Below are 130064 nucleotides of genomic sequence, written 5' to 3' on the forward strand. Positions count from 1 at the left end.
GATCTTTAACTAAACAAAACGTGAATTGTTCACTACTAGTCTCAGATAATTAAAAACAGAGGCCACGAAATAGAAAATATATAGATAGTTATTAGTCGTGTAAAAATAGATATATAGAAGTAATGTATATAGTTGATAGTTGTATTTATAGGTTTATACGTACCGTGAATTGTTATTTAGTGTGTAATTCGTAAACGCGAAATATGCCACAGAGATCTAAAGCAAAGAAGAGACTCTTGGCTTCGGAACCACAAACAAAGATTAACCTTAACTTTCACAGAATTGTTCTGCGCAACATGTGGTGGTTATTAATCTGAAGATCAAAAAGAACAATATGAACTGAGTTGAACTGACATGAGGACAAGGTTGTTAAGACCAAAATTATATTCATAATATTGTTGACCTCTGACTTCAGAAGAAAGGAATAAAAAATATAGAAGAAACAAAATATTAAAAATATCAAGCCTTTTTTAAGAAAGAAAGCAGAATGTAAAAAAGATTTGGATAGTGAAGCTTCAGCTGGAGAAGACTACAAATACGATTGTGGTGAATACTACCTTAAAACTAAAAAAATGGAAGATCGGACCCTTTGTATTCTCTGTCTTGAATGGATCAAATCAAAGGAAAATGAGAAAGGAAGAAGAAATAATATGTATGGGTCAAATAAGATCGCCACTTCCTTTATTCAAAAAAAAGTTATTACTAAAATGTCGATTGATGTATCGTCACCAAAGCCTGTAAAACCAAAGTTGATTAATAAAAGATAGATAATAAAGTACAGATTTTAATTTCTGCATGTTTTACTTGTATGTAGTGAATAAACTTCAGTAGTTTTGAGTCAGAATAGTACAAGGTTATTGTGAAAGAATTGGTCAATCGATTTAGCACAAACCTTTTATTTGCCTTTTGTTATCTATGGTACATAATAAATGATTCAATAATATTATTGATCATTTCATAAGATAAATTCAGAATTTTAGATTTTCTCTTTTTTTTTCAATCATATACTTGGAAATTGTGTTTGACTACAAATAAAATCTATACCCGTTTGCTTATCCCCAATTATTATTTCAACCTTCCTTAAATTCAGCCCAAACTTAAGAGACCAATCATAGTTGATGAAATATTCCTCCCTAAAGTAATTATTCGGAAACTTTAGCAATATGGGTGCGTAGGTAGAAGTGATGGAAAATCCGCGAGCAGGACTAAATATGTATGTGCGGCAAGGCATAATTAATCATAATACGGCAGTTGCTCCATGACAGCAACGTCAGCTTCGCTTACTTAAGGTTTATGTAATTTCCTTACCTACCCCGGCCCTCTACTTCCAGTGGGATGCCGCGGAAATCCACCCGATGTTTTACCCTCAACCCCACGCAGAACCGGATCAAGTATAGACACTTTACCTATGATAATAACAATGAACAATATTTTCAAATGTATTCCAATAATTTGAGGGTAATTGTTATATGCACAGCTCTACAGGTTTTCTAAGAAAAATAAAAGTTATTGATAGCTAAAAAAAACAAATATATTGTGATGTAAAATGAGGGAATATTGGTATGATTTTTGAGCATCCCACATCAATTGAATAAAATAAATGTATATGAAAGACATTAGTTTTATTTATTACCCTATTATCAAATAGAAGAATTCTGGTCATGGTATAATCACAATTAATGTTTAAGAAATTAATGTTCTATCCAAATTGAAATATCTATGCAATTGCATATAACTATAACTAACTACTAACTAATAGTTAACGCAAGACCAGCAGTCTAGACTAGTATCAACAGTGTTTTCGATGGTAAGCATACTATTTTTATTTTTTATTTTAATTATTTCATATTGTTTCATTTCAGTTTCTCCTTTCCTCGGAGAAATTCCAAGAGGTAGGTAGATGTTCAATAAGTTCGATACCCTTTTTATAATGAAAATCGTCAAGCTCCTCAAAATAACCATTAAATGCCGATGTCCCCTCTTCATTTTTGGAAAATCTTTGACCACCCAGCTATTTCTTCAAGTCTGGGAACAGAAAATAATCCGATAGGGATAAATCTCACAAATAGGGTGCATGAGGTAGCAATTCAAACTTTGATTCATTAATTTTTACCATTGCAATAACGGATGTGTGAGCTAGTGCAGTTTCTTGTAAAACACTTTCTTCTTAGCTAAATGCTGTTGTTTTGCTTGATTTCTTCGCTAAAACGTTGCATAATACTCGCTGTTAATAGTTTTTACTTTTTCAGATTGACTAGACTTTGCCTTCTTTTGACCAGGTTCTCCCTTTTCAGTCAATTGTATTGATTGTTCTTTTATTTCGGGTGTGATGTGATGGACCTACGTTGCGTCCATGGTTATGAAAGGGAGCAAAAATTCCGCTCTATTTCTGTGAAACATTGCCAAACACTCGATGGAAACATCTTCACCACGCTGTTTTTGTTCCATTGTGGGCAAAAGCTCAACCCATCTTGAGAACAGATTTCTCATGTCTAAATTTTCAGTTAGTATGCGATGTACTGCACTTTTTGAAATGTCTACTATGTCTACTAGCTCGCGCACTCTCAGTCGAAGATTATCTAGAATCGCTTTGAGGATTCCCTTCAACATTTCTGGAATCGTCACCTCATTTGGTCGACCACCGCGATGCTGGTCTTCGCAGGTCGTTTAAACTCTGCTACCTAATATTTTACTGTTGATAACGAAGGAGCAATCTCACCCAGAGTAGAATCTTGTTCAGCTTTTATATTGGTTGAGCTAATGCCTTTCAAATAAAAGTATTGTATTTCATAACGATGACCAATTTTTTCCATGTTTACAAATTCAGTGATATTTTTCAAACAAGTGCCGCTATCTCTAGGTCAGACCAAGTGCTTTTGTGACCTTCCTCGTATTTGCCAAGAAGTCAATTCGACGGTCCTTAATCGAAAGTTTAGCCACGTTATCACAATTTCGGTCCTGTTTGGTAATATCAGAATTTTCTAAACATCAGTAATTAATGTAAACTTAATTAGAAATGTATAATAACGGTATTATGATTAAAGACTCCTTTGACTATTTAGGTTTTAGATGTGAAATCAACAATAGGTCTTTGTGTAAACTTCATTGTTCCCCCAACGTCTTATTCCGGCCCTCACCCGGCGTACTTCTAGCGAGCTTTCAAAATGGCTTCCATGCAAATTACATAGAAAACTTAAGACAACGCGGATATTGAGTTAACACTACGGATAGGTCTCTTGCAAATTTAGATTTTAGGAATAGTTGATGTAAGGAATAGAATTCCGTAAATTCAGATTTTGAATATTCCTTCTCTAACGGTAATAATGTTGCAAAACTTGTTACTCATCTGGAGTTGTTCGTTAAAATTTCAGACGAACTTCTCCATTGTTTAGCAGTCGGAAATTTGAGGCTCACGTTACCGTCTAGTGAATAAGGCTTTTTTGGTAATTAGTTTAAATATACACAAACATATTTATGAATCTAGCAAATATTTTACTATTTTACTCCACATCTACAGATTATATTACAGGTTTCCAAAATGCGTTAAGTATGGAAAATTTAGATCTGGTAAATTAGGAAACGTGTCGACCAGATATCGTATAAATGAAGAAATAGGGAAATTACCACACCAAAAGTTATATCTAACTCACGTTTTGGTAACCAAATTGTCATCTTCAGATATCTAAAATGATAAATAATGTTTTTTGTAATTATGATTATAATAAATGATTACTTTTAGTATAATTTACAATTTTTCTAAGTAGTTAAATTCAATGAAATTACTTGGAAACTCATTTTTCAATAGAGAAAAACGTGTTAAAAATATAGAACATCATTTTTATCAACAACGTAAGCTAAAAACCCGTATGACTTCTTTCACCCCTTAAACGTCAACTAGTTTCGTTTCTCATGAGAACCTTATCTCCGATATTAACACTAACAACGTTGACCAGTGGTCATTCGGACCTTAAATTAACCTAAGTGTCTTGTAAAACAAGTGTATCCACCCCGAACCTTGACCATAACTTGCTCTTACCCTTTCCTCGAGGTCTTGCAGAGCCCTTTGAACGGACTAACCTGTTCCCCGCGAAACAAATTTGCTGTTAATTCTATTATCGAATTTAATACGAGGGGTGGAAAACGCGAGAATGAAGATACTAGTTCTCAATCACAAGTGGCAGTTGTGATCAGTGACTACGGACAATCAAATGTAAAGCACAGTGTCTATATAACAAAAAAAATTGATTGAAGTGAAGAGATTTTTTTTAAATGTGTTGTATCATCTTACTATGCGCGTTTCAAATGATGTAGTTAGTAATATGAATAAGAACTAAGTAAATATAATAACAAGATAGTATTGAAGAAAATGGAAATGCTATGTGTAAAGTAAGGAACTATTTTTAAAATCTTTATAAATTGGTGATTAAAACAGACAATTTCTATTGAATCTATCACTGCCATTATAATCAATTTGATCTGAACATTTGAATTTTCACGACATGGATACTGTTCCTTTGTGAACTGAGTTAAATTCATTTCAATGATACGCTGAATGCTAGCTCTGGACAAGTTGCGTTCCTATATCCACATTAAAAAATTATGATAGTTTTCAAATTTATCTAAAAAACAATTTGAAACAATTAAATCTTCTTAATGATTTTTTAAATTCAGTTGATTACTTCGCTCCTTGAAAATCTTTCAGATATTGAAATTATTTATATTCCAGAATTTTATTTGAATATGGATCAATCTAATTGACAGCTCTTTTTATACTCAAACAACATTAAACCGAAGTGTTTAGTTTTTCAATGTTTTCCAATTATTACTGTGTTTTTATAATTTTAATAACGATCCTGTTGATGAATTGTACCCAAATCCTGCTTAAAATATTTCAACTATGATACTTCTTCTATCTAAATCTCATTCTGCTTTCTTGTCTCCAATTCTTGTGATGTCAAAATACAATTTTCTGCTTTACTCCTTTTAATGGTGCTGTTTCCCATTGCCGAAGATATTTTCATCAAAATGTATGGAGATTCATGTTATAATAATTCCCAGTCTTCTGCTACTTGACATATTAGTCATTAGCTGTACATATTACCGTTTGCTTTTATACACTTTTTGATCTTTTCATTATGCTTCTAATATTTATTTCACCCTTTTCTCTTTTTCCATTCTCTTGGTATGACAACTATGTATAAATGAAACAGTTCATTCTATGTAGAATTGCAGCCGTTCAAATTTATTACAGATCTATACAATTTCGAAAATTATTTTCCATTTCTATTTTCTGTATGTTCCAACCATGAAATTCTTATTAGCTCTTCATTCTGTCATTCTTCTTAACCCCAGTTCTTTTTCTTGATTTTAATATGTCCCTATTTGATTTAATTGTGTTAATTGTTTCCTATCTGATATTTTTTTTATAGTTCAGTCAATTTTCGTGATCTTCGGTACTCATTATCCCTTACACCATAAATTTTCCTCAATTTTGATGCTTATATTTTTATTATACTCTACGTGATATTTATTCATACTAGTAAAACTCTCAGTTCATGATTTTTTTTATCCCAGCTTTGTTAACATTAATTTCAATCTTTCATTCGTAAATCAGTAGACAATCTAAGATATTTGTTACTTCGCAACACTGAAATATCTGTTTCTTCGCAATCTTCTGTTCTCTCTCTTTTTTCTGCGTCATTTTAAATATCAATAAGTTCAGTTTAAACTCCGAATTGATTATCTCCCCTTCTTCTTTCACTTTTTTCTTAACATTCTCTAATTATATCATGCTTATAGATCTTATTCAATCAAACTTCTTCACAAATTTCTTGTCTAATTAGTTCTGATTCCTGATAACAATATAATACTTTATATGTCGTAGAATTAACATCCAGCTTTGATGTGCTAGAGTTTCAATACATGTTACTCAGTTTTTCAATGTTGTTTTCCTCTGATTTCCTATTTTCTATCAAATCACAAGTTTTTTGAGTGTTTTTATCTATATTTTTATTGAGCGTTCTAAATTAATTTTAACTATAATTAATATAGTATTCAGTTGGGTTAATCGTCGAATTCCTCTCCTTTTGTTTTTGGCAGCTCGTAGGCTTCACTAAAACCGAACGATTGACTGTTGTTTTTATACAATAACGCATTGTTACAACAAAGTTTCCATTGTGAAACTATTTGGACGTACCCCAATCACCCGCAACAATTTGATATAGTTTAATTAAGGCAAAAGTTTCGCTTCTCTCCATTTTGAATAATGATGGCTTGAAAGCATATTGATTAATGGCAAATTCTTAATAAGTGTTCACCGAACTCGTGCCTCCATAACAATCAACTAACAATAATTTGATTAGTTAATTTCCGATGAATAGTTTAAATTTAAAGTCATTTGTGCTGACGTATTTTTCATATAGTTCTCATACCATATAAAATGGAGTTAGTGGACACCTCATAAACAGTTTTCAATTCAAATCTTTCATTAGCTCAATGGAAATATACATCCAGTGGCATATCTGTCCCGATAGTAGAGGTGGCTCATGTATTTTGGCGGTTACAGAATTTCCAGAAAGACAAATAATAAATCTTATTATTCGCCCGTTTCACTCGAGTCAAAGCTAAAATATGTTGTCGATGATGATTTCCAAACCTTTGTTGCTTCTCGGAATATTTGAGTGCCGATTCTCTTCATTTTGTTCCTTTATAATGTTGTTTATATACTTCTTATCGATTTTGAATCTTCTGTCCAATTTTCGTAAACTAATTCTCAGTTTTCCGTGAGGCGCTTCAACTAAACCTTCTATCTTCTTTTTTGAAATTTCTTCTGCTGGTCTGCCTGATGATCAAACATGATTAATAAAGATAAACATAAAAAATAAAGATGATTATTTTAATCTATATAAAAAACTGAAGGAATTACTGAAAATACAATAAAAAAAGATACCAATGATCACAACGAACACCGAAGGAGAGAGCCAGTTGACAGAAGATGACAAAAAACGGACTCGGGAAGGTTACATCAAACGCCTATTTGTAACAGAGCGAGATGACACGGGAGAAGAAAGCAGATATACGGAAGATTCTTGTATTCTTGAGTCCGAAGTGATTCATGCCTTAAAAATCTCGAAAACCAGTAAAACAACCGGACCTGATAACATTCCAATAGAATACTTGAAGGCTTTGGACGATAGGAACTTGACCCATCTTACAAAATTGTTCAACAAAAACTATAAAACAGGAGAAGTTACAAAAGACTGGCTTGATTCAGTATTCATTCCATTGCCTAAAAAGAAAAACCTCAAGTCCTGTGACAAATATCCAATGATCAGTTTGGTGAGCCAAACACTAAAAGTACTCCTGAAAATAATCCAGCAGAGAACATATCGAAAATGTGAAGAACAACTAGATGAAACGCAGTTTGGCTTTAGAGAAGGATTAGGAACTATAGAAGTATTAATTATTGCAGATGGGTGCAGAAATATAAGTATCTTGGTTCAGCCGTAAACGCTCAAATGGATCCAGACGAAGAAATCAAGATCAGAATTAAAATGGCTCGAAACGGCATTTGTCAAGTACTCCTCAATGTTTGCAAACAAAAACCTAAGCCTCCACGTTAAAATAGGATTCATGGAATGTTATGTGTGGTCAGTACTGCTGGAAACTTGGACCTTGAAAACTCAAATGATCAAAAAACTTGAGATGAGTTCTATAGACGCATCCTGAAGATACCCTGGACTGACAGAATCACCAAGGACGAAGTACTTAGACGCAAGAAAAACATCTTACATAGGACACATCTTACGCAACGAAAAATACCTATTACTACAGAACATAATTCAGGGCAGAGTAAAGGGAAAGAAAGGCATCAGCAGGAAGACAAAATCCTGGCTCCGTAATATAAGAGATGGAAAAATCTCAGCGTCGGAAAATTGTTTCATGTTGTCTGACTATTCCCATTCTTTGAAAGTGATTAACCGTAAACGATATCTTCAAATTAAACTTGTAACAGAGACGCGATGGTTATACTTGAGACATTTAACAACTGCTTAATTACGAAAAACAAAAAAATTATCTGTCAACGCCTACTTTACTTGCTAAGCTATCTAAATATATACGGATGTTTTGTCCCTACACCCTCACATATTCAATATTTATATCATTAATTTCGATATACAAACGGTCTTATCTTTTGAATTACCCTATATGTATTGGTAAAACTGCATATTACACGAACAAGGAATATAGGAATATAAGTCCTAATATGTGGGAATATACATGTTATCGCATTTGAAAAGCTTTGTTTTGTCACTTTGTATAAAGGGTGATTCAACTAAAATTTGCTCACACAAACTCACCCTCTAGCTCACAGAACCACATTATCGAACGTAGATATGTATCAACAAAGACATTTATACTCAGTTATCATGAAAGTAAGACCATATAAATTTATCGAACTTTTTCTTTAAATGCGTCAATCTGGTCATAGTACAAACAGAATTATTGTTCAAGGCATTAATCTAAAATAATGAAAATACATACAAATCCATTGCGCATTCTATGTAAAAGTTATCAGCCTGCTTCGTTATTGACACCTACTGTAACATCTAGCCAATGTAGTTGTTTGAAGATTGTCGACAGTAATTTTGAGAATCACATATAAAAAACTTTTTTATTTGCTATATTCATAGTTAAAAGAAAAACAATTTAAAAACCCTGAAACAAGCTGAAGCATATAGAAAACATATTATTAGTGGGTACATTCATTTCCAAAATAATTTCCACAATTGTCTGTGCAGTTTTAAGGAAATTGTGTGTTCAAATGCTCAACTATCCTTAACCAAACCATTTTACAGCAGCTTAAGCAACTTTCTAGTGACATATTTCAACAAATTACCTGAATCAGTGAACATCCTACTTGATTATCAGTTTGGACTCTGGCAAGGAACTAATTAGAATGCTGTGGTGATGTAATGCCAGTTCTATTTTTCTTTACCAAACTCTTGGCACATGACAGATTAAATTAGGAAACTTTCTAATGAAATTAATTCCGAACTTCCTCATCCTTTGCATATAACATTTCATATCCTTTAACTTATGTATATATGATGTTCTGGAATAAGTTCTAGGATCGAAACTCTGGATTCTGGAAGAATAAATCGACGTGGTATTTAGAGATGGATAAACTATACTCGTAACTGGAACTAGAATATGTTCTTGTATTCAAATTTTACCAGTTTGTTAAAACAATTTGTTTGTCTGTAAATGATTTAAAACAATTAGATATTAATACCATGATGATACTAGAATACACAATCAAATCTTGTTTCTACTCATCACGATTCCAAATTCAAAAACGCGTACACAACCATTTCAAACTCGAATTTAATACATTTATATCAAAAATATGTTAATCTGAGACTAAAAAACGCAACCAGCATCCACTTCTTCCTATCATATAGAAATGGAAAGTGTATAAAACAAGTTGTTGTTATAAACACGAAAATTTCATCGTTAATTGCGCAATATTTAAGTTCCAGAAGAATATACAGATCATAAGTTTCGACGTAGATACTTCTTCGACTAAAATAACAATAAATTGTTCTTCACGAATTTTGCAAAGAACTAATAACAATTCTATAGTCTTTTTCAAGCTAGCCTTCTATAGCTTTATTTTGTAGTAAAAAAAATAGAAAATTCACGAGTGTAACAAAAATTTAGTTGTTAGTTCTTCTGAATATCCTTTGCTACAATCAACTTCCAATTCATTTTGTGTACGTAATAAACTTCAATTTACCGAAGGAACTTAATTAAAATATCACAAATTTCTATTTCAATTTAATTTTTTTAATAGCGCTGTAGAAAAAATAATGTAAGCAACTTTTTCCAATCGTGAAAAAAGTGACACTTTATGAAGTATTCTTTGTAACTGTCTATCCAAAATCCTGGTATCTATACCTACGTTTCGACTGTTCTCTAATTGAAAGATTCCAACTTATCCAACCAACAGAAATATGAATTTCTAATGTGTTATTCTCGAATGGTATTCACAGAAATTTCAAATTTGACACGTAAAAACATGGGATTTTCAATCAATTAGTGACAGTTGACAGAACGATTTAAAATCATGTTTAGTTCAGAATCGAATCGTATACTTCTATTGAGATATCGTTTATAATTCTTTATTGTTAAGCTCGAACAATTCTCGTTTATTTATTTCTAATGTCATATTTTCGAATGACATTTAAAGAAATTTTAAATTTGACACGTAAAAAAATGAGATTTTCAAGCATACAAGTGACAGTTAACAGAACAGTTAAAAATCATGATTAGCTCAGAATCGAATCGTATACTTCTATTGTGACATCGTTTATAATTCTTTATTGTTAAACACGAACAATTTTCTTTCATTTATTTCTAATGTCATATTCTCGAATGGTATTCAAAGAAATTTTAAATTTGACACGTAAAAACATGGGATTTTCAATCAATTAGTGACAGTTGACAGAACGATTTAAAATCATGTTTAGTTCAGAATCGAATCGTATACTTCTATTGAGATATCGTTTATAATTCTTTATTGTTAAACTCGAACAATTCTCGTTTATTTATTTCTAATGTCATATTTTCGAATGACATTTAAAGAAATTTTAAATTTGACACGTAAAAAAATGGGATTTTCAAGCATACAAGTGACAGTTAACAGAACAGTTAAAAATCATGATTAGTTCAGAATCGAATCGTATACTTCTATTGTGACATCCAACAAATTATTACAAATTTCCATCCTCAATATAACTCTCTTAAGAATAGTTAGCCCACAAATCCTTTTTTAGTTTGTTTTAAGTTTAGTTTGAGGATCCTACTGTCGAAATTAGATAATTGTAGTTTTGATAGTTTCGGTGTTGCGTGTTCTTTTATATACCTATTCAAATTGAATAACCTACACTTTCTTAACGGATAAATAATCAATTTTCAATTTCCCTTTGAGTAATAAATTTTCGTTAATCTCCTGTTGGAAAACCCCAAAAGTTCGATCAACTAAAAAAAATACATTCCTAGTTCGTCCTGGTATAAACGAGGCAGAAGTAATTAATATAGAATAGCGAATAAATCGAAAATAACGATCTTAGTGTAATAATTCATAGCGACTAATTTAAAACAAACTTTCCCAATTTAAAGCTGGAGCTAAAATTCCACGCCTGCAGAAGAGAGACAGAGAAACCGAAAACTAAAACTAGCGGCATAAATTTAATCAAAAACAGAACACATATTAGAAATTCAATCTCGGAACGAAGCAACCCTAAAGGATCAGGGAACTTCCCTTAAAATATCCTATTTTCAACCACCCCATCCCATTCCGCACCTTAACCACTCCTTATCCCCTCCTTTCCCCTTTTTAAAAACTACCCCTATCTCAAGCAAATTTCAGCCTTACAGCGGGACACTCTTAAGTCATAATATAAAAGTTGGCTGTATGTAAGACGCGCAATACTTATATCTCATTGGTTAGAGGCTGTTACCTAGGTAACCGCGGATAGGCGGGCCTCGAGCTTTGCATCAATACTCTTAACTTTATCTTAGAAGCGAGCCCGGAGGAAAAAACGGGACTACGACGACTAACGTCGAACGACGGGTAAGTGGCGGAGAGAGAAACGAACAGCCCTGACGTCTTCTATCACTAAGAATGGGATGATGGATTGATCGCAAGAATGGAGTGGTGGGTACTTATAATGATGTTTGAGTTCGACAAAACCTGCGAGAAATAGGGAGGAATATTATAATACAAATCAATAAAGATAAGAAACTATAAAGGTCCTACAAGATCGTACAAGGAAATATTATTATGGGACTAATAGATTTACTTATTTTATAATATAATTTTATATTAAAATCAACTTTGAATGCTGCATGATTCAAGCGATGTTTATTTGTGTTTGCAGCATTATTTCTCATGTTTCAAGTCAGCTTCTCGTAATTATATGAACTTCCGTCAAGGATCTGTGAAGAGAAGAAAGTTATTCCAGAATACTCAATATAAAAAATTAAAAACAAACGTTTTCAGGTAGTAGGTTCTTCAATAAATTTAAAGACACATATCAAATTACTCAGCGTAGAACTTGATCACCAATAATCTCTATTAATTCATAAAATGTTGTGTTTTCTTCTCCTCGGAGTCCCAAAAGCTCTTTTACTTAAAATACGAACCCTCTATGACTTAAACGAATTGTTTTTCTTATTTTTTTAGATTAGATTTCTATTCGTGAGATGATTTAATAAACAGTGTCTTTTACTTTCTTCATTTATTTGAACACTATACAAACACTTAACTAACTTATAATAATTCACTTAACACTAACACTTAACTAACTGAAATAATTTATTTTAATTCTTCGATTACTTCTGATTTCGGTCAGTTTACTACGACTGTTTATTATAAACTAACTAAACTGCGCTACAGAAACTTCTTAGATATATCCTAACAGAATGAACTGTTAAATCTTCTGAGCTTTTTAACGCCCAATTAACGGATCAAAATCATTTGTTCAATGAGTAAACTTATGATGTTACTTGATGTATTTAGAGATGCCTCAAACTAGAGAAGTTAGAACTAGTAACACTTCATAATATTTAAGTAGTAGGCCCCAACTGCCCCGTACGATTTAACAATCGTAATATGAATTTGTCAAGATCTACAATAATTTCAAAGGTGGCTTCAAGTTAACAACAAAGAGGTGGGATATCCCTTTGGTGATGAGAGGCGTGTTAGCAAAATAATTCTAGAAAATATACACAAAACAAATAAATAAATAAACCGTCCTGGGAATTATTAAATTATTAAAAAGAAACAATGTAAATGAACCGCCTGCTATAATAGAAATATAAAAATCCGGGCAGTCCCCGCTCCCAACGATAATAAGGGCTTCGCACCTCAGTAATTCAAAGTTGTAACGACGACGACGACGTAACTTCAATCATCTTTCAATGTTCGAAGGTTCCCTATAGACCATTGTTTCGCACCAAATGGCTTCAAATGTAAACTAAAGTCCAAATACAGTAATTTATTTGTATGTATGTATCAGTAGGTTTTAGCCTTTGTTCCGGGAGCATATCTTTGCGCACTGTGAGTTTTCCGCTTAATAATTTTTTCTATTCTCTTGATCCCAAATACCTACATTCCAATTCTTCTCAAACATCTTCTGTTTGATGTACCTAGAACAGGATGTTGCTTCCATTTATCAAGGTTTGACATTTAAATAAAGATCTTCCTCTTCATTTCGACTCAAAAATTTCGGCCCTATTATTAAAAGTAATATTTTAATATAAGACCATTGAGAAAAAAGACCGCATGAGTCGCAGTCCTGCACTGCTCGGTGTTTTTCTTGGTTTTCCGTATCTAAAACTGATCTTTCTCCAAGACCAAGACAAAGAGCGCAACGTTAAGATTGCAAGCTCCATCCATCACTCGTAGCAATTGTTGATCAGACCTTGAAATCATTGAAGATCATAGGGCTCACATTATCTCTAGATAAATTCATTTGAGAATGGTCCTAGAAGTACCTGGCCTGACTTGATTGATAAGTTTGAAGATTTGTATTTGTATTTGTTTAATAATATTGAGCGTTTTCAGTGAATTTGTAAAGATGGTGGTAGAGTGGTCCTTCTAATATTGAAGTTTCCTCACTGATTTATCATCCCAAAGCCAAAACTAGGTACTGAAACTGCAATTATAAAATTTGGAGTAACCGATAAAAAAATGTTTGGTTTTTGCAAATCTAGGGTTCCTAAATTTGCGATGAAAATTTATATGTTCATTGAGCTGGAATCTGCTTAGTATGTACATTAAGGGTTAGAGATTGAAAAATATTAACTACGTGTTTTTGAAAATTCGGCCCTTAAGGTGGGGATACCAAAGGTTGTACAGAAGTTCGTCAATTTTGTAATTGAAATCTTCGAATTTTGTATTTGAGATGAAGATTTGAAAAAATGTTTTTGAATCAATCAAACTTGATAGGGGTGGATAGAGGAATGTGTAGCCTTACACCCCCGACTGAAATCTCTTTCTCAGGAAGTGGTAATTAGTGATGTTGTACCGGTTGGTACCTTGATGGCAGCTTAGCTCTAGTCTGGCAGCTGTAGAACAACGAATAGTATCACCACAAATTTACTGAATTTTATTCTAAACTTCAGTTGTAGAATGAAGATAGAGGACGTTTTAGAAACGACATGAAGGTTTTATTAAAATTTTTACATGAAATGCGAGGTCGATAACAAATTAATTACTTCCAAAACATGCACTGAGGAAAATTTAAATATTTAAAGTAAAATTTCATGTTACAATAGGTACCAGCGACTTCTTTGCAAAAAACTCATTCACCAGCAAGTTGAATAGCATATGAAGAAGACAAGGAAATTTCTTGCAGAAGAAAAGAGTTTCAACAGGCCTGTAAAATGTGTTGGAAAGTATTTCTAACAAATAATTACGAATAAAATTTATTTTATAGTTGTTAAATTGTGAGTGTAATAAATAATATGTTTAAATATATGAGTAATAAATAATTTTAAATCATATTCTTACCTTCGTTTTAAAAGTAGATAATTCATGATTGAAATTTTCTTAAAATAATGTCCCTTAACAATTTTTAGACGTGGAAATAATCAAGGATTTTATACTATACCTCAGTGTTCATATTATTAAGTTGAAATTTAATAAAAAAATGTTATCAATTTGGACAGAAATCCCTATCGAATAAACATTTGAAGTGGGATTGGATTGCAAACATCAAACCCGTTTCGAAAAAGGTAAAGACGATTTCTTCGGCCGAGAAAGTGATAGTGATTTTTTTCCGGATAGTCATGAGATTGTATTCATGGTTCACAAAATTAAAAACATAATAGAAAATTATAAAGCATTTGATGAAAAAGAAAGTGCTTTCTTATCAAGTTAACGCACCTTTTCACACCTCGGTGATCGTCATGGTTATAATTCACGAATTGCACTTCGAATTGGTTCAACACCCACCATATTCACCGGATCTGGCTCTCAGCCCCCGATTCCTAGCCTTGAAGTTTCCGTTGCAGGAAAGATTTTAATCAGACGAGGACATTATCATATATGTAAATTTCAAACAACCCTCGTAATATGTATGTTACAAAACTATATCGGCATGTTTTGTTTCCCGTATATAATAAGAAGCATCAACTTGAGAAGACATTAACTATACATTTAAGTAACGCCATTCTCTAAACATCAACAAAGATGGAAACAACTGATTTCAAAATGCCGATCAAACTGATTTGTAAGTATGCGGAGAAGTGACATTTGATTAACGTTATCTAAATTTTATTGTTGTCTACTTTTGTTTTGACTACCATGTCAATCGATACAGCTTGGAATTGAAATTTTTTGTTCACTCCGAACAGACAGTAGTTTCAGAATGATTGCTGTAAATACAGAACGCGGTAACTCGTTATTTACTTTTTATCAACATCCTAAAATAGGTCGAACTTTACTTTCAAAAATATCATATTCAATCATATGTTGCAACTTCTGACGACGTAATTGTTAATTGCATTAAATTGAAATGTGTCATTTCAATTATATTTCACTATACTGTCTTTAGTAATAGCATAGTTGGTCAATTATTATTTCTAAGGAGTGAACAAAAAATTTTACTCCATGTGCACTTTGACCCAAGTATTTAAAAATGCATTATTACAGGTACACTTTCAATTACATTTTTTTTTATTCTTCCACCGACTTCTGACCCATACTCATACCAAATCGCCTTTTCTTTATAGCCTTCCTACTTTTTTAACTGCATGCAATCAACCTAATACTTTCCATTATACCTTGTAGTACGTTTTAGATAAAACCCCTATACCTACGACCCTCTACTGTTTCATTACACTCTCTCTTCTACTTTATCACACAAACCCAAGAACGACGCTTCAAATCCGACAGTTGGCTTGATACCTAGCTCGTCATTAGCCGATCTACGCTGCTCCTAGTGGTTAGGCACGCGCGGGGAATTACTAAGTTCTACGTAGGTCATAAACAACTAATAACTCGTATTTTTGAAATTTTTTAATATTATTTTAATAAAAAAGGGCAAAGATAAAGAAATACTTAGGAGCACAACAGCAATGAATCGTCCAAAACCAACATGTTTTTAATAGATAAAAATCTATGACTGCCTAATGTCAATTAAAGTATCTGTTGACGTTTTGTGTTCATTAAATGTGTCACTTTAAATGTTAGCATAGAAATTTCAAAGTCAATAAGATGTGGGGTCTTTTGGTATTACAGTTCGTGCTACTAAATTTTGTCTTGAACATAGCGTCCCAAAAAACTGATTATTTGCCTCACACTGCAAACTGTTTTCATCATCTTTTTCATAGTCCCGATCTTGTATCTAGTGATTATTACTTTTTTTAGAAAATAAGAATTAGCTAGAAGTACACCGCTTCAACGACTTTTTTGTTGTGCTCGTATTATCACTAAAAATCCATAATGGAGTAACATTTCTCCATTTTTCTTAACCACTATCATAATTTCTTTCTCGGCTGTAGCTTTATACACGTGTATTGTATTGGTCATAAAAATGAAGAAGCGACATCTCTAGCAAAGCGTCGCAATCAACTGAAACTTTAGGTAAATTGTAAAAGTTCTTGCACAAGTATTTCCTTAACATAAGATGTTCCATGAGGAAAGTGTAGAAGACTCATCAACATGAGCGGAAAGACTGATCGAGGCGCGCACTGAGCACGAGCAAGCAGCGGTATGTGCCCTAATTCCATAGGATCGTCAGTTAACATTTCAAATGAAAAGTTGATTTTTATGGTAAAATCGTGAATGGAAGCGAACAGAGGGTATCACCAAAGGATCCAAGAAAGCTCGTATAAACAAATCGAAAGTGAAAATGATACTCGACTGCTTCGTTGAAAGCCTCTACGAGTTCCTTAAGGATCTCGTTCCAACTGGACAGACAGTACATCAAGTATTTTATAGTATACTACTGCGCGTTGAGTTTGTCGCAGTTTTTAGTTTAAAATGTGACTACAGCCATCCCTTTCGCCGGATCTATCGTCCCGTAACTTCTTTCTTCATTCCACAGTGAAGAACGTTACATTTTGAATTGATTGTTAACATCAAAACAAAGGAAATATTTTCAGAATCGGTATAACATATGGGTTGGTGTATTAGTGTGTAGAAAAGTACAATTTTACTCGCTCTTTCAGATGTAGTCAATGATTTTTTTTTAATTCTAGAACTCTCTTCATTTTTTCGAAATCTTCTTCATCTTCTTCCTGCTGTGCATAGGCATCATTGCCTGTTTTTCTTCACATCATTGCCTCCGCTCAGTCACCTGGGAGGTTGTCACTCCATCTTTTCCTAGGTCTTCCAAGGTTTCTTTGTCCTGCTGGTGATTTGTCCCTTGATATTTTCCCAATTCGTTCTTCCGTCATGCGGTCAATGTGCTCATTCCATTTTATCTTTCTATCCAGTACCCAGTCATTGATGTTATCTATGCCGCATGTTCGTCTTATGTTATCACTTCTTTATCTATCCATTATTGTTCTTCCCTCTATTCTTCGAACTATTTTCACTTCTGTAGTCTCCAATATCCGTTTCATTTTAGAGGTCTCAGGTCGGGTCTCTGTTGCATAGGATAATAAAGGTCTGATTGCGGTCTTATATATGCGGGCTTTTACTTCAGTTCGAGCCTCTTGAGGCTCTTGTAGCTTGGTTTCTTACTTCCGTCTCCACGTCCCCGTGTCCAGATATTTCGATTCCCATATATTTAAATTTCATTTCCTGGTGTATTATTTTGTTATCCACCACAAGCTTACATCTGATGGGTGTCTTGGAAGTAACCATTGATTTTGTCTTTGCCGCTGATATTATCATATTGAACTTTTTTGCTGTTTTGTTAAATTGGCCTTTGCAGATCGTCCTCGTTCTCCGCCAACAGTCCCGCATCGTCTGCATAGCACAGGATGAGACTTAGACATAGACCCACAATTTTTCGAAATCTAATGATTGTAAATAAACGAGTTGAAAATTTTTTGGTGTAATTTCCATACAGAATCACACCTAGCCCCTATTAAATGGTATATAAAAAGAAAAATTTTTTACCAAGCGACAGTAAAAAAAATTAAATTTATTCATCAAACACCTTATAAAGTTTTTGTTATATTTTTTTATCAAAAAGCATACGTATATATAAATTATAAAAACTAACCTTGTAATTCTGTTTTTTATATAAACCCTTTTTTCGTAATTTTACCTGCACGGTTTACCCCTACAAATATTACCCACCAAATTCGTCCAAGTTTTTTCATATGTATGTAGAAAACTGTTACATATTACAGTTACCTTCTATGTACAGACCTTTTGGGAAACATTTGAAGTTTAGCTATTTAACACTAGATGACGCTGACTGTGACGGAAACATCCGAATCAATAAGGTGAAAATTTACATTCTCGAATCGTTAATTTTTATCACATTTAACTTTTTTCGTTTCTTTAAAAAATTTTTAATCAATGTTTAAATTGAGAAATAATTTTCAGATGAAGCAATTAATATTTTCGAGTCAGAAATATATACTTATTGATAATTACAATTAACCTATGCCATTTGGCTATATTTCAATGGCGATATTATACAAGGCGGTCTCAAAAATTTATACATATTGCACGAAAACGTGGACTATAAATTCATTCACATATTCTGGAGAGACATCTATATTTGATCTACAAACTTATTATTGCAGATATGTTCAACTAATTTTCAAAGATTGTGAATTACTTAAGACCATACAAGAATAATTTGAGGAAAATTACAGTATGTAAAAGTAATTAAATGATTCTTTGCCTTGAAAATGATCCAATGCCACTACAAAATCTCGACCCAAACGATCTATTGTGACTCCCTTTCTTGTTGCGGTACGAGGGTACCCAGTGTTCACAGTTCAAAGTTCAGAATGTGGGATTGCTATAGCTGCCAGATATCTTCGCTCCCAAGTGTAAAACTCTGGACTTCCGTAATGTTTCACATGTGGATAGAGATTTCGTTCTCTGTGGTACTAAAATTTGCATGCAATATTAGCTGGTGTCTTCAAGTGTTTGTTGAGGCGACAGTGCACCGATAGAACTCCTGTTAGTTTTCGTAGGTTGTTCTTACTTAGGTTGATGGGCAAGTGACGACGTGCATTTAACAATGAAGAGCATGTGATAATGATACATAAAGGTGTTGCTAAAGAATAAACTAGTAATACGTGATTAAATCATATAGATCCAAAGGCTTACAAATATTATGGCATTGTAGAAAATCATCCAAAATTTTAATCTATGAATAACAGATACCGAAGATAAATTTGTTCAAACTATGAATTTTGAAAATAATCTACATTCATACATCTCAAAGTATATTTAATTATCACATTTTATCGATCGAAATAGGTTAGTTAACGATAGATGAAAATATCAAAAATTATTATAATCAGTTGGTATTAATTCCAAGTACAACTTTTTAAATCGCTTCCAAAATATCTGAGACAGACATGGAAAGAGACAATTAGACTTGATAAATGATTTTCTTGTCTTAAAGCGAACTGGTACGGAGCGGAAGGGAGAAAGAGGTGAAGGGACGTTCAGGGAAATTGAGGGAAAACGCGACAAGAAATAAAAAGGGAACGAATAATTTTTGTCTCGTTTTATCTACTTGCGCCAAGCATTTTATAAAATCGCCTCTGCTCGGCAATTAATGCTTTTCTCGATATCATTTGCACATAGGCGTAGAAATAATAAATAACAAAGAAGTATTAGAAACTTTAGAATAGATCAATTTATTCGGTTGGTACATTTTACCATATGGAGTTACTCCTATTCTTCTTCGAAATGCTCAAACAACTTAGTGATAGTATAATCCTCGACTAGAGCGAAACGAAGAGCGACCAATACAACCATACACATTTCAATAGAATACCACATGGTGGTAAGACAAGCGATATGAGAATGAATACCATTGACAACAACGAAACAATTAAACATGGTTGTATTTCTTACTATTTTATACACGCTATATAAAGTAGGGAAATATATTGTTGAGGAAATGTACGAAGATGGTCTCAGTAGTACTTGGTCTGACCAAGAGATAACAATATTTGCTTAAAAAATACTGTATTACAAACATTAGAAACAAGGCTAGAAAAATCAGAAACAGGACCAGTACTATCAGAAACAAGGTTAAAAACATCTATAACGAGACCAGAAACATTAGAAACGAGGCCAGAACCATCAGAAACAAGGTTAGAAACATCAAAAACGAGGCCAGAAACATCAGAAATAAAGCCAGAAATATCAGAAACCAGGCTAGGAAAATCAGAAACAAGACCAGAACCACCAAAAACAAAGGCCAGAAACATCAGAACTGAGGCAAGAAATATCACAATCAGGGTCAGAATCATCAGAAACGGGGCCAGAACCATCAGAAACAAGGTTAGAAACATCAAAAACGAGATCAGAACCATCAGAAACGAGGTTAGAAACATCAAAAACGAGGCCAGAAACATCAGAAATAAGGCCAGAAATAACAGAAACAAGGCTAGGAAAATCAGAAACAAGACCAGAACCATAAAAACAAAGGCCAGAAACATCAGAACTGAGGCAAGAAATATCAGAACCAGGGACAGAATGGTCAGAAATAGGTCCAGAACCATCAGAAACGAGGTTAGAAACATCAAAAACGAGGCCAGAAACATGAGAAATAAGGCCAGAAATATCTGGAACAAGGCTAGGAAAATCAGAAACAAGACCAGAACCATCAAAAACAAAGGCCAGAAACATCAGAAATAAGGCCAGAAATATCAGAAACAAGGCTTGAAAAATCAGAAACAAGACCAGAACTATCAAAAACAAAGGCCAGAAACATCAGAACTGAGGCAAGAAATATCAGAACCAGGGCTAGAATCGTCATAAACAGGTTCAGAACCATCAGAAACAAGGTTAGAAACATCAAAAACGAGGCCAGAAACATCATAAATAAGGCTAGAAAATTTCCATTGATTAATTTGTAAACGAAAAATTATCAACGATGAATATTATGCTAACTTATTGCAACGTTTGAGTAAAAAAATCAAGCAAAAATGGCCGCATTAGACTTAGAAGAAAATTTGTTTCATCAAGAAAATGCACCAGCTCACATATGCGTTATTGCAACCAAATTCATGAATTTAAGTTTGAATTGCTACCTGACGACCCTATTTGCCAGATTTAGCCTCCTCGGATTATTTTCTGGTCCCAGACTTAAAAAAATAGCTCGGCGGTCAAAGATTTTCCAACAATGAAGAGATGATGTCGTCAGTTACTAGTTGGGAAAAGTGTATGAAGCTAAAAGGAAATTACGTGGTTTTCTGTTCTCTTTCTGGGCCAGGTAAATTAATAACATCGTAAAATGAAATTTGAAGTAAGTAATTGTTGAATACTCATACTTCATATCAATATTTAATACTTAAATATCAATATTTTATATTGATTAACTGTTACTTGACCTTTTTTAACCAAATTTACAATCAAAATGATTCAATTATTTAGATTCAATAATCTTTTCCATATAGGTATATTCGTTACCAATTGTATGAAAATAAAAAACTAAACTTAATGTAGTAATGTCAACAGTCTGTTTGCGGAAAATACAACAGTTATTTATGATTGTTTCCGATAGCCAGCCAGAAAATTAAAAAGCGTTTCGGTAGAAAACTCGAGACTCGGCTTTCCTAGCGAGTCGGAAAAACGAGGGAAACTCTAAGAAGAATATTAGCGCGTTTAAGGGAATGGGAGAGAAATAACTTTTGCGCTTTGAAAGTTTTGGAGTTTCCCACATGGGAATAACAAGAACAAATAGTGGACATTTAGGTGGGACATTACAAATAATTAGATATTTATTTTATGAAATTTTTAAGATAATAAGACAATAAGAATTTGGTGTGATTTATGACAAATTACATAAATGCCGCTTCTACATATTAATTTATGAAAAGTCCTCCATAAGCAAATGCGTTTCATGTATTGCGAATTTAGAAGAGGACGGATAGGAAATCGCAGGAATTAGGCAAGTGCTGGTAGATCCTGTTGTTCTGTTACTATTAGGAACATTGGAAGAATCAGACTTTTTCTCTCATTTTTTTCTCACTAGGTTAGTCTCAATCTTCGCAAATCTGATGTCTGATCTATTAATCATCTTAGTATTAGCCCACCTCTTTCCTTCCTTCTGTAGTCCCTAGGTAATTCTTGTTCCCAACGTTAGACTTTTTGGGCTTTGACTATTTGTGTGATATTAGAATCGTAATATATTTCTCCCAATTCTACAATCCTTATTTTTCTCCACGATTCGTTGTCGATTTATTTGTTTCCCAGTATTTTTCGAAGCACATTCTTCTCCTGCACTAGATTTTCAGCATTCTTATGGGTTAGTAGTAACCAGGATTCACATCCAAACCGTGCAGTTGATCTAATCATCGATTTGTTAAAACCTTTCGCTTGCTGAATATTATCTAGGGATTTCATTATTCCAGATCCTCCATTAACAGTACTCCTAGTAATCGAAGACTCCTAGTTTTTCGCACTGAAAGATCTATTTTCTTTCTAAATCTTCATTTGCCGTTACCTTCCATAAAGTTAGTTTTTTCAACATATACCCTGAGACAGAGTCTTTCTGTATCATTTTCTAGTCGTCTGTATACTTTTTATAATTCACCAACGTTATATTGAACGAGAGTTTGCATACGTTTTTGAATTTTGGAACAATGGCATGCGTAAATCACATATCTTGGGTATGAAGAATCATAAATCTTATTTAAAGGAATTTGCTGATAACATCAGGTGAATAAACAACTTCAAACCAATGTTAGAATCTATATCGGCCTACTTTCCAGTGAAAATTACTGGCTACTTATTTTTAAATTGATTTTAAGTGTTTTGATTTAAAATCTAGTGTTTTGATTTATTAATTAATATCAACTACATATAAGTTAATTGATTGAGGCGGTGCTATTTCTTTTCTATTTCTGATAATTAGTAGTCGTTCATTAAATTTTTTAATAATTATTTTGTGAATAATAACTTTGAGCAGAACCCAGAAAGCTCATGTTAATGGTAGAACGAAGTGAATTTCCTTCAATAAATCGCTTAAAGTAATTGCTAGACGATTTTTCCGATATTTTAATTAATCCTGGAATGTTTTTTACCCATGAACTCCATTCGATAATTTCAACCCTCTTAAAGTATTTTAAATTGAGTTTCCTAATTAAAAGTTTTCAAAAGTACGGACGAAAAATAAGGTAACTGGAAGAAATTTATTTTATCGCGGTTCTCTTTTATTTTCATTCATTTATTGCGTAAAAAAAGCGTTGTTTTAAAATGGTAGATTAATAAATAAGACATTGCCATGAAATATGATTTTAATGACAAAAATTTGATAAATAGATACAAAACATATGTATAAACATAATAAGATAAATAAATATTAAAAACATAAATGAAAATTCTATAAAATAATTCGAAAAAGTTCAATAATTGTCAAACACTATTTTTTTATATCTTATATATTAAAAAAATTGATGATTTCCATTCCGAGTCCGTTCAGGCGTTCTACCCAAACGATTTGCTTAAATTTTTTTTTTCAATGAAAGGTATTGATCCATAGATCAGCCATCAACAATCGGATTTTATCTAATTTTCACTATTCTCAAGTTATACTCAAATGCGATTTCCCCTTGTACATTACTTATGGGAGTTTTTTACATACACACGTTCTATCCTCAATATCTCAGGTTCTATTCAATATAGAGACTTCGTTTTGGTTTAAGAACACTCGCTGAAACACCCTCTTTCTTTTGAGTTTTTGAACACTTAAATCGGTTGAGCTGGAGAGGAGCTAAGCGCAATCAATGTGGAGTTATGGATGTTTGTAGGTTTTTGGCAATTTTTCTACATTCAAAGATCTATATCTCAGGTTCTAATATAGCTACAGAGTTCTTCGTTCTTTTCTATTATAATGATTTTTGATACTTATTTAATAGATTCGATGCGAGCTAAGCCGCGGGTAAAAGCTAGTAACATTTTACTTCTTCTCTAATCACAGAAAAAATTTATTTGGGCATTTCATTTCTTGTTAGTTTGACCTCTTGTACACATCCTAAACATAGAAAACGCTTTTTGACAATACTCCTCTTGAGGCTGTTAAAAAAATATTGAATGCGATGGATGTCGGATGTCACAACTACTACCCACTACAACAACAGAAATAAAAGTAGGACACGATACAATTTCTATCAATTTATTTAGAGAGTGTCCACAAGAAGAAATGAGATCCCCACTTATGTGAAGTTGAGATCCAAGCAGGTTTGAAAATGCTTGGACAAACACAAGGAGCTACGCAAAAATAACTAATAGCACAAAGACTTGCTAAAGAAAGGACGAAAAAACACTTTTTGGGACCTGAAATCGATTACAGGAGAATAAAGAAAATACTAGAAAACGATGTAGATAGGAAAAAACAGTTACTAAAATAATCTAAGAGGTTTGAGACAGAACTACTCCTGGAAACCCGTAACCAAAGAAAATCCATAGAATGTATCTATAAGTGAGAAAACAAATATTAACAAGAAGGTTGTTAAGGTATTGCTGTCTAATTAGACACCTTATAAAATATAAATCGTCATCCACATATAATACAAAATAAGATACAAAGGAAATGGGTAAAAAAGTATCCAGAAAAAATAGAAATTTCATAAGCCATTACAAAAAAAAGTCATACGACTCTAAATGCTACAGTATGATCAAAAACTAATTAAACAAAACAGTTTTCTTACTATAAGCAATGAAAGACTCTAAATGAATTCATTTTGGATGGACACCAAAAGTGAAGCAGCTCAACTTCCAATGTAACTATTGATATCAAAGAAATAGTTCCATGAATGAAATTATAAAGCAATATGACTATCTGAAAGATGAACAGTAGGCTGCATTTTGGTTCCAATGCTTCTCTGAGCCCACTGGTATGATTTTTTATGATAGTACATTAAATTTACCCAAAAATACAATGTTTATATCCTCATTCGAAGCATAACGCTTTAGTGTAATGATTATGAATGTTGCCAATCGATTAAAACGTTTCTTCTTGAAAAAATTTACAAACAAGAGGTGTCGCTGTCATCTATAAAATATCAATTGTTTTCCCAATAAAACCGAATAAAACAATTTGAATTAAACCACTTTTTTACCACATGATCTTCTAGTATAGTACAAAAAAGGCTTGTAAGTTATTATGTAGGCAGTTCGATCTGTTATTATCAATTGTTAATCCTATCTCCTTTCTTGTTTTCAGATTTTCTTCATCGTCAAATTATTGGGAAAAAAACGCTACTTCACGTTTGTGAAAACATCCAACTCATTGTCATTTTACCGATTACACCCTGTTTATATTTCACGTCATTTTAGAATATGATTTCGTCGTATTCACAGCTTTAATTAAACCTAAAAAAAGCATGACTCGCGCTATGAAAATCGTATCGAAATTGTAAAGTAGGAAAATAATTTACATAAAGAAATTGTACTCACTCCAGCTGATAAAAACCTTTCCAACATTAAACTTTTACGACGCAGTGCTAAAGAAGAAGACGAAAACAAAAGAAAAGTGACACTTGGACAAAAGGTAGTTAAGGCTGTGTTTTGTTTGGGCCAAGACAAAAGACGGACGCTCCTGCAAAGAAATAAATGAATGTCGGGATAAGGAGAACATTAAAAAGATATCACAAAAACACTATTTACATTTCGCATCTCTTTTGTCTTTCAGAATACCGGCTTGGGGTGGAATATATTATTGATACTCGGAATCTGATACCGAGCTAAAAACATCGTCCGCTTTCAAAACAGGTATATTTTTATACAGACTGTCCTACAGTCGAATTCCTCGAAAACTATTCAGAACTAGAAACTGATGATCAGGAGTCATTAAAGGCAAAGCGGTGAAGTAATTGACTCAAACTAGATTTTCCAAATAATCTGTATCTATATCCAAAGAAAATATAAACAGCGTTTTCCTACTTAGGTGCCTTCATAATCCAATCAATTTTTTAGGCCCAATGAAGATTATGAAGTACTACTATCAGTGGCTGCGGCTTAACACGCTGGCTGTATTGTTTTCAGAGCGGATGAGAGCGATTTCACATCTAAATCAGTCAACGGTTGAAATTAGGAACCATTCAATTTATTTCGATGACTTCTCGTCACACTTAATTTGAGGTTTTGACTTCTATTAAGATTTTTTTATGGGAAATCGAAATCAAATCAATTATTCGTTAACAAATCATTGTTATTACTGATAGAAAGCTAATACACAACACGCTGAACATAATACAGAAACATTTTCTTCAAGTATATTTATTTGTTGAGAAAGTCTCCTGGTTCTCGTTTCTGCATGATCCCTAATAATTTACAGAATCGGTTCTTTCAATAATATATTTATACAGTCATTAAAACTGCTCACTCCAATATTTACTATCTATAATATCCATTTTTTAATTATACGTACTTCAGTCCGTGTTATATCACTGCCATTTCATGTGTTTTATGTAACTGAATTGTTCTCTCGGGGAGGTCACATAGACCTAATGAATTGTTTAAGTTGCATCTGGAATATTTGTTCAAGATGCTAAATAATCATGGAATCTTTTTTCACAAAAACCCATAACCGCCATATTTCAAAATTAAATCCTAGAAATAGAATTAGATTTCTTCTATCCAATAAAATATTCTCAGACTCCACCTTGGACGGTGAAAAGCATCAAATTCATTATTCAGCTCAGCTCATATTCACGGATTCTCTTAGCTCAATCCAAACTCTTCAAATCATTCATACTACAAATTTCTTAGCGATCAAATTTAAGCAGAAAGTTCAATTTATACATACAAGATAACAACAAAAAAATTGTTGTGTTATCCTCTCCCATACTGGAATAAAAAGGAACCAAAAAGCAGACTTGGTCGCTGGTGAAGCTGTAAATAATGATAGTGCTGAGCGCTTAAACTTTTAACTAGTTTCGATATCGAATCAACCTTCAAATATAAAGTGGCTAATGAATGGTTAACGTCCTTCGTGAAGTGGAAGACTATGGTTAGTGCGTAGTCAGTCGTAGAGATGAAGTTTGTCTCCGTATAAGATATACGCGATGCTATACCTGAACCCAACCACATAATCGTAGAGTGTCCAGCTTTTAACGCAGAAAAATCATCATCCAATCCACCTCTCGGAACAATATCTGAAATTTTTGAACGTAAATATTATACAATCAACCTCAAAAATTACAAATGTTAAACATAAGCTCAATCTAACAAATAGCTGTGAATAAAATACCAAAATTCAACTTGTACTGTCTATACCAATAACCAGTATGTGGTTGATGGTTGTAATGAAAAAAGAAAATTTTCTCTTTATGTATCTTATGTAAAAACTGGAAATCTAAATAATATGGGATTTTTTTTATTCATTGACCATCTAATAATTTCTAAAAACAATATATTTATATCACCATTATTGTTTCTAAGGTTTGAGTTAAATATCTGGAAACAAGTCTGTGTAATAATTCACCTATACAAATCTTCCTTATACAGGGTGTTTCTATATTCGACCGACAACGCTCTACCACAGAAAGATCCCACTAAATGATTCATTTTGATATAGGAATACGAACCCTTACGGGGCCTAGTTGGTATTCACAATTTTAAATCAAAATCAAAAATTTCATAAATCAAGAACGCCACCAATATGCTCCTTAATAAAGCAATATTTTGACATAAACAAACTTTGGAAAAATTTATCCAGTGGCGCGGTGATGGAGTTAATTCTAAATTGCCTGATTTTTATAGTTATGAAACTAATAATCTAATAATTATTCAATTCCTAAATTACTTCCGTGCTTGCAGACTTTTGTTTAGAGGCAAATTTCTAGAAAGAATTTGTTTCAGTGGCGTAAAAAAGTGACAACTAACCCTGACAGCGCGCCAATGGTAAAATTTTTCCAAAATTTGTTTATGTCAAAATATTACTTTATCAAGGACCATATTCGTCACAAAATTTAAAAAAAAAATTAAAGGTGTTGTTGATTCGTGTCAAATTTTTTATTTTGATTTAAAATTTTGAACACCCTATATCTCAGCAACTAGGCCCCATAAGCGTTCTCATTCCTATATCCAAATGAATCATTTTTTGGTATCTCTCTGTTGTAAAGCGTTGTCAGACAAATATAGAAACACCCTGTATAGTTAAAAATAAATTATTTCTTAAGCTTTTTTGTATAAATTTTGTTAAAAATCCTGGGGGCTTTTATTTCTAGGAAGGTTTATGATTTGACATTAACAATATTGGTTTCCTATATGAATACCAAAAAAAGTGATTATACATCATGTTATGATAAAGATCTCACGTTGTAAATAAAGAAACTATATAGAAAAACTCATGGATACCCACAAAAATATATATTTTCTTCAAATTGCGGATATTGTCTTTCAAATGGTTCTTAATTGATTATCTTTTGAAAATTGATTATAGAATTACGTGTTTTTTTACCAAAATTCTATTTTTTTGTCATATTTTCATAAAACTGATATTTAATCAAGTTCTGTTTAAAACAAAAAGTGAGCTATTTCAGGAATTTAATATCGTCTTTAAAATTACAAGAATACAAAATTGATATTTCGTTCCTTATAAAATAAGAAATGAAAAATAGCGCTTTAATTTCCTCCTCCGTATTCTTAAATATCGCTCATTTTTCACGGCCTGAAGCTGACAGTCCCTAATAATAAGAAAAACTGCCTGTGGAAGGGGGCGAGAGCGCAAGAGGAGGTGGTAAAAAATGGAGTGGACTGGTGGGGAGACTCATTAGGGGAAATGAGATTAAAAAGAAGGGTGAATAAATATTCTGTCCGTTCGATTTCTCCACTTCAACCGTCATCGCACAATTTTTAGGGTAGCAGCTATTGATTTTCATCCCTCTTACGCAATTTCTTGATGATGGACCGGAATTATTGTATACTTTCTTTTTCTTCATCGACATATTTAATCGTTTTTTCGATTGCCTGTATGAAATCTATTCAACTTGTCGTTTTAGTTTACGAAAATATCCTTTTTATAATAAGAATCAGCGAGTTCCTCAAAATAGAAATTAACTACCTTTAATTGTTGGAAAATAATTGACAATCGAGCCATTTTTTTAAGTCTGGGAACAGAAAATAATCTAAATCTGGCGAATAGGATGTATGAGGTAGCAACTCAAATCTTAATTCATTTATTATATGATGCATTGTCTTGTTAGTGAAAAGCGCCCGTCTTTGCTTGTTTTTTTCGCTCTAACTTGCCAGAAGTTTGCATAATAATCGTTGAGAGTTTTTTTAATATGTCGATGAAAAACTATCCCACGCGCATCCAAAAAAATCGACGCCATGGCCTTGCCTACAGATGGAGTCGATTCTCCCTTTTCAGTCCATTGTTTTGTGAAGTGATGAACCCACGTTATGCAATGGCACAGAAATTCCTTTTATATTGGTTGGACCCAGACCAAATAAAAGTATGGTTTTACATCAATTTAGCAAGAAAACTAAAAAGATTGTTATTAAGTCAATTAAAAAAATACCTGGAAAATCTAACACCTTTCGTATTCATATAGACTCATAAATCTTCAACCTGTTCTCTCAAAAGTCTTCAAAAATCTACTAATTAAAAAACTCCATGTAACCACAGATTATTGATCAAGTTAAAAGAGATGTTAAACAAATCAACGATGACCTTGAAAACATTAGATATAAGTTGTGGCACGAAAGCCTGCAATGCAAGGTAGTAGTTAACTCAATACCAGCAGTGATAGTGTTAGTGTCCACCGTGCTCTCGATGCTTCCATTTCTTCGATGAAATTCCTAGGATTAGACAGGTTAAAACCATGGAATAAACTAAAAACCGATTATTCGTTGCGTGGAGTAGGCAGATTGACATCGGATCACTTCTTATCAATAACTGAATAACCACACCATACCCACCCATCTCATGATAATGGCTACAAAGTGAGAGCCGAAACGTTGAGAATTTCTATAATTCCAACACGGTTTAATTCCAGATTCCACTTAGATCGATAGTTAGCAAGAAGAACCCATATTTATATGAAAAGGGAACATGGTTGAAACTAAAACATTACTTTTGATTCATCTACTAAATCTGGAAAATAAGCTGATGATTTACAAACCTATATTAAAGCCAGTAATTCAAAGTTTGAAATACCATAACGGCTCTAGAACAAGATGCTACAAATCAAAACCAATACTCCATGGTACGTTTCGATCTACTAATTGAACGAGATATTAGTGCCCCCAGTAATGTGCGCGAATTATTTAGCACAAAAAAGAGGTACGACGTTCAAATCGTTTCAAACCAAATAGGAGGTTTAACTAATTAAGGCTTGTAACTTATATCATGTATTACCACTGAACAAATTGATTATTTTTTTAATAAAATTATTATGTGATAGAAACCTACAAGTGTACAACCCTGTAATTGTCCCTGAACGGCAACGAAAGAAAGCAAAGAAAGAAAGAAAACGAGAACACCCCCTTCGTTCAATTCTCGAGGAGCGCTTTTTTCATTATTCTTTCCCGCCTCGCCATCATTGCCATCAGTCTGATAAAAACCCGCTGCTTTTCTTGAACAGATCCCTCTCCACCCTTCTCTCCTTTACCAGTCCATTTTTATCTTTTTTGTTCTCCTCCCGAACGGAGCCAATGCGCTTCAAGCCCGGAGCCAAAACTGAATTAAAATGAAAAATTAAACTGAAATAGCCGTCTTTATTGCAAGAAATTTAAAACAGAATATTTTAAATACAAATTTACATTGCTCTCCAACTTTAACAGTACGAATATTTTTATTTCGTTTTTGAAAGTTAATTTTGTTCGAATGCCTCAAGATGATATTATTTACTTCATACAAATTTATTATTTAGTCTCAATGACATACAGTTACATAAAAATTTTTATATATTAATAAGAATTCTACAAGAAAGCTACTTGCGAGTTTGGTGTCGAAATGCTTGTCTTATTATCCTTCCACAACCATGAATAAGAATGTGAGATGACAAAGACTGAGTCTGTGGGAGACCATAATCCATAAACACAAGGAATCATTCCCTTCTACCTTGTCTATTATAACCTACCTCCTAAAATGTTACATCAGCATTTTGGAACGTCCACCGTACTCGACCGACCTTACCCACTGTGACTTTTTCTACTTCTAAAGGTTAATTAGATGCAAAAAGCTTCAGTCTTACTATTTTGGATGTTAACATTTTCATACGAATAAGTTAATAATGCCAACTAAGAGATAGATTTTAACCAACACCAATACAAGATAAATATGATTAGAACTACTACGAGTACTGCACATCTATACTAAGACAGTATATTTGATTATACATCGTTAATTCTTTTTTAAAAAAATTGAAAAAAGTGTCTACTGTTTAATCAATTCGTGAAGTAAATTCTTTCTGCCTTTTTGGTCGATCTCTCGGCATACAGAATCGACTTAAAAGTACTAATCTTGATAAAAATCAAAATTATAGAGCTTAAACTATCAAATATTAAATAAATACCTAGTTTATATTTGAAAGTTATAATTAAAGAAAAATTTCAATAGAAATATTCTCTCTTATTAAAGAGATACATTCACAGGGGCAGTAAATGATTGTATAGAACTAAATTTTTTTCCATATTTAATTATCACTGTTGTTGTCGAGTTAATTTCATTAATTACCTGTGGTTAGTCACATGTAATTATTCTCAATTTCACATTTGAAATGATTAAAAAAATATCCTATAGATATCCCATAGTGCAGTGGTCATTGAATGTAATACCTACTGCAAAACACCCCACGTGCCTTTCTCTTGATTACCATTACAAAAGTTGTTGCTTTAGACTGTGCAAGGGTACGTATATATAGGGATGTTGAACATTCATAATTCTTTGACCTTTTGACCGTTAAAATCTTTAGGTCGACGCTGTAAAGGACATTCATCAACTATTATACTTTTAGTTTTTACAATTTTTATATGTTTTTCTTGAGAAATCATCTTGATTTTAAGTCCCTTCTGATTGAAAATTTTTAAAAAAAGATTCAAAACGATTTAACAGCAAAACAATTTACAATTATTAGATTTATCTACTAAATCTACTAAATTCTTCAATAGAATACTGTGAGGTATTGACGTAGATAATAAATTAATTTTATACGTAATTATTGATTGATATTTTATGGAGAAAACATAGGACACAAAATTAATTCTTTTCTTTCATTATTTGTCTTTAGAGACTGTCTTTTCCAAAAACCAACCGTCATTTGTGTTAAGAGACTGTCTGAAGTCATTATTTGTGTTTAGAGACTGTCTCTTCCAAAAACTAACTGTCATTTGTGTTAAGAAACTGTCTGAAGTCATTATTTGTCTTTAGAGACTGCCTTCTCGAAAAACCAACTGTCATTTGTGTTAAGAGACTGTATGAAGTCATTATTTGTCTTTTCCAAAAACCAACCGTCATTTGTGTTAAGAGAATGTCTGAAGTCATTATTTGTCTTTAGAGACTGTCTTTTCCAAAAACCAACTGTCATTTATGTTAAGAGACTGTCTGAAGTCATTATTTGTGTTTATAGACTGTCTCTTCCAAAAACTAACTGTCATTTGTGTTAAGAAACTGTCTGAAGTCATTATTTGTGTTTAGAGACTGTCTTTTCCAAAAACCAACTGTCATTTATGTTAAGAGACTATCTGAAGTCATTATTTGTCTTTAGAGACTGTCTTTTCCAAAAACCAACTTTCATTTGTGTTAAGAGACTGTCTGAAGACATTATTTGTGTTTAGAGACTGTCTTTTCCAAAAACCAACTGTCATTTATGTTAAGAGACTGTCTGAAGTCATTATTTGTGTTTATAGACTGTCTCTTCCAAAAACTAACTGTCATTTGTGTCAAGAAACTGTCTGAAGTCATTATTTGTCTTTAGAGACTGCCTTCTCGAAAAACCAACTGTCATTTGTGTTAAGAGACTGTCTGAAGTCATTATTTGTGTTTAGAGACTGTCTTTTCCAAAAACCAACTGTCATTTATGTTAAGAGACTATCTGAAGTCATTATTTGTCTTTAGAGACTGTCTTTTCCAAAAACCAACTTTCATTTGTGTTAAGAGACTGTCTGAAGACATTATTTGTGTTTAGAGACTGTCTTTTCCAAAAACCAACTGTCATTTATGTTAAGAGACTGTCTGAAGTCATTATTTGTGTTTATAGACTGTCTCTTCCAAAAACTAACTGTCATTTGTGTCAAGAAACTGTCTGAAGTCATTATTTGTCTTTAGAGACTGCCTTCTCGAAAAACCAACTGTCATTTGTGTTAAGAGACTGTCTGAAGTCATTATTTGTGTTTAGAGACTGTCTTTTCCAAAAACCAACTGTCATTTATGTTAAGAGACTATCTGAAGTCATTATTTGTGTTTATAGACTGTCTCTTCCAAAAACTAACTGTCATTTGTGTCAAGAAACTGTCTGAAGTCATTATTTGTGTTTAGAGACTGTCTTTTCCAAAAAACCAACTGTCATTTATGTTAAGAGACTGTCTGAAGTCATTATTTGTGTTTATAGACTGTCTCTTCCAAAAACTAACTGTCATTTGTGTCAAGAAACTGTCTGAAGTCATTATTTGTCTTTAGAGACTGCCTTCTCGAAAAACCAACTGTCATTTGTGTTAAGAGACTGTCTGAAGTCATTATTTGTGTTTAGAGACTGTCTTTTCCAAAAACCAATCGTCATTTGTCTTAAGAGACTGTCTGAAGTCATTATTTGTCTTTAGAGACTGTTTATTCCAAAAACCAACCGTCATTTTTCTTTGAAGACTATCTTTTACAAAGAAGAAATGAATCAGCAGCTTCCAGAAAAAGGTTTTCTATTCTTGACGTAGCTGTCGAACTGGAAATTAACACAGATAAGTAATTCATACTTATTAAGCTAATCCCTATTCAAAAAAACAAGAAATTCATATTTTCACACCAATTTGAATCCAAACAGCAACACTCAACAATTCAATAAGTGCAAAGAGTTGTAGAGAGAATCCAAGACTTTGGAAGTAAGAAAAGCTGCTCTACAGTATTCTCGGACATCATCCATACTTTTTATAAAGTCTGGTATAAAGACATTCTATGTAAACTATACCATGCCATACTTCCAATATACCCAAAAATTACCACGGTCACGTTCGCTGGTGACACAATAATCCTTGCATCTGACAAAACTTCCAAAATAGCTTGACTAAAATGGAACAATGGATGACAAAATGAAAATTTAAACTAAATAAGAACAAATCTCAACATAATATGACACGATATGAACTGAAGGAAACATATAGTCTTCAAAGAAAACAATTGGGTCATAAGTTGAGGAGCATATTTACAAAACCATCTTACAACCCGTCCATATACATGGACTAGAATTATAGGGAACTGCTGCAAATTCAAATATTGGAATAATTCAGATATTTCAGTCGAAATATCTGAATAGATAGTAGTGTAGAATTATTTATTCCGTTAATTACACCACATTAACATACGTAATCATCCATCAAAAATTCACAATGTTCGAATGTATAATTTAGAAGATAAACTTAAAAATATAAGTTCTCATTTCGCATTTTTGAATTCTTATAACTCAGAAACGAGGAGTCGTATAAAAAAATGTTTTCTATGTCATGGCATTATTTTCATGTCATCTACTCATTCCCAAATTTTTGTATCCCTGAATACCCTGTATATGGAGTAGTTGCTCCTGCTCTGCAGTTTCCAGATGGTACTGCTTTCCAGTTGTAAAAAACAGGATTTTTGAGCATTGGCAATTCTTTCAATAATTTCCTTTTGTGAAGTTTTCTGCTTCATTTTCTTGCAAACTTTTGCCCATATTCATCGAGAACTACTATAAGGTACCAACTATGTACGTCGCAGATAGTTTCATATATTAAGGCTGACGCCAATCTAAAAAACCTGATATATTTAGATATTTAGGAGATTTTAGAAGATAAAAATTTCATTAATCATAAATTGTTATTTTTTTATATAGAGTATCGACTACATTACCTTGGCATAGTTCTAAATGAATATCAATTTTATCGTCTTTCATTATGCTTTCCGTATTCGACAATTTTGATTTCCTTACTTGTAACTCTTCCAACATCCATTCCTAGCAATTCATTTAAATTTCAAATTTCTTAATAACCTGAATCTTCCTTCATCAAAGAAGCTTCATTTTTCCTTGGAAAATAAATAAAAAACAAGAAGGGTTGAACCCTTTTCCAATCTGTGATTTAAAGTACATAATCTAATATCTGGATATTTTCGTTTCGTAAGCTGAGCCCTCCTACAAGGCCGGACTGAATAAATTTATCACAATAATAGAAGTAAATGACTGTCTTATCACCATACTAATAAACTACGTGTTACGTTTATAAAACTCTCCTATTTGATGTTGTTTTTATGATAAGACCGATGTTTTGAGTCCACTTTATGATCTGTATTGTTTCACAATTTGAAAAGCATGGAAAATATCCAAATAACTATTTTTGGTTGACCGCAACGACAATAAATTTACATTGCAATATATCTTTAACGTCCTCAAACAGTTATTTAAAAAAAATAACTATAATGAAGAATACATAAAAATATTATAATCATAATTGCTTCGTTAGCTGCGATATCTGTCAAGAAGTACGTTGGGCAGACTAAAAGGTCTATTAATTCCGGTTTAAAGAGCACATAGCTCTCTAAATTTTTTATGGACAACTGGTTTATTCCTTGTAGCCAACACTATAGTTTATTAGTTAAGGAATGAATCAATAAAAATTTAGGGTAAATAGGTAGGAAGTTAATGGGTTTTAAAATATCGATAAACGTTCAATTCATATTAGAATTATTAATTATTTTATGCACCCAAATTTTTTTTCTATACTATATTTCCAATATTCAGAGAGAAGTTGCTGACGAAGTAATTTAGCAGCTTCTCCGTAAACATCGAGTATCTAATAACGTGAAAGAACGACGTACAAATGGATCATCCCTTGTGTTTGTTCTCTGACTAGGGTCCACTCCGATAGAACCTCTGAGATCTTGTCCAAACAGGCAACAGTTCCTTGTGGAACCTTCTGCAGGTTAAAACAGGTCGACTTCGGAGTTGAATTATAGAAGTTTACGGGCGTTCTCATGTGAATTGAAATGTTGAATGGAAACAAAGGGTATGGACAGTTTTGTTCATATACGAACTCTTCACTCCATACTCAGATATCGAAGAGAGTGTACTGCTCACAGTACAGTTGAACTTTGGGGAGGTATTTGTTCTAATAGGCGTACAGAGCCGTTCTCAATGCTTGCGACATTGAGAAGATTTTTCAGCTTTTCCCATTCCTCGAAACAATGTATGAAAAAGATCTGGATATCTATTAGTACTTGCGCTAATCGTACATAAAGAAAAAGTCGACATGTAATGGCAAGAAAAAGATTAGAAAAAAAAGGTAATTGAAGAAATCATATTTCAAGGATGGCAAGAAAGAGCCAAGGATTGGAAGAGTCAAACAAGAGTTTTGGTTGCTCCTAATGAGAAAATGAGGTTAGTTGGTAGACCTGATATTTCCTAACAAAATTGCAAACATTTGGCGCAAAGGGTACCAACCAAACGCTTACATAAAAAAGTAGACTAAGACCAACTATTTTGACCAACTATTATGTATTTAATCATCTATTGGATTATCAAAAAACTGCATACCAAGTATAATGGTTAAACCGGTCCTGCTGTTATTCTCGTGGAAATCTCAATGTCAGCGAGAGAAAAACGCGCCGGTACCGAAATCCTAAATGATTAAAAGTATAATCTACGAATACACTTTATCTTAAATTCTTATCGTTCTTTCGAATTATTGTATTCACCCCTATCGCTATAGTTGCTTAAGTCAGCGACGCCGAGGCAACAACCCCTCGGGGGAAGAAACATATGATTTTTGGGGTAGACATTTTTGAGGTTGAGGAAGTAGAAAATAATCAGCTAACGGAAACGGGAAACCGTGGAAAGTTAATAGATTTAGGGTGTGCTTATTATAATCGTATTTTATACAGAACTTCACGAAGTATAACGATCGGTTTTGATTTTTTCGCCAAACCAGATCTAATGGTTTGAAAATTCAATCTATTTCTGTTCCGTTAAAAACTTTGTTGAATATCGTTAACTATTTCCACAGTAGTCTGATGAAGGATGTTCTCCATCCATATAAAGTTTCTTTAGCAACAACATAACATAGATTTAGCTCAGGTGCTTTGAGGAAAGCGTCTAGATAAACTGCTACTCTGAAAAGATGTTTCATCCTATTTCTTATATTATTTTTTCCTGTTTGAAACCTTGTAATATAAGGTTTTGCTCTTCTCTAAATACAGAAGTTTTTTTTTATATTTATGTCCTTGTTTGCATCTATTATCCTCTACATTGTAATATTATAATTTATGTTTCTAAATCTTCTTGATTTCGGGTTTCTTCTATTTCAAAATTAGTTTTTTTAAGTAATAACATTGACACTGACAACCCGCGTACTTTTTGATAAAGACTTAAAGAGTCAAATTGTCAAATTTTGTCTATCTTTTAAAAATTATTTAAGAAAACTAATTTTTAAACAAAAGAGATCGAAAATCAAAACCATTTCGAAACATAAACATATCAATAAGTCTAAACAATAAGAAATTAAAGAAATTTCAAATATATATAGATACAACTCGATTGCTTCTGTATTCCTCATTATTTCCAGATTTCCAAGTTTTCGTTTCGATTTCCCAAATGAACTTACAGTGTATCTCTTTTTAGTCGAATTTTTCAAGGAAAAAATTAGACTATTACGGTATGCATGACTAGAAGAAAAATGGGGGGCACATCATTTTTCCCATGTTTTGAGACCTCCTGAACACGATTATGATAGTTTTTCGAATGTCTGTAGTTTATATATATATATATATATATATATATATATATATATATATATATATATATATATATATATATATATATATATATATATATATCTGTTTAAGTTACAATTCTTATTTTCGTCTCTCGAGCAATTGGGGTCCGATTTGGTTCAAAATTAGCATACATGGTATTTTGGACGGCGGATTGATGTTATTAGAGTTTGGTTGAAAACAAATGAATATTTCGAGGGGTCGCAGTGCAAAAAAAGTGGTTTTTGACCTTTGCTCACCTCTGCAAGTCAAACGAAAAGCGACTGAAAAATGAAATTTCACATGTAGGTTCAATTAGTTGCGAGATGATTTTCTGTCTAAGGTCTAAACTTTCCATTTCCACCCCTCTCCATTTTATAGTCATTTTTGTTATATTTTCTTATTTTTTGGCCAGAAAAAGTTTAACTAGAGGGTTCGAACTTCGCATGCAAGTAGAGATGATGTTGAAGAATTGTCTTTCTCAAGTTCAAAGTTTTCTTCTTCAGTTTTTGTAGCACAAAACGCCCGAAATCATTTAGATCCTTGTAATTGTTGAACTGGACCGCCTCCTATTTAATGAATCATACAAGTATGATCGTTGCTAGGGTGATTTTTTTTACTTCCCATTTTCCAAATTTCTTGTCATTATGACAATTTTTTCTTTGTTGTCAATTGGAATTGAACAAGAGGGTTAGAGACCACCGGGTCTATTGAAATTATGAATTTTCATTCGAGAGAGAGAGAGTTAACTTGTGAAATGAAAAGTTATTGAGGAATAGCAAATTTTCGACTTTCGTGATGGAGCTCTGCTGCTCACGTCTTTTTTTTAAAGAAGGTGAATGATTGGATGAAATATAGCAATAAATCATAACAAAATAGTTTTTTTGATAACTGAAAAGTAGTAGCTTCAGACACATTCATAACACTAAACATATATTCTAGATTGCTGTGAATTGAATAAATAACTTGAATGTAGAACTTAATCGTTTTTAAAATGCTTAGTTGAAGACGTTCCAACTGGTGCAAATATAGTCATAGTTGCTAATGAAATTTCAATTAAGCCCTTTTGAACTCCCTTTTCACATTTTTCCAATATATAATTATATGATATCCTTTTTTTCTCACAAAAAAATATTAAAAATAGTAATTCCTTGTTAAAATTTTCTAACCTACGGCTCAAAGCAAATTTTTAATTTCGTCCAAATACAAAACGAAGAGATCCTACAGTGAGGAAAAGGACAAGGGAATGTAAATTAGCCGTTTTCATTCATTTCGCCCTCGTTTTAACTTGAATTTTTATCTCGTTGTGTTCTTTCTATGCTTTGTAAGACAAATATTTCGCGATTCAACTGATATAATGTAAATCTAAGTTCACTTTGTTTCCTAAATAGTCTGCACTAGCTTTTAGGTACTCTTGATTGTTTACCATCAAACTGTAGAATTAATAGCAGCGGAGAAGGTTGTATTTGAATAGTAAGAAATAGAATGAATGTGTTTTGTTTTGGGGGTAAATGTGCACATTCCACTTAACAACTATTATGACTTTCACAATTTTGTGTTTTGATTCACTAAGAAAATTTCACTTTCGTGGCTTCAGTGATTCTAAAATATATACGGTTATCAAGAATAAAACAAGAAACTATATAATGGATTTATTTTTATTATTACTGTATAAATTGTGGTCACGAGTTCACTAGAACGACAGTGACTGAAGAACTGATTTCCAATGTTGATGGAAACCGCTGCCCTCTCTCATCGTCGACTTTTTTGTTTGACAAACACAAGCTAGGCTACTATAAATTTAATTCGCTCTTTAGATTGAAAATAGTAATTTTTTTTTACTTTGAAAACATTTTTTGTCTTATAAATAGCCCTCAAAGATCGGAAATATGAAAGTACATGGTCTGACCTAGAGATGACGGTAGTTGCTTGAAAATTACCACTGCATTGCAGACCAGCAGTAAGAAAATCCACTGTATGATCGTCGACTGAAAGTGCGCGAGCTAGCAGACGTAGCAGGTAGATTAAAAAGTGCGGTACATCGCATATTAACTGAAAATTTGGACATGAGAAAGCTGTGCTCAAAATGGATGCCTCGGTTGCCAACAATGGAATAAAAACAGTGTCGTGAAGATGTTTCCATCGAGTGTTTAGCAATGTTTCATAACCATGGATGAAACATGGTCCATCACATCACACCCGAAACAAAAAAATAATCAAAACAATTGATTGAAAAGAGAGAACCGATCCCAAAGGCAAAGACTGGTCCATCTGTAGGCAAGGTCATGGCGTCGGTTGATTGGGATACGCTTGGGATAATTTCCATCGACTATCTTAAAAAAGGAAAAATTATTTACGGCGAACTTATTGCAACGTTTGAGCGAAGGAATCAATCATAAACGGTCGCATTTGACTAGAAGAAAGTGATGTTTCATCATGACAATGCACCAGCTCACACATCCGTTATAGCAAGGGCCAAAAAAGATGAATTAAAGTTTTAATTGCTACCCTATTCGCCATATTTAGCCCCCTCGGACTTGAAAAAATAGCTCAGTGCCAAAGATTCTCCAACAATGAAGAGATGATGTCTGTAGTTACTGTCTATTTTGAGGAACTTGAGGATTGAGGATATTGAATTTATTGAGCATCACTGGGAAAAGTGTATTGGGCATGAAGGGATATTACGTTGAAAAATAAATATATTTTCTTCCACAATTTTTGCATTTCCTTTGTTAGGCCAGGTACTTCTGGGACGATCCTCGTAATACATTCGGAATTGAAAGTGAAAAAAAGTGAAGCGACAAGCAATTTCAAAACATTTACGAAGAAGTTCAATTATTTCTCATAACTTTTATCGCAGAATTTGATCTGTATGTTGTTTTCGCATATTCGACATTATATATTTTTTTAATAAGTTTAAGTACTAATTTTCATTTGCTAATTTTTTCTTTAAAATAAAAAGAAGTCCAAACAAAATGCACCCTGATAATTGTGAGTCAAGTTTTCTACTGAACTTCATTTGTGACAATTTTAAACCTGGAAACGGATACAATTAAGCATAGCTTTCTGGTTATTAAAGCCTTTTATAAATTCAATTCAAATCAAAGCGGATTTCGTGCACCTCGTGAATTTTTTGGCCCGTATAATCGACGTGTCTACAACCGAAAGAATTGTATGGAAATTTTTGCAAAACGAATCTGTAGACATTGAGAAAACATTTGTACAAACTCGACCAGTGCGCTCTGCGGAAAACTTGGTTGACGATTCCGATAGTGTGGCTGAAGATCGATCAAACTCGACTAAAGTACATATTACAGACATCATTGATGCGCATTTTGATGAGGACTTGAATTCACTCACTTACAAGGTTGAATTGAAACCTACTAACAATTTTAAGCGTTGTGATCACTCCTAATTGTTGATAACAGGTTGAAGTGATGGTGATTTGGCAGAAGAAATCAATTTAAATGATGAGGCACACTTCCACCTCAATAAATGTTGTAAAATTAATGTACACATTAAGAACGACTCTCTGGTGTGACTTAAGATCTCGCAGGACCGTATTTTTTTGAAAATGAAGAATTGGGAGGCTTTTTGTTACGAGAAATTGAGAATACAGAGATAAAGAAAACAGGAAGTTTCCAATTCCCACAAATATGTTCAAAATATTAACAAATAAAATATACGAGGAACATTTGGAAAGAGAAATAGCACCAACTATACCTATTCATTTCAAAGTAAACTATTTAGGTAATTAGCATGTAAACAATTTTTTTATTATGAATGAAATAAAATGATATATTGTTTCATTAAACTTGAAAATATACCAAATTGATAAATAGATGAAAACTAAAATTATTAAACTCAATCGTCCACTTCGTGTAATTTAAGTTTTTAATGAAGAGCCCCCTCGTACATTTCTTTAGGGTGAAAATTCTCTTAAAAACTTTTAATAGAAACGGAGTTCGTTCGTTCGCTTTTTCAATGAGATGAATTTTAATTTTGTATATAATTGGAACTTGTTATTTCTTTGGAAAGACAAGGATACGATAGAAAGATTTGAGTGGGACGGAAAATCTTTAGAATCGATAGAAGGTTTTTACAATTTTCTGTTTAGCCGTTACTTTCAATAAATTGTCCTTTGAAAAACATTGTACCGATTTTGTAATGGCAAAAAGTAAATTCCATACGCGTACATTCCAATATTCACTGATGATGTTTGGTGGAATTTGTACGTTGTTTGTGTCGTATGATTGCAGATTTATTCACATATATAAAATAAAGCAAAAAGTGAATAAAATAATATAGTTAAGTAAGGAAGTTACTTCAAAGTACAAAAATCTTGGAACAATTCCCGATCAAACAGGTAGAGTTTTGTGAAAGCTCGATTCAAATTCTCTCACATTGTCCAGTAGCCTCAAAAGTCACAACAAGAGTTTGTTTGATACTGGTTTTCATTTTTAATTTCATTTTTTCCTTATTTAGCTCTTTTCTGATTCTCTATATAACACATACCAGCAATTGTTTTGATACTAATCGATTCTGATGCTGATCAAATTACATGAAATTAAGAATTCAAAGAGGGCATACCAATGATACAGTTTACTATAATTTATCGCTACGTTTCTTTAAATGTGTACTCGCAGATCAGAATTAAGCTTATTTTACCGAAAAAAAAAAAATATTAAATATTATATACTTGTTCATTTAAGCTGGAATAATTGGAATTTTGAGCTCAATACTGAAAAAGATACTGTGGGACTTCTGTATGATGAGAAAAAATCAGATGTTGTTTCATGATTTTAGAAAAATGATGCTTCAAATTTGTTATGGTTTTGTATGATTTTTTTGTACACTAATATAATTTAAATAAATGAATACACTTCATTCTAATTTAAGTAAAGTAGAGCTTGGGGGATCGAAAAGTAATAGGGAATATTAGTTTTTCAATGCTTCGTTTTGTGATATCTACCAATAATAGTACTTAATAATTTAATGTTGATCTAATGATAACAAAATTAGAACCTAAATAACTGAAATTATCTCCTCCAGCACCTTTTTCTATTTGAATTCTACATGTTTCAAATTGATCTGTAATTCATTGTGCGACACTGGAGTCTTCCTCATTCAATCATTCGACTCTTTCTTAGCTTGGAATGAGAATTAAAAGAATGAAGAAAGACTTTGGTACATTCATCAATTATAGAAAACTTTTGAAACGTTTTATAACTCGGTTCCTCTGGAATTATCGAACCTTTTACTAGAGTTTATTTTAGTATTGGAAACTCATTAAGAATTTGTTTTTATTATGAACTTGCGGAATAGAAAACTGGAGACTCCTTTATTTTGTTTCTTTTCAATTGTGTGTTTTTCTTTTGGCTTTTAACTCATGAATTATTTATATTCAGCTATATTATAAAAAAAGCGTAAATAATAAACTTCTAATTTACGAGAATTTGAGTGATATTTCGCAAAAGATGTCAAGAGGTGTGAATAATAGAAATATATTGTCTATGTTAGAGTACGAGTAACTGCAAGTGATATATTAAGGATTCCTTTGAGCTAACAAATCAACGATAATAATCGATAATTTTTTTAATTGCTCGAATGGTATTCATAACGAACGTACGTACAATTATTATAGTAAGTATTTTGTGGAACATTTTGTACCAAAACTATAGCGACATACGTTAGTCTTTTAAAAGTTGGTACTTCATAAACGTCATATGGATTTGACAATGGCAGTGCCATCTGTGTGTCAGTCACACGACTTATTGAGTGATGTATTACATATTTCGGTTAATTCTGCTTTGTCTATAGCTTTGAACCATTTTAATAGATTTTTCGAATTTTGAAATAGACCGTAGATTATGTGATAGTTATATAAAAAAGTGATTCAGGTTTATTTATAGTTAACGATTAACACCGTATAATATGATTGCGAGCCAGCGGCGGTTGGCTTGATTTAAAGTTAAAATATATTCTAAGCAAGCCGCCGCCGCCTAATGAATTTTTAAATAAAGGAAAATTGGTGGTGTCTGGTACATCCACTTAAAAATTATCCGATACGCCTTCAACACTTTGTCCGAAAACACTTCCCGTCAATATCGTGCATATCGTTATAAAGAAAATTCAATTTAGCCTAAGTTTCCAAATTAAGAACGCTATCAGTCTTGTATTTAAAAGATGTCTCCTCTTATCTTTCCCAGGAAGAAAAACAAGGATGAGTAGGTCCCCTTCACTCTCAGGACGACAGAGAGAGAACCAAAAGTTGTGCAGAGTGTATTTTTAATGAATAAGGTGTATTCAAGGAGAAACAATTTTGAAAAACGACTTTCTTTGTTTCGCCACCATTAGCGACTAATTGCTACGTTTTAAATTTTAAGGTCTGAGATAACTTTTGACAATCTTTTGAATACATATAATTTATAAGGTTTTTTTATTAGAGAATGGCTGCGTAAACAGTTTTAATGGCTTTAATGCTAGACCGCAGAAATTGGAAAATAGATAAGAAATGAAAAATTCTCACAATGTAAAGCTTTTAGTGAGGTGGCGTGAGAAATATATTTTCATTGATTGCTTATAGAAGAATAGCTAAATATTGTACAACGCTGGAAAAACGTTTTGCCTATCAAAAATACTGTTAACAAATGCTGAAGAAGACCAAGACCATATTAAGCAACATCATTCAATAAGTCGCGTGACTAACTAAGTAATACATATTTTTTGCCAAAAATCGATTTTATTCACTAATGTAATGTCTCTCAAGAGCTATACAACGATTTTCTAACTTCTCGATGCCGTCCTTCTTTATTTGAGCTGAACTCCTTACCTGCGAACATTTTTTTGAGATCAACGAATAGCCAGTAGTCACTGCAAGCCAGATCTTGACTATACGGTGGATGAGGAAGCAATTCGAAGTATAATTCATTCAATTTAACCATCGTTATCATCAACTTGTGAATTGGTGCATTGTCTTGGTGATACAGTGGTGATACAATATACCATGTGCATTCCAAAATTCTGAAGCCTTAACCTTCTCAGATGACTGTTGTGCATTTGGACGCTTCGGTCTTTGTTCACGAGCTGCAGGATGATCTTTTTGATTCTGGAGTGAGATTATGGACGCAAAAAATCTGATTTATTATGTATAAATATGGCCAAATACTGCTCTAAATCATCAACACGTTATTGTTTTTGATCGACTGTGTTCTGGATATCCTGCACCTATTGTTTTCAGCTTCTATCCGTTTGTGTAGTTTTTTTTTGCACTCTATTTATTACAACTTTTGTTGTTCTATCTTCCGAAATTATTCTTCCTAGGTATTTGAATTGTCTACATCGTTTAAACCTTTTTATTTACAGTTCCTGGTTTCCTTGTGTGTGTCCTTACGACAGTTATTCTGTTTTTCAAATTCAAACATATTCAAACTCCAGTTTTTTCTCAGCATATAATCTGCATCGTCGTCGTCGTAAGCTATAACAACTAGGTCGTATGGGAAAAATAGAGTTGTTAGGCACTTAGCCTCTATCTCATTTCAAATTCTCTTAATTTTAGTTATCCAGCTACTCGAAGATTCCTGAATGTATATTTTAAATAATGTTGGTGATAAACTGCACCCTTGTTCCAAACCTTTTTGATTTTCTGTAAATGATCTGAATAGCTGAAACATTAACTTTGGTGAGATCAGATTTCGTTAATATGTCAAACAACATTTCAAATGGTACCGTGTCGTTGGATTTTTCGAGATGCTAAATTCCTGGCGTCTTTTTAATATTTTCCGTAAAACTTATTATCAATAATTTGCTGTACAAGCTTCTCTTTACGCTAATTACACTAATGCCACGATAACTGCGACGCTTCTTTTTCTTATCTTATTTCTTGCATATTATTAATGTAATATACGCCGTGTCTTCTGGGATTGCGTTCCCATTCAAGCACTTATTGAATAGATTTGCTATAATTTCGTTTAATATTAAAAATATGCGAAAATAACAAATAAAATACTTTTATTATCTTCGTAAAAATTGTTTATTCAACACACCGTACAAAATGATATCTTTAGAATGATACTTTCTCCGCCGAATTTGAAATCATATCATTAATTATATCTTCTGCTCCAGTAAGCGACAAAGACGCTTTCTCAATGGCTGGGCGGAATGCTAAAAAAGATGAACATCAATTAGATTTCAAAACGAATAATGCCTTATTTGCAAAACAACATCATTCATGCAATAATAATTCGGTATCAAAAACTCCCTTTCTGTCGGCATCAAAGTGCATCAAATTATTATTTAAAATGCTTATCCTGTAAGAAAATTCTTCAAAAGTCGAGAGTTCCCTTTTAGTGATACCTCCTTCTCCTTCCGAACGATGTTCCCCGTTGCGTTCGAAAGTGATTGATAAAGGCGAAAAGATATATCTTGAGGGGAGCGCAGAAGAGAAAAGTCATCAAAAAACATCGGGACCGGCGACCGAGTCTTGATAATTTTGACGGGGTAATCGAAAACCAGTTTTAAGAAAAATTGGTTTTCAGGGACGTTTTTTTTTAAATTGATACATCCAAACGGCAAATTAATAAAATAAAAGCAGAAAAAACCAATAAGATATATAAATTTGTAAAAAAATAGAAATCATAACGAGATTAACAACTTCAAACATGTTAAATAAATGCGAACGGAAGCTTTTCATCGGTTACCACAAATTATCGGAAAACTTGCTTACCTTACATACTATTAGATACCTTCTCGCTGTTATAAAGCTACTAGCGTATTTAAATCTGCTATTTGGAAAACTGCTACAGAACAAAATATGTTAACTCCAATTTAGTAATCTAACGAATTGCCAAAATCAACCTGAACTAGTGCTTTAAAAATGTCGTTTGAAGGTAAACTTCGTCGAGGACGACTATCGACTATACGAATCGACGAAAATGTTGAAAATCGAGATCATTTACTTACAGAAAGATTGCGAAACAGTATTCGTTAAAAAAGAGATGATTTGTAGCAGACAGAAGACTAATTCTTCAACCAGGACAATGCACTTGCACACACAGCAATCACAGTTAAATACTTTATAGCTAAAATGGCATGCTCAACGTCTCTTACTCAACCTAGCCACGTATGACTTTTTCTTATTCACAGATGCTTACTAAAATGTGTCGAAACATTGGTGGAACAAATAAATTAGTTGTAGTGAAGAGTACTTTGAATGGTGAAATGTAATTTTCTTAAAAAAGTTGATATTAAATAGTTTTTCTTATAATTTTGGTTACTTTTCGGTCCTCTCTCATTTTTTCTCTTCAGGTCACTTCCGAGCTTTTAGCAATAATTCGATCAATGAAGCCGCGATATAAAAATATTGGCTAAGCCTCTCCTGTATCTCCGCAAGGGCAAAAAATTAATGAGATCCTTGTTTTTATTGATTTTCTGCTGCAAATCGAGACGGAATATTAAAAAGCTTTCTTATTCTCGAAAGTATTTCTCTGTATATATCCCCTTTTAAAAGTTTTTCAATATTCTTCGGAAAATTAATTCCTTTTCAGATTTTACTTCTCTAGCTCCGAATAGTTTTATTGAGGAGCTTTACTTTTTTTAATGCCCGTGATCAATTATTGAAAAATTAGTTTAGGAAACAATTCTAATTGCAAAAGTATAAACCAAAATTATTATAAGACAGTATTTCGTAATCTGGTCAACTATCTACGTCTTTAAATAAACCTAAGATACATAAAAATTTACTTAATAATTTGATTCGTCAAATTTTTAATTAAATTTTCTGAATACAATAATTCATTTTCATTATTTATATATGATTTGAACTTGAAAGATCAACAAATCTTATCAAGCATCGTATTTCCTTGCTGTTACTCCGGTCAACTTTTTGTTTTTCTTTACAAAGCTCAATTTACCAGTTCGAGGTATTTGTTTCCAGTCAGAAACCATAAAACAGGCTCTGATAAGTGCTGTAGTTGACTCATGAAAATGAAAGTAATAAATATTTTGGGAATCATTCCAGTCCTTCAAAATATTAGAGAAAATAATAAATAATTCTAACTCCAACAATGATTTTGATGTTGATTTAGGATACGACATCATAAATATTACATAGAAGTTAACATTAAGTGTTAAAAAGCTCACGAAATGTTCAAATTTATCAATAGTGATATTGAGTAACTCCGAGGAGCGATGTTAAAGTGAAACTAAGTCGGTTAAAAACGTATAAATGCGAATACCGAATGTGTTCCAAGACTTTCGTCGATGAATCAAAAAAAACGTGATTACATTTGCACAAACGCCTTTCCTGCCTGTCCTTGTGGTCTACGTGAAAATGAAAAAAAGGACTAAAAGGTTAACGCTTTAACACAATTCCTTTCATTGAGAAGACAAAGTTAAAACATATGAAAGCCATTACAAAACATGCCTTCCAGAAATGCATAAAGTAATAGCTTAGACATATTTTTTCTCTAATTTTCTCTTGGGTTAGGAACTGTAGCGGAAAGAGTATTGCGACCGGAATTTTTGAAGGCGTTTCGAAAGCGACAGGGCGACCTTTTCTGTTTAATTCATAGCCTTTGAAACCCCGGTTGTGAGCTTTTAAAGTTTGCAGCCCTCCTAATCAAGTTCTGTACACTTCCCCGTGGTAGAATCGGTACCACGCTAGAATTTATTTTGGCGTGGCTAACGTACAGAGCGCCCCAGATAGGATTCTTAGTCTTGATCCAACACGGCAATCTCTTGTCTATTCTAAGAGATTGGGATCATCCAAAGACTGCCCCACGGTCACCTATCTGGCTCCTTTATCGGACCGTGCCTACCTCCAGACTCCTGGGGTTTTAGTTTTAGGGATAGTACACCTTCCAACTTTTTATCTAAGTGGTAGACAAGTCTTTTCCTGTCTATCCAACTATCCCGTAACAACTGAATCGAACTTACGACAGACCTAGTTTCAGTCCTAGAACTATGGTCTTGTGCATATGTGGTAAAACTTTCGCCACTGATACTAGGCTTCAGACCCATTTAAGAAGGCTAAGCTGCCGGGGTTCACCCCTGGCTGACGGCAATGTTTGCTCCGTATGCAAACAAACTTATAAGTCTGGAATGCGACAACACATGCGGAGAGCACACCCCGTGGAGTACAATGAGGAGCTTGAGAACCTCTACGAAAAGCCTAATGCCCCCGTTGAATTCGAGGATGAAGACTACATAGAAATGGCCAAACACGAACTCGCCTATACTGGCCGTTTCATTAACAAACATCTCCATCCTAACCGTACAATCGACTCAATCAACTATAGACGGAAACAGGATAGATACGAGGAACTCCTCGAATTCCTCAGAAAAGAAAACAACATCAAGGCCCGCGTAGACGTTCTCGAACAACTTGAGGACGAAAACGCGCGGCCCCACGAGGAAGCAGAAGGCGAAGTAGTGGAGTTCTCTCTTCTCGAGAGTCCTAGAGATCGAGGCAGGGACTCAAGCATTAAAGATCCTCAAAGTCTTAATCCGAATGCTGAGGAGTTCGTACCCATTGCGATAAAATCTAATATTTTGTCCTTAGTAGGACCTTATCATAGATTATTTACTATAACCTAGTTTTTTCGAGTTTATCATTTAATTGCCCTTTTTGTACTAACTATAAATATTTTGTGATTAAATATTATGAGATGTTATGGCATTTATGTTTGGTTTTGAATCACAAATATTATCGCAATATATGGATTATGTTGTTAAGACCCGATAAAGATCTTGATTTAGTTTAATAGTGAATTATTGGGTTATATTCATCGCCATTGATTTAGGAAAATTGATTAGTAATCTTCTAGAATGCCCTTGGTTTAACTAATAAAAGTTTACCACATGATACTAAATAGATTTTTTGTGATAAAAGGATATGAACGTCAGCTCCTTATGTTTGAATATTATAAATGTTTATAGACTTGTGCTTTATAAACAAATTTACAATAATTTTTTGGGAAAACTTCACGCCAAAAATTTAGTTTCAGATTTCATTATATGAACCATTATAGAATTATCAAACAAATACATTCTATATATTTATGTTAATGTTTCTATTGATTATATACAAAGCGGCTGACGTAAGTTCCTCATAAAAAATTTTAATGAAGCTCTGAAAAAATCGTAAAAACTTTTTTATCGGGCAATGTTCTGGTAAAGCAATGGCCAATAATAAAGAAGTAAGATGGCCGACTCTCAGGGAAAGCAATCAACTCTTTCCGATGTAAATTCACCCCTTTTTTACTTCAATCCACCCCCAACCACCCCCGTTTATGCCCCTCTTTTATTCTTTCACCCTACTTTTACACTTCTCGAAAGGGTCGACTGTATAATAAGTAGAAAAGAAACAGACAATCGAAGAAATCAAAATGTGCGAGAGAGATAAAGGGAATTCTTAATGTCCGATTGTGAGCTGTGACGAGAAATTTCAAATTTCCTTGTATTCTCTTCACTTTTATCGATTTCTGTCCAACCGAAATTTTTAACATAACGACAACTCAACATCGATTATTGTCAACTATATACTAATGAGGCAATGAGTAATATAAATCATAAATTCAAAATTATTCTTTGGTGATTTATCGAAGTATTGTAGGTCATGAAATATTTTTTTCGTAGTCAAAAACAAATGAAGGGTCAAAGCTTGCTATCAAGCCTGAAAAATCTCAGACATTAGACAAAAGGACGCAAGCTGGAACAAAATGTTAGACACTAGATATACAAAAGCAGTAAAATAAGAACCCAAAACTTGAAGAAACACACAGAGAAGATTGGAAAAGGCTGAAGGAGGCATATGTTCAAATATGGATTGATAAGTTAGTTACAACAACGCCACAATAATTGATTGAAGAAACAGGAAAACTATAAGACTTTACAGTTTGATTATTGCTAAAAGCGGATTTTTTTTTAATTTATGATCGACTTTATAGTAACTAACTCTAAAAGTGTTTTTTAACTTATTTCTTACTTTTTAGTTGAATTTTCAAATTGCAAATAAACAAACATATGAGTGAAACTAATAAAAAGATGTAAAAAACAATGTTGCCAAGCATTATTGCATTACGGGCATGGATAAATATCGTCAAACATCATACCATGTCATGCTTTATTGATTGTTATAGTATTTTATCGTAATTTGTCGTATTTTATCTTGTTTTTCAGTTTTTTATCATGTTTTATTGTATTTTGCAGTTTTTTCTCGTATTTTTAAATAAATGTCGTCAATTATCATTTCATGTCATGCTTTATCGACTTTTATCGTCTGATAGTGTATTTTATTGTAGTTTTTCATATTTTATCGTTTTGTTTTCATATTTTATCGTTTTTTTCAGTTTTTTATCATATTTTATCGTATTTTGTAGTGTTTTCTTGCATTTTTGAATAAACGTCGTCAATTATCATACCATGTCATGCTTTATCGACTTTTATCGTCTGATAGTGTTTTTTATTGTACTTTGTCATACCGTTTTTTCTCAGTTTTTTATCATGTTTTATTGTATTTTGCAGTTTTTTCTCGTATTTTTAAATAAATGTCGTCAATCATCATGTCATATCAAGCTTTATCGACTTTTATCGTCTGATTGTGTATTTTATTGTAGTTTTTCATATTTTATCGTTTTTTTTTTATATTTTATCGTTTTTTTCAGTTTTTTATCATATTTTATCGTATTTTGTAGTATTTTCTTGTATTTTTGAATAAATGTCAATTATCATACCATGTCATGCTTTATCGAATTTTATCGTCTGATAGTGTTTTTTATTGTACTTTGTCATATCGTTTTTCTCAGTTTTTTATCATATTTTATCGTATTTTGAAGTTTTTTCTCGTATTTTTGAATAAATATCGTCAATCATCATACCACATCATGCTTTATCGATTGTTATTCTATTTTATCCCAATTTGTAGTATTTGATCATGTTTTCCAGTTTTTTATCATGTTTTATCCTATTTTACAGTTTCTTCTCGTATCTTTGAATAAATGTCGCCAGACATACTGATTTTATTGATTTTTATTTTATGTCGTAGTATGTTACTGTATTTTATCGTATTTTACTGCACTTTTTCGTTTCTTATCTTGATGTTTATTATTTTTTCCCATTGCTTTTTATCTTATTTTATTATATTTCGTCGTTTTTTTCGCATTTTATCAAATTTTATTGTAATAAATCTGTATCTGGTGGTGTTGAATTGTTTCATGTGGAAAAAGTGGTAGTAAATAACCATATATAGTTATAAATATATATTGCTGAAATTCTTGATTTTCTCTGTAATAAAATCTGAGGGATAAAGGAATTCTTGATTTTCAAAAGAACTTTTAACATAAAATGTACCGTTGCTGCAAAGAAAGCATAAATATAAATATCTCAGCATCAAAGAAAATCTTTTAAAATGCCCGGCTTTGAAACGATTCTTTATTAGGAAAATACGAGAAGTGGAAAGCTGGAAAAAGCATTCTACTCTTGATGTTAAGGTTTTATTATCTATTTACATTTTAAAATTACTGACGACGAGACGTTTCCTTTGTAAATAAGACCAACAACCAAGAAGGCGGTTGATTCGTTGTTTCTTTTTTAGAAAAAATTTAAAACGGTAAAGGTAATAAAAGAAAATAAAAAAGGTCAATCTCCAGGTGTTTTACGGATAATATTCCAAACTTAAATAGAAAATTGGAACAACTAGGAAATGAATACGTTTAACAGGAAAGGAGGTAATGTTCATAAAAATATAAATTTAAAAATAGTTTTTAAAAGTGACCCGTTAACCCTGCCGAGCACAATTTTTTTTAAGAAAAACTAGATCTTCAGGTTGTATATCGGTCTTGTCTAGGTAATTTCTCTGCTCAAAGATATATCTAGAAGGTACCAGAACAACCAGAAGAAAAGTTTGTTTCATTTTTAGGTGGAAAACATTTTCGAATTATTTTGAATTTGCTTACAATTTTTAATGAAGAACCTTTCAAACGATATATCACAAACTAAAAGGGAGTTTCGTATAGGTAAAGTTTCAGTATATCAAAATATAATTCATAGTATTGAAAATAGTTTATATTCAATGAATAAATCAATCAATCAATTAAAAATGATTAGAATTGAAAACAACTATACCCTGAAACTTTCTGTGCCAAGTTTTGCTTCTACAAAATGCTTTTCACGAAAGTTTTCAAAGTATGGAAGCTTTATTTTTTTTCCGATCTATAAAACGGGCGCGATTAGAAATACTACCATGCTTTCTGGGAAGTTAATTTATTTTCAACTTCAATCTATACGTGAAAAATTAATAAGCAAATCTTCCAGATTCCAACATTAGGACGTATGCTGTTCCTTTCACGAAACATTCGTTCCATGAATTAAATTTTACCTCTATAATTTCGACGATATAAAATCAGGGGTATCAAGTAGGATATTTGATATTTTTAACTTGATTTTATATTAGAAATAGCCTCGGAATGGCTTTGAAAATAAGCTAACCAATTGGATCTTTAATGCCTCTGAACAAACTAAAAACGTTAAAATGCGTTTGTAAGCAACATTTTGTGGATAGCACAAATATGAATTTCTTGCGGACGAACATTTTCATATATACTTTTGAACGTTGCTTTTAATATGAAGCGGCCTAACGTCACCGATTTTGAGGAGGGAATTGTGAGAACGATTTCAAATATTTCCGAAAATAGACACATTTAAAGACGTAGTTTTTGAAGATGACAGAAAAACCAGTTCAGTAGGTTAAGCTCGTTGGTTATGCTTAGTGAAATTATTCAAGAATGAAGTCGATATTTATGATAAAAGCACCCTACCACTGAATCTAATTGGTGAACATCGAACAAGAAATGTCGAAGCAAGCGGCCAATGTGTTTACTACAAAAAAGGAAGACCAAATATTAAATTTAATCGATTTTTCTCAACTCCAAACTCGAATTGGAAGAAGACGGGAATTCGGTACAAAAATTATCTAATAGATATTAAACAACTCATCAATGAACACGTCTAGGAGTGCAGAGTATTAGGATTGACATTGAGAAGAGGAAAAACCAATTTCTCCTCCGTCTGCTGTAAGCAATTTAACGAAATCTGGAGCCGACTCATCCTACAAATTAAAACTCATAATCTACAGATTCTCCCAAGCTGTATCTGAAGCAAAGCAATGAACATCGTTAAAAAAATGAAATAAAAAACACTGCCGTACATTAATACGGTCGATTCGAATGGAAAGTGTTGGTTACGTGGAATAAGATCAAAGAACTCGGTGAGATTGAGCTCCTACAACATCTAGTATTTAGTCTAGACCTCGCACCGTCAGATTACTATTGATTCAAAAGCATGGTGAAGTTCTTACGTAGGAAAAAATAGTATCCAGAAGAGGTGTTTAAAATGCATCGAAGCCTAATAAATGGTTTTACCAAGGTCTCAGAGAGTCTGCTGAATGTTGGGTTAAAACCAAAAATCGATTATTGTTTTCTAATCTATATCTAATTATGATTAAATATGGTTTCTATTCATAGTACATGCTATGGATAGAGAATCAAATTATATGATTCTATTACACACGAGTTCAAGGTCACTAGCATAATCAGCAGAGTGATGTTGCCAACTAACATGTAATACTTATTATTATATATGATAAATTATTTAAGAACGTCTATTCCAATCTATTTCAATCAACACTTCCATTTGACATATTATTTAGTTACTTAACTTTAATTGATTCTAATTACTAAATAAGTAAGACGTAAGACAGCGGATGGAATATTTTTACAAAAATTCTTTTCACAGATTAAGTTATTAACGAATTTCAAGTGTCAAATCCTTTATGAAACTATTTTTTTTTCTAAAATACATACTTTCCCATAAATCATATCCCGCCTGTTGCATTGTAAATTCGCTGAACTGAATATTTCATTCTAAACTCTTTTCACAAACTCAACTTTTCACTTTTGTAATAGCAACAATATTTGAATTTGCCCTCAAACGCAAAAATCAAAACGCAACTGAAAGACACTAAGCGATCTCTCCCTTCCTGGTCATTCATGGCTACGAATTGGGTCAACCCTTAGAACAATAGGGGTAAGTCTTTGGCTTACAAGACTGGTCAAACCAGTATGTAAATTTACCTAGAAAAGGTCACTCGGAGGGCTCATAAAAGGGTACATCTGCTCTTTTCAATTTTTTAGAAGTGCAATTTTTATGTAATTGATGTGTGTGGAAGTTATAACGGATTGTTTGGTCAGTAGGAAAAAGAGAGGGGTAGAAAGAGAGAGTAGGGCAGCTCGGTAATCAATTTTCATTTTTTTTTACTTTGAATATTTTAAATCAAGTTATTTTTCAAATTTTCTTGTGTTCTTAGATGAATAGGAATTCTAAGATGATTCGTCTTACCAATCAAGACATTTTCTATAAAAATAGAACTGGGAAAGACGTTTTATAACAAAAATTACGCTTAGATAAAAAAACTGAAATCATTGATAGGAAAGATAAAAATTTGACAAAAATTGGAACTACAATCAACGTATTCTAGTAGATTCTACATATTATATGAGCTGAAAAGTTCGTAGGAACTACTACATATAAACGGTACTACTAGTATCAGATCCATATGATTTTCACTTGTCCCTAACCTTCAAAAGATATTCTACAATTAGTTTGTGAAGCAGCTTTAGTTAGTTTGAAAAAATAGATAAAAAATTGAAGCGACGGCTTGGCTTGAAAAACACCGAGAACGATACACGTTCTAAAGAGGCTGTCATCGAAAAATGCATCAAAAAAACTCCACAAAATAATGCAGATAATCGTAAAGTTAAGCTGAGATAGCTAAGACTCTAAAGATATCAAAAGAACGTGTTGGACGTATCGTGAATGAATATTTGGGTATGCAGAAGCTCTGTTCAAAGTGGTTGCTACGCGAGCCCACGATCGACTAAAAACAACAACGAAATGATGATTCTGAGCAGTTTTTTGTGTCGATATGTTACAATGGATGAAATATATGATTTCACACCGAAGTCCAATCGACAGTCAGTTGAGTAAATGCGTAAAAAGTCGAGTACTGACAATTTTATAAATCAATGAAACCGATAGCTTCCGCATATTCTCCTGATCTGGCACCAGCGACTTTTTCTTATTCTCAGACCTCAAGAGGATGCTCCCTGGACAGGAATTTTGCGCCGATGAAAAGGTTATTGCCAAAACTGAAGCCTAATCGTTGTATCTCCCTCTAAGACAACTATATGGAATATTGAAATCAAATAAAAGATTTTTTCTATGCTAGCCTACGAAAGTTTTAGATCACCTGTTAGATTTGAAGTGACAATCTTTGAAAATTAAAATTGAAAAAAGCAGGACACGTGAATTGTACTAGATTGATGTTGATCGAATTAGATATTGTAGGCAACAACCTATTTCCCTCAAATCGGATACATAGCGAGACGAGGCGAGGAAAGGCGAGGAGATAAGAGCCCACAAACAAAATATCTAACCTATGCTGGCAAATAGGTTACTACTTATCGAAAAAAAATCTTATGATACGCTTATTTAATGTTTTATACACAGGGCTTTTGGCCTTTAAAAACCTATTTCTATTGTTCTGTACAGCTTTTGGTTAAAAAAGACCCAAAACCTTGTATTGTATTAGCTCAGATACATATATGAAATTTTAAGAAATATTTAGATTTTTCTGTAATTATATTTAAAATAACCGAATTTTGGATTGGAAATTATCACTCACTCCTACATAAAAATGGAAAAATTATAAAATTAAGTACATTAGTCTCTAAAAAGTATTTGAGTATTCAATTACCATAGTTGAGTAGATTAATCCTCTTCCAATAACATAAATCAACGAATTGGATGATCCCTAAACTCCGCTAATTAGTCTAAAAGGAAAAATACTCTATTACATACACTTTCTTGACTTTCTTTACCTTTATACTGAGTCTTGAAGACATATTAGCCCCTCAAATTCTCCTAATATGATTCCGAATGAATTTTATAACTATGTATTTAGAAATACCCAAAAATTTCTTAAATAAATTTAATAAAGATATTACAACTCGATCTATTTTCTCTCAGGGTAGATTTCGACTACAATAATTCAACGGGGTGCTAAACAAACACATATTTCCTACCTGTCCTCTATTATCCCTTGTCGGATGATCAAAAAGCGAGATGAATTCTATAGAAATTCTTCGTCGGATGACCCCTAAATATAAAAATTGTACTCTTAACCGGTTTGACCAATTCTAAAGAAGGGGTTAAAAATAAAAATATTGACCCTTGATTTGCATACTTGCCTGACCAGTATGAGAAAACGTTTTAGCACCCTTTTTGGCTTGCACATAAGGTTGATGGTCATTATTGAATAAGCTAACGGTTTTTTTGATTTTTTATTTCTAGGTCAAAAGGAAATTGCAGGCAGATGTTTTCTAATATCACATTGATTACAAGACGAGTTGAGGAAAGGGGAAATAACGCTCGGATTTCTGAGAAACTGAATATATACAGATTTTATTGCAATCACAACACAAAGGATCTATGATAAAACAAGCAGAAGATATTTTTTTGCAAAATTTTCTACATGTACAGAGCATTGAAGTGGACCGTCAATATGTAGACCAAGAAACTTGATCGAATTTGAGGATCATATTAAGAGTTTTAGAGCTGATAAAGTTTTCTCAGTGTTTAAACAAAAACCGTTCGCTTTAAACCAGGACTTGATACTAATAATATGTTAGCCTATGGTAGAATATAAATCTTGTATATCTCGACCACTCCAGATTACATTGGCGTCATCTGCGATCTTGGTGTACTTTCGCGAAGAATCCGCTGTATCCGCTGTATTAAGAGTTTTAGAGCTGGTAAAGTTTTCTCAGTGTTTAAACAAAAACTGTTCGCGTTAGACCAGGACTTGATACTAATAAGATGTTTGCCTATGGTAGAATATAAAGCTTGTATATCTCGACCACTCCAGGTTACATTGGCGTCATCTGCGATCTTGGTGTACTTTCGCGAAAAATCCGCTGTATCGAAGTCTTCATCTAGCTTGGATGGCGTGAACTTTGATATTTCCAAGTTTCCTAAGCCTCGAACACTTTCAAAACAAAAATAATAAATCACTGTTATTATATCGTTGTTTATAAAATAAAAAACTAAAATATTTTCTATGTATAGGGTGTTTTTTAAGTAAACAAAATACACGTTTTATCCAAGGATAGTAAACTGACTAAGAATTTGTCGTCAAGTTTCGAATTACAGCCCGTTGTCAAGGGCAATCGAAACCTTTTTGATAATTGTTACTTACGTTCTTCAAAATGCGTTGTTTACAATATAGGAAAAAGAAAAATTAAACTGTTTTACACGTATTTTAAAAATCGAGGATCAGTTAGTGTAATGGCAAAGATTTAAAAACTAAAACTTAAATGATAAGCTAATAATAAAATTTAAAATTAGAACATCAGATCTATAGAAATACTAGCAAACTACCTACCTGAAACCTCTGGCTAGAGCACAAATGATAAAAACTTCCTGCTTTAAAGCGAATCCTGACTAGTTTCAACAAATTATAAATCCATAAACAGAGCTAGCAAAGTTTCCCGCTACTCCATAAAAAATAGTAAGTAATTATACTGTTGGAAGTCAAATTATACTATTGTAAGAGAGAGAAATAGCATCAGTGTACCACTCCCTATCCCTCTCTTTTTGCTTCTTATTCCTTTACTATTTCCACCATTCGAAACTTGGACGTCATGGTTATCCAATCAGAATAGAGTAGAGAGTAGTTTACTGAAGTTCTCTCTTCCTCTAACACTAGTATGCACACCTCTCTCTATATATATTTAATTTTAACTCTATGACATTTCCACCTTGATCCTGTTAATATATATAATCTTAGGTAAAAAAATTTTAAATTAATCGTTATGCATTCTCAAATGGTTTTGATAAGATTTCATACAATCCTCGTATAATTATTTTTGACTCTACATTCAAGGTCGCCGTCGAGTAATCTATGAAAGTTTTTTTTAACTTAATAAATATCATTTTGTAAAGTAGACCATTACCTAAAATTAAATAAAAAAAAACTAGTATAAATAGAGACAGAAGCTAAATAAGAAAATTTACTCAAGATATTTTTGCCAAAAATGTTTGGATTTGTAGTTGTAACCAATGCATTATATTGTTTTCTGCTTGATTTTTGGTGAAGATACTACATGGGACGATTGATCAAGAGCACTTAACTTTGAATATTAAGAGCACTTTAAAATTTTCTTGACTGCACAGTACAAATCGTTGATAACATTAGAATTCTTATAATCATTATGATTATACCATATCTGTTACGATATCTGGATAAATTGACCATTATATTTATCTAAATAATTTGGATAAAATATGGCTAACTTAATGAAAACATTTTGGCGCCCTCTATTCACAACAGAAATACTATATTAAAAGCTAGTTATCGATAATACCGGTAAACTGAGTGTCACCACTTACCGGGTATATTTTAGAGAAGAAATTCTATGCAATAAAATTGGTTAAATTTGTGGGATTTGTTTTAACAATATCCAGATTAGAAGTTTTTAATTGAGAAAAGGTCATGTCATATGAATCATTTTAATACAATTAAAAAAGCTCGCTTAAAGTTCCAAAAACTATTTGATACACAAGGCAATCGTAATTTTATGTATGTTTAAGAAACGTCAATTGAATTATTATCGAAATTAATAATGCACACTGATGACGTTCATTCAGAATTATAAACAATATTTTGTTTAAAAACGTGTTTAAACTCATATCTTATTGTATATTGCCATCTATCAATCATCTGTAGAACTATGAGAGAGTCTGCTAGTTAACTAATCTTTTCGTGGGGTCGCCACTTACCGGATAGGTATTTAAAGGTTTTTTTTAACGAATAAAAAGTAAGAAACATATATTACCAAACTAAACTAGTAAATATTTCAAAAAAATATTATTAAGATCAACTTTCATATTTTGATATATACGTTCACAATAATAACAAGCAGTATCGTCACCAATGCTATAATTATTCAATTTATTAATGTACAATCCACACTTATTATCTATGAACAGGGTCGTAATTAGAATCATCGAATAAAAGTTTAATTAATAAAAAAGATGGTGCTCCTTTTTCTTTGTTTATTATTTTAGATATACAGTTTGTTAAGTAATTCGAAAATTGAAATTGATATTATGGGAGCTAAGACGCCATTTTGAATTGAAGGAAGTATTTTTTTAAATTATATAAAATATATAGAGATTTATTTTTGCAATAAATTAGAACAAAAATTACAGATGATAGTTAAAAATTCTAAATATCGAATATTTTTTTAGTTTTTGGTATGAAAACAAAGTATGTGCTTAGCAGAAAAGGCAACTGTAAGAAATATTTTATAAAAATTTCTATTTTTAGTAATAAAAAAGCTGGTGACTATGACAAGAGTTTCTCCCTGCTCTAATATATATCACAATTCTTCTTGCATTAGATGAATTGTGGCGACACCAAAGTGAACTCATTATAAACTGAGGAGGGTAGAAATAAAGAGGAGTATCTCATATCTCTTAAGTTAAAAAATTGATGTCCAGCTGTATACGATATGTAACAGTTCAAAAACCTTCGAGAATGGTACTGGAGTAGTTAGAAGGCTTAATATAAATGATTGTAAATGAATTTAAATATGCCGAGTAAAAAAATTCAAAATAATTCAATATTGAAAATTTCAACGTTGTTGTACAAAATTTCGAGAAGGTCGATTCATAAACTTGACTTTTCATTTGCCGTTGCCTTTGATATTTGATGTTATAAAATTAAAAACATTGAAATGCATGACGCCATCCCTAATTTCCGTTTCCCGATCGGTTGGTGACTTTCAACATAAATAAATTTTTTCTTCTCCTGTCGGATGTTCGTAGCAACTTTCATAGCTTTAGAAAGGAGCCAATCACATCCGTTTGCGTTTGTCACGTTATTTTTACGTATGACGCTAGAGCGTGATGTTGGGGTTACTTCTCTTTCTGTTTATTTGTTTATGGTGGTATGTTGGTTTTGCTTGTTTTCACTTCATTATTTTCCATATCGTCTGTAAATACCGGATTACAACCAAAAAAGACAATTTTATGAATCAGCTTATATTTAAAACATTTTGACTGACACTTTTTCATATTTTTTCTTCCTACCTCTACCTTTCATATAATATTACGAATATTACTTTACTGTTTGTCAAATGCTATTTAATTTTTGCAATAAAATCTTCTTATAATTATTAAGATAATTATATTATTTAAATGTATAATTCAGATATCCACATGGGTGATAAGAGTTGCAGCACAATAGGCGAACTAGTATAATGATTGCCTATATCATAGATGAACTACATCTTACACTGAGTCGGTCTTTAAATGGGGAAAAGAACACAACAAATTCAATAGGTGGCTCTGCATTTTTCTACAGTTTGTTGGGTTGCCGAATTTCTCAATAACGTTAATATGGCTTCCTTGTATTGAGGGAAAGCAATACTTTATTCGTTGTAATTTGTTATGAAATGTAAATGTATGTTAGTTATTATTCTAACCTATGCATTAGACGCATTAGTCAAACATAAACGTGAAATGAGTTATAAGTGTTGAAAATGTTCCGATTTTTAAGTGGAAGAAAACCTAGAAATGCATCATCGAAAAGTACAAATGCAAAATCGAATAAAAGTGTGATAAATAAAAATCTGTTACAATGTAGGGTTATTTTATTAGATGGTACCGATTTATCAGTGGAATTGTCGGTAAGTATCATTTATAATATTAATTAATAATATTGAAATTTAAAATCCAGATGTACATTACTTTTTGTTTGTGTGGGCGTGTTGGTATACTAGATTATATTCATCCTAACTTGTCACAAACCTTATTTTAAAAAATAGTTGCAAACCTGTGATAAGCACATTGAATTAATTCTTCTAAATATATTCTTAATATTTCCGAAGATTCACGGTTTTTTAGGTATAAATAAAATGATTGTACCTACCATCTGTAGTAACATTTAAAAAGCCTTTATTAGTATGCTCTCAATTTTCAACTTGAATCCAAAAACCTTAAATTTTTATTCATTTGGTCTTTCTTCATACATTCCAATTCTTGCATTCTATAAATTAATTTAGTATTGTTGTATTTTGATATAATCTGTTGAGGATTTTCTAAATTTTATTTAAAAATATCTATTAACAAATGTACTAAACATTGAGTGATGTGTAAATTCGAATCTCAGTTTTTTTAAACCAATTGTACTTTATATGAAAGTGTTTACTCATGTAGATAAATTTGAAAACACTTCTTATCAGTAATTTAACATTCAGTATTACAATTAAGTTTTTTTTTAAGGTTATGCTCTAAAAAACGATATCAACGTATCTGGTGATAACTTTAAAGGAAACCTTCTTTTTATTTTGCAGGGGGAGCTTGAGACAACTCAAATATTTTGATAAGAAAGTCACAATAGATAACAGAAAATTTTTACACCAACTTTACTGCTTTTTCTAGTGATATATTAGAAGCTCATTATTATTATCATTGTATAACATAAACAAGTGAATCACCTCAAAAATATATTTATCAAAACAGGTACAACATTATACAACTGTAAAAATCTAGGTCACCAATTAAATTACTTTAACAAGTGTTTTTTATAAAGTTCAAAATTATACAAATTTTATAATGGACTAATAACAGTTATTTAATGTTAAAGTGAATCTTCCAGACTTGTATTAGCCCAACACATTAAATTACAGAGTAATTTAATTCACACATTACTAATTCTAAAATTTGGCAAAAATTAAGTTGAAGTTTGATTGATATATCCCAAATATTCAACCCTTAAAGTTTTTTATCTCAGATATACTTACTCATGCTAGTTATGTTAAAACAAATTTGGCTGTTGGTCAATAAAGCAAGAACAAATGAATATTTCAATTCTTTGAAAATTCTTCCCTTCAAATATTTAAACACACACTTGACCAATTTCTAAAATCATCTGACTTTTCACAGTTGTTTTCTATTAATTATCATTAATGTTTACACCCATAGATCTTTACATTTTATCTGTATAACAAGTTTTATGGGAGCAGAGATGATCAAATATTCTCCCTTATTGAGTTTTCTGTTCATACTAAAACGTTTTTTGTTAAATATCAAACTATGACATCATCATCAGTACCATGTTGTTTAGTAGACACTATACAAGCTTTCTGTTATCTAATTTCAATATAAATGTTTTGAAAAATAATTTTTCACTAGTAATCTAAACTAATTGATGTATTTATATGATAACATGATATGCTGCAAGTATTCAAATATTTCTTTAAAATATTTAGTGACTTTCAGAAGCTCTGTCATTTAGTCAGAGTTTTGAAAATTTTAATGTAATAATAGTTGTAAAGTTAGAATTTGTATAACATAATAACTTTTTTATTTATTTCTAAATATTAATAGTAAATGAACCATAATTAATTATTATGTTTTCGTTTCAAAATAAATAACCTAATTCTCACAATTTTACACAATAAAAATATTCTAGCTTCTTCTCATGGGAAAATTGTTACCTAATATTAATTGTCCAGTATTATTACATATACCTTACTCTTTTACATATCTAATGTTGAATATAAGTTGTTATAAGTAAAATCAAGGTTTGGGTATCATATTGCAAGTACCTTAAAGGTCTATTACAAAATATTATATTCTCTTTGATCAGAAATATAATAAATTCAGTATCTCATTTAATATATTTATGAAACAGATTATTAAGTGACAATCTGCAACAAAAATACACCTCTACCAAGAAGACAAAATTAAAAATATCACTTCAAATTTTTTAACATGTTGAGCTATAAATACTTAATTATATTTGATCTTTTGATTTACAATTTTAAAGTGACATACAACATGCTCTTTGTCCCCAATAAAAATATAAAGAACCTGTCTTTCATTAACAGGCCTGTAGTACAAATTGCAAATGAATATCAATGGTTTTTCGATAGGTATAATAATTCAATGTATAAGGGAGGAGCAACATCAAAACTAACATTTTCAAACTTGAAAATGATCCAAAAAAGCCTGTTTTAAACTTTTAGAGCTATTTATACTTTATAGATTGAACAAATATCTATAAACTCAAGATTTTCAAGTTGAAAGTACTAAAAAAATTGTGAACCCTAGATTTTCTTGATTTAAGGTTCAATATAATATTCTATCAAGATTTTCTAAACGGTTTTAAGGACAAAATTATTCCCTTTTGACATGAATTACAATTTGTTTACAAAACAAGTTTTTATGAAGTGATGTGTGACAAACAATTTCTGGTAAATACTTACATGGTATATTACAGTTATCTATTGGTTCTTTTGTTTGAAAATGGAAGTGAAAATTCATTAATTAAAAACTAAGGAAGAAAACAATAATTATTGTGCTTAGTGGAACAGAACAAGCATTGTTTTGATCATTGACCTACAAGTAATAAAACAGTGTGGCCTTCAGTTAGTGGTTAAATATTCTTACATATTTGATTTAATATCTTTATGAAAGTGTTTAAATTATAATATACTCAAAGCTCTTAAAAACATCTAAGTTCTTCTATCACTAAATATATTTGATAAAATTTATTCTAATAAGAGAAATTTGAATATTTTTTGTTTAAATAATTAATTGAAAGCAGGAAGATCATTTATTAGGAATAAGAAGATATAATCGGGGGACAACTTTTTTTACCATCTACAATCTTTGAGAACACAAAATGACAAGTATTAGAATTAGTTTCAACCATAAATCTTTATTTTCAGAAAAAAGCAAAAGCACGAGATCTTTATGAACAAGTGTTCTACTCTTTGGATTTAATAGAGAAAGATTATTTTGGTTTGCAGTTTACTGATGCAAATCATGTTAAACATTGGTTGGATCCAACAAAAAGTATTAAAAAACAAATAAAAAGTGAGTACATACATCAAAATTAATATTATTGTTTCAAATTAATAAATATGTCTGAATAAAATAATTTTTTGCCAAAACTGATTCTAAAATTATTAAGTATGGAATTAGATCATATAAATTATACTGAGGGGGACTAAAAACTCCTTGATGTAACAAATCGGTTTATTGCATTCATTATATCAAAACATTTTATATCAAAATCAGTGGTTTGATAGGATTTTTATTTATTTTTTTTTCCAGTTGGTCCGCCATATACTCTAAGGCTTAAAGTGAAATTCTATTCTTCTGAACCCAATAACCTAAGAGAAGAATTGACTAGATATCAGTTTTTCTTACAACTCAAATTGGATATTCTAGAAGGAAAATTAGAATGTCCTGACAAAACTGCTGTAAAATTAGCTGCTCTTGCTTTACAGTGTAAGTTAATAATTTCAAAATATTTATAAATGTTCAAAATATAGGAATATGTAGATACCTCAATGAAACTAGTTTTACAGTTTGATAATAATAATTATGAATTTTAAAAATATTGAAATATTGAAATATTGCAATAATTTTTTTTAATTTTATACAAGGACACTATTTTATATGAAGTCTTAAATGGAGTATTGAACTTTTAATTGCAACGATAAACTCAACAAGTAATATTGTCTAATTTATTTGAAATACAGCTGAACTTGGAGATTATGATGAAACGCAGCACACTCCAGCTACGGTTTCAGAATTTCGTTTTGTTCCGAACCAAACTGAGGAAATGGAAATAGAAATTTTGGAAGAATTCAAAAAATGCAAAGGACTCTCACCAGCCAACGCAGAACAGAGTTATTTAAATGAAGTTAAATGGTTGGAGATGTATGGTGTGGATATGCATACAGTACTTGTAAGTTAAAAAGTATTCCCTGATGATAGTATACTAGTCTTAATAAGGATGGCCTCGATACTTTAATGTTTTGTTGGTTTTTATTTCAGGGAAAAGACAGTATGGAATATAAATTAGGCTTAACTCCAACAGGAATATTAGTTTTTGAAGAACCTAATCAAAAGATAGGTTTATTTTTCTGGCCTAAAATTGGAAAATTGAATTTTAAGAAAAAAAAGTTGACCTTAGTGGTAGTCGAGGACGATGATCAAGGAAGAGAACAGGAGCATACTTTCGTCTTCAGGTATGTTTGAGGAAACTTTTTTTTCTGTGTCTATAATGAGAAACTTTTAAATTAAACAGTTACGAAAAATCATCCGTCCAATGTTATTGTTTGTTCCGACCTTACAGAATATTGTTTACAGTTTTCTTTTGCTGGCAGTGTTTATATTTATTCTTTCAAACATTTTAGGTTACACAATGAAAAGGCGTGCAAACACTTATGGAAATGTGCTGTTGAGCATCACGGGTTTTTCCGTTTAAGAGCACCCGTGAAAGGACCTTCGGCTAGACAAAATTTTTTCAGGATGGGATCCAGGTTCCGTTATTCAGGAAGAACAGAATATCAGAGTACATTCCAAAACAAAGCTAGAAGAACTGTACAATTAGAAAGGAAACCAAGTCAAAGGTAATCATTGTATCCAATATATTATTAGGAGAATTGAAGGGTCGTGGGGACGAAGAAAATCGTTTTTAACACCAAAATAAATAGAGGGTGTCGTGGAGTAGTTAGTAGCTTCCATTTGCTCTAACGATAGAACGATTACAGTAATTTTGATTCTAACTGTTCAAAATTTTTATTTTTAGATATGGAAGGAGGCAGAGTCACGTATTGCGAGAGAGGGAGCGGGAAAAGGAACGAGAGCAAGTGTCTTCCACTAGCAGTGAAAAATCTGCTAGTGAACCGATTTATTGCACCGTTAAAGATGATATTACAAAGAGTTTAACTCCAACACCATCGACCCCAACTCCAACAGGTATTAATATATTTTATTATCTAATTATTTCAATATTTCTTCATCTGTAGATAAATTCTGTTCATTCTTTTCTGATTTGGTTATGTCTCTTACTATCCCCTTCCCAATAAAAATAGAAAATTATTGTGCAAATTGCGGAGAATTTTGTTGAATAATAGTATCTCTAGGAGACAAGTTGATCAAATAATAACTTCGATCGAGACAATTTAGCAGAAAAAACTTGGAATTTTAGGTCATGAATCCGTAGGTTTGGTCAGTCAAAGCAGTTCCGGTAGGGCGTCGATAGGACAGAATAGTTTTGGAAAGGCATCTATTTGTTCAGCTGGAAAAGTATCACTTGGTGGGAGTACATCACAGAGGTAAGTTTTACTGTAGAATTATATATAGGCAATAAAACTAAAACACTTTTTTTGTAGTCCTGTACCATCAGTTAATAGTAGAAACGGAACTCTTCCAAGAATTAAACCAACTACACCAACATCTCCACTACCGCCAATTAGCCCAACTCCCTCAAATAATGATAGTCAATTGGACTTCCTGTTTAAAAGTTTGGCTAAGGAATCTCTAACAGGAATGGCTCGAGACGATAAAAGAAATGAGAATACTGAAATTGAAAGTAAGATAAATGTTATAATATTGATGCTGAAAAAAAACTATTGTTCATTATTTATACACATTTAATTGCTTTACATCCTAATTATATAGAGCTTTAAACTCCTTAAAAGGAGTATTAACAGCTCTTGGAGAGTTATTCTGATCCGTTTTTCACCATCTTTTCTTTTTTACTTATTTCTGCTAGAGAATATATATTTTTTTATCTTGCTTATCATCTTTCTCCACTAGTTTCTGTCTTTCATTATTTACTTTCTAGTTCAAAGTGTTCGATATTCAGTTATTTTAGTTTAATAGCTTTACATACCAATTATAAACGGCTTTAACCTGCTTAAAAAGAAGTATTAATCTCTCTCCACCAAAGTTACCATGAAGAGATCTAATACAAGCAGTGGTAGGGCAAAAAAACAGCTCTGGCTGGTAAAGTCCCTATAGGATGTAATTTATAGTTGCTTGGTAGTTCTATTAAATCTAACCAACATATCTACACTTAAGCTCATTTAAATGGGCTCCTTCAATCTTGTTTCAAGCTATTTTTTTGACATTTTCTGTTGAATCTCTGCATTTCATACAATAGTGGTTAAAATATGAAAATTAATTTTATTTCCACATCAATGACAATGTGCTTAAATTGAATGAAAATGTATAATAGAATTGTTATTGTTACAGCAGAAAATGATGGTTCAAAATCACTTCCAAATGAGATTCCGAATAATATTACTAAAATTGTTGGTGTGGCAAAACCGTTACCACCAGGACAAATTAAATGTAACATCTTGAAGGGTTGGTAACTTTTTATCGTTGCTCATATTAATTGTGGCAAATGTTTATTTCCTTTCATTTAATCACTTATTAATGATACTTATTGACGAATCTGGTTTAAAGTTATATTATTGATCAAATTTTCTGTACAACCTTTGTATATTTAGTATAATGAACTAATTTCTATATATTTATTTGTTTTTAAATCTTTTGTAATGGATCACTTTTTTCTGGAACTTCTTGAACTATTTGACAGTTAAAACTTTCAATAAGACACCATAAATGAATAAATAAATAAATAAATAAATAAACAATCGTTTTGTATTGATACTATAAAATATGTAATGTGTGATAACCAGGCAACAACTTAACCATGAACCTCAAACAATTGTAGTTTTCGTAGAGTTTTAAGCTGTTTTATTAATTTAAAGTTCTCCTACCTTTTCAGTAGATATCAAATTCTAGTACTTTTTATTCCTGAAATTAAAACACATATACAATTTAGCATACAACATATATAATAATGAAAGTGATATCGAAATCAGTTAATATTGAACATCATTTTTCAAAAAAAAATATAATTAGATCAGTTTTTCTGTGTGGATTTGTATATTTTGTAGAATGCCTTATCTCTCAGAATATATGCTATTGAAATTTTTGCTTCTCAAGTATCTCAATATCTTTTCTCCGAATATATAAAGTAGATTTTTTTTCCAAGTTTAGAAAACTGAATGATCATTTTATTTTTTTTATAATCCCTTATAAAAACTGAACAATTGTGACAATTAAAGTCAGTAACACTATCTAATCATTATAATTTATGATTTCACGCTTTATATATAAAAGTCTATAAATAATTATATTGTTATCTTCTTTTAGCTAAAGCTGAAGAAGAATTACAAAATCAAAAATTAACCAATCAAATGTTCGTTCAAGCAAAAGAAGAGGAAACTTCTTTAAATGCGGCAACATTTATAGCTGTGGTGAGTGCTATCATATTTGAATCATGCATTTTAATATAATATTATTGTTTTTTTTAACTATCATTTTTTATTTTTATCTTAAATCAAGAATAATAAGAAATTTTTATCATAAGGATTCTTTGTGTTAAGTTAACAACGATGCCTGAATTTACTAATACTGAAATAGCTAATATGCACTTTTTGTATGAATTAGCAAATGGCAATACCATGGAGACTAGGCGTATGTATGCCCAGCATTATCCAAATAATCGTTTACCATGTTCTGATATTTCTACTAAGGTACATATTCCTTTATAAGAGACTGGAATTTTTGCTAAATTAAAGATTATTGGACTACCCAGTAATGTGAGAACCAAATTATTGAAAAACCAGATTCTTGAAATTATTTACCAACAACCAGAAACGAGTACTAGAAAAATTGCTGATAAAATAAATGTTTAGAATAATCTAAAAGATAATTTATTGTATCCATATCGCATTCAACGTGTTGCTACCTACTACTGACTATCTGTTCCATATACAATATTGCCAATGGACTTTAAATAAAATCGCAAACATTTCCCATTTTGCTACCAATATTCTGTTAAAAATCACATGCAGTTGTAGCATGTGAATAGAATAGAACTTTTCATCTTAAAATGGAGTGACAAAATACCCAATACAACATTTTAGATTACTTAGGAACTACTCTGTATATATATAGAATGTCTCGGTTTTCTCTGAAACGGTTTCATAAATTCTGATTTGTAAGAGCTGGGTAATGTGGCTACTATTATGATGGTAATTTACATTATAACAAATTTTTCATATTTCTGGAAATATAATTGAATTGTTATTGCATTTTGATTGCCAACTAACATAAATATCACCATCATGAAATAAAATTTATCAAAATTAGTTTCTGAGGTTAATTGAGACATTATATATTAAAAACTTAGTTTATATTATCTGTTGTGTTTTAAATGTTGCTGTACTATTTATTTCGCTTTATGTTCCACCAGAGTGTGTGTTTTTGCTTCTAATAACGCTTCCTCACATTTAGGGCGGGGATAAATTAACTTTATCCGTCAGTGGTCCACCGAGTTTGCCACCCATCATTACTAATTCCATTTTAAAATCGCCTAAAATAATCGAAAAGGAATCAGTAGACGAAAACAAAAATAAAAACGAAGATAAAGATCACAAGAGATGTCCCACACCTGTAACTGTAACATTCTTTGGACAGAACGACGGTAAATTGGAGATCTGTAAAGTTGAAGATGAAAAAATCAATTTGAATCCGTTCGCTGATTTCTTGAATGATAGGAATGGTAATCCTTTTAATTCTATCAGTGTCTTTCATCCTAATAATCCGTTTTGTGATTCTGAAACTGACAATAAGGATGAAGTTGTAGATAGTGATTCAAAGGAATCTGATGAGGAAGTAAGTATCGCATTGCATTTTATGTTTTCATTAATAATGAAGGTAATAAATGTTGTTTCACTCGTTTTTAAATCAATTTTGTGATATTTCCGTGCTTATGTTGTTTCATTATACATAATCAAATTTTCTAGATACTTTACAAGTCTGTTAATATCATCCAAATTATTAAAACTGTGAAAATATTGAATTTCAGAATAAAACGAGCTTGGACGACGGATCTGAATCAAAACCAACAACTCCTCTTAGTCCTACACTCAGCAAAGTTTCGCCCTGGTTGGTTTCTTCAGATGTAGTTTCATCTGCAGTTTCAAAGGTCGATACAACTGAAACGACAATTATACGAAAATCTGTGATTACAACGCAGCTATGAGAGAATACTCTATATTTTACAGTATACAATGATCTAACTTGTATACTGGAGCTTTTTAGAAACTGCAATCAAATTTTAACGTTATTAAACTTACATTTAAGATCGACTTCTTTAAATTTTTTATAAAAGTGGTATTGTTACTGTTTTTAAAGTGTACTAGTTTTGGTAAGAGGACCATGAAGTCTATTCCGTAACTTTTTTGGTTATAAATAACCAATAGTTATATTTAACGCATTGTTCGTATTCTATAATCTAAACTTTAGTCATACATGTAACCAACATCGGTTATAGAGTTGGTTATAATATTATATATATCGACAAGGTGTAACGATATAGAATAATTTAACTTCAATAACATTTTGTTTTGAGATTAAATGGCTATTTCAGGAAACTTTGTTGTAACTGTTTGACACAAAAAGAGACTACAGTAAATGACAAATTTTATAATGTATATAATCTTCAGGTTTATTTTCCACATTTAACTTTTAGCAACGAAGCACATTTAATGAACAGAAATGACTAAATAAGGATGCCGTTCATTCTCTAATAAAAAATATTTTACCATATATACATAAAGGTATAAGAATTTTCACTTCCACTTCCCCATCTGTTAGTTGTTGTATATCGAAGGTCTGTAACGTTTTATCAAATAGGTGGGTAAGATTTCCAACGGCACCAAAGAATATTAATAGAAATATTCAAATGTTTTATAATCAGTATGAATTTCCAGGAGTGATACGGTGCATTGACTACACTCATATAGCCATTATTTCACCACCTAACCTTCATCCATTACATCCCGCAGGTCAGGGGCGCAACAACCTAACTCTCAAAAGGGGTGTCCACAGAATTCTTTATAATGAATAAAAGGTTGGCTTATTATAATTGCATTGGGCTTGTTTAACGTCGCTATGAAAAGTAATTGATTGTTGTAATAAAATAATAAATATCTTTTTTCCAGATTTACAAAAAAACTGTATTCACATTTATAAATTCTTGAGCTAGTGCTACGAATTCTAAGGAATCTAATATGTATTTATAAACGTGGCAAATTACTTAATCTTTTTCGTTCATGGTACGTTTAGAGGCCCAAGCAATGCACTGAAACTGCGTTCAACTTCACAAGATGAAGCAGGACTTGTCATTAAAAGTTCAACTTCTGAAAACATATCTCTGACCATAACAAAATTTTATATTATTACAAAGTTTACTATTTTACTATTGAAAAAATAACTATACGCCGATAACATAACCAAAAAAATGTGCTCCCTGAAGTTAGTTTCTAGTACCAACATGGTTGAAATCATATAATGGCAAGGATAAGGAAATTAATCGGTCAGTTAGTTTTAAACAGCTTTTTATTTTTAACAGTAGATCAAGCAAAACAGTGCAAGCGGCCATTAATAACCCAATGGTTACAAATAACCGAAAAGTTACAGAATAGACCACTTTCACTTATATTTTAATCACCTCAATTTTTCTGTTACATTTTTGTCTTCTACAAGGGAAACTGCTTTTCTTGAAGGTAATTTTTTTTAATTCTTGATAACAAAATAAATACAATTATTTCGATTGGTTTGCAATTCATAGTTTTTAAAATATTGAACTATGCCTTAAATATTTCGATGTTAATTAGTAGTTCCAAGACTAGGGTGTAGTTGGTGAATTACTTTAGGCCATAAATATGTTGCATTGGTCTCGAATTTGTTTCCTATAAATCTTTTTAATTTAAATAAATGTTGCAGATTATGCACTATTTTTAAATTTAACACATTTTAGTATTTTTACAGTGAGATATGCTAGTTTTGATATAATAGTTTGGCTTTCATTATTATGACAGTCTAGAATTATTTATATTATATTTTAGAAAAATAATAGTACAGCTTTTGAAGGGGTAAATTGAAAACTTTATTTTATTTAACTATTTTTATTGTAGCGTTCATATTTTAGTAGTGATTATAAAATGTTAATGTAATTGATTATAACTCACCACTTCTCATGTAAATACATGGTAGTTTTTGAGTCAAAATGATAATTTATCTACAGAAATTCTGTTTCTGTCCAAAAAAGTGCTCCTGGTATATATCACTATTTTTTAAACATTTCAATTGAAACGTATTTTACTACAATTTTTACATTTTTCCATTAAATCAAGTATATAATAAAATAAATGGATGGAAAATGGTCACATCTATAGTAGAAGAGTCTTAAGGGCAACACCACTGAAGAGCCCGGTTTTTGAAGATCATTTTTGGAATATTTTTTCAAAAAAACTTTATATAATATGCAAAATCTAATTAGATGACTTTATTATACATGTTCTGAAGTAATTAGTTTGATTTTTCCAGACCGTTTAAAAACAAGCATAAGGAAGAGGAATTTTTAGCACCACTTTCGTCGTAGCTATTGATCTGAAACATGAAAATCAAGTTTTTTTTTAATTTTTGAACTAAAAGCAAGAGAATGACAACTTCACGCTCGTTTTAATGATAGTGACACTTGCTTATTTTTGAAATTTTTGGACAATCAAATGCTAATGAAGAAATATGGTCTTGTGTTTTGGTGTTTCGGAGATAAGTTTTGATGAACCTCAATCATGAAAAACTTCTCTGCATAGTCATAGTGATTGGAAACACAATATTTTGAAAGTGACAATTTCAAAATATGAAATCCGTGTCTAAGCCGTTAGGTAGTTATTTAACCTCTCAATCTACCCCTTTAAAAGAAATATATATATCATTTTTAAGAAAAGTGTACAAGAATGACCAATTTCGATAATACAATCAGCTCTAAAAACTGATATACATAATTTTAAAACGTATTGTCTTAAGAGTTATATTTTTTTAGATAAAATTAATTTATTGTACTTAGAAGGTTTATTCTTTCAATTGATTTTATTTGTAATCATTTTATATTTTATTGAAAAAATCTATTAGTGCCTTTTTACAGCAATAATTATTGATAATATGCCATGTGTACTTAAATTTCGAAACTTTTACATTAACAGGTACAAAGGTATATGTCAAATTCGTAGTAAATATATTTTTTTAAATAATTTCAGAATCTCATGTGTGAATTGTAGAGAAAAATCAGCCTGCCATTTATTTGCAAATTAAAATCTTCTGAACATTCTCGGTTGGGTAGATGCAAATATATTTTTTTTAGAAACAGAATACTTGAAGTGCCATTCCAAATCAGAAAAAGTGTCTTCTTGTTCAGTAAAATAATTATACGTAAAATGACATGAAACAAAATAAAAGATAAATTTCATTCCAAAATTTAATAATTTTTTAAAAGTACCATTTTGGCATGCATTTTTGTTTTACTGTTCATCAAGATGAAAGTATTTTAAACTATATAGTATGCTTCCATGTCATAAGACTTTCAAAACATTATAAAATTTGTATCCGTCCTTTATATTATTCCTAAATAAAGTATTTATATATGTTTTTTATTTGATTCTTTTTCTGTTATTATCTTTCCCTGTCTATCCTTTAGAAAATGTTGAGATTTATTTTATATAACACATATCAGGAAACTTGAGGTATCAGGATGTGATTATGTATTTTCTTATAAGTAGTGTTTTTTTGTTATCAATATATTATATATCTGGACTATTTGAGAATCAAAATATACTGAATTTTTCAAATATTATAAACATTTTTAATGCTTGTAAGGCATTGTCACAAAACAGTACTTTTTTTCCAAGAAAAAAAGAGACAAACTTCTTCGGTTTGACCAAAAAACAAAAATCATTATACATATTTAATCTTCTTAAGATCCTAGTTCAACTAATTACAATTTTCTTAAAAAAAACAAGCATTCTCCAAGGATATTGGTACTCACTGATTAAGCCATGTATAATCTATTGGAAATTGCTAGGAATCTGCGGGTACTTTTGTGATTTTAAGAAGTTAAGCTTTTCATAATGTCTGAGTGCATTGTACCATTTAACCTTGCAAAATATTTTTGCAATTTCAATTGTGAAAAAATCTGCACCTGGATTTTACAGTACGAGATGAATCTGGAATCTAAATGAAATAATACAAATAGTAATGTCTTTAGGAGAGCTAAGCTCACTAAATCCAAAATGGAAAAGAATGAACTATACAATTGTTATCAAAACAAACGATTTAATATTTAAAAAAATTTATTTGATGTCTTTTATTGCAACGACTTTTTTGCAAGTAACACAGCTGTCTCATACAACTGCTTATTAACCCCTCTTAATTTCATATTATCAACGATTAACTCCTTTCTATTTTGGGCATGACTCAATTTAAAATCATCCTCATCGTCTTCTAAATCTTCATCTTGCATTTTTGTCACTACAAGTTCTTTTGATGTGTCAATAGTTCTTTCTAAACTTTGAATTATTACTTCGGGTTTAATGGTTTCTGCAAAAAAGTTTTCATAACTTATAACAAATCTTGCATTAGTTATTGGACTATTGTGTTTTATTTGTTTTAAAACTTGTCTTAGTTGAACATCCCATAAATAAACAAAGCTGTCCAAGCTTCCTGAAGCTAATATAGTCTCTGAAGTATTCAATGCTAAACATACAATTCTTGAAGTGTGTCCACTCAATGTAATACTAGATTTTTCGTTTACATGATGTGTTAAACCTTTTGAAACTTCTTTTAGGGAACATTCTTTTATATTACCAGTTTCTGTACCAACATATAGCGTACCAAACCAAGAATCAAATATTACACTTGTTAAACCATCTTCAAATACTATGTTCCGCAATATTTCACCATCTAGTAAATTATAAATACGGCAAGTTTTATCTACTGATACAGTAGAAAAGCGGGATTTTGTTCCAAAAATACCTGCAAAATAAATTGACTTAATTTTTGATGATGAATTACTTGTATGGAATACTAACCTATGTGAAGGTCTTTTATGGCCATGGAATGATCCTTTTTTATGTACAAAGGCTCAACTTTCCCCATTTCACTTTGGGTTGAGAAATTACTTGAAAGTGTTACCAAATCATTCAAACAGTAGTTAATCAATAAACCATCTTGTCCACCAATGAGTAAAAAATTACCATCATTAGAAAATTTTATACAAGTGATTGGCTGAAAATGTTTCTGTTGAACCGATAATAGCTTTCCGGACGATAAATGCCAAATATAAACTTTGCAATTTATTCCTACAGCTAAATACGTATTTTCGGGACATACTGCTAAACAGTTTGCTGGTTCTGGTAGAATTAATCTAAAAAACATTTAAATTGTTTATTTAAGATGTATATACCTAAATTTAGGCCTCTTTTGATAGAAAATTAGATTCAAATACAGAAAAAACTTGATAAATAGATACTAAAATCAATTAAGGGACAAAACAGAAACAAAATATTTCTCCTTACCAAGGACTTTACCAACAACTATTGAATTATTTCAATAAATATGATATTATAAATCATGAAGAACATAATATATTATCAAAAAATTTCACTAAACTAAAATCTAAAATACCCAAAACCAAATGAAATTTTATATTGAGTAACTTGTAATGATTATGTACAGAGGACAGACATCTCAGTATTTACAGAATATATTAAACAGCCATCAATATGGTAAAAAATGGAAAAGAATTAACAAACCATATTAGAAAAACATACTTCAATTATTGAAATTCTTGAAACAGAATCAAATACAAAAACCAGAATTTTTAGAAATTGTTCACATAAATAGGAATGAGAGAACATTCAATGATAAAAAAAGATCTAAAAAAATTGACTAGAATTTATTGTTCTATTTTATAAATTTCAATGTAATTTGATTTATGGCTGCTACATATTTTTGAATTGTCACAATTAAGGAAATATTGTTTTTTTGTGGTTAAAGCAGATTTTTGTTTTTGATATTCATGTTGGCGATATATTGATTAGGATAATGATAAAAAGTGTTAAGTAATACTTTGATAAAGACCTGGTTGAAACATTGATGTTTCTCTGATTTTTTAGACAAGAGACCTGAAATTCACCCGCTTTATCAAGAAAAACAACATATAAAAAGGTGTAAGAAGTTAAAAGTTAGAAAAACATATGGTTTTTAGCGTGGTATGTGTTTATTAATAATCATAATAGCTTATATTGTCATGTAAAGTAAAATAAGCATAAAAAACAGCTTGTCCGCATGGGAATTGAGTCATAATATATTCGTAAGTACCTGAAATTTTTCACGATGTCTTGATTGTTTAACAACCATAAATGCAATAATGGTTTACCCAATTTAGAAGCTAAAAAATAGTCTCTTCCTACTAATTCAAAGCATTTTGCGGCTACAGAACCTCCATTTTTGTAATGTTTACGTACATTCAATGTATTGTAATCCCATAAGCACGCTGAGAATTGTTGATCTGATTGTGCAGTTGTAATTAACAAATCACTAATTTCCATATTTATTTAATAAGTTTTAATTTATATTAAACTTAAAGTTAAATCATTGTATTCAAAATGGGGATATTAGAATTATTTGAAATAATTTCAATTTTAGGCCCTTTTTCGGTTGACTACATGTTGGCTTATGTTATCGTTGACAATTTGACAAATGTACAAGTCTAATTTTGATATTCCATCGATTACATATTTTAAATTTTCAACTCTATAAACATGAAAAAGTATCTCATTTTATTTCAAATAAGTAATTTCATTTTCATTTTGTTGTATGACGTCATGTCTACCTAGTTTACCTAATTGAAAATATAGTTTTCTTTGGCACTCTACAGTTGTAGATACTGATTTCTTGAATGGGTTCGTTAGTTGTCAATTGCCATCTTACCATTGAAAATGTTTTGAATGTTGATTTGATTTAATTTTCTACTTTTCTCTTATGATAAGTACATGCGGTAAAATGGCTTCTGCTAAAATTATTGAGTTAGATGAGACCAATACTTGTAAAATGTGATTTATGGGTTAATTTGTATTTAAATATCCTAATATTTTTTATTTGTAGTTGCGACAATGCTTTTGCGAAGTATTCCTGCCCCAAATGTAATATACTGTATTGCTCATTAGATTGTTATCAGTCAAATTCACATTTAGAATGCAGTGAAACTTTTTACAAAGCCAATATTTTGGAAGAACTCAATTTAAACAAAAATGACTCTGAATCAAAAGAAAAGATGTTACAGATTCTGAAAAGATTTCATGAAGGAAACCAAATATTGAGCGACGGTGATGAATCCTCAACTGACTGCTCGGGTATTACATTCGAAGATATATTAAATTTAGAGTCATTTTCTCCAGATGAGCTCGACTCTGATGATAATGAAGAAGAATTGCTAGATATTGGGGAAAGATTAGCAGGAATCAATTTGGACGATGCTGAAAAAGTGTGGGAAAAACTGACAGAAACTGAGAGACAAGATTTCGTATCGTTTTTAAAGTAACTATTCGATTTTGATATTTCTGTGAAGTAGAGGAAAATGCTCTCATCAACATTTTTTATTTATATGTCCACATCATATAAGTATCCAAAAATAAAATAGAAAACAATGAATAACTGAAATACATACATTTGAATAGATTGTACAGATCCAATATTCATTTTTTAGATCTGAAGATATTGCTAATTTAATACCATCCTGGCAACCATGGTGGTTATACCATAGTAAAAAAGTAGAGGTTGTTGAAGAGAGTGAAGAATATAAAAATAACTGTCCAAAATTATGTGATATTAAAGATTTCTCGGCATTAACGGTAAATTGTGATTATTTACATTTTGTTGATCATCAATTGGTTGTTTTTAGTATCAATATTGATAAAAGATTTTATTGCTTTTCATAATATTCCATTCTATGTAGTTTTTAGAGGTTGTTGAAACCATTAGCTACACAAACAACTTTGAAAGGTGGAAATTGTTTATTCACTAAACTGTAAATTCAATTGTCTTTAGCTAATTTTGGAGAGTAATAAATTTTATGAAATTGAAAAATGATTTACCAATAGTCGATTTTCTTTTGATATTGTAGGGGAATTTTTCCCATTTTTATTACAAATGTTGTATTGATGTCACTAAAGAGACATATACTTTTATTTTTAACACCAATCAAAGATAGTTATTCCCAGTTGCATATTTATTAGTTACAAATCTGTAGTCTTTGGTCAGATTAATTGAAGCACCAAAAAAATGACAAAAATATAATTTGAGATCAAAACTAGATCTTCAAGGAGTCTATAATCTATGTAAACATAGGTTTTTAAATTCATCTTAAAACATGGCACAAAGACATGACTTGAAAAATCTGCCAATTAAGACAACTGTATTATTTAACCCTTCAGATGGAACATGATTTTTTTGCATTTTGAAGAACATGCATCTCACATATGGATATAGGAATTTAGCTTCTTTTTTGTGAAATCACTCAATATTTTAAGGCATTTATATTTCCCATCTAATTTTTTTTATTAATTAGCAAATAAGACGGTTAATAGGTAATTAATAAATCAAAACAGAAACTTATTAATAATAACATTATTTATTCTTTAAATAGAATATGAAATATAAGTGTTGCTTATCAGTCAACTAGAAGAGTTATAGTACAATAAAAAATGCCAAATATCAGAAAGAAATAATTAAACCAAATAACAATTACTAAAGGCTGAGAAACCTCGGAAACCCTATCCCTTTACTTGCTTCCTACCAGCAGGGTTATTTAAATAATACTCAGTAAACCAACACCTATAACAACTGACAGAACAGGATGTGTTCAGTCAGGATATAATTCTAATCTTGATCGCACTGGTGTGTGTAATGTGTACTGCGAATGTTAATTTGTGAGATATTTGCTCTCGACTTAACCATAAAGTAATAATTGTTTCACGACTGATTTTATCTGTAAAAGTTTCTATATTATTTTATTATTTCAGTCGAAAACTCCTGCAGTGTGTATAAAGTATAATTTGATCAACATTCTGACTGCTTATGCTTTCACAGTCAGATATTTCAATGGAGAACATTTTGATTTTCCAAAAGAATCTGTTAGTTGTATGGTGACCATTTCTTTGACGTTGAAGAGGGACCAAAAGTTTGAAGATTTTGAAACTGCTGTAAAATCCGTCGAAATGGAATGTGTCAATGTGAGAATCTCATTTATTTCAATATATCAAATACAATTTTTTTAATATTGTAAAATATGATGATTGATTTTTATATTAGTAATTGTGCTGCATCTATTCCAACTAGTCTCATGCCCTCATGTCCAGATACAATTTATAACTTAAATGTTTAAATAATAAAATAAGTCACTATATTTCTTCACAACAAACAATTTTGTTTTCATTTATTACTTGAGGTCTATAACTAATATTGAGACATCGTTATATTTTTACAGAGCGACTGGATCGTGAGTGATAGTGAAAATATTCAAACAATGAGACAGGATATCAATAATATTCTAAATGGACCTAAGAAATCAGACGCAACGTTTTATATATTGTGCGCTTTATCTGATCTGAAGAACTTACTAGTCAAATCACTTCAAACATCTGAAAATGACGAAACCACCGGTGGATTTTCCAAACAATTCACCAACGATCATTTTCCTTCAGTTAAGCTAGAAGAACCCGATAAAGTTAAACATCACGTAAAAAAAATTGACTACTTTTTATCTTATGCTAAGGATAAATTTGAAGCATAAAATGTGAGAATAATGTTTTTATTTTTGTTTGTTTATAAATTAGAGGTCAATTTAAGTTACATCATTGTAATTTATTCGTGAATAAAAATTATTTTTGATTAAACTTTGTTTATTTTCTACCAAAAAGAATAGGAAGTACAAGAGGAAAATTATTTGAACCAATTATTAAGTGAAACAAAGACTACAACCCCTTACATATAGAAAAGCCAAAACACCTTTCAGTGAGAGGTAGTATAAAACAAGAAAAAGCTTATGAAAGAGCTAAAAAATTAGAACAGGCGAAAAGGGTCCCATGGGAACTAATAAAATAAGGTTGATTGAAAAAGAAATTAAACCTCTCTTATTTGGTTCATGGTAGTTTTGATTTCTTCAATTTTTTATGTTTTTTGAGGTGCTGAATTTGAATCTGAGGTTTGCTAACGAAATTTCGTGATGGAACATTGAAGCAAATACATAAAAAGATAAAACATCTCATGTTTTGGTAGTTTTCTGCTTACAAATCGGAAACTATCAACTTTTCGTGGAAGACTTTTCTATATAAAATGAAAGTACATAAAATTCCCTACAAATTTCACTATTAAAGCTTTTTTCTCCCTCAAACCGTTTTGGCTCAAACTATAGTTGAAAGGATAAGGTAATTTAAAAAAAAGATGATGTTCCAAGTTTAATGAAGTCCCAAATTGTACAAATTTAGTTGCGAAAAGGTAGAAATTCCGACGATTTTTTCACTACACTTTTTCCATTCCCTAAACATTAGTTTATTTGCAAACGTCTGTCATTTAATGAATAATTGCTCCTTCCAATATAATCTAGACTAGTTTAAGCTATTATTCATCTCCAGTACTAAAAAACAGCATTTTCAATATCACATATCTTAATTCTCATTTTACACAAAGTTACAAAAAAGTGCTTCCATTCAATTTATGTTGTATTTCGTACACAGCGACAGAGTATAATTATAATCTTTGGCGAAAAGTTTCTGAGTGTGCACTTTTATTAAACAGTCATGTATTAGCCCGATTATTATATATTTGTTTATTAATAGTTTTGTTGAAATAATTATAGCTTTCAAATAAGAATTTAATCCTACTTTAATAACTTCTAGGGCTGTTTTTACAGTCTTTCCATTCGCTACTAACGCGCCATCTCAATTCTCCGAACTTCGAGTCCTTTGACTCGAATAAGAGAAGATTCCCTTAGAAGTAGAGGACGCTGACCTACAGGTTGCGCTGGTCGGAGAATATTAAGGGGATAGTTTGCAGTTCAATGACATTTGCTAGGGACTGTGCATAGTCACAATTATTTAGGGAGGTCTATATCCAGCAGTGGACACGATTGGCTGTTTGATGATAAAGAATAATGATAATTGTATAGAACGAACTTTAACGAAATTTTGATGATACAGCGTTTCCTTTTCCGTAACTCACATGTAGCTACAAAATGCAATTGTTAAAGTCGAATTGTATCCGGTTTTATACCAGAAATAATTTCCTAATATTCCTTTATTCCCAAGAACAAAGTGATAACTTATTATTAAATACAATAAAATAATATAGAAAACAAATAGTTCATATTTATTTATATGCACATTGAAATAGAATATCTCCCCAGCAAAAATTCAAGAGGCAAATGGCAATGTGTCAACCTGCTTGCCAATTAGTACATTATTAATTCGAAGGGTTATTTTTAAACAGTATGAAGTGATCGGGTAACATCTAATCATTCTGTCTGATCAATTTCACGTAATTATATTTTTTTCTCACGGAAAAAATAATGTCGGAAATTAAAGAATTCGAGAGTGTGGATAGCGCTTTAAGACAATTACCTAAAGAGGATTACGATAGAGTTAGAAAAATTCTTTACGGAAATGAAACACAGTAAGTTATGAAAATTCTTCATTCATATTTTCAATATTAAGTTATTTCAGTTTTTAATTTTTCATCAACAAAGCAAATCTACAATTTTAGATATTTCTATATAAAAAAAGAGTTTAACTTTCTTATAATAAATATAAATATTATTTCCGTTTCCATGATATAAAGTACACGGTGGGATCAAAAATAAGATGAATAATTTTATTAAAAAGTAGTGTCCTTGGTTATCTATACATTTATATCAATAATAAATCCATGACTGGAAGAATTATTGAAGCGTGACGTGGGTTCTTATCGTTATCCTTTTAGCATATTTTTTATTTTCATATCAAAAGTCGAATGGTGTTATATTTGGTAAGTAACGTGGATGTGAATATACAGAAAAACTTCTATCGTATTGTATTATAATAGTTTACAGTTGTTCCTCCTCGTGGAGAGAAGTCTGATCGTAATATACCTTCACAATTGAAGAAAGCAATGATCATGACCTTGATGTTGGACTTTGATTGACGGTCCTATCTAAAGTGAAGCTAATCACTGACAGAAAATTATAATCATCTGTTAAAAAGCGTTTTACAGATCGGTACAACTTCTTTTATAATATCTCAGCCGTTGAGTTTGATATCGTATCATTGGAAACCGAAGAAATACTAAAAGTCACATAGGATCATGACTGGTATGGAAGTAAATTGTTGAGAAAATTTCCAATGTGAAATTTTTTTACTCCACTCAAACTATCCAATGCAAAGCTTGTTAATACTAGCTGTGGTTTATCTAGCTCTTGACAGAAATGTCGTGTTTTGAAGTACACTATCTTCTATGTTATTGATTCGTTTTTTGAAGTATTGGCAGGATTTATTTCCTCCTTTCTTGTTAATTAACGCTCTTTCTATATTAAGCGTATAGTCGTAATGCCATTCTTTTAATCGTTTATTACGTAGAAAGAAGTTTCACAAGTGCTGTGGAGTGATTTTGATTTATTTTTCAAAACTTCTGATATAATCCATTAAAAAAATTGATGTCGATCATATTTGATCATAGCCAAATAAAAAAAGGATAATAAAAAACGTTTCATTAACACCAGTATCCACGATTTTTATTGAAATACGGTTCTCTATGAATAAAATCTATTTCAAATATATTCAATAAAGTACTTCAACTGTACTTTGACTGCCCCATTAAACTTTCAATCTTGTTGTACTTGTAAGTGTATATAATATATATATATATATATATCTAATCTATATATATATATATATATATATATATATATATATATATATATATATATATATATATATATAGATTAAATATGGGGTCAATATTGTTTTAGTGATATTGAGGTTTCGGAAGAATCCAAAGAATTAGCTTCCAAATACAATATTGAGTTAGTAACATGCGGTTTCAACTGTAGAGATGAGCAGTTACGGAGTCCTAAAGTTGTTAGAGTTGGACTCTTTCAGCATAAATTAGTACCGTTTCCTACTTCTACTCCTATTCAGGAGATGAAATACGCCCTCTTCAAGTTTGCTAATAAAGCAATAAGAATAGCAGCTAGAGGAGGAGTGAATATTTTCTGTTTTCCGGAAACTTGGAGTAAGTAGATATAGACTACAAATATATTACGTGTTATTTTGTATTTCAATTATACACAAATGGAACTGACACATTAATTTATGATAATTTGGATAATAGTCATGATAATATAAAATGCTACAGCATTTTTAAAATTACTTAACTTGGATATTTATTCGGAACATTCAAAGATGGTCCCAGACGTACTTGGCATTCCTTCGAGATGGCGGTAGTTGCTTTGAAAAATAACACTATTAGAATTTATACAAACTGTATAGTTTGAAGTTTGAAGACACCAAGTTGTTTAGTATTTGTTTGGCAGTCATCAATAGTGGACGTTCTCAGGGAATTTGTGAACATGGAAAAAATTGATCATCGTTATGTGACTTATTGAACATCGCTGGAAAAAGTGTATGACGCTAATAGGAGATTACGATGAAAAATAAAATTTTTGTGTTTTCTTTGTTGGGTCAGGTACTTCTGGGAACATCCTGGTATATGAAGTCGAATATTCACCCTTAAACGTAATTCTGAAGTTACTAGGTTTAAAAACCATGCTTTTACCTTGACTGTTTTGGTTTTGCTGAATGTATGCATTTCATTTTTGAAGAACTGGACGATTATGATGAAGGTATTATCAACATTATCGATTAATTAAAAACTAATGTTGTATTACCTAGAATGTTCCATAGTTTTGGTTAGCTCAAGCTCGTTTGTAGCATCCTCTGTTGTAAAATTGTGCTTAAAACCACGCTATTCGTTTTGAAACTCAGTTTATTGGCCCATAAAGAATAATATGGAAGATGTTTAAAAAATTGATGACAAGCTTTGATAGTATCTAACATATTTTTACATTGTCTTGACGATACTTTCAGATTTGTGGTACTTTTGATATTTTGTATTGCCCAGAGTGCCCTGTATCAGAAAAGATGTGAGTTTTCTTTAATTTTTAGATATGCCATACGCATTTTGTACTAGAGAAAAAACTCCATGGTGTGAATATGCAGAAAGTGCTCAATATGGCCCAACGACTAAGATGCTGCAAGAGGTAATTGTACTATCGAAAAAACTCTATAATCTATATATAAAATGCTTTGTTAGTACGTGAAGACACGGTTTTCTCTATCACCAACGACCTCAGACAACTTCCCGTTAGGGTGGAAAATACCCCTTGGTTTCCAGGTTAAAGTAAGGGAGTAAGAGTAAGCACAGTGGGTGCTTGTGAGTGACGAAAATGTGAAAACATATATTTTTGACCTTTTCTAATGTATGAGTACTTATAAAAAGATCTCAAAATTTCTGAAATGGTCTAGAAAGTTGTCAACTATTATAATCGATTTAGAATATTGTGGAAAGTTCTAAAAATATCTGGAAAGCTCTAAAATTGCCTAGAATACTCTAGAAAGCTGTAGAAATTTCCCGATTGATCCGGAAAGTTCGAAAATGAGTGCAATTTATTATGATCTATTTAGAATGCCCGAGAAAGTTCTAGAAATTTCTAGAATGATCTAGAAAGTTTCAAAATGAGTGCAATATATTATGACGATTTAAAATGTTCTAGAAATCTGTAGAAATTTTTTGATTGATCTGGAAAGTTCCAAAATGTGTTATTATTGATCAAAAAGAACTAGGTCAAAGTTATGTACGTCTAAATGTTCTAGAGTGTTCTGGTACTAGAAATTTCGGGGTCTGATACTGTATATTTATTTCATATCTATCATTTTTGGATAAATTTCACTTTTGATGAATTTTAGTTGGCTCAAATCCACAACATGGTTATAATTTCACCAATTTTGGAACGTGATGATATTCACAATGATTCTATTTGGAACACGGCAGTTGTAATCGACAATCATGGAGATTATTTGGGAAAACAAAGGAAGAATCATATTCCTAGGGCTGGTGATATAAATGAGGCTATTTATTGCAGTGAAGGCAATTCGGGACATCCCGTCTTTGAAGTAAGGTTATAGCAATTGTTGAAAATTAATTTTTTTCTTTATAATTTGTTGGATAAAGCAAACAGAATATTTTTTTGTTAACAATTATGTTGATCGATTACAATACAATCGATCTAATACAAAAAATACTTAAATTCTTTCCATTAGTTTCCATTAATAAAAATAATTAAACTGAGAGTTTCTATCTTAAGCTGCATACTAATTAGAATAGAATAGGGAATGTCATATGCTCAATTAGCAAGACATTAGAGAGGGAACCGAATCTGCGCAATTTTTAATGATAATTTTGGTTAGGTTTGTTCCCTAATATTGTTGAGAATTCTATTGAATCTCAACGGCTTCCGCTTTCTAAAGCGACGCGATTGGTTTGAATACAATGCTCAATCTTCGAAACAAAAAACGCGAGTAAAGCTCGTGGACCAAATAAAACAGTCCACTCCGATGTTTGACAGTATTTTTTAGATACTGAGGAAATGTTGGAACACACCGATGACACACGTCAGTTACCAAAAATCGATGTGATACTGCATTTCCTTGAACTTTAATAAATACTGTTAAATATCGCAATGACCTAGTTTCTGTGGCTCACTCTGTATATATAAGAAAAATCAAATATTCGATAAAGTAGACGATGATTTTACATATTTTTTTAATAGACTGAATTTGGAAAGATTGGCGTATGCTTCAGTCGTCACCATCCAATCAACTCATTAATATTTGGAGTCAATGGGGCAGAAATAGTTTTTAATCCAGCTGCAGCTGTAAGTATTAGATTACCATACATTTACTCATAGTATTTTGTATTGAAATTTCACTAAAGCTCCGCGAACTTAGCACCTCATGTGCGGAATTTCGATTGACCAATTATACCATTCAGAAATTGGTCATAAAATGTCAATTGGTTTTATTCATTGGTCAGCGTTAGGAAATTTTTTATTATGGGTTGAAGCTTTACAAGGTCATTGAAAATTTTTAGCAGCTCATTCATGAAAAAAATAAAAAATTTCACTTTTGCTGCGTTGGAGAAGCATTCGCTGATAATTGGTCAGCTTATATAATTATTTGGTCAGTTGTCATTGTCGTAACGCGCATGATTTGTGCCGGTACATTACCATGAAAATCAATTATAAAATACCTTTAACACGTGGCATCCCCGTTAAGAACAGAACATTGGCTTGATAGACCAATTAAATACTTCGACGTTAACATGAACCGGAAGTTGTGATCTAAATCATATTCGTCGGTAACAATAAAAACTATAATTCAAGCTCTCTCAAGCTTATTACTGCAGGACTGTACTTTGTTTAACTGTAACTCAGTCGGCTGAACTAATCCATGAATTTTACTCAAGTTCTTTCTAATAGGTTTAGGTTTCAGTCAAATAGTTTTTCTATTTCCTTTTTCGTTGCCTCATTTATTCCTCTAGTTGATTGACAGTCACAATTTTAATCATCCTGACATTTTCATTACGGAATAATAATATATCATCACATGAGACGTCAAATAAAAAATAAATCGTCACAGAATAATGGGTTTCAGCCCAAATATTCACTTTGTTACAACCATAGTAACGTTTTATTCTTTCTTCAGTCATATGAACTTTTTGTATCGAACAGGTCTTTTCATTTTTTAAAAAATTCCTCTGCGCTCCGCACAGTCGTCAATTTTTTTTCGAAAACCCGAGCTTTGTCTTGCCTTTGACATTTTTTTTCGTATGTTTCGTGATTTTTTCAACGTCTTCATCTGATTTCCTTGAAGAGCACAATAGGGGGAGCCAAGAACTCGGCCCGCTAATTTTTTTTTCGTTATTACAGAGAGAAAGCAAAACTTTTTATGACCAATTTCTCACTTTTCAGATGGTTTAATTGGTCCATCGAAATTTTATACAAGGGGTGCTAACATCGCTGATCTTTTAAAAGTCACAGTTATTTAATAGGAGATGATGAAGTTAAGTGAGTCGATAATCAACAAAAAATTCTTCATTGCTGGTATCTACGCGCTGGAGATTAATTTCATCATTCAGTGTTTTTTGTATTCACAAAGATTTTTCACCACAAAAATCGTGAGAAAAGAACTTTAAAATGTATCCGGTAGTTTTATTGAACATATTTAGTGAACTAGAATCAAATTTCAAGCCGGAAGACTTTCAAAAACTACAATGAAAAATAGAGACGAAAATCAAATTAAATGACTAGCCAAAATGATGAGCGAAGCGTAAGGCAGTGAAGTAACAGATTCAAACTGAAGCTTTCTTTGAATATTTTATTAAATTCTTTACATACTCGTAATTCTAAGCACATGTAATTAAAATATAGTAACCAATCCTAACTTTATTGTCTTTACTTTCTTGGTTGACCCATCAGACTTGAGGATGTTCTGAGATTACTCAGTGAAAATGAAGCTACTCTGATTGAGTTGAAATTAACCGATGGAGAAGATTAAAATCGTAGAGGTTTGAAACTAAGCGTGAAACACATAAAAAGAGGAAATATAATAAAGGGAGGATTGAGGTTGCTTCTTGGACCCTTTTTATTTGTTACATTTGAAATACATAAAACATTTATTTATCTCCAACTTTTGCTTATTCAAGAGATATTCTTTGTCCTAATTTTTGGTAGGCAGGATCTTTCAACGAACCGCTTTGGTCGATTGAATCTAGAAGTGCCGCTATTGCTAATGGTTATTTCACGTGCGCCGTCAATAGAGTAGGAACAGAAGTGTTTGAGAACGATTTTACCATGGGCGATGGAAAACCTCCTCATAGAGAAAGCGACTATTATTTTGGATCCAGTTATGTTACTGCACCTAACGGTGTTAGAACTCCAGTAAGTTATACATAATTATCTGTAAGGTGTACAATTTTCACCATGTATTTATTGTATGTTACTCGATTGGGTAATTTTATATTTGGGAGACATTGAAACTAATCGATAAATTAATTTCTTGATATATTGCCTTTCTCGTACTTTAAGGGGTCTAAGAGAACGACAGAATTATGGAAGCGGTGCCACTAGAGACACAAAACTCTAGTTTTTATTCACTCGGGCGCATTCGTGTTTTCCTGCGACGATAAACTCTGCAGGTGTCACGTGCTGTGCAACCACAAAATGCTCTTGGATTGTTGGAACCGTAGAAAATGCCCTCAAAAAACTTCAGCGTGGCGATACAAGGTATCAAAAGAAATTTGGATACCCTGAAGCACATCGAAAAGGAGATTTAGATTAGCTAAATTCAACACTTCTAGCTGATCATTCACATAAAATGTGAAATAAATGTTACGGACAGACGAAGGTTCAGTTTTTTAAAGTTTGTTACACTATGGTTGAAAAATTTGGTGTCGCATATCGATTTAACGAAGTCGAGAAAGCTGCGGGCAGAGATTTTCTAGAAGGATCTTTCCAACAACATCCTGATTAAAGTATAAAAAAACCATAAGCGAGAAGTATCTACAGGATACTTGCGTTTAATACAACCAAGTGGATCGATTCTTTGAAACTTTGGAAAATGTTGTGATACCACAAACAGAAAAATTTTAGTGTCTAGGGAACGAAAAGTTACAGTTACATCATGGGAAATATGTGAATGCTTCAGGATTTTTCAACCCACATCTGTTTATTTTCCCTCGACGGTGTCACTCACCGCAGTTAGAAAAATACGGTCCACCAGGAGCATTTTTGAAGCTTGTGAAGTAGCTAAAGTTAACCATGTGGTAATGCTTTCCATTCCACTACTCTCATCATATGGGTTGCAGCATCCATAAGGACAAAAACGGAAGAAAGCAGCCAACAAAAAAGAAAAAGTGAAAAGAGTGTAAAAAAACTTTTTGTGTATAAAACTGACACGTCTGAATAAGGTGTTGAGAATCTTTGCGACGATTAGCTAGATAAAAAAAATAAAAAAATAACGGAATATGGTATTGTTGCAGAGGTTGCCTTAAATGAGTACATTAAGAATAGAAATTTTGAGGCTGTTTTAATAATTAATAGGTGGCCTAACGCCTAATAATGTAAAGTTAACGCTGTGAATGTTAGTCACCTAAGTAAGCATTTAATTTCTAATAAAAAGTTCCTAAAATATCAATAACTTTGTTTTTTATTAATCTTTTTCTTTAGTGGGCTCCAATTCCTCCCTTCTTCCCTAATAGTATAAATCATTTAATATTTTCTAAAGTTAAATTCCCAGAGATTGTTTGTTTCTTTAAAAAAAAATATATCCCAATAGAATACGATCTCAAAAATTAAGATTCCGTCTACCTTGAAGCTCAATTTTATTGACGATTTCTTTAGTCCGATGAATGTCAGTCCATTTTCCATTAAAAATAGTTCCAACTGTCAAAAAATTTAATGCCTTATATTGCATTGTGATGTTTTCGATGTCAGAACTTTGGTAGAGATCCACATGATCTCTGATATTATAATGAACGTATTCATTTCATGAGTTTTCATTATTCTTACATTTTTGACTATATAACTGACATTAAAAACATTATAGGGACTATCTAGGACCAAAAATGGCCTACTTATAGCTGAAATGGATTTAAATCTCTGCAGACAAGTAAAAGATCATTGGGGTTTTCAGGTAAGTCTTTCCATGAAATTTTACGTTTGAATCTAATTTTAAATTGCATATTTTTATTGCTAACATCGAGAATGCTTGCCTTGTGAATTGTCCACTCAAAACTTAACCTTAGTATGTCTAGCGTTTTACCCATATTTCATCCAGATAATAAATTTTCTTCAGGAAATTTCTTAAATTTCTTTAAAATCCTTATCTTCGTTAACTAGATACTCCCGAAATATTTGCCGTTTTTAAAATAACGTCATCAGCATTTCTGTCATCATTCTCTGGCATTTTCATTTTTATAAATATTCACAATATTTTTTTTTCACTACCATTAAAATGAAGTTTTTTAACTCTCTTCTTAGGCGAAGTATAGCTAATGTTAACAACTTCATCATAGGTCTTCCTGCCAGACATGTTTAAGAGAATTACGCAACAGATAAATATAAACAATCTCACTGCAGTTAGATAATACGATGCCGTGCCTGTACAACACTTGATCTAACGTCTTATGCAGCGATGCGGCGCTCATCCTTCTCACGCTGATTTTTATTTGTGTTAAATTATGGTGCCGCTTATTTGGACCAATAATGATGCGCTAGGGATGTTCACGTGCTGACCACGCACTGACCATTGTTTTTGTTTACTATTTTTCTTCGATATCTTCACGTACTACAGCAGATCAAAGTTAAGATCACCCCATAGCATATTCACGCTCTATTCCCTTAAGTGAAATACAGATTTGAAAACTAATAGTACAAAATATGTCTGTAAAAGAAAATCGATATCTGTGTATTAAGTTCTTATTATTTTAAGTTTATGGGACAGTTATACATGCTTTTAATCAATTTGTTATTGTGTTTATCACTAAATTTTTTATCAATTAATCTCTTTTTCAGTTGTCACAAAGATTGGATTTGTACGCTGATTTACTAAGTCGTGCTACTAGATCGGATTTTACTCCTCAGATTATACGAAAATCATGTAAACCACCACAATAATTTGTTAAATAAAGTTTATTGGTGCCTTAATGAGTTGTTTTTCTTACTGAAACCTCGCCCTATTTTCATAATAAAATAGAATTTATACGTTTTCATTTTAAGACAACTACGAAAAATCTTGATTAAATTCGAACGGGAATATATACAAACTGTACATTCTATTGAATAGGGTAGGTACTAGAGTGGTTTAAAAAAAATAGTTTTGGATAGTTTATTTACAACTTTTATTAAATATAGCTTTCAATTTTTTTATCAATATTTATAGAAGAAAAAATTGAAAATTCAAAAATTTTGTAGGTAATTTAGGTAACATTTCAGTAAAGCCGCCACATTGCGTGACGTTATAGGTATAAAATGAATACTGAACATTTGATACAAAGTAAATAGGACGAATCGGTTATTCTAAAGTATTATTCGTTTTTACGATCCTGTGAGATGTGATTATTTTGTTGCCAGGATCATTTTAATGTGAGTAAGATTCAAATTAAATTTATTTTTAATATTTTATAGTAATTAAGTTTATTATGTTTTTAATTTTCAAGGTGATTATGTGATAATGTAAGAACTTAACCTATAAAAGGTTTATTCTTATTTATACGTAACTAATACCGCTACTCTGAGAAAGTTCAAAATGTTGAATGGCTGTCGCTTTCTGTTTCATACCCTCCCGGGTCTAGTGCCCTGGAGTTTTGTACTTGTCCTCTGCGTAAGAGAATCTAGCGACTTCAGGTGTTTATTGACCCGACAGTGCCCAGACAGGACTCTTGTTAGTATTCGTGGGCTGCTCTTCCTTATGCTTATAAATTCAGCAGATCTTCTCTGGTTGTAATTTCTCAAGAGTATCTCGGCTCCTTAGTAGATTGTCTTAGTAACTAGTTTCACCCCTATCTATTTTCTTCTACAATATTTTCTCTATTGCTCTGTAGATAACACCACAAACCCATGAAGGTTTTGTCTGCTCCTATTCTATCGAGTCTGTCAGCTATTTTATTTCCTTCCACTCCAGTGAAACTATTCACATATTGAAAAAAATTAGAAATCGAAATGTTTAGTAAAAAATAGACGCAAAATTAGAAGAAAAATTTATTTTCCTTCATTCCAAATAATGAATTTTTATATAGAATAACAATGGCAGTGTTTTTTGATAACTTGCGGCTTAAAATCTGAATTTGTGGCTTGTAAAAGAAGATCTCTATATTTGGGTAGCATGTGCGTGTGCTAGAAAAAAAAAATAATAATAAAAGTATACCTAATAATCCAGATAATTTTACATGTATATACATATAGCATACTAATATGCAAAGATTATACCATAAGTCTGCATATTCATCATCTGTACATAACTTTTTGACGCATATACATAAATGTACACAAAATGGATGTTGCTCTAATTATACACTTTGTGAATATGTTAAATCTGACACTGCCTATGTTGAACGTATACAGAACGTGTTATACGAGTGCTATTTGAGTTGTCTACAGGAACTTGAAGATTTTCGTGCGATGACTTTCGACGTGGATTAAACCGATCAACTCGCTTCGATTTTTGGTGGTAAAGCACCGTCTCGATCCAACGTGTTTCGCTGGTTTTCCGAATTCAATCGTGGTCGCACTTCGCTACAAGATGAATTTCGTGAAGGTCGTCTAAAATGGGCTGTTGTGCCAGAAAACATCATTGCGTGAGGTTGAGGCATACTTAGGCATTAGTTCCACTCGCATACATTTTGTATTGCATGAATATTTTGCTGTAAAAAAGATTTGTTCGCGTTGGATACCATATAATTTGACAATCGCTCTTGTCGATTGGTGCAAAGAAACCTTGAAAACATTCAATCGCGGTGCTTCAAAATATGTATGTATAGGTTTTTTAGAAACAAGCCAAATCTAACAAAAGTTATTCACGCACGAAGCATTTTGAAGCAAATAGTCGCCTGTTTTTTAGGAATAACGGCATTAGAGCAACGTAGAACGGTTAATTCTGATCTGGGACACCAGCATTTGTTTGCTAGAAGTGTTCAAAAAAATCGGGGAAACCAATGGTAGAAGGCTCTCGCACATAAGTTAAAAAAAGTTTTGTATAGTCAAAACATCGAATTGCTTGGTCATCCGCCCTTTTTGGCACGCAATCATTTCTTCTTATTTCCGAAGTTCAAAAATAAATTGCTTGGTCAACGAAGCTGCCCTCGTATAACAAATTCAGTTAAAAAAATTATTTCAAAAGTAACCCCGAGAAACAAGTGGACTTGTTTTCAGAATTTTTAAAATCTACCTAATTAAGTGGCACTTTATAATACGATAATAATCGAATTCTTAAACAAATTCTGGTTATTTTTCAATTCACAAAAATTGGTATATCCCTTCAAATAAGAGATGGGGAAGAGTGGAAACCTTGTTCCGGTTCCGGTGATTCGATTTTTATGAACTTGATGTTGTTTGAAAGATCTTTTGTCCATCAATACAAAACATATAAATTCTAATCAATATTATTAGCAACGTGAATGCTAGAGGGCGTTGTTTCATATATTCTAGATATTGTGATTTCTTTTCACAAATTTAAATAGAAGACACACCTTTAGCCATTCTTCATGACAAATTCTTAGAAGTTTATTTATTTGGCCACCTAGAACTTGATTAAATTTTTATTTGCGGTACCAAATGAAAGATTTCGTTTACACCATTAGCCCCATAACAAGAGATCATATTATTGAAATAATACGACAAACAAAACGAAGTATGTCAATGTCAATGACTAATTTAATGTATAGAAAATGATGGACGACATTTTAAATACCTAGGATGCCACTAATCACGTAGTTTGATTATATAATTTGGTACATGGTTTATTTAACGATTTCGTCCCATTGTTAGTAATGTTAGCCTTAAATTTAAATAACGCCACATGGTGACAATAATATGAGAACAGTTTAAATTACTGCTGTTAGGCCAATACAAGAGCTTTGCATCCAGAACAAATTTTTAATTTCCGTTTGGGGCCAAACACGTTTAAAGAAATATTCTCGTCGTTGACACATTTTTTAAGATATCTCGGGACAGAAAAATTAATTTTGTTTCCATTTTGAAAACCGGCCGAACAGAACCGGACTTATACATTTTTTCATCACAAAGTTCCCACTCTCTCCCATCTCTTATTTGAAGAGATATATTATATTTTGTGCATAGAAAAATATCATATCTTCAAATACGTTCTCTAAAAGTGGACCTAAAATTTAATGATATCTTATTGGTATTATTATTATTATTGCAGATGGTAACTTTTGTTTTATTAAAAAATATTTACCCCAATTCCTCTATTATCTTTTACTTGACGGCACAAATTCAAATCAAACTCTGCTATAAGTAGTCCGTTTTTTGTTCTTGATAAACCCTAGAAGAAAAATGTGGCATTTATAAGATATAAATACTATAGATGATAGATAATATATTTATGGGAAATGTGAATTATAAGCGAATGATTAGAAAATAATTTGTGTAGATTCAATGTCCGAAATCAAAAGTGTAACGTGATTAAATTTATTCGAATACAACAAACTATTAATACTCAATGATCTACACGAACATAGTTTAGTTAATACCCAATGTACTCATATACAATAAACAAATAAGTTACCGGGGATCTTGTTCCATTTGGAGCAGTCACATAACTAGATCCGAAGAAGAGTCCGGAGTCTTTGTGATGTATTAAATTACCCTCTTCATCTTCATATTCATGATCATATATTTCCATTCCTATTCTATTTACTGTACACACGTAATAACCGTTCGCTATTGCAGCATTGCGAGCTTCAATACCCCATAGAAGTTCAGCTTCTTCGCCAATCTACACCAAAAATATTTCATTATAAATTTTATTAAAATATTTATTTGTTTACTGAGAATTAATTATATAAAATCGATAAATGTGATAACTAGGTTTAATTATTAGGTTCTTACCGCTCCACATGGATTAAATACGATTTCTGCACCATTTAAAGCTAACGCGAACCAACTCAGTGGATAATGCCTCTCATAGCAAATATTGATACCGATTTTTCCATATTCAGTCTAAAATCATCGTAAAACAAACATCAAAAGTTCTTTTTTCCATTGCTTATAAAATCTTGGAAGATTCAATTTTATATTCACGCAAGATATTGGTTTAGAGCGTCAACTTAGGTAACGTGGTACAATTTTAACTAGAGTGTCATTTTAAATTAATACAGCTTCAAAACTAAACATTGTTTAGCTTTTCAAATCGGGTTTATAGCAAAAAATTCTAAACTATATTATCAGATGTTTACTAATGTTATGAAAAATGAAATGAACTACGATATTAATATTTTATAATTTTTAATCAATAACATTAACGATATATTCATCAGAATAATTCAATCAATTAAATTAAGAATTCAATAAAGCAACCTATCGATAGAGGTGGTATATTGTAAGCGTTTTGAACTCTTATATTTGACGCTGCAGTCGAAATTATACCACGTGACTTCATTTGACTTTCTAAGCCAGCTTCGCTGGTCATCTTAAGTATCTTCCTCCCTAATATCTCATTATTTTGAAAGAAATAAGTTTTACAAACTTGTTTTGTGACGTCGTACTTTCTCACTTTGGTTACTTATAATCAAATTATATTAGATTGAAACTTCGAAAAATCTAATGTATTACCTCAAAAACAGGATGTCCACTATCACCTTCACAGTAATATGTAGGCTCATTGGAATTTTCTACACAAGGTATATGATTCCTTCTTTGTTTTCCTAAAACTCGTCCATGATTATCTATAACTATAGCTGTGTTCCAAATTCGATCCTCAAATATTTCGTCTCGTTCCAGGATTGTTGATATTATAACAATATTGTTTTCTTGAGATAGCTGAAATGTACTTGATATTCATTTAATTCTAATTTCGATATAAGAGCGAGTGAGAAATCATTTGATTTAAAACTGCTTCATGTATATTAACTACATTTAATAATTGATATTAAAATGAGCAATACAAAACATATTAAGCAAGAGAAAACTTTATTTACAAACAAAATTAACAGCGAACATGTAAGCACGTACTGAAGGACTCACAAAAGTAAAAAGGAGAAACTAGGATTGAACAATAAAAAACTCAATTCGTCGACGTTGGAGCAGTAGTATTGAAATTTCAATCGTGCTAATAACGAGAACTCGCATCGCAATCGGTGAAAATAAACTAGTGATTAGTGGAAAGTGCAGTTAAAATGTAAGTAGTATAACAATAAGTAAATAAAGTGGGAATTGGAAAATATACGAAGTCTTTAAATGTATACAACCGATTCAGGATATTTTTAAATAAATAAAGTTTTCCAATATTTTAGATAATTTTGAAAGTACAAAAAATCTCACCGACTGTAATATTCTCGTTGTCGACCCTTCTTCGGCTTTTTCCGCATATTCACTCCAAGGCATTTTTTCCCCGCTACAAAAGGCGTACGGCATATCTAAAAATAGTTGAAAATTATAATTATAATTTAACCCTTCATTGGGCGCAATAAATGGACTAATGAATTTGGATGTACATGTCTTAATCGACAATTTATACTGGTCATCGTAAAATTTGTGATAAAAGATAATGACCGATCTTCGTATTAATGCTTAGACAAAAATTTATAAGAGGGCCGTACTGCACACTCCGCCATTGTTGACATTCAGGCGTCAGTAGGCGTTGTGCTACGGCCACGTAAACATGTCTGCCATTATTGATGCTCCCGCCTATTGTAAATTGCGAAGTGTGTTCGATTTCCTATAGGCTGAAGGCCATAGTGCAGCAGAAATACATCGGTGAACGAGTCGTGTGTATAAGGATAACTTGATGAGTGATTATGTTGTGCGTGAATGATGAAAGGGGCCAAGGATGCAAATCTGTCGTTTCAGATGACCTGGTTCAACGAGTTGACAGAATTGTTAAAGAAAACCGAAGATTCACCATTACTGCTCTGTCTATGGAATTTAGAGAAGTTTCAAAGTCTGTTCATTGGCGGCAGCTTTCTTTAAAGAGGGTATTGAATTGAAAAACTTGTCCACAGATATGACAAATGTTTTGATCTTTTCGGTGATTATTTCGAAATGTAACCGTAAGTGTATCAATCTTTTGGTAATAAAATTGTTATTTTATATGAACTTGTTTTTTATTTATCGTCTATCGGAGGTTGTAAAAAAAACGCAATGTATCAGATTCTTGAATTCCATTCAAAGGGCTCCTGCTAGATACAACTAACTAATGAAACATTTTAGTATCATAATATTTACAGGTATTATGACATCGGTCGGGGAAATTTGTGCTTCAAACAGAAGGTGTCGATTTTTACGCCTCAATTTAGTAAAGTATCGTAATTAATATCTAATTGATTTACTCGATTTTAATTATTCTTTCTTCGTATATTGTTAAGACACTATAGAAAATAAAAGCTTGAAGCATGAAGAAAATATATGAAATTGAATAGAAATACATAGTTGATGTGCGAAAGGCGTTGGTATAATCGTTGTAATAGTGGAGATTCCCTTATAGCTTCTAAAGATACCAGGCATCGCCATTTTAAATAATTCAAACGTCGAGAAGAGACCTCTAAACAGCCACTAGTCCTGCCGAAAGATGATCGGTTTATTAGACGCAGTGGTTGCACAAAGAACAATTACCAGAACCCCTCACAAATAGAAGTCGATTCTAGTGGAAAGTCTTGTTGTATGTCTGATGGAAATATGGAGGTTTTATGAACTTAGAAATCATTCCAGACGGTCGAGGTATTAATGCCAAGGTACATTGTGGACAAATGATGCGAATGTATGAGATTTTAACGGAGAAATATCCAGTTTTAGTTAACTGAAAGCGGGGTTCTGTCTCAACACTACATACAGCGGAATAAAATCGAAGAACTTAGTGGTACTGAGCTTCTACCACATTCAGCATTTCATCCGAACTTCTTACCTATGTATTCAGATCCATGGTGAGTAAAAACTTGAATTCAAAAGAGATTTTGGAAAGTCTTAAAGAGCTTGCTAAAAATTAAAAACGGTCACTATTTATAAGATAGTATCTATTCTAACCTCTCAATTATATCGTTAGACAATAAATTATTTCAGGAGGGTGCTGCTTTTTGAGCATTGTTATGTTAATCTATACTACTTACTCCAAGCTTGTTGTAAACTAAATATCTTCGCTCCACCTTTGGCAGCTACTTTCACAGCATCCATTGCTAAAGTATACATTTCCGTTTTCACTTTATAAATTGGAAAAGTTAATGGTACCGGTAGCTTTTGTTGGAATAGTGCCACTCTAATTAATCGAGGAGGTCTAAGTTGTTCAACTACATGATTAAATTTATACTTAACCAATTCCAATTTGTACCTCGACGCTAGCTTCAGGCATTTCTCAGATACGTCTAAGTCTCTAAAAAAGTATTTAGTAAATTCGCCAAAGAAGTCAGTAGAGTATTATTTAAACTAAATTTCAGTCAACAATAGATAGTTTTCAACCAATACGTCTTTCAAATATACTTATTTAAACATGATATCTTTTGTACTTTTTTAGGAGTAAGGCTAGTTGGAGTTAAGTCATTCCGTGGGCTCCTTTCTCCTCACTTATCTCTACTATTTCTTACCCTGTGTCTTGCATTTTATTTCTCGTCATCTTATTCCTTGTTTTTCTCCTGCTATCTTAATTTCTTCCGTCTAACTGTACCTTCTCGTTATTCCTTTTTTGTTGTAAGTTCGTGCTTCATATATCTTCTGTATTAATGGTTCCTTCTTCGTTATCATGACGAGGACAAACCTACTTAGTTGTCCTTCATTTTGAATTGCAGTTAATTTCAAAGTTTTCTTTATAATGTTGTTCCCCATTTTGTGACATTTTTTATTTTTATTTCTATTCCTTTTTAACCAGAAAATGTATGTTAATTGCATTGAATAATGTTCCATCTTGTGTTAATGTCATATCAAGTTATTGAAAACTTTTAATATTACTATTTTTGATTCTTCTATTTTTATTTTATGTGTCTTACTCTTATTATCTTTCATCTTATTTCGTTTATTTCATTATTAATTTATTTATAGATTGTCATTTAATATGTTTAAGTTATGACTGTTAAGTTTTATAATTTTCTGCCTAATTGCTGTTATCTATATATCCGTAATTTTAAAGTGTTTTATTGTCGAGTGTATGACCTTATATTTGTCTTTTTGTTATTTTTATTTCTTGATCTAAGTCTATAGTGAATAAAAATGTGTTTAGTATACATCCTAGTTTTACTCATTTCGTTATAGCTATCAAAAATAATACATATATAAAAGATATTTGTCGTCAATTAAATTGTTTTCTAGAGGTTTATACTGGGAGAAAAAACTTTGTTTATGGAACCAAACCTGGTATATTTGAATCTATATCAATATAAAACTACAATATAATATAAATTATCTATAGTTATTAAAGAAAAAGTGTGTAAATGTATTAGAATTGATTGCCTAACTTGGAAAAATATATTTTTAAATCTTACTTACTGTCCACCGTCTCCATATAATATTCTCCACACTTGTCGGAATTCCTTGTCGGGTAATTTCTGTAAAATTGATTCAATACTGTCTACTTCTTTTTCAAGTGACATTTTAATTGAACGAATTAATGTTTTATTGCTCCAAGTAATTGTAATACGAGTCCAGACAAAAATAAATAATTAAAAATAGATCGTGTCATAGATTCTATTTCAATTATTATAGCCGGGGTTACTACTTAGATTGTCCTGGGATTTAAAACAACTAGGACATTTGAATAATAAGAAATGAATTCCTCTTTCGGTTGTGTAGAGTATGGACTGATTTGAAAAGGATACATTCTTGCTTTTATATTTGCCTAGTAGTCTCCGTGTGTTTGACTCCTGGCTTTCAACTTTTTCTGATATTCTTCCGACCTGATTACTCCAACCTCGTTTAGGTTCTCAAGCCCACCTCACACCACGTTGTCTTCCTAGCTGTTCTCTAATATCCTGACTTGTCATTACAACTCTGAAGCTCACTTCCTAAATTGTTAGTTATTATTTCAAACATCTTTATTATTCCTTTTGTTATTGATAATTCGTCTCTTGTTTTCGTTTATGATAGGTCTTACGCATATTTTATAGATTCTCTCTTCGTTTTGTTTTTCCATGTCATTTCCTCTCACTTGATATCGGTGCTCCGAAGGGATTGAATTTCATTTTTTTGTTGTATTGTTGTCTACAGTTAATTTATACCTGATCGGGTCTTTCGCTATGACACACTGATTGAGTCGTCTCAGTTGAAATATCTGTACCTTCTTAGATAATTTGGATATAGCCTTTAGAGGTAATCTGTGTAACACTAAATGAAGAAGTTTGCCCTATCTGGCGCTCTCACAGCTCCTGTAAAAACAATTATAGGCTTGATTTGGAGCGAATAATCAAGTCTCTTAAAGGCAATACTTCAAAACGTATCTGGGAATGATTCTGTTTTTTTGCTTATTTTTTATTTCAGTTAATGTTGCTCCTTTCTTATCTTCTATTTCGTTTATTTAATTTACATATTTTCTTCTTGGTCTACTTCTTTTTCTCTTGTTATTAATTCCTGCTTCCGTACTAGTCGCGCACAAATGACGAAATGTTGTAGTTGAAGATGAGTTCAATGGAATATGGGTTAGGAATAATGTTTACTAGATTAAAAAAAATATTAATCAATTAACATAAAATTTAATCACTTAAAATAGTTCAATTGACAGAATAAAGTATTTTGACTAGAATGATCCAAAAACGAGTTTGTCTGTTTCGACAGCGTTAGTTTCAATTTTCAGGACTAGTTTCAGATTCTTCTGTTGTAGTTGCTTCCGTGGTAGGAGGATCTATAAAAGGAGTGAAGGTATACTCTTCTTCGATCGCTGTGTTTATATCTTTCCTAGATGGTAAAGAATTTGTATCGTTTAAATAATGGTACACTTTGATATATCCCAAAGTAATATTCCAAGCTTCCTGTGAAATGATATTTATTTCGACACCTGTAGCATTAGCTTTGAAAGTTATTGAGATATCGTCTAGCTGCATTGCCCCCTCTGCTAATGGTTTTCCGTCCATGGCAATTATTAAATCTACAATATTGTCCACCTGCAATGAAAATAATATTTCATTCACCTATTTATCGAAATCTATCTGCGGATACGAATGTTGCTACTCAACTTAAATTTACAAATAGAAATGAATATTCATAAGCTTGCGTTTGAACCAATTGTCGAAGCGTTATCTCCATTCCGATAGAGTTACCATTAAGACATGTGATTTGAACTCATCAATCTCTTCTTCGGGTGTAGAAAACCGTTGATCTCGCAATTCTTCCATTAAGCTCATGGAATTAGGAATGAGAGTGAGCAGTCGAGAAGACTGATGACCGCATCGGATAAAATGAGGGGAATGGATGGAACTCTTAGAGAGGGTTGGGTTTGGACTAGGTGCCTGTGTGTGTGGGTGTGCTATCAAAGAGAACACTTTTGCTCAACGTCTTCTGAATTAGCATAATAAGTACGTGTAATTCTAGTTCCCTTTCAAAGGTAATCTACTGAAATTAAACTTTTAGCTTTCCAAATTACAGTAAGCTTAAGATTTGCTGTTCAAGGTACCATCTTGAATTGTTTCGACATCTCATCGTACACAAGTGTATAAATAAACTACGGAGCCGGAATATTTATTAAAAGATCAAGTTTTCTTGAATTATGCAGTATTGTTATAGCAGATTACTTACCTTCAAAGGTATAATTGTTCCTTGGGCAATGAAAAGCAGAAAGTCCGTTTCTCTAACAGTGAGGCTAACATATGAATTTGTATAATTGGTTTCGAATACACTCCCTCCCCAATATTCATACCACACACCAATTTTTGGAGGAAGAAATGTACTAAGCTTAGTTTTATCAGCTGTTAGTGGATGTGCAACAAGAATCTTATCTCCAACCATATATTGTTCTTCCATGGAGAATGTGTCATTGTTTTCATGGAACTCGTAGAACATTGGTCGTATTAATGGTTCATTTTTCTTTATAATAGAGAAAAAGTATGGGAGCAGCATGTTTCGCAATTTTACAGCGTCTAGAATACAAAAAATATCTGTATACAGGGTGTTCCTAAATTCATTCGAAATTTCAGCAGGTAAATGACTATTACAAAATTTTCTCGGTTCAGTATCTTCACCTCTTCTCTACAAGGAGGTCAGAAAAATTTAAGCAGGACTAACTTTAAGGACTAACTACCAAAATATTCGAAAAACTAGTGATTACAACCCTCATAAAAGTATTATGGATACCAAGACAATATTCTACGTATAAATTTCGATGTACATTTTGACTAACTTTTAATGTATCTCTGTAAGTTTTTGGTTTATTGGAATCTTAATCTATCAGTTTAAAAATAAGGGTGGGAAAGTGTATGTAGAGAGCTGCTTCAAATGTTTTTGTGTCGCGTTGCTTTACAGTACAAACAATATCAAACAGATGTAATTTTGTGAGGTTATGATAGAAAATATTTCAAAAAACTTATTGCTTAGGGATGAATCTATGATTTATCGTAAAGATAATTAATACACTGTGAAGTAAGGATATAAAATAAGATACTTTAGCATGACCCAACATCCTTCAAAAACTTTAGATGGGAATTTCAGGAAACTACATTATAGAAAAATTCTAGATGAACGAAAATTTGATTCTTATAAATATTATGATTGTTCAGGAGCTTAACGCGATTGCAATATGAAAGTTTCGGGAACTTTTTCTGAATATGGCCGGGCAACAAGTTGTATCACCTTTGTCACCAATAAAATTAGATGAAAAATTAATTGATGTTGCATCATTAGTGCATCCAACGGTAGAAGCTCATAATTGTATTCAATTAAGACGATGGTTAAAATGTCATGGACGTCTTCAAGGTGGAAATAAGGCAGAGTTAGTTAAGGGGTTAGAATCACAACTTTATTGACAAGTAAAACTGCATTTTTCTTTGTCCCAGTAGATCCAAGTCTTAACAAAGGAAAGTGGTTGAAGCTGGAAGGAGACAAGCAATGAAATCGTCAAGCAGTAAATAATAGTCCTTTGTTGAGTTTCCTAATTATATGGCAAAAATTTCCATTTGCCAAAATTATTTGATGAAGTTTCTATCTATGACTATCTGATTTCATCTTGCATAGTAGAGAAAGAAAATTATAATTCTTGTGATGACGATGAAGAAAATGAGTCAAACATTTTAGATTACAGTACAGCAAAACCTATGAAAAGAGGGAAGCTATATGCTGACAGTTATGATAAATTCTGAAAGTGGTAAAATTTTACGTGGGACTTGTGAATGTAAAGGATCAAGTTTAGGACGTTGTGCACATGTTGCTGCAATGTACCATGCTGAACCAAATGTTCCATGTACAAGTAAACTTTGTATTTGGAATCAAGGATCCAAGGAAAAAGAGGCCCATAAAGCTGTCCATCAATATAATCAAACCAACGATGATAATAATATCGATATAAATAATTCCAAGAAAAATAATATTGATGACACACGAAAAAGGCTATTGACCACCTATAATGATTGCATGAAAACACTGCACAGTCTTAAGGCCACGGTGTGGCATCTGGTACGAATTTTTTACTAGTCTTTAAGTCCTGAAAATGATTTGACCTATTTTCGTGCACGAGGGAGTAGAAAATGTTGTATTAGATACAGAACTAGATTCGACAGGATACCATCAGTAGTTTACATCTTGTTTTTGATTTCCTTAGCTAAAGATGTGATTATGCATCAAAATTTTGTATTAACTATTTGTAAATGTAGATATTGCTTATAATTGTTATCGTTCGTGAAAAATCATGAACGTGTATGTATCAAAAACTATTGATTTCTATATTATTTATCGCAGCAGTTTAAAGGAAGCTTTTTAATAGATAAGAAAGTTAATTGTAGGGTTTATAACGAAATTCCAACTACCTCCAAGGTATTAGCAACTATTTTTTCTTACCTGCAGCACTTTGTTGAGCATACATTGTAGCGAGATCAGCTGGACCTCTATATGGAAATGGAGACGATATCCTGAACAAGGGCATGGTTACAGCTACTAAATACCAACGTAAACAAAGTTTTTCTTGAAGAATTTGATCAAAACTCGCCGTATCACCACATACTGGAAGACTTATTAATTGGTTGCCCGTTATGCTAGCGAACATTAAATTCAACAAATATTTTCTTAAATTAGTCCAAGATATTTCTACATTTTGTATTATTGTTGTTTCATATTGATCCATTGACTTTGTGGCTGATATGATAATTTTTTCAGGGTCTTTAGATTCGTAATAGGATTTAAAAGCTTCATATTGAGAGGCACCGTAATTATTGTGTTTTTTAATATGGAGTGTATTATTTGTAGTTGCGTTCCATTGTAATGTGTAAGACATGGCATCTTGGAACTTCTAAAAGATATTCACCATTAGTAAAATGAAAATGATGCTATAAAAATTATTATTTATAAAATTGCTCGATAACAACATTATCATAGAAACTTCCGACTCATATCCGATTTTCTGTAACATTTGCAGCTATAGTTATTTTTGATTCAAACAATATTGCGAACGGTCCATGATTGCTTGGTGTTTGGAATAAGAAGATGAATAAAATCGCAGAGCTATAGTGGCCGAAAACGCAGGTTTTGGATACATCAAGATCTACAGAATGAATGATTTCTTTCGGTCTTACAGTGCTTGAATATTTTATGCCAACCTAAGGCCAGGGCACACTTGTCATAAATTAGCTACTCTCGACCGTCTCGATTCAATAAAAATCGCGATAGGTTCTCTGCCAAAGTGTTCAAAAATTTTAGGTATGCTGGGAATTTGTTTGAATCAGAGAGATAAAGAAAACTGAAGAGATTCCATGGAAAACAGAGAAAAACGCAAATTTTGAGTACATTCTGTTTGGAAAAGATCCGTAGTAGGATAATATTCTAAATTTCCACCTCATCTGTTCATTAACGAGACAAAATTATTTTAGAATGTTGGCGGCGTTTAACCCTTTGGCACTTAAACTCCATAAAACTTTGTTTGAGTAACATACATATTTTAGACAAGTAATCACTTATAGACACCGTTTATTAGTCTTACTTTTCTCATTTTCATTTATTTTTTAATTCCAGAAATTTGGAGTATACTAGAAAAAAGAGAAACAAAAAAATGGAACAGTATATTATATTTTGAAGAGTGTTGGAAAGTTGTGATCAATCTCTAGTATCATTTTCCTCTCAGCCACCCGTCCGACTGTAGGATCGGAAGGATACATGATAGGTGTGTTCCGGCCTTTACTTTTACTCAATTAATATACTTTTCCTAGATGCTATTATATTAGTAAGAAAAGAACAGAATTAATCATTGTATTATAAGTTAATGTTGAATACGAGAAGAATCCATAAAAATAAATTTTAGAAATTCATATGTTATTTTGAATATTGTTATTACCTTTGTAATATAAGGTAAACTTTCATTATCCATGTGGAATCCTTCGTCCTTTGGCCAATTTTCGCTCAATATAAAACCATCGACGCTACCATTTACATGTTCCTCGATAAACTGATCAAAATATTCAATATACTTTGAAATATTTTCATGACTATAATCCGGAAAAGAAACGTTCTGTCTTAAATATTTTCCTTTATACGTAGTTTCGTTATAATTATATAAAATACCAAGATCTTTAGCTTTATAATAAAGAGTTGAGTTTTCCAGAATCTAGAACGTAGATGTTACATTTTATTTCATACATGTACGTAATGAAAATATAAATACAGAAGGTTACTCCGACAAAATAATTATAAATTGTTATTATAAAAACTGTTCATAGATTCAAAGCTTACGATACCGCAAATAGAAAATATTCCAAAAAAGCTAAAAGTCTTATCAAAATGACACTCAAACATATAAAAACTACGCTATTCAATATAGTATTATAATGGAAAGTAGATAATAATGAACTTAAGGAAATTTGTAGAAGCTCCATAGAAACGGCAGGAACAGTGAATCCACGAGTCAACGGAGATAAAACGAAATTCATAATAATGACAACACCACAAAAGAAAATAGCAATGACTAGGGTTTTAAATACAACATAATTAAGAAAAATTATGATCTTAGAACAAGTTCAAAGTTACGTATATCTAGTGGTGAACTTATAATTCTGAAAATAATTTCCACATGTTTCTGGGGATAACTATTTTTATTGTTTCTCCTGGAGCTGTTATATAATCCGTTCCTGAGATATGAATCACGGTCATTCTAGTTGCCCAGCCGGTACTGAGTCCTAAAATGTGCCTTTTGATACTGCGCATCCAAATCTAAGTGCCATCAAACATCAAACCGACTAAAAAAGATCGATTTTTGAGTCGACTCGAATCGATTTCATAAAAAAAACGAAGTCGAAAAGATTCATTTCTGAAAAATCGATTATCTTTCAAGTTTGTATTTACAATGTAAATATAAATCCATTTTATGATAAACATAAAAGATACCATAATAAACAATCTCTGGGATTTCTTATCAGTAAAATCAGGGATTTTTTTGTGCAGGGAATTCCATAATAACAATTATTTTTATTACCATATCAAAGTATCAGATCAGGTATAAAAAACATTTATTTTCTAAAGGTATTTGTTACATAAAAATTTTAAAAAAATAGATAATATAGCTTATAGTTCCCAATGCTCAATATCTAATAGAAAATAGTCTGTGATTTCTACTGGGATCCACGCGGTTCCCCTCATCACTTGCAATGTTGCCAGCAATTAAAAAAATACGCTTACAAGAAATAGATGATTCATTACGGCTATTCAATGAATATGGCGATGAATAGAGCTTTTTTGTTCTTACAGTAAAGTATGGGATCATATTTTAGGTGCATAACTGTCTGTGATAAATAATCCTCATTTTTTGATCAAAACAAAAAAAATGTTGATTTTCAAGGTCCACTAAATCGATTCAGAACAACATATCGATAAAAAATCGATTTATTCGGTCTGTGTGAATCAAATATCCTCAAAAATTTGTTATTTACAAAACACAAAGATGAGGATTGTTGTTCCAAGTAATACCTAGTAGTTATTCCTGGTTTCACTGTGTGCAATTTATTAAGAAATCATTTAAATATTTATCTTATCAAGATACAGTATCTAAAGTGTGTATTTCTATCTGAAATCAGTACTAAAATGATGTGTCAACTTGTTTATAGAATAAATGATGATGATAAATATTATTAAATTAAAATAAGACAATTTGCAAATAATAACTTTGCTGTTTGTCTATGATTTGAACAGAAAACGACTTGGATGTAATTTATTTATTAAGGTGCAGCAAAATCCAATTTATTTCCTATTAAGAGGTTATTATACTTACCTGAGAAGGTACAGATAGAAGAAATTTTTTATCCGAATATCTATCTAATAGTTCACTCAATGCGTCGCCGGAATAATTTTCATGCTTCACTTGTAGTACCATTGCCATGAATAAATTTTCATCTACACAAAACATATCGGCGATATCCTCTATACTAGATTTATCCACTAGATCAGATACATTCCAATAAGTACCTTGGTTTCTGTGAATGAGAATTGGAATAAATGAGATTTTTTACAATTTGCATAGAGAAAAATAATAGATAGAAGTGGTATGAGTGACAAACCTTCCGATTCCGAAAACTCGGAACTTCTTATTGATATTAAAACTCCGATTTCGACTTTGGTTCAGATACTTTTAGATCGAATGTTGGAATAGGAGAATCGTTATTTGGTAGTTTGTAATGATATATATTCACCAAATAGAGGCACGACTACATCTTTGAAAGACCATTTAAAGTGTTTACATCCTGAATATGAATAGAAACTGGTAGAAAAGTACTGCCTCCGACTTCAACGCCTTTCCAAGGAGCCAAAAATCAATTTACTCTCAAAGATACTTTGATAAAGAATCAAAAATGGTGTAGTTCTAATCATAAATCAATAAAACCTAATCCCAGAAAAAATATCGAAAACTTCTTTGATTTCCGTGGGGCAGTTTAGTGTCAATTTGAAGTTAGGTTTATTTAGAAAAAAATATTCAATTAACCCTTACCGCCATTTCAATAGATATATCAAAAAGTTACACCTTTTGACGACGATTTAGCAAATCTGAAAATATTTTCCATGGGCTTCTGGTACATAACGAATAGTTTCCAAAATATAAAAATCTGAATTCTTACCTACACATATATGTTTGCAAAGCCCAATAAGGCAAACTTTGATTGTCTGTGATCCTGTTCTGTGTTTGTTGATTGTATAAATCCTTGGGAGTTGGACCGACTGTTAGTTCTAATTCTATTGAGCCGCCTGTTAAGCTTTTTAACAATATTAGATGAGATGGAAGAATCGTTAATTCTAGCGGACCATCGTGATATACAGTCAAACCATGAAATTTACCTTTATTATAAGCCCAAAGAATAGGCGTCGAGGTATGATCATTTTGATTTTTATAAAAGATTTTGGTATATGTAGAATTATCCTTTACTTTAATCAAAGTTCGATCTATACCGAATAAATGATCATTTGTAAGATAAACGTTCCATTCCCAATAATTTTCTGAAGCTATAATCGGACCTTTTGCTGTAGATAATAAAAGATCTCCGTTCGGTCTAAAAATTTCCACCATTAGCTTCTCTTTAGTCATTTTCACGATATAATTTTTCTTATGCAATATGTTTTCCTCCATTTTGTTGTTTTCTTGGTGAAGAATAATGTTAACTCGATCTGTAGTGTTTTCATGTATGGTGATTGTCATTTTTGGTACGGTTTTGGTATTAAAAGGAGAAAAAGAACGGGACGCGACATATGCTGATCCTTTTAAATCATAGGAGTATTTCGAAGGCAAATAATGGTAACATTGTTGAGTAGGTTTATCGTGGCAACAGCCTAAATTTACGCACTGGGATTCACTGATATTCACTTTTCCACAAGGCACTCTAAATTTACCGTTAACAAAACACGTGTAAGTCTCTACTTGCTTGTATGTTCCTAGATCTATTACCAAGTAATATGTTAAAAAGGGTATTGTTATTGTAAATACACATATTAACAACCATCCTAATACGTTTACTTGGCACAATATGGACCGTACCGTCACTCTTTTCTTACTATAAACATTTTCGTTTCTAAAGTCGCGACGTACTTCGTTTTGTTGTTGAATAAATGTTCGATCATCATCCATTTTTCTCGTTTCCTGCGTTATATTATCAAAAGATTTTCATATTATTTGGATGAATTTAGCACTGAAAACAATGTGAGAGATTTTAAGTAAGTAGTCAATTCCTTTATTAGAGGATAAGATAAAACTGACAAGTGCTCATTTTATCAGAGAGATAATATTTCTGTTTAATTTTATTTTCTACCAGTTAACGAAATACGTCAGATATAATGAATTTTGTACACGAGCTCAAGTTATATCCTGGGTCGCCACGGAAATCCGGGACACTAAATCAATACATTAGATTTTACAAATACAAAAAATAACAAATTAACCAAAACCTCTGTCATATGTGTCCTCAATTCTACCAATCCTTTGTGCCTCAAAGACAGTAGTTACGGAAAAAACACGTGACTAGTTTATGATAAAATATCTTATTAATACATCTAAATGTAGAAGGACTTTCCCAATAACTATCAAATTATTTTAATAAATAAGATATTAGGATAAGTCATAAAGGACATAATACATTATCCAAATATTTCACAAAATTGAAATCTAAAACACCAAAAAATAAAAGAAGTAATATTATATATCAACTGCAATTATAGGGCAGACATCACAATATTTAGAAAATAGACTAAAAGATCATCAATACGAAAAAAATAAAACTAACCATGAAATATTAAAAAAACATAAATTCAAATATTCTTAGAACGGAATCTAATACATCAAAAAGAGAATTTTTAGAAATAGTTCACGTTCATAAAAACGAAAAAGCTATAAATGATAGAAAAGACCTAAATAATTTGATTAAAATTTATAGCTCTATATAATAATTTGATTGATTAAGACTGCTACATATTTGAGATGTAAGGACTAAGGAAAAATTAATTTCTCTTATTAGAACATTTTCTATTTTGATTTTATTCTTATTGTGAGATAGGTAATTGATTAATATAAAAGCGTAACTTGTCAGTTTCAACATCATTGTTTTTATAAAGACTTAAAGAAAAGTCGAAACGCTAAAAATTATTACAAGAAACTACTTTTAAAACAGAAGAGACCTAAAATCAAGAACATTTAGATGCATTAATATATCCAAAGGTCTAAGAAATCAGAAATTGAAGAAACTATCTTATGTGATATACTGCAATCACAAAATTAGTTTTTATTATTATTTAATTATTTTTCAAATGTTTGGTATAATTTAAATCAAAAATCCTCTCTGCCTCGCCGGGTTCCTTTTTTCCCTAATAATTAAATCTTAATAAGTACTATTAATATCATTAAAAAATTTGATTCTCCATTATTTTGTCAAGCCACAGTTAAAACGGATATACATAATAATTACTAATATCGAACATCCTTTCTAAGTGACCTCTCTTATCAATTCTAGACAGATTAATTAGTATTGAGTATTAATATAAAAACTCCTCTTAATTCATCATATTGTTGTTTAATACAGAATAGAAAAAATGAAGACCCGATCCGTTTTCATCTATTTAATTGTATCTTTAATAGCAATTAGTGATTCTTTAGGAGATAACACTAAACTCAAAGACTTTGTCAGGTATTCTAGAAATAAGAAATCTAATGACGGAGATAACAATCAGGATTCTAATAAGGACGACGATATATTACACACAGAAATTTCAAAAGTATTAAATGAGTGTAGCTCAAACAATAACAAAAATAATAATAACAGGTCAGTATTCCATAGAATTAGTGGATGAACTGCATATGTTTTCAAGTCGTTATCGGTTGCGAAACGCCGAAAAAATTCTTTGATGTAGTATAATCAGAGAAAATGTTGTATATTTTTTTTTGATTATTATTATCATTATTATTTGAATTATATAATTATCATTTTTATACTTTAAACGAACAACACGTTATACTTCTTTTTTTTTTTCGATTTAAAGCGCAACTTGAAATGTTGGTCTGAAGTTGCTGTTGTGAAATACTGAGGTAGTAATTTGATTAAATTAACAGTATCTATTTAATTATAACATTAATTACAAATTAGCGTCGTATTATTAGTTTAAAAAACGATATTTTTGTTAAATTATTCACTGTTAATGATTGAGAATCGAATGTAACATTTCGGTTAGGATGTATTACAAACAGAGCGTTTCCACCGAGTTCTGTGAGTTAAGGAAACAGCGTTCAAATCAGAAAGATTAAAACATCGTATATTGTAAACTTTGAGACGTAAATTACATTATCATAGATGAGAAGAATATTTGATTTGTGTTTGGTATTTTCTAAATAATATTCTCTGTTGTTTACGACTAGGATAAAACCAAAATATGAAAGTATTGTTTGATAAGATAAAGGATAAAATTGCAAAGAAGTGACCGTACTTGAAGAAAAAGAAAGCTTCTCCATCAGGATAAAGCACGTTGAGCGACTCTTTCCTGTTTTCTAACCTTAAAATTTCACTTGAGAGAAACTCGATACATCACCCAATCTGTTCGTATGAAATATATCTATTTTTTCAAGGTATACAACAAATGGACAGTCTTCTGATACATACAGAAGAATAGCTGACAACGGAAATTATTACAAATACGTTGGATATAACAACAACGATAATAATAATAATGATAGATATAGAAACTCAAGAAATAACTCAAATGCGAATAGCAACTTTGATAAGAGAAATAATGGCGATGATTATAATGATAATGATAATAATCCTTATACAAGAAATGATCATAATAGCCGTGATAGTGGTACTGACTCAAATAGTAATCATGGTGATTACTATAACGATAATCCTTATTCTAGGTGAGTATAATTGTTTAAAATATTTTTTGGAGCTATAATATTGTGGACCGACCTTTTTTGGCTCTATTTATATCTAGATTTATCATCAATCATTCGAGGTAACTCAACTTATGCCCTCTTTAAGTTATAATCAAACACGACCATTTCTCGTTAATTTCCGTTTTTATAGGTTTCTTCTTTCATATCTCGAGTTTTGATTATTTTAAGTTGGTTTAAGAACACTCAGTATATAAAGCCCTTTCGTTTAAGAATTCATCTGAGGAGAGTCAAGCGCGGAAATCCAACATTTTCTATTCCTAGTATTGGTTAAATTTATGAAGAAGCTAAAATTATCTACATAGTCATTTCTGTGGAGCAGCGCGGGTCCTTAAGATTAATCTCAAATAAATTTATGTCCCAATGAATTATCTTTTGTTACAGTGGCAGTAATAATAATGATCGTTATGGGTATAACAACAATAATAAAAACTGTAACTGCAATGAGTACGGATGCAGTACATTCAATAACCAATACAATACTGACAGTAGTAATAATGGTCATGAATTAGAGTATGGTAACGAAAATCAAGGTTATAGTTATAACTATAACAGTAACGGACGTGATAATATGGCTGGCAGTAATATGAGATCCGCTCAAGATGAAGGGATCTATGGATATAATAGACAGTATGCCCATCAAAATATACGTGATCGCAATGGTGAGTATTGAGTAAGCTTTGTCCATTAATTGGAGAATACAGTGTATAAATTACAAAAAATTTTGAAATCTAGTAAAAAAGAGATGGAAGATTATTGAATGAGGAACTAGAAAGATGGGTGCCATCGGTATAAGGATGTTCTTCTAAGAATTTGTTGGAATGGCAGCATGATTTCTATGTCCTAATATCTGAAGCTAGGTTTATGTAATTATCAAAACAATAGCTTACTGTTCTCTTCATATCGTTTGACTCATAATCCTCTCTCTCTTGAGTATTATCCGCAGCCATTTCGTTACTTATTGTCTCATTTAATGATGTTTTTGTTTTGTCCTTTTTATATTTTTTATTACGGTTAATTTGGTTTTGTATTCTCAATCCCTAAACCATTTATTGCAAGCTTCACCAAGACATCAAAAAATATCCACCTGATCGATTCTCATCTTTTCATTTATAAGCACGAAATTAACGTCTGTATTTGTGTTCGGTTTTCTATATTTGCATTTGAAACTTCCTTCATACAGGGTTCAAATCTTATACATCTTGAGCTAGAACTATTTAAATGAGTTGGATTGTTAACAAGGATTGGAATGAACTTGCGCATGATGGCAGGCAATTGATTGTCGTTCCTAATTGTATTTGCTATTGAAAATAGTAACTAGTGCTTTATTCAGAAGTTCCCAATTGGCATCACCGGTTTACTCGAGAAGTCATTCAAGAGCTCATAGTTACTTTTTGTTTACTTTGGTTTGATATTTCATTGTGCATCCACATACACTGAAGCAACGCTTGGAACTTGTTGAAATGTTTTAGCATAAAGGTCCTCTAAAGCGTCAGATTCTATAAGCAATACATCGTTTTGTGACTTTGTTTTCTCTTACTGATAAAGTCAATGCTTTGAAGCAAATGAAGTCGCTATAAAAGAGAGCACGGAAGAGGAACTAAATGTTCAAATTGTCGCCTTTGTCAGCAGCTTGTATTACACAATAAGTGTTGTAAAGCTGTAAAATATTCCGTAGCGGCAGTGGGATTCCAAAATGGATTGAAGGTTTATCAGTTGCAAGATTCAAAATATCGGGGCAAAATTTAAGTAGTCGGGATTCCAAATCAAAATGTTACTTTTCAATGTTTCAAAAACATTGTAAAATATAACTTTCGTTTATGGGTTATCCCAGATATGCTTCGAGCTCGATCTTATGGTGGGTCCAAACGATACAGACTTTTGTTCGTACAGATATCTGTACAGACTATGAAGTCGGAGTAAAAAATTTTACCCAAACATTTGGATAGAATGTCTGTACAGACTTTTCATTATTTTCCGTTCGAAAATACAATTTAAATTTCTTAGCTACGATAAATACGCAGACTTACACGCATACTCCGACTTTCCGATCGCACCGACATTTGTCTGTACTGTCTAGTATGCACGGACAAAATTCTCTAGAATTTTATGGAATTCTGTATCGTGTGGACCCACCATTAGGCTTGATTTCCGTCCCACACGCTCTGCATTTGCTTCTAAGGTCTACTGTTCATGTTTACTTCAATACGGACGAGTGGGTGTTTTTATTTGAAGCCCTGCGGTAAAAACTGCTTTTGGAATTTTATCGGGAATATGGAATCCAGACGAATGTCGACCTGGCATCTCTATTTTAACGTATATCGATATAATTTAGTATTTTAGTAATAGAAAATAATCACAAAATTCAACAGAAAACTTCATCGGTATCAATTTTTGTTAAGATATTGGTTCTTTTGATTGTTTCAGAAGACTTCTACAGTTATGGACGAAGAAAACGAAGTAACAATAATAGCAAAACTAACAGCGATAGCAATAATAATAACCAAGTAAACAATTATTATTTATAAATTATTGTAGATTGTAGATTGTTTGTGCATTTGCTTTGGCATTTCAGCCACTCTACAACTATACCTGGAAGATATTTTGTACAAAATTCATTATTCTGCTTTCCCGTACGTAGACTCCTCCCAAAGGAGGCTTTTTTTGGGGTGTTTATATCCCATTTCCACGTGTTTTCACTATTCCTTCGAGTCTTTTGATGGAATGGACAGGACGTTCTCAAAACAGATGTTCTGCTGTCTCTATAGCCTGCTTGTAAAATTTCCAGTTGTTATCCATTCCCATGCCTATTGTCTTCACGGGGCAGTGACCTCTCTGAAAACAGACCATCAGTGTATGTCGTTTTTGGACATCCAGAGAAGCTCCTCAGACTTTTTGATCACATGGTTATGAATATTTTTGTTGGTCTAAGCTCGTAAAACGTTTTTTGATGGAGATTGAGAAAGTATTTGTAGAGACAAAAAAGTTATTTTTCCATCTACATGATGAGGATATTCATGGATTCTAACTTTCAGCATAATCTCTATACACTAATTTCAGCGAGTTTCAAATTTTTCAAAGTATTAAAATATAACCATTCTGACAAATATGTGATGTCTTTGCCATTACATCTTCATTCGTCTGTAATCATTTCTCATTAGATCATTTAATGGTAACAGAAGATAATTGGAAGGAAGCATATTAGATGAAAATTGTGTACGGCTAATTTTTTTCTAAATTAGCAGAAAATGGGCTGTCGCGTTGTTGTAATAATTCAAAACAATTTCTTTCGATAAAGATGGTTGTGTTTTCGTTATCAAAACGAGTCAAATTGATGTTTCTTTCCTTTTCTCTAACTAATCAATAAATTACTCCTCAAATATCATGAAACACTGTTACCATGATCTTATACACCGAAAAAACGGTTTCTAACGGTTTTCTAAAGAGCACGAAGGAGCTTTTAATCTATATTAAGTGATCGTGAAACCTACCTTATAGACAGCTTATGAACATTTTTAAAAGCAGAGATATACTATAAATCATTCTGTGGGTCAGGATCCACGTAGTTTCTCCTCGGTTTCTTTAATTGTTTTCTGCGTTAAATATATTGTTTGATAATTAAAGAAAACACTTTTCTTTATATGTGTGTTAAAACAAATCTTTCAGTCAGATTTGTAAAACATTTCAACATATAAGATCAGAAACAAAGTTGAAATTTATAATATAATCATCGTAGCATGAGTATTGTCAACCTTTTATGTCATACCACCTTCGTATACATACATGTCTTTAGGAGATGAGCGTCACTAATTAATTTAACCTAACCAAAGTCATGGAGTCAATAATTCTTTATTTTTCAGTGCGTGAGTCAATGTATATTCAACAACATGGAATTGGTGAGTACAAATTCATAATAGGTTGGTAATTTTGGTAAAAAATAGACATTTCCACCTATAACTATCATTTTTAAAAATTCTCCTCTTTTGTACTCAATTCCGTACCAAGAATTTTGAAATTTTTATAATGCAGTTTTTATTGTATTGATGCCCGTTTAATCTATTTTCTAAATTCTGAGATGTCTGTCCTATGTAAACAGCTACACAATCATTACAATGTACTTGCTTTTGGGAGTTTTTGATTTTAATTTAGTGATATGTCTTGTATGATTTACACTAGTATCATATTTATTCAAATAATTGTATAGTTGTTGGGAAAGTTGATGTTGTAGCTGATCTATAGATTAATATAATTATATAAGTCGTCAATGTCATAATATCTTTTGTTATGACATTGTTATGACTCTATTCTGATAATATTTAGATTCCAGATGACAATTATTGTCATATTTTGCTTTTTCACTTTCTACTAATTGTGTCATATTAATGATAATGAGTGTTTAAGTGAATGCCAGTGTCAGTTTGTCTCAGAATTGGCTTAGCTTTTCAACCAGGAGCCTCAGAGAATCTCTAATGATTGTTCTAGAAAAGTGGCAATTTAAAGACATATAACTGACTTCAATTTAGTACCAGACAGCATTTTCAAAATATTAAGAATCAACAAATCAGTATATATCCAACGGTGTATTCTGCAATTTCATGCTGATGCTTGGCGCTGATTTATAGCGTCAAATGCGGTCATGTCGTACGAATTAGACTAGAACGCCATTTGAAATAGTTATAGCGTCAAATTTGTAAAACGTAAAGCGACAACAGACAATATAAAATCATCAGTTTCGATAGCAAATAAATTGATTTTAAAGAAACTTACATGGTTAATTTGAATTATTAAAAAGCAATGACTGGAACTGATTGATATCAATTCTTAATTAATGAGTATTAACTGACTGAAACCACGATAATAAAGCGACAAAAATATAGTTGCTCCTTTTTTATTTAATTATCGTTAAATATTTAAGTTTACCCGTATTCAGCAAGGAATAATTATTTAAAATTTCAGCAAAAGAATGTGCAGAATTGTCCACGAATATCTAAAAAAATTTTGTAAGAGAGTTATCAACGTTTAGCTTGAACGTTTTAGTGGCATCGAATGTTTACTAGTTCTACTAACTTCAACTTCAACAACTCTCGTAAGGTTGTTGAAAACATTCTCGACCTAAAAAAGAAACAAGATATTTTTTTCCTAACTACTTTTATTTTTCAGCAAAGTCTCCTTTTTAAGTTGCTATCACTTTACCGCCCGATGCAACATCTTTGCATTTTTAGGCGCAGGTTCGCCATTTGTAATCCACTGTCTTGACTAGTTTTTCATTTTAAGAGTGTAATGGTGGATCCAGGTTTCATCTACAGTTATGAAACGATACAATTTTGCTTAAATAGCATCTATAAGGCCTGAGAAACGTTCCAGTTGAGCAAACGCAGAACCCAACACTTAAATAACTTATATGGTGACGTTTGATTTTAGCTAGCTAAAATTTTAGGGTCGTAAATGATGGTGCAGAGTCTCCATTTAATTCTTAACTTTGCGTAGGCGTTTTGCCTTGAAAAAACAAATATTTAATGACAGTTCGATACTCAATTTTATCCGTTTTCAGTGAAATGACAACTCACTTATACCATTGTTTATCAGGAAATAAGCATCCGAAATGGTTAAAATTTTAGTAAGAATGCCTCAAATCTGGTTGAGGTCGCTAAATTTTCAGACAATCCTCATAAAATATATTTAATAAGCTTGCAGATAAAGATTATTTCATTGTTTGCATTAAATGTTATCACTTCGTTAATGCTATTTCAAATTTAAACTTTCATTTACTTACACTATTGATTTACTTGTTCAAAAATGTGGTATTTTGATTCTAGCTAGATGATGATGAATTACCATCGGAAACATTGATGATTAAATGGATCCAAGAACATGTAACCGATGACGATATGAAAAGAATAAAATATTTGAGAGAAATTAGGAAATGTTTCAACAGATTATCCACAAGTGGTAGGTTATTTTTAAAAAAAGCAGAATTCAATTGAATTAAAAACAACTGAAAGTCTAAAACCAAAAAGAAATAGCACGTGGCTAAATATGGTAGATGGGACAATAGCTCGTATACAAATTTGGCTTTAGCAAAGACGTTGTGTTATCATATTTTCCTTCGCTAAATGTGACAGCTTCGAATTGACCCCAATAATTGGGCGTACGAGTAGTTAGGCCCTGCGATCGAATAGGTACTCGATGTTGATCACACTTTTTAAGCCCAACATACAATAACTATCACCTTTCAGACCGATAGGACAGTTTTCACTCTCTTTGGAGCACGTTCTCTGTTTCTTTCAAGTACCATATTTAGTTGACCGTCACGGAATGATGCAGAAACTCCCTCGAGTTGAGCTTAAACAGTGTTAGACATTACTCTGAGAGTGTTTTACCGTTGCGCTTGTTATTCAGAGTTATGTCTTTTCCTTCCAAAAACAAGAATCATATAACAAAACTACGAATCCGATCTGGCTGCCCTTGTAAAGATAGTTTTGAAAAAAGTGTGATATCTTTTCCCGTTCTTAAGTTACTATCTTTGACTTGTAAATAAGTTGATAGCGTTCTGGTGAACTTTTCCATAAGAAAAAAGATAAATTTGATGATTCTCGTTTTGTATCAAAAATAGAATTTCCTACAAACATTGAATTTCAAACTAACTTTAGATAAAAAAGTTGAAATATGGATTTATATCGTCAAATCATTTACGATATAACATGCAATTACTTTGGAATAGTGTCGCAACTTCACTGATGAGCTATTGAATGACGTTGATGGTAAAAGGTTATAATTTCTGATAAAATTCAATGACTGTTGCTGCAATTATGCCCACACATCGTTTCTTGTTGGTAATTTTGTTGAGAATTTGAGATTCTATTAATCAATTTGTATTTAAAGTGACTAAATTTTATATTTTCTATCACAATTCAAAGCAAATATTTATATTAAAACATTAATATTTGTCTTGTAGAAATTAACGACGGCTGTGAGTATTCTAACGAGTTAGCCAAGTGCCTAAATTTGGATGTTGATTAAATATATATATACAGAATAGAAAATATGTTTACAGTAGTCTGCAACTCATATTAATATTTGTATTGTGATTTTTTCCATGAATAATTAAATTTTCAGCTTCAAGTGACTAACAATTTATTTATAATCATTTCAATAGCTTGTACTAATAAAATAATTGGTGAAAGAAGGAAACCTGACAATCATGATAATGTTAAATTGTATGTTAATCTATTAGATTAGTTTACAATTCTTTCTAGAACGTGAGACTGTTACAATATAAAGGAATTCAACGATTTTTGGTTTTAAAAAAAGAATATTTGTTTCACGCGATTACCCGGTTCGATATCTATCTGAATTACAAAGACATTCCAGCATAACGTCTGTTGTACTGGTGATTTTTCGATTCAAAAATCGATTCCAATTCACGCATTCCTATTCTTTTCGTATTTTAATGATCAAAAAACAATCGTGCGATGTCTTTGACCACGTGATTCCAATTTTAATGGTTCCCAATAAAAGGCTAAGTTGAGAAAGGTAACTGATTTATTCGAAGTTCAGAGAAGGAATGAATTCAACGTGGTACAACGCACTTACATATACGGGAAGTAGCAATAGGAGAAATAAAAAATTTATATTAATAATTAAATTAATGCCTCATATATGATTAGCATTGTTTCTATATTCTACCATAAATTTAAAACCGAATTCTAACCGTAGGAGCATTAAAAAGACCATTTCGATGTGAGTCCTTTTAGATTTATTACCATTTTCTTAACCAAAGTACCAGTACAAATGACAGTAAATGAGTTTCAAAAATTTAGATAAAAATTTGATGCATATCATGCTTATTTTCTACAAACACCTACAGTTATTTCGAGATAATATAAGAATAGCTCATGGCTACTGGCAATCCTGCTATCAAAGCAGATAAAAATCTCATTTCTATCCGTCATACTACATCAAACCTCAAAAAAATTGCGTTAACGCTATTTATCTAGAAGCAACGTTACCAAAAGCTACCTGGCCGTCTACTCTACGACATTAGGTGTACCACTACATCCTGAACGCATTTCTTTAGAGTCCGTATGACCTGGTGGACTCGCCAATCACCCGAAGACAGGAAATAAAGCAATCGTTGATCATTTCGCCTTCTCGTGGCTCCTACTACGGTCCTTTTCCTTGAAACTCAAGGGGAAATTGCGTTAATGCTATTTATCTAGAAGCAACGTTCCCAAAAGCTACCTGGCCTTCTTACATGTCTACTATACGACATTAGGTGTACCACTACATCCTGAACGCATTCAATAGCGTCCGTATGACCTGGTGGACTCGCCAATCACCCGAAGACAGGAAATAAAGCAATCGTTGATCATTTCGCCTTCTCGTGGCTCCTACTACGGTCCTTTTCCTTGAAACTCAAGGGGAAATTGCGTTAATGCTATTTATCTAGAAGCAACGTTCCCAAAAGCTACCTGGCCTTCTTACATGTCTACTCTACGACATTAGGTGTACCACTACATCCTGAACGCATTCAATAGCGTCCGTATGACCTGGTGGACTCGCCAATCACCCGAAGACAGGAAATAAAGCAATCGCTGATCAACTCTCCTTCTCGTGGCTCCTACTACAGTCCTTTTTCCTGAAACTCAAGGGGAAATTGCGTTAATGCTATTTATCTAGAAGCAACTGCATATATGATATATGACGTTCTTGATAACTACCTGGTCTTCGTACATGACTCCTCTACGGCATTAGGCGAACCACTACATCCTGAATCGATTTCTTCGGTGTGCGTATGACTTGATGATCTCGTTAATTGGCCGAAGACAGGATATAAAGCAATTAGTGATGTTCTTGACTCTTTGTAGAGAAACAAAATTCAAAACTAGAATCCACCAAATAGTAGTCGTAGTAATGTTAGAAATAGAGACCAGAAGATGTATATATTTGAAACATTTTTATATTTGGACAATAATATTATCATTTTTATTTCAATAAATATCAATAAACAATCAACATAAGAATAATAATAAAATAAGGAGGTATGGTTGTAAAATAAACAAGTATCAGCTAAAAAAATGGGGTTTGAGTTATAGAAACCGTTTTCTTATATCTATGCGAAGGAGTCACATACGTACATAGATGTATTCTCTGCTATAGCTGGTACTAGCGTAGCTTATATCAAAATAGTGGTTCTTCCACAGAACAATACGATGAAATGTTACAGTGAATCAGGGAAAGTCCTTGAGCGCAATGCTCTACGCTTGCAATTGGAATCGATTGAATTGCAAAATTTCCCATTAGTTGATGGTAGTCCTAGTAGAAGTTTTAACCTTTTCCTCTTACTGGCGCTCCATATAACTAACTGTATGATTTAAGGTTATAATCCAAAGATTGCTTTGGCATTGGTTTTAGTTGGTTCGTTCTCAATACTTTTTAAAAATATCAATATTCATCTCTACAAAAAACATTGTTTCACTGTTATTTTTAATTTAAAGAATAAATAGCAGCTTAATTCTCACTTACATTTATCTCAATCAATCTTTCACCGGATTGATTTCAAATATTTGTTGGTTGAAAAACAACAAAAAGAAATATCTACCTTTCGCATTTGATTCCGAATCAATAATAAATAAACCGTGAATGAAACCCCTCCAGATACATTCATCAGATTTCAACCGTTTGGGTAATTCAATTCAATAAAAGTGCGTTATTATTTGGGAAATGGAATAAAAAAAATATACGAGGTGTTTTTAAAGTAAACGGGAAGATTGATTCATTACTTCATTTTAACAAGAAAGGATTTTATAAAAAACATAATTTGTTTAAAATAAACTTACTGTAAGTGACATTCATTCAAACCTTTCGTATTTCGAACGGTACAAACTTTAATAGAAACAAATTACCTAATTGATAAACTGAGAATAAAATAGTTTTTGAGGTTAATGTCTCTACTTCGTTCCATGCTCTATTTAACGGGCCTCAGATCACAGAACCTCAGAACTCACATTATTCTGTCAGTTGTCATATTTAAGAAAGATGTATTAACAATATGTAGCAAATCTCAGCTTTTTAAATAAATACAAAGAGTCGAATCCATGCGGTGACTTGGAAGGTAAAAGATAAAGATCGGGAGGAGTTGAAAAGGGAATTCAATTTGGCAATTGATTTTTTTTCTATTGGAGAACCACCTTGCCCTTTCTTATTACTGAAATTGAAAGTAGTCACATAAGTATTAAGGTGATTGTAGTAGAGTGGTCAACAACATTTTCATAACAGAATTAAGGCAACTGAAAACCAAAATCATTTACTCAAGGTAATATGAAAAAGTGAACAATTCGAAAAAACTTTGTTGAAATTGTTAGTTTCATATTAAACTAGAGTTTGAGCTACCCCAGAACGCCTTTGATTGCATAAATAACGTCTGCTACCAATTCATTATAGATTTTCATCATTTTCAGTTATTCAGAAGAAAAATAATATATTGTAAGAACAATTTGGGCATTTAATGATAGGATATAATACGAAAACATATACTATTATTGAATTGGAATAAATATTTATATGGAATTTAAGCGCCTACGCTTTTGATATGATAAAAACTTTTTTGTCAACTATTAAATTCTGACTTCATTAATGTCAACATTCACTGCTACCTACGATCTCTATCTTAAGCACTTTGAAATCTTTCTAAATCGTTTTTTTAGAAAAGTTTGTTTATATTATTAACATACCTGCTATTTTTATATTAACTTTAGGTTTCCAAATTTATCTCCATTATATAAAATCTAAACAAATAGGCAAGTTTTTAATCGTTTTTGTGTAAGTTATCTCTTTGTTTGAATATTCAATTTAATTAGTTTCTACTTTACTATTCCCAATATTTACATTTGTTTGTGCTTGGTTCATCCAATTTATCATCATATTAGTTTGTCTTATAATTTGTATAATTACATCGAGCTGTTCTTGTGTAGTAAATACGTTTCAAAGTAAATTACAAATAATTTCAAACGAGATACGACCCTGGAGTCAGTATCAAATGACGTAGTGACGAGAAAGTATGGATTCGGTTTAAAATAAATGAATAATTTCGATTAGAATTTCATTTTTGGATCTCCAATTTTCACAGACATCTGATACACAAAGGGAACCGGAATATGGTGTTTTCAGATTTCCTTTGATAAATTGATTGAATTAATGATTGAATTTAAAAAAACATAATGAATATTTTGGTTATATAAGGGTTATGTAGTATGCGAAGAAAACTAAAAAATTGTATGGGGTTGTAATATACTTGCAGGACCCACTAAAACCCTTCCTCATTAAGCTAAACCTCAGCTTTCCAAAGAATTGCTGTTCTACTGTGTCTGCTCGTCGTTTTGAGATGTCTTGCTTCACGCGGTTTGCTCACCGTCCAAATTATTCGTAAAATTATCTCTGCATTGTCCGCAGCTGGTCCGCAATCGAGACCCTCTATTTTCCCTTGTTTAAAGACGTAGGATGGAAGATAACCAAGATTTTATAGACTGTTTTGGTGTAGTGATGGTGTAAACAGTGCGTTCAGTACGAATATCAATATCACCAACGGCTGCAAAAATTTCAACTTAACAGATCATTTCAAACAAAAACGTTTTTGAACAGTCAAAACATCCGCCGTACAGTTTTTGTTTGTCCCCAATGATTTCTTCTCATTTCCGCAGGCCAAAAATAAATTGCAAGATCGACGTTTTTCTACATCTGAAGAAGCGGTTGATGCGTCAAATCACATGTTTGGAGGTACCTTAATTGGAATGGAAAAAATGCTTCGACAATTGGTACAAACGGATTTAAAAGTGTATATTAATTAAGAATATTTTGAAGAACAGTGAAGCCATATTCAATCATGAATATTTGTTTTATTTGTCTCTCTCGAAATTTAAGTAGTATTTCTTGTGTGACTACGATCCGATTAACGCGATCAGTTTCCGAACAATCAGCGTTTCAGATCACGATCAGGTTGACGCGATTGTGGTTTTTGAAAATTTCTTTTATTTTTCAATGTTTTCCTTCAAATTGCTGCCTCATGGTTATCAGTTGTTAACAAGTGATGAAACAAATTATGATTAAAATAGTAAAATAGTAGTAAAAATAATTCTTAAAATTATTATGATACACATCCTCGATATTTCGATAGTCAAAAAATAATCATTAATTAAATATACCTTATTAGATTACTTATCAACAATCTAAAATCGTAAACACTTCAAAAGAGTATAAAATTTTGTGAGAAACAAACCTCAATTTTCTAGATTTATGATTTTATTAAATTTTCCCATGAAATAGTTATATGTAGATGTCAGTTTTATGGAATAAAAAACAGGCTTGGGTCTTCTTGGATTTACATCTAAAAAGAAATAAGATAAATATTCTGAACTACTTGAATCGTCCTTCTTAAACCCTCAAGCAGTCATATGACAGGAAAATATGAGTTAGGATGTCCTATAATAAATACTTCATATCATTTTTTTTATTATTTATGCACATATGGTGCCGGTAGTACATAGACGTACAGCATTCATGTTGAATTAGTATGTCTTAGGCTATCTCTATAAATTGAAGTCTATTATTTGGATGAAACTGGATGTTGTGTACGAAGGATTCAGTTTACAAATAATTGTGTGAAAGCTAACTTGAAAAAATTTAGCATTTAGCATTTAGCATTTATATCATTAAAAACTGGTAAGTTAAGGAAAACGCATTTTGAATTAGTGTCTATAGGGTAATGAAAGGATACATGATTAATGCGACTGTTTATCTGGTTAAAATAATAAATTGAGGAAAAAATCGTCTTTCTCCTGCTTTATTCCCATGCCTTTTCACTGGTAGTATCAAGACCGACTATTCTTTGTCTTTATCACATATTATTGTTTTACTAGTAAATACTTTCATTCCATCCAGAAATTTTTCCTCACTTTGACCTGTTTGGTAATCCATTATCTCCTCGGCTCTTCTTCTTCTTTACTTTTTCCTTCATTTACACTTTTTCTTGGCAATTACTTGTTAGATTATCTATTGTAGTGATAGTTATCCATGTATAATTTTGAGGGTGTCATACAAACAGCGATTCAAAGGATGTTTTGTGTCATCTCTTTCGCTGTGACACTAGGGATGATCACAGTTTACAGTCTATTAATCCCACTCTTTTCAGGAGCTTCATGATGTAGCTGTTAAAGATTTTCATCTTCTAAAGGTCCATTCACACTTCAAGAGGAGGTAGATAGAGGTTTCGTCCTATACGTAGTAAAATCATCACCTTGCTAAAGAAGATGATATCTTGTGATTATTTGTTTTGTATCTTTATTCCATTTTTATTATAACTTTCAACATAACTCTCTTGTTCAGGACCTAAATAGAAAGCAAACAATTTTCTTGTTCTATTTCCTTCTTTCTCCTATTTTATTGTTTCGTTTATTATCCTCATTTCTTTTACAAATGTTGTTTTTCCATTTCTTCTATAGGTTTCCATATTTTTTAATTTGTATTGTCAAAAGTCGGGTTCAACATAATGTTACTGATAAAAGTAAAAAGAATATTTGTATATTAATTAATAGACATTTGTAAAAACTAATTATTAATATAAAGATTACGTTACCAAATAAAGTATAATTCAGAAAATATATGACAGACTTTAATAGTCATTTATCAACAACAGACGCTGTAGAGGTCCCAAGTGGAAAATCTGTATCGGCCCTCAACATGTTGAAAAGCTTAAAAACTTATCGCCGAGGCTGAATTAAAGGATGTTCAGTTCAGTAACTGGATATTCTTTTCTTTTTGGATATTAAAACACCCACGTTAGATGCGCAAAAGTTGAGAGAAAACGATTTAATACTTTACGTGAGTCGTGAGGGATCCAAACTAAACTTATAGATATGTTTTCATGGAAGCTTTTTATTTCTTTCCCACATATTATTCGAAGGGATAAAGGAAAACCAATTGACAGAATTTGTTATCGATATGGTTCATTTAGATAGATCTATCATGAAATAAAAATGTTTTTTACGTCAGTTTTGAACAAAATAGATTCAAAAAATGAGTTGTACAAAACGATTTATAATTTCTATTGCTAAGAATGCTGATATGAACGTTTGATTCTGATATAAATTACAATTACAAATTACAAATTATCTATTCAAATCAACTGGTTATCTATAGATCATCGGTTGAAACGAATGATACCAAAATTATATGATCAATTCGTTTAGCAAACGTTCAGTAACAAACATGGTAAAGGCAAAATTATTTGTTCTTGATAAACATTTTGATGGTTGGCCAAAAGAAAGCGATTTGAAAATAGTGGAAGAAGAATTACCACCTCTAAAAAATGGAGGTGAGTTTTTCAATATTTCAAAAGTATACTAGAGAATAAAAAACTAAACCATTCAACCATAATGTATAAGAAAATCTGTGCTCTTAGAGTTTTGTAATAAGATCGATGTACTGGTGGCATTTGCATAGTTGTCAGATCTTCAGTTTTGCCAGAAAAACGAGATAATTGTCTTAATCTATAATTAAAGGTCTGTACATTCTTCATAAGGAAAATTATTGATTCAAAACGTGTTTAGAAAAATTAAACTTATGGCGATGTAATTGAAAATGGTTTCGTAAAATCATATAACGATGTATTACCATAGTCATTGCAAGTTAGTTGAGATGTTTTTAGTGAAATATTTGAGAAAAATTGGTATTTGTAGTAATTGGTGTAGTGCGTCTATTCACTCGCCTCATATTTCGACGATTGGCTTGTGTATTTGAACTTTATTCTGAAGTGTATCACGTTACATAAAAACTGCAACAACATGTTATCAAAGCTACTTTTTCGATTTTGGGAAGAGGATCTAATTGGAAGCAGCTAGTTCAGATGAATATAGTGGATGAGGCAATAGGTTTTAATCAAATTCGGCTATTTTTTGTTTTTCTTTTTTATACAACAAATACGATCGTTTCTTTTTAAATCTATCAACTTAAAGTGTTGCTAGATCGGCATAATAAAAGCCTGTCCAGATGAATTCATTATTTCCACTGTATTTTATTTTCTGGGGCATAATGGTGTAACCAATTTCCATCTACTGTGATATATTGACGAAAAAATTCACTTAGATGATGTTTGAAGGTTACCAAGCATTCTGAGTCTGAGTCTGGTGTCTCTTCTGTTTAAAGAGAGATCTTCGGTCTCCGAAGAATGTGGTAGCAGTGAATAAATAGCCTCATTACTTATTATCTAGAAAAAAACTTATTTAAATTACTTGTTTTATAGTAATATCTATATAATGATAACTATTGATTTAAATAGCGTGAATATACTTTCTAGAATTTCTCGCTGAAGCAGTTTACTTGAGTGTTGATCCCTATATGAGAGCTTATGAGCCTAGTCTTTCACCAGGACAAACTTTTATTGGAACTCAGATTGCCAAGTAAGTATTTTACATAAATTTCCATGAGTTTATTGATTAGGTATCTCAACTTTCCAAAGAACAAACCAAATAACGATTCGAACAAATCCTCTTACAAATAGTTGTCTAATATAGTTTGTATGTTTCAATTGTTTCAAGTTTCGAACTTTTGAAAGTTAGTTTGAATAGAAATTCTCCAAAACAAAGAAGGATGGAACGTAAGTGTGCAACTTTGTTGTTTGATGTTACACAGATTAATATACGAATGATAATTTTCATACAAATAAATAAACTTCGGCTTAACATTCGGGTAACATTTTCACGTTTTTTTTTTTAAATAAAGTAACTCTATTCTTAGAATAATAGACAGTAAGAACCCTAAATATCCAGTAGGGGAGCATGTCATTGGTCAATTTGGTTGGAGGACCCATACAATTTCAACTGGGGAAATTAGAGGAACTGTTGGTAGAGGAACAGCTCCGCAGTTAGTGTCAAAGAAACTGAAAAATTTGCCTTTATCTCTAGCTCTTGGAGCAGCTGGTATGACGGGGTAAGTATTTAGGTTAAATAACTTTGTCTTCTTTGTTATAATTGACACCTAAGGAAGTAATAGGTGGGAAAAATTATAGCAGCTGCAATTGAGTGTCTATATAGATAATATATTGGTTAACTACCATCAAAAATGTAGATTCTGTGTCTGAATATAAACAAGAAGAAAGTTTAACAACGTTACTAAAAGAAAATCATTTATCGGGATGAGTGATTAGTTCGAAATTAATACTCAATTTGTGAACTTTTTTTATTATACTTTAACAACCCTATAAACAGTATATGAAAAGTTGTTTCAGTATCTTTTGGTATTGAAAACATTTTTTAGTCAAAAGCCTGAAACATTAAAAACTACTATTAAATGGTTTCGAATAGAACAGATTGATAAGATTATAGAGAACGTGAGATAACAAAGAACTAGATATGTTAAATGATCAGAGGATTGCTTGAACTAGATTTCATTTCATAGAGAACTAATGGGAAGATAAATTGTCTGTCAAGAGTCGCTGAGGAAACTCCAGACATAGATGAAGGAATAATATCCCGATAGATCTAAATGCACTTGTAAGTCAGGATTGGATATACTAGAATGGATTGCTGCAGCTTGTGCTTGCAGTAAAAATTAAAGCAGCTCTAAAAAAAAGATGGAATCTATTATATTCCACCCGGATTTTTTTAGAAATTGAGAATCATTTGGTAGAATGAAAGCAATGTATAGATTATGAAATTTTATTTTTCAGAAATTCCGCCTATTTTGGTTTCCTTGAAATATGTCATCCTAAAGCAGGGGAAACAGTGGTAGTTTCTGGGGCAGCAGGGGGTGTAGGAAATCAAGTAGGTCAAATAGCTAAAATAAAAGGGTGCAAGGTTATAGGAATAGCAGGATCAGATGATAAGGGTAAGTGGTTGACAGATGAATTGGGATTCGATCATTTCATAAATTACAAAACGGATAATGTTGCTGAAGCATTGAAAAAATTTGCACCGAATGGAGTGGATTGCTATTTCGATAACGTAAGTATTTACCACTGAATTTCAATTTTGGAATAAATGTTCTACAACAATTTTAATTTAAAAACTTTGATTTAGTTCGAAAGTAAACTAATATTCATTTTATCTTTCGTGGCAAGCGAGCTTATGATCAGCATTAATTAATAGCGACATCTATCTTGCAGATAGATTTTTTGTGTGCAAGCTTTCATGCGAAATATTGCATAAATGTTTGGTTTTCATTC

The 130064-nt window shown here is 31.6% G+C and overlaps 8 protein-coding genes and 1 long non-coding RNA gene across 16 annotated transcripts in view; 5 read left to right on the plus strand and 4 right to left on the minus strand.

Moving 5' to 3' along the window:
- Positions 1–57592: 57592 nt before the first annotated feature.
- LOC130445259 (uncharacterized) lies at positions 57593–62203 on the minus strand. 2 transcript variants are annotated; one of them, XR_008910034.1, is made up of 3 exons: positions 62152–62203; positions 58600–59170; positions 57593–58203 (listed from the first exon to the last, which is right to left on the minus strand). It is a non-coding gene; the product is annotated as an uncharacterized LOC130445259 (long non-coding RNA). The 2 variants fall into 2 exon arrangements; XR_008910033.1 differs by lacking the exon at positions 62152–62203 and adding an exon at positions 59232–59401.
- LOC130445257 (band 4.1-like protein 5) lies at positions 61581–74605 on the plus strand. Of its 6 annotated transcripts, none has more exons than XM_056780818.1 (13): positions 61581–61909; positions 64958–65105; positions 65346–65522; positions 65777–65985; positions 66075–66268; positions 66437–66652; positions 66832–67001; positions 67249–67360; positions 67418–67617; positions 68283–68396; positions 69255–69358; positions 70401–70781; positions 70975–74605. In XM_056780818.1, exons 1-13 carry the CDS (start codon positions 61763–61765, stop codon positions 71149–71151), a joined length of 2349 nt encoding a protein of 782 aa, XP_056636796.1. In that variant the 5' UTR covers positions 61581–61762; the 3' UTR covers positions 71152–74605. The 6 variants fall into 6 exon arrangements, with proteins under 6 accessions (XP_056636796.1, XP_056636794.1, XP_056636797.1 ...); XM_056780816.1 differs by having other exon boundaries at positions 61608–61909; positions 67234–67360; XM_056780819.1 differs by having other exon boundaries at positions 61608–61909; positions 68286–68396.
- Positions 74413–77712, minus strand: LOC130445258 (WD repeat-containing protein 18). Its single transcript, XM_056780822.1, has 3 exons — positions 77331–77712; positions 76040–76374; positions 74413–75983 (listed from the first exon to the last, which is right to left on the minus strand). The coding sequence occupies exons 1-3, from the start codon at positions 77558–77560 to the stop codon at positions 75316–75318; spliced, it is 1233 nt and encodes a 410-aa protein (XP_056636800.1). The 5' UTR covers positions 77561–77712; the 3' UTR covers positions 74413–75315.
- Positions 77713–77912: 200 nt separating this feature from the next.
- On the plus strand, positions 77913–80905 carry LOC130445260 (zinc finger HIT domain-containing protein 2). The gene is made up of 5 exons (XM_056780823.1): positions 77913–78064; positions 78117–78548; positions 78718–78862; positions 80033–80242; positions 80497–80905. The coding sequence occupies exons 1-5, from the start codon at positions 77994–77996 to the stop codon at positions 80800–80802; spliced, it is 1164 nt and encodes a 387-aa protein (XP_056636801.1). The 5' UTR covers positions 77913–77993; the 3' UTR covers positions 80803–80905.
- Positions 80906–82471: 1566 nt separating this feature from the next.
- On the plus strand, positions 82472–91803 carry LOC130444948 (beta-ureidopropionase-like). Its single transcript, XM_056780341.1, has 8 exons — positions 82472–82679; positions 84010–84272; positions 85205–85299; positions 86006–86212; positions 86869–86973; positions 88831–89037; positions 90704–90790; positions 91672–91803. Exons 1-8 carry the CDS (start codon positions 82576–82578, stop codon positions 91771–91773), a joined length of 1170 nt encoding a protein of 389 aa, XP_056636319.1. The 5' UTR covers positions 82472–82575; the 3' UTR covers positions 91774–91803.
- A 1039-nt stretch (positions 91804–92842) lies between these two features.
- LOC130445285 (beta-ureidopropionase-like) lies at positions 92843–100424 on the minus strand. Of its 2 annotated transcripts, none has more exons than XM_056780847.1 (8): positions 100303–100424; positions 98937–99196; positions 97156–97250; positions 96448–96654; positions 95725–95835; positions 95402–95611; positions 95072–95158; positions 92843–92991 (listed from the first exon to the last, which is right to left on the minus strand). In XM_056780847.1, the coding sequence occupies exons 1-8, from the start codon at positions 100404–100406 to the stop codon at positions 92887–92889; spliced, it is 1179 nt and encodes a 392-aa protein (XP_056636825.1). In that variant the 5' UTR covers positions 100407–100424; the 3' UTR covers positions 92843–92886. The 2 variants fall into 2 exon arrangements, with proteins under 2 accessions (XP_056636825.1, XP_056636826.1); XM_056780848.1 differs by having other exon boundaries at positions 100299–100391.
- Positions 100425–101481: 1057 nt separating this feature from the next.
- On the minus strand, positions 101482–110152 carry LOC130445611 (lysosomal alpha-glucosidase-like). The gene is made up of 6 exons (XM_056781340.1): positions 109044–110152; positions 108203–108404; positions 106277–106546; positions 104791–105238; positions 102541–102881; positions 101482–101909 (listed from the first exon to the last, which is right to left on the minus strand). Exons 1-6 carry the CDS (start codon positions 110042–110044, stop codon positions 101592–101594), a joined length of 2580 nt encoding a protein of 859 aa, XP_056637318.1. The 5' UTR covers positions 110045–110152; the 3' UTR covers positions 101482–101591.
- Positions 110153–111483: 1331 nt separating this feature from the next.
- On the plus strand, positions 111484–119971 carry LOC130445462 (GATA zinc finger domain-containing protein 14-like). The gene is made up of 7 exons (XM_056781079.1): positions 111484–111728; positions 112526–112813; positions 113234–113511; positions 115277–115356; positions 116710–116745; positions 118666–118798; positions 119805–119971. The coding sequence occupies exons 1-7, from the start codon at positions 111499–111501 to the stop codon at positions 119867–119869; spliced, it is 1110 nt and encodes a 369-aa protein (XP_056637057.1). The 5' UTR covers positions 111484–111498; the 3' UTR covers positions 119870–119971.
- Positions 119972–126890: 6919 nt separating this feature from the next.
- The window catches only part of LOC130445429 (prostaglandin reductase 1-like), a 4141-nt gene continuing 967 nt past the window's right edge, over positions 126891–130064 (plus strand). Inside the window, exons 1-4 of the mRNA XM_056781038.1 lie at positions 126891–127217; positions 128199–128301; positions 128639–128830; positions 129570–129843. Of these exons, the coding sequence (XP_056637016.1) occupies positions 127076–127217; positions 128199–128301; positions 128639–128830; positions 129570–129843 (711 nt within the window). The 5' untranslated portion in view covers positions 126891–127075. The remainder of the gene's footprint in view (positions 127218–128198; positions 128302–128638; positions 128831–129569; positions 129844–130064) is intronic.

The sequence above is a fragment of the Diorhabda sublineata genome, chromosome 6 (assembly GCF_026230105.1).
Source record: "Diorhabda sublineata isolate icDioSubl1.1 chromosome 6, icDioSubl1.1, whole genome shotgun sequence".
NCBI classification, from domain to species: Eukaryota; Metazoa; Arthropoda; class Insecta; order Coleoptera; family Chrysomelidae; genus Diorhabda; species Diorhabda sublineata.

Coding starts and splice junctions, on each gene's coding strand:
- LOC130445258 (XM_056780822.1), bottom strand. CDS start 77,560: ATGGAAATTAGTGATTTGTTAATTACAACTGCACAATCAGATCAACAA. Junction 76,375..77,330: donor GACATCGTGAAAAATTTCAG/GTACTTACGAAT, acceptor AATGTTTTTTAG/ATTAATTCTACCAGAACCAG. Junction 75,984..76,039: donor CATAAAAGACCTTCACATAG/GTTAGTATTCCA, acceptor TTTATTTTGCAG/GTATTTTTGGAACAAAATCC.
- LOC130445611 (XM_056781340.1), bottom strand. CDS start 110,044: ATGGATGATGATCGAACATTTATTCAACAACAAAACGAAGTACGTCGC. Junction 102,882..104,790: donor TGCTCAACAAAGTGCTGCAG/GTAAGAAAAAAT, acceptor TTTGTATTCTAG/ACGCTGTAAAATTGCGAAAC. Junction 101,910..102,540: donor GAACAATTATACCTTTGAAG/GTAAGTAATCTG, acceptor TTTTCATTGCAG/GTGGACAATATTGTAGATTT.
- LOC130445462 (XM_056781079.1), top strand. CDS start 111,499: ATGAAGACCCGATCCGTTTTCATCTATTTAATTGTATCTTTAATAGCA. Junction 115,357..116,709: donor ATAGCAATAATAATAACCAA/GTAAACAATTAT, acceptor TTTATTTTTCAG/TGCGTGAGTCAATGTATATT. Junction 116,746..118,665: donor TATTCAACAACATGGAATTG/GTGAGTACAAAT, acceptor TTTTGATTCTAG/CTAGATGATGATGAATTACC.
- LOC130445260 (XM_056780823.1), top strand. CDS start 77,994: ATGATAAGTACATGCGGTAAAATGGCTTCTGCTAAAATTATTGAGTTA. Junction 78,065..78,116: donor GAGACCAATACTTGTAAAAT/GTGATTTATGGG, acceptor TTTTATTTGTAG/TTGCGACAATGCTTTTGCGA. Junction 80,243..80,496: donor TCGAAATGGAATGTGTCAAT/GTGAGAATCTCA, acceptor ATATTTTTACAG/AGCGACTGGATCGTGAGTGA.
- LOC130444948 (XM_056780341.1), top strand. CDS start 82,576: ATGTCGGAAATTAAAGAATTCGAGAGTGTGGATAGCGCTTTAAGACAA. Junction 82,680..84,009: donor CTTTACGGAAATGAAACACA/GTAAGTTATGAA, acceptor ATATTGTTTTAG/TGATATTGAGGTTTCGGAAG. Junction 86,974..88,830: donor TTTTTAATCCAGCTGCAGCT/GTAAGTATTAGA, acceptor AATTTTTGGTAG/GCAGGATCTTTCAACGAACC.
- LOC130445257 (XM_056780816.1), top strand. CDS start 61,763: ATGTTCCGATTTTTAAGTGGAAGAAAACCTAGAAATGCATCATCGAAA. Junction 65,986..66,074: donor TGGATATGCATACAGTACTT/GTAAGTTAAAAA, acceptor TTTTTATTTCAG/GGAAAAGACAGTATGGAATA. Junction 69,359..70,400: donor CGGCAACATTTATAGCTGTG/GTGAGTGCTATC, acceptor CCTCACATTTAG/GGCGGGGATAAATTAACTTT.
- LOC130445285 (XM_056780847.1), bottom strand. CDS start 100,406: ATGTCACTTGAAAAAGAAGTAGACAGTATTGAATCAATTTTACAGAAA. Junction 95,836..96,447: donor GTGGACATCCTGTTTTTGAG/GTAATACATTAG, acceptor CGATGATTTTAG/ACTGAATATGGAAAAATCGG. Junction 95,159..95,401: donor CAAATGGAACAAGATCCCCG/GTAACTTATTTG, acceptor TTTTTCTTCTAG/GGTTTATCAAGAACAAAAAA.